Source organism: Urocitellus parryii, chromosome 3 (assembly GCF_045843805.1).
Source record: "Urocitellus parryii isolate mUroPar1 chromosome 3, mUroPar1.hap1, whole genome shotgun sequence".
Classification (NCBI taxonomy): domain Eukaryota; kingdom Metazoa; phylum Chordata; class Mammalia; order Rodentia; family Sciuridae; genus Urocitellus; species Urocitellus parryii.
The window spans coordinates 38,149,261-38,293,439 of NC_135533.1; the positions used below are offsets into that span (position 1 = coordinate 38,149,261).

Genomic DNA, 144,179 nt, shown 5'->3' on the forward strand with positions numbered 1-144,179 from the left:
GAAGAACAATACCAAAGTTGAGGGTGAGGAGAGATCCTGATGATTACATTTAAAATGGGTTAGGACAGGGAAGCAGCCAGTCTCCAAATTTGTATGTTTAAGTGGAAACTCCCTCCTCTGTGATAGCATTTGGTGGTGAGACCTTTAGGGGATAATTAGGGTTAGGTGAGGTCATGAGGGTGGGGCTTTTGTGATGGGATTAGTGGCTTCATAAGAAGCGAAAGAGAGAAAAAGAGACAAAGAAAGAGTGACTTGTCTCTCCTTCCTTATAAAGGAAAGGTCTTGTGAAGACATATCAATAAGTCTTCAGTCTGTAAACTAAAAAGCAATCTTGCCACAACTCAAATCAATTGGCACCTTGATCTGGAACTTCCCAGCCATCAGAATCCTGAAAATAAATTTCTATTGTTTAATCCACCCAAATAGAGTATTTTTTGGTAGCCTGAGCAGACTAACAGAACAAAAGAGAACAAGAAGCTGAGGGTGGATGAAAGAACTCTGTGGATTTTGTTGAAACTTTGGCATTAAGAGACTACATATTGAGATTGCATTGACAAGAGGATGCCAGATATTGATGTCAAGATATATTATGTCACCTTGGGAATGAGTGGCTAAATTAAGGTGGAGAACAAGGTTTTGGGAAGAGATGAGCTTAAAAAAACTTAGAGGCCCACATTTTACAGGGACTATTCATGTTCTCATCAAAGATCAGAATAGAGTTGGAGAAAATGACAATGAGTCTGAAACTAAAAAAATTATAATGATTTTTATAAATGATGATACATTCAAAGCTGCAAGATTTAGAACCAGAAGATAATAACAATTATGATAAAAACATGGCAGATACCTTTGGTTGAATACTGTGTACTATAAGTTTTCTATAAACATTCTTTATCCCCAGCACTGAAAGGAAGGAGTTATCATCACTATTTACAAATTAATAATTAATACAGTGCTTGACTATGCATGAGGCCCAGGATTTGATTCCCAGCCTCACCAAAAGAAAAGAAAGGAAAGAAGCTAGCTGGGAAAGGTCATCCATACCTGTAGTCCTAGCTACTCAGGAGGTGAGGCTAGATATTTGTGCAAGCCTGTGCAACAAAGTGAAAACTCATCTCAAAAAATAAATAGATAGGTAGATAAGAAAAGAATATTATCCAGCACTCAGAAATGTTAATTAACTTTCTAAAGTCACACAGTTGGTAAGTAGGTATACTTGGATTTTTAACACTAATTCTTGTGAATCTAAACCCTCATAGGATGGGCTACTTATTTAAATATTTTTCAACGTTTTTAATATCTAGAAGTAGAAGCAAGAAACCATTTTCAACAGCTTTGTCTTCTCAAAAATAAACAGAAGCTAAAGGTAGAACTGCCAACCTCTTCTCTTCTATTTACCTTCATGCTTGTCATTTCCCTTACTCCCAGTCATAGATTCAACTTACTTCAGTTTTCTTATAAGCACTAATTCCTATAATACCACAGTTTGGTTAGGGAAATTTTTTTAATAGCCAGTGGAACACATAATTATTAAATTAAAATATATTTATGAACCAAAAACAAGTAGTGTGGTACTAATAAAAAGAGTATCATATTTAGACAAATTCACATATTAAGATTAGAGCATTGGTCTAGGAGTCAGAAGACCAGAGTTCTGGGATTAGTTCTGCCAATTGGGGAGCGGTGCTTTTGCAAAATATCTAACTTTTCAAAGCCTCAATTTCCTTGTCTTTGGAATGGGTTTATCAGAAGGCCCATAGTTGTTTCTTTCTTTTTATTATTTCCTTGTGATCAACCCAGGGCCTTGTGCATGCTAAGCGAGTCTCTACTACAGAGTACTCCCACAGTATATTTTTCAATAAATGATAGCACATATATCAATAATTTACATTTTACCCACTGATTAGTTTTCATCCCTCAAGTATTTTTTCTCTTTGTTTATATCTCTGGAATGAGATAAAGTGGTCTTTCAACTGGGGTTTTCCAAGAGCAAGGTAAGCACAATTTCTGCAATGTTCCCTAAAGTGGATGAATCCTGGTAACTCACAAGAGGCAATTTCTAGGAAAAAATGAGCTAATTTTATGAACCTGAATTGTGATTCTCAGATGCAGAATATTAAAAAGCCAACACTTTTTGCAAAAGCCATTCAGGACTCCAGGGGAAACTTGATCTGTCTGAATAATAATAAACTATAATGATAATAGCCAAGTGCGCACCTCACAGGACTACTAAGCTTTAATGACTCAATGTTTGTGGAACTCTTTGAACACCTCCAAAGTTATGTAAGCATAAATGAATAAGTAGGGATATAATATGCCATTGTTATTTCTGCATTAAATCTCTCCTGATAATTTCTTTTGATATCTTTAAGGTAGGTACTGTATGGGACTAATATATGAACAAAGTTAAGGAAGAAATAAAATATGAAATAATACATAGTCATGCTCTCAAATGAAATAATTATATTCTCATATTAATGAATGAGAATAAAGTCATTAATTGCCCCTCTAAAAATCATTCCTAGGCTGTAAAGAAGGAAAATGTGAATCTGGAATAGGCACTTAAGATATAAATGTCTAATAAATGGTTCAAAAAGACATTTTCCATTTTTGTCTTATGGAGGAGACAGATAGGTTTTCAGTTGTTCTTTTTTGCAACCAAGACATTTTAAAGATGTTTTCACTGTTTAACACTTGATACAAATTTTATACATTTTTTTCATGTGTCTTTCATTCTGCCTTCCCATCCATCCTGCATCACCTGCATTTTCTATGTGATATGAGAGTATTATTTATGTCCTAGGTTAAAAAGATCTTCATAGCCCTATATATTTTTATTATAGTTTTCCAAAATGCACAATCAGGATATTGATATTGCCTTGACTTTCAACTAAGCTAAAAATAGAAATGCAATGGCCCAATAATCTCTTCAGTAAGCTTGACTGTAATACTTGGATCTTCACCAATGAAATTTTCATTTCTGTCAGGAAGCCTTGTCCTTTAAAATGAAAAATGACCTAAAAAGATTTTGTTAAGGAAACTGCTCTTCTCACCTTTGCTTTCTCTCTCCTATCTAGCCAACATTATTGCCCTCAAGACAAAGGGAATTTCTAAGGGTGAAAAGGAAAAGGAGAATAATCAAGTCACTGCTTTGTAAGGGGAATGATTCTGGGTGGGACAGTTTTATACCAAGTTTTTTTTTTTTAATATGACAGCAGAATGCATTACAATTCTTATTATACATACAGGGCAAAAATTTTCATATCTCTAGTTGTATACACTTTCTGCAAAGCCATTCAGTTTATAAAATTAGCTCATCACACCAATTCATGTCTTCAGACCTGTACTTTGGATAATAATGATCATCACATTCCACCATCATTAATAACCCCATGCCCCCTCCCTTCCCCTCCAACCCCTGCCCTATCGAGAGTTCATCTATTCCTCCCATGGTCCTACTCCCTATCCCACTATGAATCAGCCTCCTTATATCAAAGAAAACATTTGGCATTTGGTTTTTTGGGATTGGCTAACTTCACTTAGCATTATCGTCTCTAATTCCATATATTTACCTGCAAATGCCATGATTTTATTCTCTTTCATTGCTGAGTAATATTCTATTGTGTATATATGCCACATTTTTTAATCTGTTCATCTTTTGAAGGGCATCTAGGTTGGTTCCATATTTTAGCTATTGTGAATTGTGGTGCTATAAACATTAATGTGGCTGTATCCCTGTAGTATGCTGTTTTTAAGTCCTTTTGGTATAGACAAAGGAGAGAAATAGCTGGGTCAAATGGTGGTTCTATTTCCAATTTTCCAAGAAATCTCCATACTGCTTTCCATATTGACTGCACACAATCTGCAGTTCCACCAGCAATGTATAAGTATACCTTTTTCTCCACATCGTTGCCAACACTTATTGTTGTCTCTGTTCATAACAGCTGCCATTCTGACTGGAGTGAGATGAAATCTTAGAGTGGTTTTGATTTGCTTTTCTCTAATTGCTAGTGATGATGAACACTTTTTTTGTGAATTTGTTGATTGAACATCAGAGACTAATCCACAAAACTACAATTATCTTATATTAGACAGAGGTGCCAAGAACATGTATTGGAGAAAAAAATAGCCTCTTCTACAAATGGTGCTAAGAAAACTGAAAATCCATATGCAACAAAATGAAATTAAACCCTTATCTCTCACCATTCACAAAACTAAACTCAAAATGGATCGAAGATTTAGGAATACAACCAGAGACCCTGCATCTACTCGAAGAAAAAGTAGGCCCTAATCTCCATCATGTGGGATTAGGCCCCAACTTCCTTTAATAAGACTCCTGTGGTGCAAGAATAAATGGGATAGACTCGAACTAAAAAGTTTCTTATCAGCATAAGAAACAATCTGTGAGGTGAATAAAATGCCTCCATCTTGGGAGCAAATGTTTACCCCTCACACATCAAATAGAGCACTAATCTCTAGGGTATATAAAGAACTCAAAAAGCTAAACACCAAAAAAATAAATAAAAATAACCCAATCATACCAAGTTTTAAACAGGATTCTACTTCCCAAGAGAGAATGGGAAGAGGGCGTGCATGAAACAAAGTCCCTGTGCTTCCCATTCTTCCTAAGAGGAGATGTGATTTCGATAGACAAAGGAACTTCCAGAACAAGATTGTGTTTCCATTCACTGTATATTCTTCTCAGATTTCGGATTTAAGCTACAGCACACATTTCACTGTATTTTATGTGCTGAACACAAAAATTTCCTCACTTCCCAGTAGCATCCTGTTTAATACAACTGAGACCCTGAATCAGCCCGATGGCATGTTCCTCTAATCCCAAGTACTTGGGAGGCTGAGGTAGGAGGATGGCAAGTTTAAGGCCAGTCTAGGCAACTGAGTGAGACACTATTTCAAAATAGTTAAAAGAACTGGGGATTTAGCTCAGTAGGAGACCACTGATTTTAATCTCCCAGTACAGCTTAAAAGAAAGGAGGAGGAAGAATAAAAGAAGAAAGAGATGTTGACAATGTGAACAACAGGGACCTCTACCCCAGCAGGTGCTATGGCCCTTTTGGTAACAGTGGTCCACTTTGTGCTTTGCATATAGCCCTAACTTCTCTGCCATTGCAATTTATTTTTAAAAGGACATGTTTCTTTCTCTTCCTATCTCTTTCTCCTACCCAATCTCTCCCTGTCCTTAATCTCATCAAAACAGGATTACCTTTCTTCCCAATCCTAGGCAGAGCTTTCTGTCCTTGAACACACACCCACCACAGAAAGGAAGTAATTCAGACTTTGGGGATGGCACCAGAAGATCTCAGATATGACTATCTCCCAAATTAACAAGTGAATTACAACTCTGATAGAACTTGTGGAATGTAGCCTTTGAATCACCTCTTTAAACGCACCCCCCTTACCCTAAGTGGGCAGAATCACAGCCCCTGGACAGGGGCAAAGCAATAAAATGTTTTTTTTTTGTTTTTTTTTTTTTTCCTTTTTCTCAAAACCATGTTCTCATTATTGGGTTGGCATCGAGGACAAGGACTAGCTTGTGGTAACATTTCTACACTTTCTTCCCGCTATCAAGAACATGTGTCCACCAGAACCTGAGTTCCACCTTCTAGACCACATCTGTGTGTCAGAGATTCTGGAATGCCTGTTCCACAAGCCTTGAGCCTATCTCACATGGAATGGGGCTCTTTCCTGGAGTCTCTCTACAGGTTAGCTTGCAGGGCATGATTACACCCCTAAACCTAAAGGTGGTCAAGAAATAGGTGCTAGCAGAGATGTCCATGGATCTGGGTTGGGATGTGTCCTGCAGGCACTGGGGAGAGCTCAAGTGCAGGATGATGTTGAGTTGGGAAGGGAGGCAGAAGAGGAGGGAAAAGGAGAAGGTAGAAGGAGGGAACTGAGGGAGAGGGTGGAGTGGGAGACCGAGAGGCAAGTTTCCCATTTACATCATCACCATATATAGTTGCAGAACAAAGAGTCTTAAAATCCCAATTAGAACATGCTCTCCAGCCTCAGGCTTCTTCCAAAAATGTTTTAAGAAAAACCCAGGACATGGAGCCTGAGGTTACCAGGTGGCAGAGGATTCCAGGTATGGGCTGGATCAGGAAAAGATGAACCACAAACCCACCAAAAAATGTTTTCCTTGCCCTGTGCATGCTGCATTTCTCTCCAATGATTTGGCAAAGAATGAAATAACTGAAATTATACTCTCTGTGTTATTTTTCATTTATAAATATTTTAAATTTTTTATTCTATAATTCTATACTTGTTCTTATAAAGGTGGAGACTCTTATTTAACACTCTGTTGGCATATTTTTTACATTCTTTTTTATTTGGACAGGCTAAAGTAGATTATATAACAGGCCCTAATGGTTTTTCTAGGTACAAGATTTGGTAGAAGAGTGAGCTGAAATTCAAGTGTATATTTATAATATTTTCACACTACCAGGCAGTCAAGAAGGAGGATGAAGGAATATTATGCACACTATGAAGTTTTCTTAAAGATATACTTTAAGAAGTATATATCAAAGTGGCTCTCTTTCTCCTGAAATAAGCAAAGCATGCTTCTATATATAAAATGGAAAAATGATTAAATTCCTAATAAGAAGTCTACACAGATAAGTGCCTATTATGTAGAAACTCATAATATAGTATATTAAAATTATTATGGAACTTTATCTTAGGCAATAGAACAGCAGAACATTAGAATTAGCCCTTTGCTTTATAAAATATATTTATATGTGGAGGATGAAACTCCAAGCTTCAACCAAGGCCTCATAATTAAATAACATCACATTCCTAATTTAAGGAACTTTTGGCTATAATCTCTCACAAATAGTCATCAAGAAAAAAGTTTCCCCCAAACTCCCTTATATTACCTGTGGCTCCCCAACAAAATACTATATTTCCATTAAGCTAGTGTAAATATTTTCCTGCCTAGATTCCTGGCTTACCATCTATTAAATTCTAATTATTATTTCTCCTCGGATTATTGATTGACCTAGAAGTGATTGACTGTTACTAAGCAAACCTTACAACTGGTGACTCTGTAAACCCAGGGAAAACTACGAATAAAGGGTCACTGGATGATTATGAGGCAGGACAAAGAATAGGTAGCTGATAATCAACAAAAAAGAAATGGGTACACAGCACTCCCCATCATCTGGATGTTAACAGCCTCCAGGGGAGGGGAAGGTTCCCATTTTCTAACAGAAGCCATCACCTCCTGGAAAACTCTCTTCCTGCCCTTTGAACACATAGGCAGGATGGGAGGAGGAGGCCTGAGAAGAAAAGAAACCTGAAATCTCCACTCCCTTGGACACCAGCTCTGGACACTGCACCCTACCCCCAGGAGTCTCTCTTTGTCTCTGTTCTATCCTTTAAATAAAACTTGTTTCTGGCCTTGGCATTTCCCAGGTGTTTATGATCTTCAACACTGGAGCAACAAGAACTAGATCCTGATTTTCAAGACCAGTTTCAGTTATGGCTCTTAACTTAAGAACACCTCAGCAAACCAATGAGGGGTCCAATGAATAAGACAGTTTACTCTAGTGGCACTGTTCAGCAGAAGTGCTCATTAGACCCTAAAACATATTTGCTTTAGATCTTTGATCTCTAGCACTCTTCCACTTCTCAATTTTTTGTTTTTTATTTTTTAAAAAAGGAAGAAAAGGAAAGAAGGGAAGAACAAAGGGAGGAAGGAAATTAACAGGTAGCTTCCCATTATTTTGAAAATTAAATTTTAAAGGAAAATATCTATTATGTTTTAAAGACAATGTTCCTATTTTGTCTGTGCAACACTAAATTATGTGGGGAGAAAAGATTTCAACCCTACATTCATTTCATTTATATCGGAAAGAGATTTTTTTTAACTAAATTAAAATATAACTTACATAAATAAATTATCCAAGTCTTAAATATGCAGCTTGATCATTTTTTTATGTTAATTCACTCATTTAACCACTACCCTAGTCAAGCTCTAGATCATTCCAATCGCCCTCCCTGAAGAGTCTTCTGTGCCTTCCCCAGACCATCCTTCTCCATACTCAGCACTACTCAAACTTTGATATTGTCAAAAGCTTGGTCTTTGTCCCTGATGCCCACCCAATAATGAAGACACAGTTTTGAGAAAAAGGAAAAGAAGGTTTATTGCTTTGCTAGCAAAGGAGAAGCACAGGGGACTCCTGTCCCAAAGACTGTGATTCTGCCCATCAGTAGAAAGAGGGGGCTTTTATAGAGGTGATTCAGAGAAAATGAGATTAGGAAGGAGAGATCAGGAAGGAGAAGATCAGGGATAGGGAGGAGAGGAACAGAGAAGATCAGGGGAAAAAAGATCAGGAAGAAGATCAGGAAGGAGAAGGTTAGGGAGAAGAGCAGGGAGAAGAAAGTTGGGAAAAAGAAAAAAAAAACATGTAAAGTTTCTAAGCTATAAGGGATATATTCTAAGTATAAAGTGAACCCTTGTTATATGATCATTGTAATTCTTCAATTTTGAACCATCCATAAATAGCCATTCACTGTGGTCTCAAGTGTGTCTGGCATATTTCATTCAACAGCAAGACTTCAGATTTACGCCTGCTACATAATCAGTAATCAGTTCTTTCTCATTGCTGTGCAAGAACTGGTAAGTCAAAATATATAAATGGGTTAGCATTAGTAGGGAATACCACATATTTTTCCTAATTGATGATAAAAGTAAAAAACAGTTATTTCACTTCCTTGTCCATCCTTGATATCTTGGGATTTTTCATTTTAGTCATTCTAAAACATGGACATGAGTGGCAACTTTTATTTCTCTGATAAAAAAATATTTTAAAGAACTTTTAAAATACTTATTGGATATTTTTCTATTTTCTTTGGTAATGTTTAAATCTTTTATTCATTTATAATTCAATTTTCTTTTTATTATTTAAAAGGACTACTACTTTATATATACTGAATATGAACCTTTTGTTGAGTACATATGTATTGTAAATATTTTCTCTCCACCTTGGCTTACCTTTCATTCCCTTAATAATCTATTTTAATACATAAATTATTATTTTAACATTTAATATTTAAAATTTATTTTCGTATTGAATATTTTATGGGTACTATATGGATATGTTTTACTGTTTTGAGGCAAGCACTCTACCAACTGAGCTATATCCCCAGTCCCCCTGTTTTACTGTTTTGAGAAGTTTGTTTTCATTTTCACATATTTGACTATGACTCATCTTCAAATAATTTTGGATATCATATAAAGAAAGAGTTTATGTTCTTACTTTTTAAAAATATGCATAATCCAAATGACCTAGCACTATTGTTGAGAAAATTGTCATGGTTCTCCTGAATTGCAGTTGAGCTTTTATTTTAACTCAGATGCCCATATTATGGAGGTCTATTTAGAACACATTTAATTTTTTTTTTTTGTAATAGATCTTTATAAGTTAGTGTAAGTTTTGAGCTTTTTTTTTTTTTTCAAACTTCTACTTTGACATATATTTAGAAACCATCACTTTGGGGGGGAAAAAAAAGAGAGAGATTATCACTTTGATCCTCATACCAAGAAAGATGCTGAAAAAAAAATATTTTCTGGGATCCGTCAAAGAATGTATCAGAGCAAACCACCACCTAAAACCTAAGAGATAAGCAAATATGGAGAACAACAGAGGAGATCAGCTTTCCTGGAGCTGCACTGTTTGTTTCAGTAAGGTTTTTGCATAGCTATGACCATATAACAAACAAAAACAACTTAGAGTAGGAAAAGTTTATTTGAGGTTCAGTGTTTCAGAGGTCTCATTTCATAGGCAGCTGACTCCATTGCCCTGGGCCTATGATGAGGCAGAACATCATGATGGAAGGGCCCCCACAGAGGAAGGTGGGGGAGGAAAGAGCCACAGGAAGAACAACCCTTCTAGGACAACCCCCAGTGACTCACCTCCTTCCGTCCCATCTTACCTGCCTATACCACCCGTCTTTCAGTTGATAATCTGATCATTTTACCTCTGAATATTCCTGCACTAACAGGAGCTTTTGATTATTCAAATCGTAGCACTGCTAGAGACAGTTCAACCTGGCATTGATGAATTGCTGGGGACAGACTGAACTGGTACCAGAGTAAGAAACTCTAGGGTTACAATCAGAGTGGATCTCCAAGATTTTCTTGGGGTTTTACCTCCATATTCATTAGTGTAATGTTCTCTGTTTAGTAGTCTGTTAAAATATTTAATGTTATTAATTTAAGATATTATATTTTATTGTTCTGTTTTTATAAAGTGCTGTTTTTCAATACTGTAAATTGAAACTAGTGGCATTTTACCACTGAGCTACATCTCCAGTCCTTTCTATTTTTTGTTATGAGACAGGGGTCTCACTGATGTGCCCAGGTTGGCCTTTTACTTGTGATCCTCCTGCCTTATACTTCTGAGTAGCTGGGATTACAGGCATGTGCCACCATGTCCAGTTTATTTTTGCAATTTTGTATTTTTATTCCACAACACCCTTCCAACATAAATAGTGAAAAATATAAGGACTCAAGTTTTTTCTTTTCCTTTTGTTTGTTTGTTTGTTTGTTTGTTTGTTTGTTTCTTTCTTTCTTTCTTTCTGTACTGGGGATTGAACCCAGGGGTGCTTAACCACTGAGCCACATCCCCAGTTCTTATCATTTTTTTATTATGAGACAGGGTCTTGCTAAGTTGTTTAGGACCTTGCTTCATTGCTGAGGCTGGTCTTGAACTGGGGATCTTCCTGTCTCAGCCTCCCAAGCTGCTGGGATCCAAGTTTCCAATGACAGTATCTGTTTTTTTTCTGATATGTAAAACAACTACAGCAAAATTTCATCTTAAAATCCAATTTTTCTTCTGAAAAATCAATTCTCTGAGGTGAATACTTGATCCCAAACCACTGAGGTTCTTGAGAAGATAAGCAATTGCTTGAGCTAGTCAGACATCTAGCAGGGAAATGTGATATACTCAAGTTGGGTAATTCATTGATTGTTTAATAAAAGGATTATTTGCAAATAACTGGATCTGGTATTGAACAGCCACAGGAGCTAGTGCTGTCTCTCGGGACTAGTCCCACATTTAGAAAACAAGGGGCAAAAAGGATAAAGAGGGACATTTTTAGAGAAATTCCTGACATGAGCTGAGATATTTACTAAAGGGATTCACTCAAATCATGACATCCAGGGAGAAAAAACACATTCCTGTGTATACATATCTATCTATCTACCTACCTACCTATCTACCTACCCATTCATCCCATACTTTGTTTCATCTCAGCTAAGTAATTTCCTAAAATGAAGTTTAATTGGGGAAATATTCATTTTATATTGAACTAGACAATTTTATAAATTTTAAAATGTAAATTGTTATTTACCTTGACATTTATAGTTGGTTCAAATGCAAAGTTGTACAGCGAAGTCCTTTTACCTTTACTTTTGAACTCTTTCCACTTTTTATTTTTATTAAGCTACCAAAAGTTGAAGACCCCAGCACAGTGAAACTCTCCACCTTATTTTACCCAGACTCCTAATAACTCAAGGGAAGATTTCCTATCCTACAATGAGATAACTCTAATTATAGTGGTTCACAAGATACAATTTGCTTAAAATACTTTATTTAGCAAGAGGGTTATAAGACAATAACTACTTAAACTCAATGTGATGATAATTTCAATGTAGAGACACTGTATTTAAAAAAAAAACTAATTTTGGAAGAGAAAGGTCCCAGTTTACTATAGACATTAATATCTAATAATTCTCATTCTCCCTTTTAAATGATCATTGTACAAGCTCAGTATCATTAAAGTCTATTCCATGACTACTGGAATCTATTAATTAATAAATTTTAAAGTTCCTATTTTGTTTTCCTTCTATTAATTAATGTTTCTAGTTACTATCTATTAAGGATAAGTTACCACATTTTAACATGCATTGAGTTAATATGCTATATAAGTTTAAATAAAATGAAGCACTTTAAAGAAATTATTAAGTAAATCGTAATGCAGGCAGTGCATACATGTCAAACTTTATCCAGGTGATACAACTAATTAAAGTTACAGGAAAATTGACAAGGACTCTGTTTTCTATTGGATCCTCAAGTCTTTAAACAATAATAATTGTCATGTGTAGATGCTCAACATATGTTTGTTGTGTGACTGAATCTTTCATGGGAAGTTAAAGTAGAGTAGTAAATAGGAGTGTCTTTGAAGAGACACCCTCAAGTTTATGATATAGATCAATCCTTTTTTCTTTCCTATCCAAGAGGCTAATCATTACCTGTTATAGAATGTATTACTTATCTTTCAAATTATGTATCTTCCATGAATTTCATATTTTTGCACCTTCTAAAATTCACAATGGAACTTAATTCACAATAGAACTTAATCCTCAATGCAACAGTATTAAGAGGCAAGGCCTCTGGAGAAGTGATTAGTCATGAGGAATTTGCCCTTATGTATGCATTAGGAATGGAGAGAACTAGCGAAGGCTTTTTTTTTTCTTTTATTTATTTATTTTTTTAGTCATTTATGACAGCAGAATGTATTTTGACATATCATACATACATGGAATGTACATACATCAATCATATTGTATATTCTATTCTGCTGCCCTTCCTATCCTCCCTTCTCCTCCTCTCCTCTCCTATCCTTTCTCTCTATCCAATCTAATGTGACACACTTTTCTTTTTTTTTCCTTTTTCTCCTCACAACATCATACTTGTATTCTGTATAACAATGAGGTTTTCCTTCCATCTTCCGTGCAACTCCCCTTCTCCCTCTTTTTCCCTCCCACCTCTCTTGTCCCTCAGTTCCTCAAACCAAAGGCAAAGAATTCAAGGGGTCATCATGGAAGCTGAGAGAGTAGCCCTCAATAGAGAGAGAAACCACTAGACCCTTAATCTTGGACTTCCCAGCTTCCAGAACTGTGAGGATCTAAATGTCTGTTCTTTATAAATTTCCCAGTCTTAGGTGTTTTAACAGCACCAACTAAGACAATCTCATTATGCAACTAAAATTTTGTTGAAATATAACAATTTTGATGTTTGAGCTCCCGCTAAGATGTTTCTTTCTGTGAATTAAAACAACAAAAAGAACACACACACACACAAACCTTTCTACAGTTTATCCAGTGATGTCTTGTTTATTCAGCACAACAAAACATGAATTACTTTATATTAAAAAGATCTTAAATTATTTTAATACTTTGATTCCTTTCCAAAGTAAATCACTACATATATTCATTACATTTAAGCTTTTATTACTAAACTGCAAAAATTAACAGGCTGTTGACTACAAAGTTCAATTTAATTTTAATTTTATTTCTTATGCTCATAAAATGTTATAAAAATTCATCAAATAAGAGATTTTTAATTTTCTTTTTAATTAGGCATCAAAACATGCTTAAAATAGAGAAAAAATCCTTTATAAGTCATTAAGTAGCAATGAAATTTTAGGAATTTATATGAATTCGATAAGCTGGTTATTGGGCTTTGGATCTTAAGTGTCACCCAAAGGCTCATATGTTAGAGGCTTGGTTTCCAGTGCTATCGAGACCTGGTGGAACAATTACAGAGGGGCCTAGTAGAAATAAGTGAAGTCACTGCTGGTGTGCTATTGCAAGGATATTGGTACCTGGAATTCTTCCTATCTTTTTTTTTTTTTTTTTTGCTATGTGGCCATTATAGGGAGAGTAACTTTGTTCCACCACATGCTCCCTGCTGTGGTGTTTGATGATACCATGGCCCAAAGTTGGGACTAAGCAACCAGGGACCTAAACCTCTGAAACTATGACAATATAAATCTTTCCTCTTTTTAAGTTATTTATCTTAGTTATTTTGTTATAGTTATGGAAATCTGACTAACAGAAAATTGGCATTAAGAAGTGTAGTTATTGTTGTGACTATACCTGATGATGTGGTTCAGTTTTTGGATTTGGTTTGCAGAAGTTTTGAAAAGTTTGTAGGAGCAGACTAGAGAAAGATTAGAACATTGTAAGCAGAACTTAATTTTGGTGAGAGCTCAGAAGAACAGAATGTTGTCAAGAATTCAAACAGTAAAGACTAAGCTCATTAGGTTTCAGGTGGGAATGAGGGCTCATTTAAGGGCTAGAGGCCATTTATATTACATTCTGGCAAATAATTTGTCTGCATTTTGTCCATGTCCTGTAACCTTGTGGGGAACTGAGTTTAAAAGTGATGGACTAATTAGTTAATTAATTTTTCCTGTGAAGAAAATTTCATGGAGTCACAGTATTCAAGCATCATCATGAGTATTGCTGACTGCTTCCTCCCCTGCACCCCGAATTTATAGTAAAAGTTGGGGTCGGGGGGAGGAAAACAGATTTGGAAAACTTGCAGTTTTTTTTTTTTGTTTGTTTCAGAAAAGGGGTGTATTTAAAGTTGTATCCAAGTAGGAAACGGTTGCTAAAGAGATAAGTGCCATTAAAAAGAAGTCAAGTACTTTGTACCAATACACTAGGAAAGATACCTTGGGAGAATCTCAGAAATTGGCAAAAATCCACAGGCTCAAGGTGTAAAACTGTAAACCTGTTTGAGTTTATATTGAGAATAGAGCCCAGGGTGTACTATTTACAGAAGGGTACACCCAGGGAGTTGTCTCATATTCATTGACCCATATTCATTGGGTCAGACACTCAGAAACTACTGAAGTTGAGGTTCAAGTAGACTCAATTGTACAGCTTGTGCATGGCAGGTCTTAGCATCATCCACGTGTTGCTGGGTTTGGAAATGTACAGCAAGAGTTGTAGGGACACAGAGGCTTCCATTGAGAAAAGTCTAAAAGGCCAGACAGTGTGTTACAAGGGTACCTAAAAACAGCCCCTAAATGGGTGGTGCGTGAAGCTGTGAGAGTGAAGCCAGAACTGCAGTGGAGACTCCCAGAAGTTAGAAGTGCCAGGAATACAGATTGCTTGTTGAGAAAAGCCACAGGAAGCAAGCAGAACCATCCCAAGATAGAGGCCTTGCAGGCTTCTGCCAACAAGGCTGTAGGGGCAAAGCTGCCTAAGACCTTTGGGGCTTACATAATGCTACTAGGTGCCTTGAATGCTGTACATGGAACTACAGGATTTAATGTTTTCCCTGCTGGGTTTTAGTCTTGCTTTGATCCAATCATTCCTTTCTATGCCCCTATTCCTCTCTTTTGGAGTGGGAAAATTTACCATGTGCCATTGTGTCCTGGAGTTATGTAACTTGCTTTTTTATTTTTATGGGGACTAAGAGTTTGCCTTGAGTTTCAGAGGAGACTTTGGACTTAGACTTTTCAACAATGCTAGACAATTAAGACTTGGGGGACTCTTGGAGATGGACTGAATGCATTTTGCATTGTGAGATGGATATGAGTCTTTGAAGGGGAAAGGAAGAATATTATGGTTTGGGTCTTAAGTACCTTCCAAAGGTTCATATGCAAAAGACTTGGTACTTAGTTGATGGCACTGTTGGGAACTGTGAAAATGTTGAGAAGAGGGTCCTGACTAGGAATGATGGTATGCATGACTATAATCTTAGTGTTAAAGAAGGCTGAGGCAGGAGGATTACAAATTTGAGGCCAGCCTGGGACACTTAGTGAGATTCTGTCTCAAATGTAAAAAGATATTTATAAAGAACTGAGGATATAGTTCAGTGGTAAAGCACTCCTGGGTTTAATCCCTAGAACCCCCAATTAAAAAACAAAACAAGTAGGGCCTGTTGTGGTAGGAAGGGAGGTCTTTTTTCCCTGTGTTTTTCTTCCAAAGTGCCATGAGGTGAGCAGATTTACTCCACCACATAGTCCTTTCCATAATGTTTGGCCTTACCACCAGTCCAAAGTGATGGAGCCAAACAATCAAAGGACTGACACCTCTGATACAGAGAGCCAAAATAAACCTTCCCTCCTTTTAAGTTGCTTACCTCAAGTATTTATCATAGTGATGGAAACCTAGCTAATACACTAGTTAAAAACTTTTAAAGAAAAGTAAAATCATTTATATTATGAAAAAAAATTCTTTGATACTCAGGATGCTGTCCATGGAAGGGTGGTTAAAGCATATCTCAAAGGTGATTTCGGAAAATAGAATGAAACATGTTCTGTCTATAAAGGAAGAACTTCAACTGTCAGTTTTCAGTTTTTAGGTAAGGAGTATAAATGCAGTAGACATATAGTTGTAAATTCTAAAATAATTTATTGGCTTTTAAATTTTCCTTCTTTTAGTAAGTAGAGAAATATGCTTATGGCAATTGTATCAGTAAGTGGTCTGGTTAGAAGTCCATGTGTACTCAAGCTTGGTCATGAAGCAGAACTTAGAAAAATGATCTTTTACAAAAATGAGAGCATAGTTTAGAGAAAAACATAAAGGGGGAATGCACCACTGCTTTACAAATAATGACACGATATCATTACTGGTCCTGGTTTTAGGAGGCCAAAGGAAAGTGATAATTATCAGATCCAGAAGAATGCTGCCTCACAGCAAACCACAGAGAACAAGATAATTAAGCATGGAAGAACACAAATTCATGAATATCTGGACATCACTCTCTTCTCTTCAGTCTCATGATTTTATCCAACTGGCTGCAACCACAGCCAATGGGCAAGGAAATCATTGAGATCTCCTGGGTTCTGCCTCCTGGACACAGAACAGAGTGGAGACAGATAGGGAGGGTTTTATCTATAGGGATATGCAGAAGGCATTCAGCATAGCAACAGGAACAAAACATAAATATCTCAAAAATTACCCTCTACTAAAAGCAAAATCATTAAATGTGTTAAAATAAAATATAAAATAGTGGTTGAAATAAAGTTTCAACTTGGGCTTAATTTATTTTATCATGCATCTCTAGTATGTCCCACAACTTTTTAAGTAAGTTTGTGAAAATATTTAATCATACATATGAAAATTACTTTAGAAAAAAATCAGTCTTCTTAATGACTATGTAATAAGCCAACAGACTAAAATGTCATCGCATGGTAACTGGCTTGGTATGATGGGCCAAGCCCTGTGGGGTTCAATATGAGTGCTCCGAAGTGGAATGAAAAGGATGTGGCAAGAGATAGCTTTGCAAATGATTTTAATGACCTTTGAAATTAGAAATAGATGTTCTCTGACAAATAGCTTAACCTCAATTTTCAGTTGAAGTCTTATTGCACTGTAGCTTTTCAAACAAGTTATAGTATTAAAGAAAAGTCAATTTTGTATATGCAGGCTTATTTCTTGCTAATTGTACATTACCCATAACCCATTTTCTAATTTAAAAAACTCACATTCCAGAATGGTAATAGATACTGAGAAATAATGACTAGAACAACTAAGTTTCTTTAAATGTCAGTTGCCTTTAGAAAATTCTTTTTTCACAGTGTCTTAAAATTCTTTACACTTATCTAATACTCAGTATTGAGTCTTTTCTTAACCAATGTGATAACTGATCATTTATAGTTTATGGTTAGAACAATGTAAGTTTGTACCTATACAACATAAAGTGGCAATTTGTAGATTTTATAATTATTGTTAATTATTTATATTAGTCATATCATTCTATTACATAGTTATACAGATATAATTATCAACTCTTACTTTTGTTATAATTGATTACCCTTGAAAGTTGGAATTTTGAGCAATTAAATGATGGTTACTTTTTGCTAAAAACTGTCTACCAATAAAAATATAATTCTTTTAACAAATACTGGTAGTTGCCTACCTAATATCCATTCTTACTTTCTTCTTACTAAATAAAAATCCTCAGCTTTGTTTAGTTTGGGAGTGTTTCCAGTTGTATAACACTACTCTGGAGCTGTTTGCAGTTTACAAGGTTCTCTTCCGAAAGACAAAGTCTTAGTTTTTCCTGGAATACTTTTGCTTTCCTAGTAGAGGCACAGCCACAAACTTCTTCTTCTTTTTTTTTTTTTTTTTGACACGAACTTCTTTATTTTCCTTCCTTCCTGAAGCATGGGTATGAGCTGCTATGTGAGCAAAACTGTCTTGAGATCATGTGTTCACAAGCAGGAGATTGGCAATCAAATGCTTAGCTGGCAGAATGGAACGAGAAGGAGCCCAGGCTACAGGTTGTACCATGGAAACCCAGAGTCACACATCAGTGACTCAACGACTAAAAATCTTATTTAAGAAAAATAAGTTACAATGGTCAGGTTCTTTGTTATTATTGGCTGACTGCAATTCTAACATTACTGCATATGTATGTAAGTATGCTTACATACTTATCACACTTTGAGGAAGAGTACAGAGATGATTATTAATGTAGTTAGGAGTTGCAGTTTTCAGGATAGATTTGTGCTACAGTAAGGGATTCTTGTCTTTCTCTGAACGTTTTTTGGTAGGAGAGATATCATTAAGAATAAAATATATTTAATAGAATCTGAGAGTAAAGTTGAGGTGAAGCAAAAACTGAAACCACAGACATTTGAAAAAAGGTGGTAGTCTTTACACATTATGAAAAGGACAATATTAGAACAATCATTTTTGAAGGTAGCTTGCAATTCTCTATAAACATCAAAAGGGAAACTCTGCAATTTCATGAAATTGTGAAATATTCCATACCATATTCTCATTTTAGTGATTTACAATGTACACTTTTAGGCCTGCGAGAAGTTTTGCTGTAAATTAAGTTTTAATTTAGACATTTCCCAAATGTGCCATGTGTCCTAGTTTGGTTCCCTTGAAAGTAAACTCTGAGGCAGATTGGAATACGGGAGGTGATGCCAGGAAGCATTGGTAAAGGTACATGGGCACAAAATGGGGAAAGCGGGAAAAACACTAATTAAGTGTGTATTAATATCAAGAGAATTGCAGCTACAGACATCTCAAGTTAAGTCTTGATGGAAAACTCATACACATCAGAATTACCCTCCCCTTGGTCTAGGGCTGCCTCAAAGGGTGTTGATTTCCTGGTGCTTCTAAACTTGTCATGCACACAAAAAAATGGACCCCAAGTGCCTGGGGAAACAGCAGGTGTAAAGACAAGTAAGAATTAATAATTAAAAGGAAGAGGTTTAATTCTACCTATGGAAAACATGGCAGAGATTTTTTTCCTCCCCTCTCTTCTAGTCAAAACATTTATCTTATAAAATTTTTATGAAACTTTTGAGACATAAAATAAACATTTGTCTACTTTTGACTTAGGAATTAATTTTGTTAAGGACCTGGTAGCCTTCTGCTTGAGATATAAAGACTGAGAGAGAACTAGTACTCTGAGCTCCCAGAATGCCCCCCAATTTTTTTTTCCTACTTTTTTTGTGATACTGGGGGTTGAACCCAGGGTCTCATGCATGCTAGTATAGCACTTTGCCACTGAACTACACCTCTAGTCCTCCCCCTCCTGGCTTCTAAGAGGCATTTGGAACCTAACACTCAGTGTTCCTTTCTTTTAAGTTGTGAATGAGTTTCTTCATAAAGATAGGAGAGCTTTATTTTTCATCTGGATAAAGCTAATTACCTAGCATAGATAGTCACACCACTTACCAGGTTGTTAGGATGAACTATGTGTGACAAATAGTGCTGTCAATTCTTGATTGGAAGATTAGCTTTGGTTCACTTTGAAAATGTGTCTGTAAGGAGTTGTATCTGCTTGACTACACAAAATGATGAGATTCCTCTGTCTCTGTGTTACTTATAAATTGTTGACCCGTTTCCTAAGAGAGATACTTACAGAGAAGGAATATTTTTCCATTTAGTGATGCTAAACCAAAGATGAGGTCAGGCTATACACCTACTGCACAGGTTTATTCAACAACCCGAGAATGGAGAAATGGGAATCTAGGCTCACAAACTTCTCAACCTGTTGGGAGTGTGGGATTAAAAAAAAAAAATGAGGGGGAGGAAATATTCATGTCTTTTCTTTGAATAGATATTCTCCACAACTCAAACAGCACATCTTTTTTGCTCTTTTTATGGCCTGGTCTGGTGCTTCTTGTCATGGAGACTGGTTGGTGTGCCAGTTAGTATGGAAATTAGATTTTAATGAAGTTGGCAGTTCCTGGTGGTCACTGTGGCCACCATTTTGGATCCAGCTGGGTTTGGCTAGCCCACCTGAGGAGGAGCTTCTGATCTTCAGGCATCCTGTTCCCAAAGATAACCAAGATTAAGGGCCAGGTACAAAATCAGCTATGTCACCTAGGCAGTACAAGATTAGGGTGAGGTAGCACACTCTTCTTCTCAAGGTATTTTTGGGTTTTGTAAATCTAGAAGTACTCTTGTCTTCAGCCTCTTCGTCTTGCTATTGGGACTACCAGAGTATATTAGACATCCCAATTGTCAGCATGTGCAGTTTTTACCAGAAAAATATTTTCTGGCTGCTCTACTCTGTTCACATAGACTGGAATGCCAGGGAATTAACATGTGCTTTCTAAACCCCCCAAAATCCCTCAAACTATGGCAGATGGGAATTTGTAGGTAAATGCCACTGATCTCAGATTTTAGGTAAGTTTAAGGTTTGTCTTCAACATTGTGTGTGAGTAAGTCTCCAGTTGACAACAGTATTCAATTTCTTTATTGACTTTCCTTCTTGGACTCATTTCCACTCCCTTGAGAGTGCTACCTGGTATCACCTTCCAATAAATTACTTTTACTCAAATTCTTATTTCAGGATCTATTTGGACTGGGGAGAAGTGACGTTAAGATCATTGATGTAACTGGGGCTCTGGGAAATTGTCTTTATTTTCTCTTTCTTTTTGCCCTTACTCTTCTCAGTCCTTTGGTTAGATATTATTGCTGGTTTTTTCTTTACATTTAATAATATCACCTAGATATTATTGCTGGTCTTTTCTTTACATTTAATGAACCCGAGGGTCTTTGTGACACCTTTCCTTAGTAACTAGAGCAGATGGTTGAATCCATTGTGATGCTCTGGAAACACACACCCTGATTGATGAAGACCCTGCCCAGCTGCAGCCTCATGCCTCCTTCCTCCCCATAAAAACCCTCCATGCCTCTAAGACGTAGAAGACAGAGGTTTGAAGAGCTTAGCCCTCTGTTCTTCAAGTGGGTCTAAATTCCTTTCTACCAACACTCATTTCCAGAGTATTGGAACTCCAGCATCAGGCAATCTGAACATTTCCTTTTGGTTACTATGGTCAGTGTGGTCGCATGTTCTTGTAATCCCAGTCTCAGCTACTTTGGAGGCTGAGATAGGAGAATTGCTCAAGCCCAGGAGATCAGGGCCAGCCTAGGCAATACAGAAAGATCTTGTCTCTTAAAAAAAAAAATAGATCACCATGCCAACAGGGTCCGTTGCTGGAAGTAAATAGAATCTGATGATCCTTGAGATGCTAGAGCATCATTAGGACCTTACTTATAGTGAATTAGGATTATGCCTAGGTGTAAATAATATTACTGGAATTTGAGAAATATGTGGTATGGTATTAAAATGATTGTGGAATGTGTTGGTGGTTGCCATTAAGATATAGAAAGAAGAAACAGTTGCCTTTGGTGGTACAATTCTCAAATCAGTGCACAGTGGAAAAGCTACCTGGTATTTACAGAGAACTTTACCTCCTATTAATGCACTGTGAGCCTTTCTTTCTTTGTTAGCACTGGAAAAGAACTAAAGAATTCCAGTGGATGACCACACTAAAACACAAACATCCCCAGAACCACAAAACAAAAAACAAAACAAAACAAAAACCCTGAACACCATAAGTATGTGATGATGCATATGTACAAGTCAGCAAAAATTGAAAGAAAATTGTTCTAATTCACCGTTTACCCCGTGTGGAATCCAGCTTTCCAATGATCCCATTGTTTCCTCTCTCTTTGCTTTTTCTTTATTCTTTTCCTCCTCTTTCCTGGTTTGCAAGAGCAGAAAAGAACAGGTACTTTTTTTTGTTCTCTATTTCTTTTCTGTAGAGTAGCCAAATTTTCTCTTTTATTGTCTTTACTTCTATAGAATAATATTTTCCTCCCCAAATAGTTTAACAAGATCTTATCTTTAAGAGGTGCATTTCCTTCCCAGTAAGGATATGGTTGGAAACTATTGAGATTAAATATTTTCCCTACTGTGCTTACCTTAGTAATTACATGACACAGAGTTACTAAAATCTATTGCTTCTTTTCAGGGGAGAAAAACCTCATTGGTAATATCATAGAACCACTAGAAGAGAAGCCACATTTTATCCACAAGTGACCTGCAATTCACAGGGCATTAAAAAAAGTGTTTCCCATATCAGCTCTGGTAGAAATGTCAGTGGGATCAAAGTTAGGAATTTAAAGAAGCCATTTCACCTAGGTTTCAATATCTAAACAGAGAAACATCTTCTGGTGAATTCTAGAAGCTGACAGAAGGCTGATATTTATATATTCTCTCTCTCTCTCTCTCTCTCTCTCTCTCTCTCTCTCTCTCTCTCTCACTAAGAATTGAACCCAGGGCCTCACACATGCTAGGCTAGTGCTCTACCTCTAAGCTACATCTCCAGCTATGTCAGAGCCTCTTAATGGCAAAAGTCCTATAGTCTTGTTCTATTCTTTGACATAATGAAAACTGATGTCCTGACAGTTGCCCCTCACTGAATAACTGAGGGATTACCTCTTTTAAAAAATTTATAATCAGAAGCAAATACTAGAATCATTTATATATCTTCCTACTTTGGAAAACTGCAGCCAGTTTTTAAGTTTCAAAAGTTTGCTTTCAAAAAAGATTACCCACTTTAAGAGCATATAAGGCAGATATTAATTGTAGTTTTCAAACCTGTGTCAATGTATAGGTTATATAAAGCAGTCTGTGATTTCTTATTGAGTCTGAACATTTCTGATCAATGCCTAAACATGAGGCATGATGATTGTTACTAGAAATATGACAACATAGATAAACTGCATACAAGGCCCTGGGAATGTGGATACTTAAGCTTCTTGGAGGACTCAGGAAGTGACCATGAAGGAAATAACACTGGATCTAGGGCTAAAAGTGTTAACAGGAATTGGCCAGCAGTATTTCAGACTGTATTTGGATCTGGGAACATTAGGTGACCCTGATAAACATGGAAAGGGAAGACTCTCTGGCTATCAGGATATGATATAAAGGAAGACAGACCTGTATGCTGGCTGGGCTACAGGAGGGCTTTCATAATTCTCTTGCTCTTGCTGAGGTTCTTCTGCAGTCTTCCTGCCATGCCTAGTGTATTTGTTGTCCACCAAAAGATGTTTCTTTGTTTGGTTATTGAAACTTAGGTGAAATGGCTTCTTTAAATTCCTAACTTTGATTTCACTGACATTTTTACCAGCGCTGATATGAGAAACACTTTTCTCATGCTCTCTGATTTGCAGGTCACTTGTGGATAAAATGTGGCTTCTCTTTTACTCACACTATAATATTACCAATGGGTTTTTCCCCCTAAAAAAGAAACAATAGATTTTTTAGTAACTCTGTGTCATGTAATTACTGAAGTTTGCACAGTAGGGAAAATATTTAATCTCGATAGTTTTCAACCAAATCCTTACTAGGAAGGAAAGGCCCCTTTAAGGATAAGATCTTGTTAAACTATTTGGGGAGGAAAGTATTGTCCTACAAAAGTAAAGACAAGAGAAAACTTTGCTACTCTACAGAAAAGAAAGAGAGAACAAAAAAGAGCACCTGTTCTTTTCTGCTCTTGCAAGCCAAGAAAATAGAGGGAAAGAACAGGTAAAAGAAACAATGACGTCATTGGAAGGCTGGATTCTATGTGGGGTAAATGGTGAGTTAGAAATCCTTAATGGTATGGATGGCTCTAGAAATGTCTAAGAACATATATGTCTAATTGAGATTTTATTTATTATATGTGATATAATCATTTGGCAAAATTTCTGCTCCTTCAAAATCTTGTTTAGCTAAAGAAGGGGAGATAATAAAATCTATGGGTTAACACCATGTGCACATGAAGAAATGCCTAGAAACTACAAGACAACAGCACCAATTATGCCACCTTTCACTCAGGAATTTGCAGAAAGTATGGAATATTGATTTCAATTGAGATTATATATATCCCAAGGCATTGAGGGGCACTAATTAACCAAAAGACTTTACAGAGTTATGATGAAGAGTTTGAAACTAAATGTTATGTGTTCCTTAAGTCAGAAAATGTTTTACACTAATTTTCATAGAATACTAAAATTTAATATGTTCTTTAAAATAATGAATTGCATTCACTTGTATTTTTAAAAAATAAACAATAAATACACTGGGCATGCCCAAAAGTTCAAGTCCAAAGTCTCCTCTGAGACTCAGGACAAGCTTGTATTTTGAAAATCTGTAAAAATCAAAAGCAATTTACAAGTATTCAATATGTAAAGGTACAAAGTAAATATTTCCATTCACAAAAATAGGGGCATAGAAAGAAAGGATAGGACCAAAGCAAGACTGAAATCCAACTGGGCAAACAAGTCCTGTATCTCCATGTTCAGCATCTGGGGGACATGGCATGGTGATGTTTTGTCCAAGGAATTTGTGCATCTCTGCCCTATGGCCTTGTTGGTTGAAGCCCAAGTGGCCCTTCTGTTGGCTTGTCTCAGCTTAATTCCTGCAGCCCTTCCTCAGTGGATGTCCCTGGCATTTCTTAATCTTGGGGTTCTCCACTAAAGCTTTGGCTTCCTTTTCATATCTCCATGAATATTCAGGGGTTCCCTGCAGGGACTCAGACCCTACTGCAATTTGTGTGGGCTCCCAGGCCTTCCTTTGAAGTCTTGGTGGAAGCCTCCATGACACTCTAACTGCAGGATCCTACATTCCTGCAGAACCAGCACCACATGGGTGATGCCATGGTCTGCTAACATCTCAAGCAGAAGTAAAGCCTCCAGAAATTTTAGCTGCAACAGCCTCTGAGTGTCTGGGTGGCTGAGCATATTGAAAAAACTTCCTAGGCTCCCTTGTGCAAGAAAGATGCCCCATTGGTCTATTCCCTTAAGTCTGAGATTGATATGAACTTGCCAGCTCCTGAGATGATCTCAAACCATCTTTCTCATTGTCTCAGAATAAAGCCTTTAGCATTTCTTTAGTTGCAGTGATGTCTTTAACAACTGCAACATTCTTAGCCCTAGTTTTATTTCCACCTTTCAAATCCAAGTGTTTCAAATATTTCTGCTCCTGAATATCACCATAAATTTGGCTAAAAGCCACCAGCAATGTCCATGACACTGTATGAATACTATGTTGTCTAGAGATTTCTTCCACCAGATTAAGAAGTTGATCACTTTTAAAGTCAGCCTCACAGAAAGTCTGAGGACATGGGCAAAACATGGACAATTTCTCAGCCAGAACATAACATGAATGGTATCTAGTCTAATTATCAACAGTGTCCTCCTTTCCCTTCAAACCTTCCTGAACCCTGCCTTCACAGTCCACAGTCCTATTGGCATTCTAGTCTTCTGAGCTCCCACCAGAATCAGCCATTAAGCTCTGCTTATGACAATCTAAAGCATTCTGACCTGCACTGCAAAACACCTCAAAATTCCTTCCACCAATTCCAAAATGCTCCCAAAACTTATGAACCACATGGTCAGATTAGTCACATCAACAACACCACTTCTTGGTACCATTTTCTGATTTAGTCAGCTTTTTTACTGCTGTGACTAAAAGACCCGACCAGAACAATTGTAGAGGAGGAAAAGTTTATTTAAGGGCTCACAGTTTCAGAGGTCTTAGTCCCTACCACAGCAAGCACCATTCATAAGGGCTTGAGATGAGGCTGAACATCATGGAGGAAGAGTATGGTGGAGGGAAAGTAGAGAAAGAAACTAAAATTGCTTTTATATTAAGATTTTGAAAGATTAGTTCTTAGTTTTTTTCACTTTCTATGCATATTAATATTTATTCCTCATTTACTGAGTATCATATCTCATTTATACTTTTTATATTTGTCAATTAAATATATTTGTAAGAATATACAAATATTAAATTTTCTAGAATGATCAACAATGGAACCAAGAAGGGGAAAAATAGAGCTATTAAAAACATTTAAAAGCTGAATGTGCGTTGCAATTTGAACATGAATATACTGCCTTTCAATCTGAAATTTAACTGATTTAATGCAGGAAAACTTTCAAAGCTTAATAAAACAAAAATTTCAATGAAATTTCTATTCTTATTCTATTTGTATTAAAAAGCAAAGTATGGGTTTAAAAGCAATACTGTCATAAGTTTCTAAGAGCTTTACTAGGACTTTTCAAACTATCCTTACAGATGGGGCTCATACATGCAGAACTTTCTACAAAGTAGAAATTTATCCCCTAAATTGAGGAAACATCTGGGCAGACTCAGATGAAATCAGAATGCCATAATCAGCTTATAATACAAACCAATTCAAATGGAAAGAGGCGATTCTCAAAAAAGAAAACCCATTTTGAGAATAAAGGAACATAACTCAAAACCTACAATTTATTCTTAATGATGCTTCATTTTTCATTTGTGTTACAGCAGCCTTCTACCCAGGGGCAAAGATTGACAGACTATTCCTTAGTTCCTTAATTTTAGCTGTCCCCTTAACTATTACTCTGGGGCTGGAATGCACAAACAGGGCAATAAATCAAAAGGAACAAAGAACTTTAAGTCCATAACACAGAGGAGGGAAGAAGAAAAATATGCTGAAAAATTCTCTTTCCATGCATCCTTAATAATTGATAAAAGATATCTGGTTTGCTGAGTTCAGTTATATATTTTTCAAGACAGATACACTTGTTCATGTTTTTCCTACCTATTTTTAAGTAAAGCAGGGCTACTATTTCATATTCTCTTGTTATACTTTATATACTTTATGATTTTATATTTAGCCAATTTATTTAAAATTAGGATAAATTGGATTTGGTTTTAGAAATATTCATACTTGCCATGTGCTTTGAACTTTGAAAACAATGTATGACTTTTTTGATTTGAAGCAAGCCTTTAAATATCATCTTTCAAAAGAGACTCACTGTTGCATTAGCCAATAATACCTTGATCTTAGGGTTCTGCCTAGATAAATCTAAAACTTCTGAGACAAGCTTAATTTGTCAACTCCAAAACAGGACCTTTTAGCTTCTTGGATTGTTATAGATCAGATCTCACTTGTTTTTTTCCTTTCCCGAATTGACATAAAATAAAGATTCTGCTTTAAAGGAAATAATAGTTGACTCTGAGCCAGATATGAGTGACCATGGCCCAGGAATACAGATTCAAGTTACCTTGAATGATATGTTCCACTGTGGAAGAGCTGACATGAGTTTTTATAGTCACAAGAGCAAAGGAAAGTTACAAATCATTTACTAATTCCATTGGTGGGAGCATCAAGTAGTCAGCTACAGGGAACGGGAAATCTCCTTGATAGTTTTCAGATGTTATCTTATAGTGTTCTTAGCTTTAGGGTTGGTGGAGGCTAGAGATTTACTAAGCTTAGTGAAGTTTATCTGTTAGGAAAATGCTGGATCAGGTATAAAAATTAAGATATCTGGATATTAAAGGGCCTAAGTTATCCCAAGATGATTTTGCCTCTCAACCTATGAAACTCCATCTTTCTACAATCATGACTATCTAGTCAGCAAGGGTTGAAGAGTATGCAGGATCTTTAATACAGATGCTGAAACTTCAGTTTATGCCTGCATCAAAAGACATTACAACAAAGGTAGGTTACAGACCTTAATTGGCTTGTATTCAAAATTCTAGAATTGGGACAGGTCTTACCATCAGAACAGGTCCAAAGAATGCTGGCGCTGCAACATGGTCAGATAAACATGGACAGAAAAGAGAAATAACATGTGGAGACAGTGTAATTGCTACAGGTCCATGTTTTGCTTTGTTTATATCAGCAGGCTACCCATGATTGACTGAAGCTCAGCTGCTGTGACTAAATCTCAGCTATTTGTGGTAAATTAGGTTGCAGTTTTTTACATGGGATTAAGGTAGAGACATCCTGAGGCTTAAACATCACTCAATACCTTATGTAAATATTTCATTATTTAACAGTTGAACTATGTTATTTGTATACTGAACTACTGCAAAGGATTTTTTTTTTTTTATAAATAATAAGATACTGCTAACATGATGACTAGAAGCATGTCCATCAAGGTAAACAGTTGTCACACTAGCATTGATTACTACTTTATTTCTAAACATTTTATTTAAAGGCACCCTTAGGTTAAAAGGAAAGCTCAGAGATGAGGACTGATTAGAAGGGTTGGGGGTCGACAAATTGACCTCGTTATTTCTGTCTCAGGTGCCATTTAACTTTATAGGGTGCTGTTGGTTTGGATGGAGCTCCTGTACTGTAGGTCCAACAGAACAAACCAGAATGGAGTTACCAAACTGAAACTCCATACCAGCAAGACAAAACTAAGGTGTTTATCTGTCTTTCCAAAGAATCAGGAGGGAGAGACAGAGAAGCTAAATCCCCAAACAGGCTAGTTTTATTTAGCAGCATGATGAAGAAGTACCCTCTGCTTTAAGGTTCACAAGGAACTTAGAAATCACCAATCCATGCTTTGTTGCCTGTGTGTGCTTTCCTCAGCCCTTTTCTGTCCAAAAAGCCAAGCTCCTGTGCTCAGCTCACAGGAACACTCATTCTATTTTCTAGAATCACAAATAAAAGCTGAGTAAGGTCTTGAACTGATTTTTTTTTTTTTTTGGTAATTTTGTTTTTTGATAGGATCTTATGGAAACTATGACAGGTTAGGATTAATGAGATGATCATCAGACAGACTTGGGGAGTTGGCTAAGCTTTCCTGCTAACTCAAGGCAGGAATGCTGAGTGCAGCTCTAAAAATGCCGCACACTTGTTTTAACTCTATTCAGCTTGGCATAGAAACGGAACATAATTCAGGACTATTCTTACCTGGATTTAGGTGGTCAGGGACTGTTTGTAGAGTGTACATGGGGCCCAGATATTATGTGATAATGTAGCAGTTTTCCTTCACATTATGTAGTTTTGTAAATTTTTCTTTTTTCATTCTGGTTTTCTTTCTTGAATTCATTGTGTTAATTCACAATTTTCAACCTTACTTATGTGCTTATTAATATTCTAGTAATTGCATACAAATAAATAATAAAACTATGTAAAGAAATTGCACTGTATTTTTAAGATGATTGTCCATATTTTATGTAAGGGAGGGAAAAAAGCATGTAAGCTCAAGAATTCACTTTTCATCTGTCTGTATTATTTCTTTTCCTGAAAGCTTTTGATCACATTATGCCAATCTCTAAGCAATTTTTTTTCCTTTTTGTAATCAGTTTCTCCATCTTCGTTCAACAACACCCATTCTGTTACCAGATGTGCTACATCTAAAGAGAATTGCTCTGCCTTTAATTTAGTTTGGAAAGGGATTTGTTTATTTATCTTTAACACTTTTGAAGCAATTTCATATAAAATACCCAGTGATGATGGCCATGGTAATATTCAGGTGAAGCAAGAATGATTTATGTTTCCTCATTTATTTGGGAATTGGTTCTGATTCTGCAGAATTCAATTCAGTTTTCTTTGAGATAAAATATCCTTTGTGTCTTTCATATATCAAAGAATAGATCCAGCTTCACATAGAAGTAGAATGTTAACTCTACTAAAATGCTAGTGCTCTGCTAACGTGGGGAGAGACTCAATACCCTGCTCTCTCACTGCTCCTGACTCCTGTTGTCCTGGCCCCATTAGGGAGCCCAGGTGAGGGGCTCTGTAAAGATCAATGTAGAGGGCACAGAGACAGGCAGAGGGTGGGCAGTGTATTCAAATGGCCAGCCACCAGTGCAGATGTGTTCACAGCAGAGTAGACATAATTTAAAGGATAATTGGTGATTTAGGAGCTAGATCTAAAGAAATTGCCCAGCAGCACAAAACGACAGGATTTGAAAACTAGGAAAGATTAGTGACTTGACCTCAACATTTAAATAGATAAGTCTGTCTTCCTTTCCTTTTCTTTCTTTCTTTCGTTGCTTTTCTTTCTTTCATCTTTCTTTTTCTTTTCTTTCTTTCTTTCTCTTCCTTCCTCCCTCATCCTGGCCCTATCTTTTTCTCTCTCTTTTTTGAACCCAGATCCTGGCACATGCTAGGCAAGTGCTCTTTGACTGAATTACATTCCCATCCCCTGCCTTTTGATTTTTTTTTTTTTTTTGAGACAAGTTCTTGCTAAGTTGTCAAGGCTGACCTTGAATTTATGATCCTCCTGCCTCAGGCTCCAGAGTATCTGAGATTATAGGCGTGCACCAAGACACCTGGGTAAGTGTTTTATTTTGGACATCCTAGTGGAATAATTACAAATAGTGGAAGTGGGAACAATATTAAAGTAGATGATAATAAAAATAATAATTATTCAATAATAATACTAAACACACCTTGTAGTACATAATGTTTCTTAACCAACTTAATATTTATAGCAAACCTATAAGTAGGTCTGACATGAATCTGTACATATAGGAAGCACACAAATATTACACATTATAAATAAAAACTACACATCCAGACACCTCGAAATCAAACTATAAAGCACCAGATTAAGCTTAAAAATAAAATATAGCTATAAACGTAGTACTAGGTAATCAGCAAAGCTTTATGAGAAAATCATGGTGATATTTTACTATAAAAACAGAATGTTTGCCATCAACAAACTTTCACTAAAGGAGCTTTCAAATGGATGTACTTAAGGAAAAAAAGTGATTTTACAAAGAAGGTCACGAGGAAAAAAAAATGGTGAGCAAACTGGTAAACATTTAACCAAATTTAAGCCAACATAGTATTTATGCAATGATACTAATAATTTCTAATTCGATGTAGAGCAGGATAAAATTAAAACAGTTTACAAAAACAGTATGAAACTTAGAACAACTTTGACAGGAGCCCAACTGTAGACAGAGTCTTAAATTTTTTGAAAACAGGATAAAGACTGACTTACATTTTGCCAACTGTGATAATTTCAAAAGTAATATTAAAAAGTTTAAACATAGTATATACTATGCCCCCGTCAGTTAGACAGAAAAGATAAACTAAGAATCAGTCTACCCAACAGAAATCAGGAAAGGAAAAGAAAGTTCGATAAGTAAGAAAAATAACACAAAACAAAATGGTGGAAATAAGATAAAATATACATACTATATAAGACTACAGTACTTTTAATTATTTTTCAGTTGAAAGAGTGCTCAGATCACAGTGCCCCAAAGAATATTTGTGGGCATGCTTGAGTGCTTGGAACTGAAGGAGGTTGGAAGGACCTCAGAAGCAAGGTCTCTCTGACTTTCTCTTGTCTTCCCGCCCATTTTCTGCCTGTCCCTTGTTGCCTGCTGAGGTTCAGAGGAATCAAGAGTTCCTCTTCCTCAAAGTAGGTCATAGAAACTAGAGGTTTTCTTCTCTGAAGTTAAGTCATAGAACCCAGAAAGTTCCCTCTTTCTCAAAGACCTGTATTCTAAGGGGTCCTGTCCCTATCCAGTAAGAGAGAATGCTACCCAGGGAGGCCAGGGAGAATCAGAACAGGAGTCCTGCTGGGTTTCTACCCTCAGTCTATTACCATTAGATCAAACCCTTTTACCTATTCACATTGCTGCATGTCTGTCTCGTTCTTCACTGAACCATTGCATTAAAATGGAAAGTTTTCCCTGGGTCTTTGAGCTTTCATTTCTGAAGTCATATGTCACATAAAACATGGGTTCATAAATTTGTTATGCTTTGCTCTTGTTAACCTGTGTTATGTCACAGGAGTGTCAACTGTGACATGTAAAATGGGCAAGGAAATGCATGATACCTTTCTGCTCCTATAGTATTTAAACATGAAATTCAGCTACACATTGAATTTAAGAGGTATGTATAAGGCTGAGCACATGCCTATGATCCTAGTTACTCAGCATACTGAGGGAGGAGGAGAACATGTTTGAGGCCAACATTGGCAACTTAGCAAGACCTTGTCTCAAAATAAACAATAAAAAGGAATGCTCAGAACATGATACCCACAAAATATAGATATTGGCATGCTGAATTCTTTGAGCTTAAGGAGACTGGAAGAACTTCAGAAGCAAGGTCTCTTTGACCTTCTGTTGTTCCCTTGCCTGTAGTTATTAAAAACAAACAAACAAACAAACAAAAAAACACTACTGCCATTGGATTGGATTTGTTACAAATCAATTACTAAGTCCAGTCTACCCTCAAGGAAAGGAAATTACACAAAGGTGTGAATACCAGAAAGCCCAGGTCATTGAGAATCATTTTAGAAGTTGCTTAGAATAGAGAATAAACACAACATACAGGACAGTTATTTGTGGGGCAGGTTGAGAAGCAAGATTATAAAATTATAATTTTGTTGCCATTGGTATGTTTCTGAATTGGCTGATTAAATTGTAAGTATCCATTTTCTAATGTTTTACAACTTCAGGAATATAGTGTTCTTTGTATGTATAAAATATAACATATTAATTTCAAAAGGAAAGTTATTATCTTCAGAATCAAAACAACCTCTTTCTTCTTCTTCTCCTCCTTCTCCTTCTCTTCTCCTTCTCCTTCTCCTTCTCCTTCTTCTTCTTCATTTTTTGTGTATGTGTGTGTGTTTGTTTGTGATATTGAGAATTGAACTCAGTGTTGCCCTACCTCTGAACTACATCCCCATTACTTTTAAAAATGTTAGCTTTTGAGACAGGGTCTTGCTAAGTTGCCCAGACTTGCCTTAAATTTGCAATCCTCCTCCCTCAGCCTCCTGAGCAGCTGGAATTACAGGCAGGCATGCACAACTGGATCCAGCTGAAACAAAACCAACTTTACCTATGTAAGATTGACTCAGATAATTCCAGTTTTTACTGAAAATTAACCAATGTATTTCATCTGATTTATGAATCGTGGGCAGGTTCTTTTATCCCTGCATACCTACACCATCTATGTAAACTGAATAGTCATTTTAATCCTATATATTTTTGAAATGAAAATTTGTTAATTCATTTTGAAGTATCATTGATTCACTCTTTAAAGGTTTCAAATATTTCATGTAAAAGACAATTTTCAACCTTTTCAATAGAAAACATTTTGTGGTGTATTTGAACCCATAAATTTATGTAAATGTAGGCTCACTACTTAAATTATTCCACTACCAACATAACTATTTGTCATAAATGTGACCTGTAAATATTAAAACTACTTCAAATGAAACAACTTGGTTTTTATCATTTTGGTATTTAGTTCTGTACCTCTCTCCTACCTGTACCCTTTTCTGATATTATCAGAAATATAGTTTGAAAACATGAATTAAGCTAATAACGTTAACCTATGACTGATTATCTGTTCAGTGTGGCTTCCTGTAAAAATTCCAAGTAATTAATTTCAATCTTATAAAACTTATAAGGACTGTAAACCATTCCCATTAATTTAAATACAACCATTTCCAAATTTAAAATGTGTACTATTGAGATTGCTAAATCTTTTTCTCTGAAAAGAGCATGATTGTAAGTATCACAACTAAAGTTTTATACAAATCCCATATGAATTTTTAAATTAATTTATTTTTTGCCCCTCTTAAAAAAAATAATGTAGTAGTTCTTTGTTTTTCAACACATTTTATTTGAATGTCTCCAAATTGGTTTTCCCAGAAAGCTGTATTGTTTGAGTCTAATTGGAGATTCTAGAAAATAAAAAATAAAATTAATAAATACATTAATTAATTAAAGATTAAATAACAATTTTAATTAATAAAATATATACAAAGCAAATCACCTCCTCATCTCCCAATCACACTTTCCCAAGGTAACCAATCTTAAAAGTTTGATATCTATCTTTTTAGTTGTTTTCTGTGAAATTGAAAAATTACATGTGCAAGTGTATGTATTTTGAAAGCAGGGTGTACTATAGTCATTGTCGGGAATTTTTTCTTTATATGCTTTGTACATCTTTGTCTTTTATATGATCTTAGGAATATTTCTTCATTAATCACTGTCAAATTGGCTGTATAGAAATTCTCTGGCTGAATATGTAACAATTTAATGATTTTCTGTTTGATGGTTATATAAACTATTTTATCACTTATTTTTAATTGTTATAAATATGTATTATTTATAATAATTATTTTTATTTTATTATTTATTAATTTTTTTAGTATTAGAAACTTGAATATACTTGTTGGCAGTGGAATTGTTATTCTAATTAAGATAAATTATTAGAAGCATAACTAATATATCAGAAGTATTTAAAATTTTTATTTTCTCCCTTAGTTGGTCATAGGTCTCAAAATTTTCACTGATAGGTCCTATTTCATTGCATTGCTCTTAAAGTGATTGTGATAAGTCTTATTAAATTTGGTTCTCAATGTGAGGTTACAAATCTTGTTTTCAATTTTCATTTGTTAATTCAATAATTGTTAAATATTAGCTATGACAATTTCAACTGAAATGAAAGCTTCATAATAAGACAGCTGATCTTATAAATATTTTATCTATTTTAGCATAAAATCTGTAATGTGGTAGTTTATGCATGTTCATTTTTCACTGACAGTTTTGTATGAACAATAAAGAATTTACTTTTTTTAAAAAAATAATGAGTAGCAATCACTTTAATTAATTGCAATGTGGCTTTTAAGAAGAACTTGGGGCCTAATTAGTTAGAATCTCACATGTGTGTTTTCAGCATGAGTGTTCTCTCGGAAATTACAGAGTAGTCATTCATTTTTATTTAAAGCATACTTGTCATTTTAGGACCCCCTGAGGGGGGGTCAACCCAACAACTCCCCTGCAAGTTGTCTTTCTGGTGCTTAGGAAAGGGACTGGCAGAGCCTGCCAGTTAGTAGAGGAATTTTTGCATTTTAGTGGACCTTCAATATTTACCCATTTGGAAAACAATAATGGTGTTTAAAACAATTAGAACTTTTCTCTTAACTGTTTGGTTTAACAGTTGCTATAAGATTATTTCATCTAAGCAGCTGCTAACAGGTATTGTTTCAGAATCTGTGTTGTTCATTTTAAGAGAAAAAAAATAAAACTTCAAAGTGTTCCTTGGCATCCTATTTCTTTCTAATGCAAGTCTAAAATTGGAAGCTTCTGGAATATATTGTACATCAGGACTTTATCGCTAACTGTAAACTGCCTTCTGTCCTCTCTAGTCCTTTGCTCTTCTTGGCTCACCATATGGCTCTGGAAAAATCCCACTGCTGCTCTATAGAAGTAGGCCTGCAGTTGAATGACAAGCCTCAAAATGAACAATTTAGGGTTTATGATCTGGTAGTGCAAATTTCTATTTCCTACAGTTATCAGTTATTTTTTATGGAGAGAAAAAGAAAATGAAAGCTCCCCACAACCCCTCCACAAATAAAAATATTTGCCTGTGATTCACTAAGTAGTTCTGTCTGTGAAAGAGTTCACATTTTCCACCAACCTCTGTCTCAGCTTTTACATGTTTTTTTCTGGATTGAGACAGTTGTCTTCAAGTTTATGTCAACCATTCACACTGAAATGAAATGGGAAGACTGTCATATGTAATGTTCATTTTATTTATCTGTTATGTTGCAGGAGGGGTATGATTTTAGCATTATACTGGAAATGGCTTATTCTGATATTGGGGAGGTAGGTTTCAGGAAAATTGTAAAGAAAGGATTGACTATTATCACAAGAAGGGATTTGGAAAAAATAAAATAAAATTCTGGTCCACTCTCAGAGTTCTCAGAAAAAGTCAGAGAATGTTGACGTGGCAAAGAGCAGTCAGATCAGGGAATAAAGTATTCTGTAGGCTTCTCTGTTAACTCTCTTAATACAGAAGTTGATGTCAAAATCTTCCTAATTAATCTATGGTTCTTGGCACCTAATGACATGGCTTCAGGCTTCAGAATAAGCAAACCTCCAAGAATTTAAATGCTAAGAATTTCCTTTGATTAATCAAAGCCCTCACCAGAGAAAGGAACGTCGCAGCTCAGACAACACTGAACCAAAACAGTGAAGAAAAAGCAGAGGATTATCTGAGATTCTAGAAGAAGAAACCAAACTAGTTTATAACAGTATCTCCTGACCACAGTAGACAAAGGTTATCAGTAATTGCTTGGTAAGGAAGATAGAAGTTTGACATCACACCAGAATCAACTCTATGTACACCTTTTTTTTTTTTTTTTTTTAAATACCAATGGTCAAATGAACCCAGGGACATTTTACCACTGAGCTGTATCCTCAATCCTTTTTATTTTTTGAGACAGGATCTCGCTAAATTGCTGGGGCTGGTCTTGAACTTGATAATCCTCCTGCTTCAGCCTCTCAAGTTACTGGAATTACAGACATGTGCCACCATGCCCAGCAACATCTTATCTCATCTATCTATAATTTATCTATTGGATTGGAAAACAAGGGCTGCAGTATAGCTCAGTGGTAGAGCACTGGCCTAGTACATGCAAGGGCCTGGATTCAGTCCCTAAGACACACACACACATACACACACACATGCACAAAGTGTGGGTAATAAATTAGGATAATTCTTACCATAACATGTGTGTCTTTTAAAATCTTATTTCTTTTTATTTATTTATTTACTTTTAGTTGTGATGGACACAATACCTTTACTTTATTTATTTACTTTTATGTGTTGCTGAGGATCGAACCCAGTACCTCATACGTGCAAGGCAAGTGCTCTGCCACTGAGGCCAGCCCTAAAATCTTATTTTTTAAGCTACTTATACTGATAGCAGGAGAAACCTACTTACTTTAGACAAAATTGTGGTGCACAGAAAGGAGGACATTAGGAAAGTATCATCCCTTACATATATTTTTCTGTCAATGATACATATGATTATATATGGCATGATTATTTATCAATGACAAAATAGTAGCATGAAAATAGTGTGATCTTAAGATACCTGAAAGTATTGTTTATTTTAATTGTCTAACTTTTCCAAGTTCAGGGTATACAGGACAAAATGTTTGAGGGTAACCTAATACTATTCAAAAAATTTTAATCTCAGACAGATTCAGTAAATCACCAAATCTTGAAATGAAAGTAATATCCCTTACTAGCACAATGGGAATTGTTAACTGCACTCAGGCAATTGGCTATAATTATTGGATAATCAGGTGTAATGAAGATGTCTAGGCTCATAGGAAAAACCTATATCGTGTTAATGAAGAATTTTATCGTTGAAAATGTCATGTTTGCATTAAATGTTTATATGCTTTCTTATCAAAGTGGTCGTTGTTTTTGCATTCACAGTGTGTGGCCTGGGAACTGAGTATGTAGCACCATCTTCAGGCAAAATCTGCAAATTTCATCTGCCCGTGGAAAATTTTACAAAACGTTAAAATGGAGGTTGAAATCACTTCAAGAATGATGGAGATGGCTGTCATTACAATAAAAAATTATCTGAAATGCCATCTAGTTTGCCCACCCTTTTGCTTTCTCTCAAAGCACATGCAGTGGCCCTTTAAAGAGAACTACAGTATGTGAATTTGTTTGCCTTAGTCTACCACAGTCTTGCAGGTGGGGCTCCTTCTTGATTAGTCAGGGAGCACAACAACTATGGTCCTCAAAGCCCACAAGGATGTTTTCATTTTTTTGTTTGTTTGTTTTTAATAATCAGAGAAAAAAATATTCTTAGGTTAAAAGAAAAAAAATTAAATTTTATTTTATTTTTTATACAGGGGATTGAACTTGGGGCAGAGGATCTACCACTAAACTATATGTCCACCAGCCCTTTTAAAAAATATTTTATTTTGAGATAGGGTCTTGCTAAGTTGTCCTTGAACTTGTGATCCTCTTGCCTTAGCTTTCCTCCTGAGTTGTTGGAATTATGGATACATTCTACCATACCCAGCTTAAATGTTTTAACATAATATTAATGTATTCATCTTTATATCAACCCAAATAAAATTTAAATTTTATTGATTTATTTTTGGTCCTGGGGATTGAACCCAGGACCTCCTGCATGCTAACTGTGCATGCTATCACTGAGCTACATGCCCCACTCTAGTTTTTAATATTTTTGAATGGAGGAGAGATACCTGAAGACAAGAGTGCCTAGGGCGCTAAGATCATATGGCTCTCACAAACTGGGGTGCTGAAGAACTTTTCAGGGCAGCCATGGGAAATAGTCAATTGAATCCTTTTAAACTACTTAGAGCTCATTCAGTCTCAAATTTTCATCTCCCTCCCGTCGCCCCCCATACCAGAGTTTGAACCTTTAAGCACTGACACACTTTCCCAGCCCTTTTCATTTTTTATTTTGAGACAGGGTCTTGCTAAGTTGCAGAGGCTGGATTTGAACCTCTAATTCTCACCACCTCCACCCCATAACTGGGATTAAAGGCATGTACCACTGTGTCTGACTCAAATTTTACTCTTTTTTATCTTAGCTGCTTTCCGTCTTTTTAGTCTAATTCTTATTAACTGTACTAGAGTTCATTTAAAATTTATGGTCTCTGATTTTATCATATATTTAACTCATATTATTTAATCAGGTAATCGGGGCTTTTAAAAAGTAAATTCTTTAACTCAGTAATCATTGAAAAACCTAAAGCCAAATAAAATGTTTACATGTAGACATTTTTAGCAAATAAATGAACAAAAAAAAAATCATGATAAACCCCAAATATGTTGGACATTTGTTAGATAGCAGCCTTTGTGGAAAAATTATTTATAAAACTCTCATTTTAAAATTTAAACATACCCAGTGACCCTATGAAATAAATATTATTTATCTGTCTTTTTACAAAGGAAGGAAGTCAAATGTACAGGAAGGTGAAGCTCTGTGTGTAAGTCAATATCTGGGGAGAGGGAGAGCCAGAATTTGGAGCCAAACTGAAACCCTGTGTGTTTGACTTAAGCCACAGCCCAGTGGACTCTGCCACTCTCAGGCGTCTGGTCCTCTTTATGGATTGTGCTCTGAGTCACACCTCTCCCTATGAATGCTGGAACATCCACAGCTAACATAAATAAGGCTACTGATTCAAGGATTCTTTCTGAGGTGTGCTTCTTTTAAAACAGTTTTTCCCAATAGGTTAAATTCGCTTATTTTAACATACATGGTCCCCCCCGCCCAATAGAACCATAATGTGGATTGGAAGGATAAATGAGATATTCAGGAGGTTGTTTTGAGAAAATATTAAATGGTCTTGAGCCATTAAAATTATTGGTTTTGTTTGTGAGTTTTAAAAGATTATACTCTGCAGTTGGGGAAAAAAGCCCTCTGTGTTCAGATAGACAAACTTTCAAATACAATAAGTGTAATATGTAAGTAGTAGGATATTAAGCAATTGACTTCTCTAGCTTTTGGTGCCTTCATCTACAAAATGGGAATATATTTGCTTCAAAATTTTTAGGAAGTCTAAATGATTAATATCGTTAAAATCCCTGGCATCAAGCTCAATATACTTCGTTTTCTTTCCTCTAATTAGCCTAATATCTTTCCTCTAAGTAAAAACATATAATTGGCCTATTTCCAATCAAGAAGACACTTATGATTCTCTGTTTTCTTTTTCACTTTTTGTTATGCTGGTGATCAAACCCAGGGCCTTGGACATGCTAGACAAGCACTCTGTGGCTAAGCTATACCCTCAAACCCTCTCATAGTGTGTTATTGAATGACTAAATATAAAAGTACATGCTGAGCAGAGGTGTCCTCATATCCAACAGTATCTTTTGACAGATGTATTTGTTCACATAATTTTTATTTAACCTGCTTTATAGAAATAAACTAAAAACAACAACAACAAAAAAAACCATCTCACTGACAATCAGGGTCTGGCTAAAATCATTGTAGTTTCTTAAGACTAGGGACTCATTCTGGCCTAGTTGTTCACCTTAGTTTCAACATCACAACAGCCAAGCTCTGGAAACCGTGACATACTGGGAGTTTCCCATATTTAAAACAGAAAATCTCTTTAAGTTTATGCAGTTTTGAAGACTGTCAGAGTGAGTTTTTCCCCAAGAAAACAAGAATTGATATTTCTAGTACCATTTACAAATGGTGAAGGTAAAAATATCAAATGTTGTACTATGCACTACCTAGTACATAACAATGAATATATCCACTCAGATTTCCTACTTTGCTTTCTATGAACAAATGATGACTCTACTTTTTCTCTCTTTTTTTTTTTAAAGAATAGAACCCTGTAATTCTGACTTCTACAGACTTCTTCTTTGTAGTTTATAATAGTACAGTGTTTCTTCTTTTAGATTTTATGCATTTCCTGTGTTTCCTCCTACCTAAATTATTGTTAGGGTTAGGGTTAGGGTTAACATTTAGGACTCTTCATTTAGGACTCCTCATTCACTTGAGCCTTAATAAGGTGTGTTCTCATATAAACCGACATGCCATACCACCTCTTTACTGTTAGCATATACATTAAACATATTATAAAATGGATAGTCTACTGATTGATATTTTAATTGTACCTGGAGATTCTCATTTTAGAAGTAACTGGCATGTTTATCATGAGGAATAAACAAATTACTAAGTGACATAAAAGGCAGAATGTCATATTAATTAAGTTAATATCAACATGCATGATTTGAACTTTAGCACATAAATACCAATTACATAAATTATAATGGTGCTTTTTGAATTCGTTATATTATATACCATGTATCTATGTGAGTCCCAAATGTCCACAAATAGTTTTAATCTTAAATTTAAAATTTTATTTTGTATGTTACAGGTACAATAAGTTTCATAATTTGTGAATATGAAAATTAAGATAAATTTATAATACAATCAAAAAGAATAATGATATTTTGATATTTCAGAATAGGCATATTCTGAAGTTTAGAGAAATGATGCTCTTTATGCAGGTCAAAAGAAGTTTAGGAATAGTTGATAATGCAAACCTTTTGTTTCATGTTAACATGGAAAAGCACAAAGAAGTGAAAAAAGGTCTATGATTTGAATGCAAATAAATCCTTGAAAATTACAAATTTTAAAGAACTTTTGCCCAACTCATTATCTTCAAAGTATTTTCTAGCTTTTAAATGAAATACTTTTAAGTTAATTGATGGAAAAAATATCACCAAGAAATAAACAAAAAATTCAAATTACTTGCATTTCTAAACTTACGTTGTATTTTTAAAACATTACTTTCATTTCCTTGACACACTGACATTCATAAAAGTTGTTTTTATATAAAACTTAAAAAGCTGTATCATTTCTTCACTATTAACATATACAGGTCCATTAAACATATTATAAGATGGATAGTCTATAGGTTAATATTTTAGTTTTACCTTGGGATTCTTGGTGTGAATATAGGAAGTGTTTATGAAAAAAATTAATGTATTAGTTTAGGTACTTCATAATATACCTTGGAACAATTACACTTTTTTAGTCATAAAAGATTACATGAAAAATCAATTTAGTAAGAGTTCTGATGGAATTACCATGTTGCATACTGAGAAAAGTTGGCATAGATTTTAATGTAAAAATTATCCTGTAATCCCAGCAGCACAGGAGGCTGAGGCAGGAGGATGGCAAGTTCAAAGCCAGCTTCAGCAATGGTGAGGCACTAAGCAACTCAGTGAGACCCTGTCTCTAAATAAAATACAAAATAGGGCTGGGATGTGGCTCAGTAGTTGAGTGCCCCTGAGTTCAACCTCCAGTGCCAAAAACCCCCCAAATTATAACCAATTTCATAGCTGTGATTTCACTTCCAATTATTAACTTTAAAACATTATTAATTTTTATTGACAACAGCATTTTTCCTCTGTTATACTCATATTTTCTATAAGATCTTTTAAATTTAAATATACATCAAGTTTTGAATGCTTATTTTGAATTTGTATTTCTGAATTTGTGGTAACATAAGATAAAATATCATGAAACATTTTATATTATCTTTAGGAATCCTTTAAAACTACCTTTCAACAAAAATAAAATGATAAATTAAAATCTCTTTAATTTTGACCCTGAATGCTATTCCTTAAAAGATCATTTGCAAAGTTAGTTGTAATTTTATTCTAATCATGTCTTATCTTATAGTTTACATACGGCTTAGGAATTTTCAGTCTGTTTAAAAGAAAAAAAATGAATTTTATAAATTTACATAATTTAAAATGGTTATGGTTAAAATATTGTTTGAAAAGGTTGAGTTCAAATATGAAATAGTCAAGAAAAGGAGGATATATAATTCTCACTAACTGGCAATTACTTGTTTCTCTGAAGCAAGTTTCAATTATATGTATATTCCCTGTTGACGTTAGCTGCTTCTCAGCAATTTATGGAATGTAATTTTGCTTTTCTTAAGCACCACTACAAATTTGTTTTTTGTTTTTGCACCAGGAATTGAAGCCAAGGGTGTTTAACTACTGAGCCACATTCCCACCCTCCCCCCTTATTTATTTATTTATTTATTTTAATTTAGAGACAAGTTTTCACTAGATTGCTTACAACTTTGCTAAATTGCTGAGGCTGGCTTTGAAAATTTTCTTTTGCTATTTGTGGGATTTGGTTTTGTGATCATCTCTCTCCACTCCTACACTGAAATGAATAATTGCTTTTCAACTTTCTGTCACTATAACAAATACTTGAGATTAATAAACTTGAGCAAACGTTTATTTGGGCTCAGGGTTTTGGAAGTTTCCATCCATGATCTGTTGCCCTGTTGTTCTGGGCCTGTGGCCCATCGTGATGGAAGTGTGTGACACAACAAAACTGCTCCTCTCATGACCAGAAAGTGAAAGAGAGGAAGAGAAAGGGGTCAAGGTTCCATTATTCCCTTTGAGAGTGTACCCCAAACACCCAAGGACTTCCCACCAGGCCCAGCCTTTTAAAGTTTTCACCACTTCCTGACAGCTCCAAGCTGAGTGCCAAACTTTTTAGCACCTGGACCTTTGCGGGGCACTTGTCCAAACCACAGCACTCATGGTATTCATACCACATACATGTGGGGTTCTTTTCACACATAAACACAATGAAAGTAAATATTTTAAAACCAAAAAATTTTATTTCTTCTACCCTTTCCTGGGAATGGTATATAGGTCAGATCAATAAAAGACTGGAGTGGAAAAATAACAAACAAAACTAAACATCATATTTTTTACCAATGAAAAACGGTGGCTTTGACCTCTGGAATATAGTAAAAAACAAGGAGATGAAGAATTCTCAGCATGTCTTGTGTCAGCTCACTGATGGTCCACAGCACCACTCCATTTCTTTCTGAGTATAAAAAGCATAATTCTTCCCATGATCTGCTTCTCTGTGTTCCTCTAGGTTAGAGTTTGCCAATGAGAAGAAATTACTGGAGAGTTATAGATGGAGATGATGAGGAAACCACCATTTTTCCACAGGTGTGTTACACCAAGTGAATGGATAGGTGGAAGATTCAGAGTGGCTTCCCTAGCACATTTTTGAGAATGATCTACTTTGCCCGAGAGAGCTGGTGTTAGGTTTTAAAGATTCTCAAGTATTGCAGCGGGTCCAAGAAAGCTTCTGAAAGGTAACTATTTGGTGCTCTAGGCTGGAAACTTCAGTGCCAGCCTCTCCAAACGTTGGCGGCTGCTTTTCTGACTCTACTTCCCCATTCTAATCCCCAGTTCCTTCAACAATCCTGAGAATCCCCTATTCTGCATGAAACACTGTATATATGAGAGACATCAAGTGACATCTATTATGATGACTGACCCCTGATGATATAGAGACAGTCACAAGAATGGAAAAATATTCAGTTAACTAAATATTACAAATGACCAGAATATCCAATATATCATCTTAATGCATACATACTGAATCAAATTTCAAAGTCAATTGTAGGTTAACTGAATGTCATTTTTTGCTTTTCTCTAACATTGACGAGTCAGACCATAGTACATGCTATTAGTTTCTTTGATCTTCTCAATGATGATCAAATAAACTTTGAGTCATCTTCATCTTTTTCTGAATGAATTATTTCAATTCTTAACATATAGGCTTGGAATTCATATACTTGATGTTGTTCAATGATGTTTTATCTGCAGTAAGAAGAGGGAAACAAGTTCAGTGATTAGTAGAAAATCCTTTAACCCTTGATCTTTATTTTCTTACTCCTTCCCTCTGACTTAATAGAGTGCTTCCAGTTCTATTTGCCACTACACTAGTTTTTGTTTTCATAAGCCTGGGATTTAATCAAGATCATATTTAAAGGTCAGAGAAATTGTAATGAATAGGAGTTGAATATGATTTGATCTTGGCAAAGCATTCCATTCAAGAAATGGGTTTTAACCCATCCCCCTCCCCAATATCCTTTGTGGAAGACTAGATATTCAAAATGCATTTTAACATTTTTCTCAATTCTCATTCTCAATCCTTTTCTTTACTACCTCTCTCTGTTTCTCTATTCAATGTGATAAACTATTGCATAATATTTGCTATGTACTAGTACCTGTACAGAAATTAGGAATTAGGACAGAAAACATATCTTTTCTATTGATATTTGGTAGAGGCCAATATCCCATATTAGAGATGATGTAACTGAGGTTCAGGCAAGTTAAATAACTAGCCTAAACTCACACAGTGAACAAGCAGCAAGGTCAATTGGAAGTACACCCAACAGCAACACAGGTTATGACATTTCTTAAAGCTTTTCATCAACCTGCCCACTTCAGCACCTCTATCTTCCTTAGTCTGTTTTCCTCTTGCTCTGTCTTTTGTCTCTAGCCAAAAATTCCCTATTTAATTAAAATTCTAGCAATCTAATCTGTATCCTCCACTTTTTCCCCCCATCCACTCTCCCAAGGTGCTAGAAGAAGGACAAGGGCTATTAGCCAGCTTGAAGTCTCCTTTAGAAAGCTGGGTGGAGAAACAAGGGAAGGCTTTAGGGAAGGTTCTGTGAATACTCATGGGTCATGGATGCTTTTATCCCTGCTAAAGAGAATTTTTTTCCCCCTCTGTTTAAGAGCCAAAGAATATTAAAAACATAACTAGGAACAGTGGTGCATGCCTGTAATCTGAGTGACTTGAGAGGCTGAGACAGAAGGCTCACAAGTGGAGACCATGCACAACAGAATGCCAGAGTGAGGACTGAAGCCAAGAACCAGGGAGAGTGGGTTACAATGAGTCGGACACGTGGTCCTACTCCTTCTCACTCTTTCCTTTCTCCATGACCTTCTGCTCCTTTTCCCTGGTAAGACTCCAGGTGTCACCATGGAAACAATAATGGGGGTGAAGATGATTTATTATTGATCATATGAGGAAGGACTCAGAGAGCAAATAAATATAGAAAAAAAAAAATAGAACACAGAGAAGCTACTTACTTTAGTACTGTCAAAGTGGAGTAAAGAGCCTTTGAAGTTATAGGGTTTTCTGTTCCATCAAAGGCTCAAATAAAATTAAAGTAAAATACAGTGAGGCTGTCTTCAAATCCAGAGAACTCAAGCTTTTATTTTTGTTTTTCACAATAGTATCTAATAAAATAAGTACTCAATAACTTTTGATTTTTGATTTCCAGTCCAGAATCCTATTTTGATGTTTTTTATTTTATTTCATTTTTTTTTCTCCCTGGACCCATATTCTTGCAGGATAAACACCAGTGCTAGGAGAAAAACATACATAAATCTACTTTGCTTCTAAGTCAGACTGATTCAGTATCCATCTTCAAGAAGAAAATTTATTATCATTTTTTCAAATTATAATATTCTAGCACACTTTGATATTCATGACCCTTGGGCCTTTTGAAGTGCTAAATAACATACAATCATTTTTTTTAAAATAAAACTCCTGCATTTAGCTTTAAGAAATCATTGCTTTTGCTGTGTGTTCGAAGCAACCCTGGTATGTGGAGGAATTAGGATAAAAAACATATCCTGTCCACTGACATTTGTAAATTTCAGAATAGAAACCAAACAGAATGCAGTTTAATTTTATATGAAGAAATATGATCAAGGGAAAGTTTAAATAGGTGATTCTAGCACTGGCTTTACAAGTAAATGTTGGACAATTTCAGCAACTCTAAGAAAACCTCTGTTCTTCTCTTGGTCCCTTGATTCCTGAAATACAAAGAAATCCTACTTCTAATGATAGCAAGAGTTTCTATCATTTTCCTAGAAATGAATTTTAACAGAAAGCAAATGAGAAAGCATTTCTGTCAGGGAAAATAGTGAGAATAGATACAATTTTGTGTCACATGACCCACTGAAACTGTTTAGGGCCACCACCAAATCAATAGTGATTCACTAATTTAAAAGTAGTGGAGTTTTTTGAGAGAGTTAAGGGTGGTCTCTTGATATGGTATTTGACCAAATCATAAGTGAGTGATGTCTTATGTCCATATTTTGGAATATTTGCTCCATTGTCATGAAATCCTGCATTATACTTGGCAGTTGTACCTATACTCTGAAATTCTCATATCAAAATTTTGTGTGAAAACTCTAAGATAACACTGGAATGATGATTTTTAGTTTTAGAGGCAAATATTCAACCTCTGTACATTAGTCATCTTTTCATCTCCATGACCAAAATTCCTGACAAGAACACCTTAGAAGAGAAAAGATTTAGTTGGGCTTATGGTGTCAGAGCTTCTCTGGACTGCTACAAGGTATCATGGCAGAAGGGCATGGCAAAGAAAGTTGCTCAGCTCCTGGCATGGGTGGCGGAGTCGGGGGGTGGGGGGAGAGACAGACTGACAGCCAGAAGGGGGCCAGGACTAGAACAGATAGAGTCCTCAAGGACATGCTCCCCACCCCCATGGCCTACTTTCTCCAGCCATGTCCCATCTGCCTATCTTTTTTTTTTTTAAACCACTTTCTAGTACATCCATTGAAATTATTAATCCTCTGATGAGGTCAGACCCTCATGATCCAATCTTTTACCACTGAAAATTGCTGTGCTGCCTGACACATGGGGGACATTCTAAATGTTAAGCATAATACCTTGTATGCTTTTTATTCTGGAAATAAAACATTAACAGGGTCAATTATGTAGAATATGTAGAATAGATATGCAGATGTTATATCTAATATTTGCTTTCTTTTTAAAGTTTTAAATACCTGTACTTTCTTTTCACATTTGACTCCAGAATATCCAGTCCGGCAAGAACACACGTTGGGAAATGCACATCTGCCTCCATAAAGACATTTTTGATTACAAATTGCTGCAATACACAAATTTTTATAATTAACGTCTTTTGATAGTGAATGCTTGTGACATATCCTGTTTTAGTGGTTTAAAGATATTTGATCAATTGTAGTAATGGCCATTGATACAGTCATAAGAAGCTGTCATATTACACATGTATTGAAACATAACATGATACTTCATAAATGTATCAGTTAAAAATATATAAAATGAATGAATTTTGGCCATAAAAATAAAAATAATGTAAGCAAAATATGTATCCTTAATTTTTCCAGTGATTATATTAACAGAAAATAAGCAGGTGAAAATAATCTATTGTGAATCATCCATGGATCTCTCTCTCTCTCTCTCTCACACACACACACACACACACACACTAAAAAACAAAACACCCTAAATTCAGACAATATTTTTACAATTTTATAAAGGTATTGTTGAAATAAGCCAAATTTCTTTCATTTTTTTTTATAAAGGTATTGTTGAAATAAGCCAAATTTCTTTCATTTTTTTTACAGTACTGAGGGTCGGGGGTACTCAATCACTGAACTATACCCCCCCTTTTTCATTTTATTATTTTTTAAAATTTGAGACAGTATTTTGCTAATTTGCCAAGACTAGCCTCAAACGTGTGATCCTCCTGCCTCAGACGCCTGAGTTACTGGGATTACAGATGTGTGTCACCATGCCCAGCTTTACTGGCTACTTTTTAGAATACTTGAAATACATGTGTTTATTTTTTACAAAGAGTTCAAATAGAAGATAGTATTTACAACTTTCTTTTTAAAAGCTTGGAAAAGATTTAAAAGAGACAATTCAGGACTGGTTTCTGTATGAAAAAAAACCCAGAAATTTTTATATAATATCCTCAACTGTTTAATGTACAACAACTGTTGGAAACTTAAACTTATGACACTGTACTAGAAATGTCTTTCTTGAAATATCTTCCAAGGCCATTCTAACCACACACACACACACACACATACACACACACACACACCCCAATCTGCCTATTTATTTTTCTATCATCTACCTTTAAAAAATGTTTTTCATACTTATAAATAATTAAATGTGCAACACTAAGGGAAACATTAAGTAAATTATGATATTTATATTATAGAACCTAATGTGTGGTTTAACATTATGTTCTTTTAGGACCTAGTAAATATTTTGAAGTGATATTGAGTGAAAATGAGCAGACCATAAAATGACATACAATACAATTGCTTTTCATGGGAGTGATACTACTTCAGTGTCTCATAATAAAAGCTTAAACATTTCAAGAATAATATTCCCTTTGATATAAATGCAACACTGACAGCTATGTTTTCATCAGGGCTGCCATATGTAGTCAGCTGGGTTGTGTGATGCACAAGTCCTCCATAGCTAAGGAGGCACTCTTAGCCATCATACATTGAAATAGTTATTACAACAATTTTCCAGCAGATGGCAGTAACACCCATGTTTAGGTAACAGTCAATATATTTAAGACAAATTTCTGGACAAGCAATTTTGAGGAAGTTGATGTTAGTTTGTTTTAAATTTACATAAAGATGCTTCAGTGTACTTGAATCTGTGCACAAAAAAACCTCAATCTATGATCACTCGGGTCTATTTCCACATCCCTGTGCTTTTAGCATCTTCTCATCTTTCTCATGATCTGCATAGACTACTCTCTAGAATGAGCAACCCAGGTTGAGGTTGATTGTTCTTCCCTTCTAGCTATTTATCATGTCTAACTTCCAATCACAATTATCAATTTTTGAGCACACATTTCTTATGTAAGTACTTGTCCTCAATAGTACTTTGATATATTTTCTAAATAAGAAATAATAAATTATAGTAACAATTACAAATACAATTACTGCTAAGAGTCGTTATATGCAAAATTTCTGATGCAGGAAAACCATAGTGTGGTTCATAAGACATTTTCTTTCAAAGAGACTTATTTCGAGTAAAAGGCATAATTATGTATCAATTATACATTTCAACTGGCCAGCAAATTTGAAATTATGTAATTATTGATCTTTGAAGGTATTTTTGGAGGCCTTCATGTTTTTCCCATTAAGATAATCTTTGTTAATATTTTAACATGTTATTTAAAGTTTTCAGAAATTTCAAATGTGGATAAATTTTATTTTTTCTATAGCCCAAGATTTACTTTATGAATAAATATGGATGGAAATGCATAAAATACTAAAAAAATAACATAAGATAATTCTGGGTGATGAAATTTGGAGTGATTAAGTTTTTGCTATTTTTTTCCATAATTTCTAAGATTTCCATTATAGGGGTATATTTATCCTATAACAAATAACATTTGAACTTCTGCATATTAAACTTTCCTTAGTCCCATCTAAGGAAACTGCACTGGCAACCTACAGACCATAATTTAAAACCATGCCACAAAAAATTATATATTATATCATACTTTCTTTTTTATAAGTAAATATAAAATTGGGTAATTTTTTTTTATTTCTAAAGTCATTTAGGGGGATAGTTCCGGGGCTTGAACACAGGGTGCTTAACCACTGTGCCATATCCCCCAGCCCTTATTTATCTATTTATTTCATTTTGAGACAGGGTCTCACTAAATTACTTAGGGCCTCCCTAACTGCTGGGGCTGGCCTTGAGCTTACAATCCATCTTCCTCAGTTTCCCGAGTCACTGGGACTATAAATATGAGTCATCATACCCAGCTGTAAAATAATTTTTTAAAAGAATCAGTATTCTGTAGTTTTTTCCATTATGGATTTCTCCTAAAGTCATATTTAATTATTATAATGGGTTCCAATATGAATATATCGTAGAAAAAAATCCTGTGGGCTTACGTGTTTGACACTGCACTCCTTCCCAGGTGGGAGGACAGTGGCAGATGCTGGGGGCAATGCACTCACCACCGTTTTTACATTTCTGAAAGCAAATAGCTACAAATAGAAATATAAACAAGTTAAAATTTTACATTACTACTCAAATCTTATCATAAACCACATGAATTTTAATTAAAGAAAAACAGTTAAAAGTCAATAATTAGTGGATATTTTATCAAACAACATTTTCCAATGTTACTATGTAGTCCTAGAAAATGTGATTTTAATGGTTGTGCAATAATATACATTCCGTTATTTGAAAGTATTGTGGTATGTTTCCTTCAATTGTTGGACATATATGTTACTTCTCATTTTTCACCTTGATCTATGCACTACAATTGCTTCTAATTTAGAGTAATTTTATAGAAAGGATAAAAGGAAATATTTGAATGAGAAGTGCCATCATCTCAGGTACTAATCAGTCTGAGAGGCAGTAGGATCTCTCACTTGAAAAAGTCTGAATTGCGTGGTTTCTTTTGATGCCAAGGAATCCGCAGTTTTTTAAACTGCCCACTGAGCCCTACTTCAGTTTAGGAGAATATAATATAAAGACTTTGTTATTTATCCCAGGCAAACAGTAGGAAACTAGGAAATACAATGTACAACTTCCTCTGCTGACCTGAAAAACTAGGTTCAGAGAACTTCTCATTTTATTCTATTTCAAAGATATCTTCTAATACAGGAATGAATACACCAAAATTAAAACAAATAAAAACAAAGAAAACTTTTTTTTGTCTTATATTTTGCTTAATCTTCCCACAAAGGATGTAGACATTGTTTTTTTTAAGATATCTTTTTAATAAATGTTATTGTATTTTCTTATACCTTTATTTAAATTATTTATTTTTATTTGGTGCTGAGAATTAAATCTAGTGCCTCAAACATGCTAGGCAAGTGCTCTAACACTGAGAAAAAACAGCAGCCCCGACTTTGGCATTTTAAGAGTATTCTTCTTACGTATATTGCATCTTTTCCCACTCCAACCGGAAGAGCAGGAGCAAATGTTTGGTCCCACACATTTTCCTCCATGCATGCACATGGGATCACAGATGCCTTAAGGGGAAACATGAAATATTAGCTTAAGGCAACAGTTTTATTTGCTTTACCTGTAGTCTGCATATAGGTTTAGTAGTGTCTTACTTTTTTGGCATCTCCTACCAGTGTATCCTTCACGGCAGACACACACATTATTTCTCATGCAGTGGCCACCATTCTTGCAGGGAGGGTGACAGATAGCTAAAAGAACACATGGCAGCAATGTGTGAATATTACATATTCAGTTATTATGTATTGCATATTGCATCCTGTGCTTGCTATCTATGGGGCCATAAGGCAGAGGAATGTGCTATTAAAATAAAAGATTACAACTACAAGTCATTAAAACTGTCCTTTCTATATCACAAAATATGATGCTTATAGCCATAAGCTGCTAGAGGGTTAGCACAATTTGAAATGTATGGGAGTAGTATTCATAACAAATGAAGTCCTCAGTATTATAGTATATATATTATGAACCTTCACTTTGGTCTGGTCTTACCATACTGTGAAGTAAATGAAGCATAAAATGATCAGGACACAACCAAGAAAATAAATCAGAACTTACCTCAAAATAAGAATGTTTTGCTCTTTTGGAAATCAGAAAAATCTCTACAATTTGTCACATATCACAAAAACATCAAAAAAAACTTTAACTTTTGAATACTTTTGATGCAGTTTAATGTGACTGGTTCTTGTGAATCCTTGATAGAATCTTTTGACAATAATTCTTAGTGGTTGTTAGGAATATTTCTTCAAAACTTATAATTTACTAGTATCTTCTATTTTTAGGATTCTGTCTCATGAAATTCAGAGGTTGAGTTATTTTATGAAAGGATTAACTTAAGTGTAGGTTTTTCTTTTTTTCTTTCACTTCTTTTTTTTTTTCCTCCTGGGAATCAAATCCAGAGCTTGTACATACTAAGCACATGCTCTAACTCTTAGCTACACCACCACTAAATGCAGTTATGCTTTTCTCCTTCTTTTCTTCCTTCCCTTCCTCTTTCCCTCCCTCCCTCCCTCTCTTCTTCCTTTCTTCCTTCCTTCCATCCTTACTTTCTTATTAATATGAGACAAAAATGCCTGGAAATTTTTAAATTCAATTTTTCCTTGAATGATAGTTAAGTGTATTTTAGTTTGTATTTTTAAAACTAATTTCAAATTGACAGGTTTTAGTAATGGGACTGTCATTACCAAAAGACTTGACTTCCAGTTTGAATTAGACCCACCTTATTAGCTGCTTTCTTCACTTCTAAAGACTGTAAGAAAAATATCACTGACATCAAATGGATTTATAAATAAAAAGCACTTCAAGTACAAAAAACAATATAAATGGATGCTTTTAGAGAATGGATAGTTTCCACTACGTAATACTGAGCCTTTTCTAGCTCATGCTTGACTCTACTTTCTCTGATATTTTATGAATACTTTCTTATTTTTTAAAGCATTTGTTCAACAATCTTTATTGAAGCATGGAAAAGAAAACAGTGACAGTCATGAGCTATGACACGGAGTTAGGTTAGATTATAGATTATTTCTCCCAATTTTTCACTCTTGTTTAGCCATGCCTTCTTCCAGGTGACTTTGTACCCACCACATTGGAGGTGGGGTTTATTTTCTCATCCTGTAGTTATTGGGTTTTGCCACAGGACTTAATTTGACCGTTGGCCTGAGAGCAGACATGATATAAGCAGATGCTCTAAATATTCAGGGTAGTTTGCCTTGGCCTCTTGCTCTCCTGGTTTTTGCTTGAGAAAGGCATACACCAGATAGATGTGGGTCTCTGGAGGAAGACAGACAGGTGAAGCAGTCTACAGTCAAGTCCAGACAACCTGTATTGTTTGTGAGTCAGGGAAATAAATGCATATTGCTGGACACTGAGATTTGGGGGATTGTTTGTTACACATCAAATACTGACTGATAAAAAAACTACACATGGAGAATTATAAACAGGTATATGTTATGTTTTATTAGAGGTAGAATGTTCTTATGTGTTCTCTTTCCCATTCTTTACATAATTTAATATGATTTCTATTTATTAGAAAAAAGGTCTTTTTTTCCACTACAGAAGCACCATAGTAAATACCTATGATTGGGAACTTAACACTAAAATAATAAACAAATAATAATAAACCCCAAGTTGCTTATGGTATACAGCCTTATAACAATTCACAAAGTCTTGAGTGTAGAGACAAATACATTTATACAAAAAGCACATATGATTGAAATAATATATATAAAGAGAAAAAAATTTGAACTTAGTCATCTAGCCATCATCCCAGGTTAGAAAAGGAATTTTGGGAGAAAACCAACCCTCCTACCAGATTCTTCAGGCCTCAAATGGTTCTCCCAACAATGCCCAGGTTGAACCAAGTAATTGAGGATTTTAGGAGGTGAAGGAAACTGGAAGATGTGGTTATGCATCTTCAGCCATACACTTTAACCCTGACCTTTTTTTAAAGAGTAGTATAATAATATTGTGATGTTCCCAGCTCAATTTTTGTCTTCCTCTTTTGAAATTCTATTGTACAAACAGTCCCTTGTATTTACTTTTAATCACATTTTGCCTAATTTTATTCAACTTCTTTTGATGTGTGTCATCTTCCCTGCCCAACATTTGGACTCACAGTGGATGTAATGTAATAGTGTTTAGGTCAAACCTGAAAACCAGGAAATATGAAGCCTGAAGATTTACAGGAAGTTGTCAAAGTCTATGCCAGCTAGGAAGTTGCAACAGGGGGCAATTCTCATACTTGCTCTTATCTCACTATAGCAACCTGCTGTTGAAAAATGCATATGTTCCATAGATACTTTTTAGTTCAACTAAATTACTTAGAGATTCCCTCTTTTATCTAGTTTCACAGTTGGCATATAGTTTTGAGAAGTTTTCTATGTCTTACATCTGAAATTAGCAAGGCACATGTAAGCTTTTCATTTCTCTCCTTATTTTTTCTACTCAGAATTATACTTATAATTCTTCACCATGGATTTAATTGCAATCTCTTAGCTTCTAAGATTTGCCTACTTAGTCTTTGCTTCCTCCATTTCACAATGGAGGAAATATGGATGAGAGGATATGTTCTTTAGGCCCATATGTCTTGTGTTTGAGTGATGGTTTCTTCTCTACTTCAGTTTCATCTTAAGACTCCTGGCCAACTTCCAAATTAAAAAATAATAAGAATTGGAAATCAAATTCTATCCTGGCTAGGAAAGTATAAATTTTATGAATTAAATTATGATGATGTGCTTATATTTTCTGTACTAAAAAGTTAGTTCTATATTTTGTGTAACTCAAAATATGAAGATATAGAAAATATATTTTTAAAAATTTATTGACATTAATTCCTACCTATACTCTCACTCTCAAGACATTCCCATTGCTCTGAAGAAAGCCCTACAGCATTAACTATTTGAAGGAAATAATGGGCCACAAAGAATAAGATGCATTTTTATGTCTCCACACCATCTTGCAGAGAGCTGTGCATAGTTGATTCTTCATAAATGTTTAATGAAACTAAAGTCAAGAGAGATTGTGGGAAATCAATATACAGTAGCTTATAAATCAAACATTTTTGCTGTGACGGCAAGTAAAATGATATAATTTCACTGGAAACTGCATGTAAACTCCGCTTATTGGTTTCATATCTTTGTTATATAAAGCACTGATAAATGCCAAGGTTGTAAGCCTAACATACATTGAATAACTAAAACCATTTTACTTAATAACTCCAATACCCTTTGTATGAGCTGGTCATTTGATGGCTAGACCTGCAGCATCACAATAAATAGAAGAAACAAATAGCATCTTCCACTTTCAAACTTCTCTAATGTTTTCTCAAAGCTCTATTGATGTCTAACATTCCATTTGACTTTTTGACTTATCAAGAAAGAATCATTACCGTTCTGACAGTGTGCACCAAAAAATCCATTCGGGCAGAGGCAAGCGTTTGGCTTGTAACAGGAGCCACCATTGAGGCAAATAGGGTCACACAAAGCTAATGAACAGCAAAAGGGAAAGAGACCATAAAAGTATTATTATTTTAAAAATTAAATTTTAAAAGGAAAGCTGCACAGAAATGGAGCTCCATACAAAATGGAGCACCTATAATTCATTAGACTTTGCCAAACATATGAAGCATGAAATAACTGCATAATAGCTTTCAAAGTGTATTTATTAAGTTTACAAATAATATTAAACTTAGAATGTGGAGTGTGTGAGTAGAATTTAGAATGCCCTTGGTAAGCTCAAAAAAAAAAAAAAAAAGACTAAGTTAAGAGCACATGATTCATTCAATAGCACTAATGAGATGGCTTGTAACCTGCTAGAACCAGTGGGGCTAGGTGTACCTCTTTGTCTCCTTCCCAAATGAAACAGGGACACTACTCAGGTCCCAGCACTCTCAAAAACATTTCTTTGTATTTACTCTATTACCTTTATTTTGTTTAAAAAGCACCCCATTCCATTTTTCAGCGTATTCCAAAGTCTACTAGAATTTTATTTTCTTCCAAACTCCATTTGCCAGAACTGATTTCCATCTTTGCTTTCAAGGAACTGTGCTTCAATGATATTACTTATCATAACCCAACTTGTCCTGGTCTTGTGTTTTTTACAGCTGCGTCCCAGGTCTCCTTAACTATCAATATTCTACTTGAAATGAGGGCAAAATCAAATTGATCTTTGTTTCCATTTGCATCATGCTTCACATACAGTTGGCAAACTATGAATGTTGAATTAAATTTTCATTGAGAAAAGTCATTAGAATAACTGCCAATTAATTAAACATGAAAAAAGCGAATCTGATATTGTGATAAATAAATGGAATAACAGGATGGTTGTCTGTATAACTAAGAATTGATTGGACGTTTAATGAAACAGGGTGTTTATGGTTGGATAACAATAAAGCTATAAGACATAATCCAGTCCAATATAAGAAGATGAAAGTTACTTATCAGATCAGTTTCATTTCTTAGATGCAAGTCTTTAGAACATTGGCACATTTTAAATTTCTTTTAACGGACACATTCATTGCAAACAACTCTGATTTTACCTGTACTACAGGTGGGTCCATACCAACCAGGCTTGCATTGACAAACATCTGGTGAGAGACATGCACCTCCATTTTCACAGTGCCTGTTGCAAACCACTAAGACCCACAGTGAAGATAAAAGAAAGACAAGTTAGGCTAAGAATGCTCACCACCATTCTAACTATTATATAATTATCTCATGACTGCCAAATGTTTTTGCTAATGAATAAAATGGGAATAATTTATACTTTGGCTTTAAATGCTCTTCCCTTTTCATATTCAGTTATTTTCTCACTAATAGAGCTGGGGATAGGAGAAAACCATTGAACTGAACAGTCAACAAAATTGGCTCTTAGGGGAAATTATTAGCTACTGATGAAAGTGACTATAGACATAAATGAAATGAGATAAATTTATCTGCAAATGAGCACATTTGAATTCATCTTATCTCAAAGGTGGGTTTAAGAATAGTTATTTCTTAGAACAAACTGCTCCCAATGCTACCCAGGATGGGAACTGTCATCATAGATTATGAAAGACTGTTTTTTACTTAGGTTTGGGTTCATTCCATTTAGTGTTAAAGAAAAGTTTATCAAAGCAGCAAGTTCATTATAGCAGACTGCAAGGGGAGCTTGGCTTACTTGTTTCACACCTCGATCCCACAAAACCATAAGCACAAGTACAGAGATTGCCAGGCAAGCACGTGCCACCATGTTGACAAAGTGGGCTACAATGTTCTGCAGGAACAGATTACATTATTAAGTCAGATCTTAATAATAATCACAATGAATTATCCATTTATATTTAAGAAGCACAGTCACAATAAAGCCTATTGTAAGAGCAGTTTATAATGACTTCAGTTCTCTTTGACAATGAGATTCAGCTCTGAGGGACTGACTGTGTGGATTCACACTCTGAAACCCTCACCAGGTATCAGCATGTTTGGGTTTATAAAATAAATCTAGAAAATGCAACACAGACAGTTGTGTAAAAGGTTATAAAAATTTGGTTAACTGATGGAAATATATCATCTTAGGCTTCTTTTGTAAAATGAATCTTGGACTTACATATTTCTACCCTAAAAAAAGAATATTTCTATATTTTCATGGCTATCACCACAGGCTACTGTTGAAAGTTCCAGTTCGACCTAAAAACTTTAGTTTGTTAATTTGTTGCTTGCCTTGTCATTAAAGCATTTAACATGACTCAGTTTATTAGTAATCATATGTACCATCTACCAAAATACATTGTTTTTAAAAAAACTATTTTAAAAATATCAACTAACTCATTTCTTTAAAGTATTAACCTAGCTTTAGGAATTCTATTTCATACACTCTCCACTTAATATTTCACCTAAAGTCATGCAAATTATATGGCTAAAGATGTATTTTTAAAATTAATTTTTTAAGTTTCTTCTTATTACCACCTTATATCTTCTTATTTGTAGAGATATGATACCCTAAAACCAAATCTTCAAAAAATTTCAGAAGATAATTTCACCAAAGAAAAGCTACTATTCTTTGGATCTCTGATTTCTGAAACTTAAGTTTTTAAAATTCTCAAATGAATTGTTTTTAGTGAACACTTAAAAGTGGGCTCTTTCACCAATATTAATAACTACATATTAGTATATACACAGTGAAACTGAATTATCTTATAAAAGCCTATTAGAGAAAATAACATTTTATTTTAACCCTATTAGTTGATTTTTCAATTTGGATTACCACCTTCATTGCAGGTTGTTCCACCATATCCTGGAGGACATTTGCAGACGTTAGGCTTCGTGCATTTCCCATGGTTTTTGCAAGCAGGCTGACATACAGCTGTATAAAATAAACCCATTTAGAAATATCAATTATCAAGTAAAATTCATTTTTCAATTTAATGAATGATACACCTACCAGTTTGGCAGTTAGAACCGGTATAACCTGGTCTGCATTTGCATATGTTTGGTGCCACACATTCCCTGCTCCTTCCACATGGATGTCTACAAATGGCTGCAAAAATCAAGGAGAAATGGCTGAACCATTGACATGATATATACATGCCGCTCAATTATTTACTTATAATGAAATTTAAAATTTCTCAAATTGTAACATTTTGATAAGGTATTAAATAATGGCCATTCACCCTTAAAATGGTCTTCTTAATATTTTTATTCATTAGAATGACTGAGGAAAATCGTTTTTAGAGTAAGAAAGAAGTGCCAAATGTAATAATTACTCCCGAGATGGTGCCTGTTAGAGGCAGAACCTAACCCTACCTGAAATTACAGTGTTTTTTCAGGGGGCAATGAAATTTCAGATATGAATCAGCTAAATGTTAATAAATAATAAGGATAATCAGATTTTCAAAGAACACATCATGAGGTTGATTCCTTAAGCTTCTCTACTACCTGATATATTCTACTGGACATTTAACACTTCCTGTGGTATCTAATATACATGAAATTGTTTTTTTTTCATTTGTTACATTTGTTAAGGAATTCTTATAGGTATTATATAATGTAAGTATTGAGAGTTATTATTCTTATGGAAAAAAAGAAGAAAAACAAATTTCCTTTAGGTAATATGGGAAACATAAGAATATTCCAACAACTGTCTCACTTAATTTTGGTCTCAAATAAAACAAAACACAAAACAAAACAAGAACATCAAACTCATATCAACAGCAACAATAAAAACCAGACTCTAAATTACAGGACTCAAAAATTTGATTTGTATCAGATAAAACAATGTTAATAATTGTGGAAAGATATAAAAATACTTGTAAAATTAAAATGATGCAAAACTTGTTTAAGACTCCAAAGAATTGGAGGAATTACAGAGACAACTGTGTAAGTTTCAAATAAGTAAATAGATCAGAAAGAGTAATTTAAAATGTTAACTGTGCATTTGAACTAAAAATAACTCAGGCCACAATGTTAATCAGATCTATATTGACATCCTTGTTTTTTTTCATTACTTGCTTAATAACAGGACAGTCAGTCCCTCAAAACTCCACTATCTCATCTATCTATTGGGAACAATAACACTTATTATATGGAGTTGTTGATCATATATAACTGATACAGAATGTTTCTGAAGACCTTGGGACAGAGTAGGTACTCAATAAATATATTTATATATCATATTGTTGTGATAGTATATAATATTAACACTTTAAATAAGAAACTTAGAAAACCCACTTTTGCTTCTTTTTTTCAAAACATATTGAACAAAGTGGAAGGAAGAGAAATTAGTAAGTGGAAAAGTGTATCTTCTTAGTGACTAAAACTGGAATGAGGTAGTTTTCTCTGTATCTTCTGAAAAATTTTCATAGTACCTCTGCAATTGACACCATCTCCATAATACCCAGTGGGGCAGCGTCCACACTTGAAGTGGCCACCTGTGGTTGGCACACAGGAAACACCAAGAAAACAAGGCGACTCAGCACAAGTCGATATTTCGGTTGACCCAAACTTCTGTGGCAGAATAGTGACTGCTTTAGTAACTGATGCTACAAACTCATCTTCGTCTTGTGTGTAACTTTGCAAAGAACTGTTAATGAAAGAATGATATTCTCCTGTCTCTATTTGGATGGTGCTATGGAAAATATCCCTCCCTTGGCCACGAGAACTGTTGAGATTAATGCTTAAAGAATGGCTGTGGTTTGTAGGATCTTCCAATTCATCCACAGTGAGATCTGCACTGAGAATATGATCCACATGTTCATAACCAGGTATCTGTTGAGAAACAGACTTCTTTGAAGTATCCATCTGAGTTGTAATTGATGTCGGTGACAGGTAGGAGATGTTCATTGTACTCAAGAACCTTTTGAACGGAGGAGGACTAGGGGTAAAGCTTGCACCAGTTAGTGAATGTTCTGTTGACAGTGGCTGAAAATTCAAGTCTAACAACAAAAAAAAAGAAATAGAAATGTTAGTCAACAGCATTTATTAATGTTCTGCTCTACCCACAGTATTTGGCATTGAGTTATTCATGCCTTCATTTAGCATCTACATGTGTAACACTATATGAGGAGTGACAAAGTAAAGGGAAGTCATGACACTGCTCCTGCCTTCAAGGATCTTATATGGCTACCTGTTGGGGCACTCAAGATAGCATAGAATAGTAGCTAGCATGAAAGTTAAAGTATAATAATTAGTATGATTTTCTGAAATCACCTTAAATGATACTATCATTTGGTTGTTATATGACATGAGTGAATGCATTTTTCTAGAATATGATCCAGAGGATTCAATAGATTAGCAAAAAAAAAAAAAAAAGAAAAAGTGAATACATTTGTCACCGTATTTCAACTAAAATCACTACTACTTACTAGAGGCATTTCTGCTTGCTGGCTTAACGTCGTTTTCTCCCTGTTTGGCACTTTTACCATCCTCTTCCATAGTTACACTTTTGTGAGACCTTGTGAGAACTGCAATTTGTGTAGTAAGTTCATTTAAAAACTCTATTTCAGCTGTAAGTGGTACACAAAAAACAGAAACAAATCAGAATAAAAATATCACAAAATCAAAGCATCATGAATAAAAACATATAAGAACATATAAAAACATATAATACACATGTCACATGGAACTCTTTTGCATCTTAAAGAATAAATTTTGATATCCTCTCATTAGCAAACCCTCTGGAATAGACTGAATTGAGTGCCTCAAAATTCATATGTCAAAGCCCTAACTCTACACGGCTGTATTTAGAGACAGGAGGAGGGAAGTGATTAGGTTACAGGAGGTTAGAAGAATGAGGCTCTGGTCCTATAGGTTTGTTGGCCTATGAAGAGGAAAAGACTCCAGGAGAGCACACAGAGAGAGGGAGGGCCCAGTGGGGGCAGCTTTCTGTTGGCCAGTAAGAAAGTCTCAACCCAAACCAGCAAACCCAGCAACTTCATCTGAACTCCCTGTCTCCAAACTATGAGAAACAAAGTTCTGCTGTTTGAGATTTACCACTCAGTCTGTGGGATTCTGTTACGGCAGCCTGATCTGAGTAAGAAAGTTTTCTTCAGTAGTCCCAACACACCAAATCCATCTGGACCACCTAGGTTCTTTCACAGGACTGTCCTTTGTATTATTGACTCTTGTGCATGTCTTTCTCCTACTGGTTAACAATAACCTCAAGAATACAAACCCTGCTCTACTTACTTTTGGGGGGTGGGGGTGGGGGAGGTACAGAGATTGAACTCAGGGGCACTTGGCCACTGAGCCACATCCCCATCCCTATTTTGTATTTTATTTAGACACAAGGTCTCACTGAATTGCTTAGTGCCTCATCTTTGCTGAGGCTGGCTTTGAACTTTCAGTCCTCCTGCCTCAGCCTCCTGAGCCACTGGGATTACAGGCATGCACCACCAAACCCAGTTCTGCTTATTTTTATATTCCTCAAATTCTGGTGCCTGCATTAACTAAGTAATCACCAACAACCAATTCTTCTGCAGCAATAAGCATCTTTGTGAAATACACAAATATCTCTGACAAGGTTAAGAAAGCTCTGAGTCACTCATGTGTAATGGGGTTAGGTTTAATTGTCACCTTGATATAAGTTTTACTGAGGGAACAATCCTCTTTGTTTGGAAAGGAGGGATGTTAGTCAGAGAGCAGAAAGTGTTAATATTAGGAACTGGATACTGAAGGAGAAATGCAAGCAGTTGAAGTAGTGAGGAATCCTCTTACCCTCTGCCCTGTGTTCCTCAGAGCTGTCATCTCCAGTGCTAGACACATTCAACCCAATTTGAAGCTTAAGGTGATATTATGTCATTAGTATCTATTTTTCATCAGAGTAGATCTCATTAAATTACACCAAAGATGTAATTCTTTGATTTTGTTTTCTATAACTTACTTTTCTCTTTTAATCTTTTAAAATATTGATGTCCACCTTTTTTTGGTCTTCTTTCCTCCATATTCTCCCTTGGTAATGTCATCTCATAGCTGATGACCATAATAACTGTATATTTAACTTAGTTCTCTCTGCTGAGCTTCATGTGGGTATTCCATTGTCCTTTAGTCTCTTAGTAACCAAACTGAATTCACTATAATTCTTCTCCCAAACTATTACTTCTTCCTGTATATTTAATCAGATCAACCTGCCATAACAAAATACCATAGACTGGGTGAACTAAACAACAAAAATTCACTTCCTTACTGTTTTGGAGGCTGGAAAGCTCTGGATGAAAGGTGCTGGCCTGTTTTGTTTTGTGTGAGGACCCTCTCCATGTATTGGAGATAGACATGCTCTCAATGTGTTCTCACCTGGCAGAGAGAGTTATCTGGTGAGCTGGGCATGGTGGTACAATGCTATAAAGCCAGCTATCTGGGAGGCTGAGACAGGAAGATTGCTAAGTGTGAAGGCAGCTTGATCACCTGGGGAATCCTGCCTCAAAATAAAAAATATAAAAGTTGGAGATGAAGCTTAGAGACAGAAAGATCCCTGGTCCAATCACCAGTTCAATCAAAAAAAAAAAAAAAAAGGAGAGAGATAAATAATTCTCTGGTGTTTCTCCTTATAAGACACTAATCCTATTGGATTAGGACTCTACTCTTATCACCGCCTGCAACCCTATGAACTTCAATGTTGGAATTTTAGTGGAATGTAGTTCAGTCTACAACAATGTGAGTGCCAATTCCACATACCATTCACCTAAATCAAATACCTCCAACTAAATGACTCTCTTTCCTACGCTAATCCAATTACTGACCAAGCCAAGTACTATCAGCTTGCTTCTTTAGCATCTCTTTCATTTCTCATTATCTTACCTTAAGGCAGAATATCTTCATCTCTCCCTACATATTTGAAATACTATCTTGGCTTTGCTTTTCTTCCCACCTTCAGGCTTTCACATTTCTTTACCCACAGATGGTCTATTGTCTATATTACTTGAGTAAATTTTCTCAAATATAAGTCTTAACATGTTTCTCTCTTATTTCAAAACTTTAAGGGACTGCTGCTGGTCTACATGCTGGCTACCTCTCTAGCTTCAACTCCTGCAGCAGCTCTTCGGGCCTGTGGTCCTCCAGGCACACTGAATTGTTCAGTGCTCAGGATGTGCTGTGGTATTACATGGCCCTGGGCTTTTGCTTGGGCTATTTCTTCTTCCTGCAATGCTTTTCACCCCCTTGATCTCATACATTAGATTCAGCTGTTGTATATCTACTATAGTCTAGATATCTCCTTTTTAAAGTTTTTCATTATCCCTCCAGGTAAACACAACACATTGTGTAAGATTCCACCTAGTCCCTTTTCTATCACAAGACACAGAATATTATATTGTACCAAAGGATTAGTGCTATTGCACCCTAACCCCTTAAATCAGAGGACATGTCTGATCTCTGCATCCCATGCATCTAGTGTATTGCACAATACTTAATGCATATATACCAAATGAGTGTGTAAGAAAGAGAATGGAATTGAGTGATTTGAGCTAATTAAATACAGCAGAACACATCTCACAGCAGAAAATAAACTTTTACCATGACAGGTTTTCCCATCACCATAAAATCCTTTTGGACATGAACCACAATGATAGGAGCCAAAGGTACTGAAGCACTCTACTCCTGGAAAGCAAGGCCCAGATGCACACTCATCAGCATCTTCCTGGCAGTTTTTGCCTAAACAGAATACAGATTAAAGAGTTCAAGAGATTTATTTTGAAATATGTCTACCAGGCTCATTTTTTTTTTTGTTTCTTCTATTATTTATTTAAGACCTCCAAGTCCTCACAGAGAAGTCATGCATTGTGAGGACAAAACTGGGCTGTTTTTAAATTTTACTGTATAATCACATGTAAGGTCATTGCTTAGATTTCATTTATGATTCAACTTGACCCTTCAAGTACATAAAAAAATTGCCTATAAATAAGGTGACTTAAAAGTCCATTAACATTTAAAGTAAAAGCTTATCATATTAGAGAATTCATTTGTAGTTCATTTAAAAACTCAGTGACTTTTTTCTTAAACAATGAAATGGTTGTTTAGAATGGTTTTCGCCTTCGCTTAATGACAACTTCTTTTATCCACTTCTTGCATTGTCTGTGAAAACTTGTGAAAAGTTTCCAATGTTGAATGTGTTAGAAAAGTCAGTCTTTCCTCAGTAAAACAATTGGAGATGAAGTTGTGCTCTTTCAATGCTTAACAATTTATTTGAATGAATAAATTCCTATCATTAAGTATAGTAACCCTGATTTTGCAAAAATCCCTGGTGCAATCAATACTTGCATTCTTTCAACAACTCAGTAAAAATAAATTTATATTCATAATTCAAAATGATAACATATTCACTTAAAAGAATGAAGAAAATTAAAAGACACCTAAATATTCTGCTACCAGTTCTCTTAGTTGCTTTCATTTTTTAAACATTCTGAATAATCAATTCTACTCTAAGAAAATATAAAATTAACTGATAGATGCAGACCTCAAATTTGCTATTAGAGTATAAAAACACTTTGGATACAACATAAAAGACACAAGCAAATTTGCACTGCCCAGTCAGAATGCACCTCCTCTTCCGTCTTAAATTACTTCTGTGTTGATCATCTCACTGCTTGCATGTGCTTGCAAGCTCTCCCGCTCCCTCTCTCTCTCCTCCTGCCTCTGAACTCTTGTATTTTTAAGCCTCACTTTCTACCCATGCACCTCACTTTCTCTTATTTTTCCTTTAAGATCCCAGTTACATTCCTCATTTGATTCCCCAGAATTTGATTCAGCCATCAATCATACCAAATTCCTATTCCTCTGAGGTCTTTCCAGTGGCTGAGTTCACAGGTTATTATAGTGGCTGTTTCAGGAGATAGGGAGAGTTCCCTCTAAGCTCATGAAACAATTTAAACTATATTTTTATATCTTCTTATGTTTAAAAAAAACTATCTGTCTTTCTTGCCCACTGGCTTAATAAATGAATAAAAAGCCACACTTCATCATATTGGTCACAAATACTCTGCTTGTATCCTTGGTGCACTGATGCCAAGAGACTGTATTTCTGGCTCCTGTTCTGCCCTGTATATCCTTATACAGACAGTTTGATTTATCTGTTCTAATTTCCACAACCTCAATATGATGAGGTTAGAAACAAGATATGTTATGACCCTTTATATCTTTGAACACTAAGGCTTACTACTGAATCAATTATATCATAGTCACTAAAACAGACACTAATTCAGAAGTTATATTGCATTTCCTTGTCTCTTGCACTGATTTCTTCCTTAAATTTCCATTGTCTTCCAAAAATATTTCATGAGTCTAGCACCTAAGCAGTAAATCATCTGGCAAATGATCTAATATAGTAATGAAATTTACACATATAATGACAGTTTAATGGTATCATAAAGTGCTGTATAGGTTTTATTACTCAGATAAAATTATATTGCATCAGGGAATAATCATGTTCCATTGTACTAATAATGTCTGATCATCCTATGAGGAAAGAGAACTTGGGCACCCATGTAGAATCATATCTAGTTGTGTTTAGGAAAGTGAAAAGGTTACCTGGTATATGGTACACAATTTGGAATGCTGTTTGGATGAAATGAAAAATCTCAATATTATTTGTATACAATATTATACTCATGACATCACAGAATAGTAGTGTTGGAAGGCACTTTATAGATAATTAAGTCAAGATACCTTATTTAATAAGTGGTAAGTGCATATCCTCTAGAACTTCAATAGTTAAATGATTTATCAGGAAACTGAACAGAATTAAGGCTAGGAATAAGAAATGGTGTGTAATTGAACTAACAAACTCCATTTCTTCAATTAATAATTCACATTGCTGGGGCTGGGGTTGTGACTCAGTGGTAGAGTGCTTTGCCTCGCATGTGTGAGGCCCTGGGTTTGATCCTCAGCACCACATTAAAAAAATAAATCAATAAACAAAATAAAGGTATTGTTTTCATCTACAGTTTAAAATATATATTAAAAATAATTCACATTGCTTTCCCTATCAAATATTAAAATAAGTATCTCATGTTCTATTGTATTATTGTTATAAAAATTATTTATAGTCACGTGCCACTTAATGACAGGCATAAGTTCTGACAAATGCACTGTCAGGCAATTTTGACACTGGGTTATCCAAAGAATGCTTATCAAAAAGAAAAAAAAAGAAAAGAAAAGCAAAACCTAAGACAGCTATGACATCACTAGATGACACATCTTCTGGTTCTACTATTGTACTTGCACACTGTGTAGAACAAAATGACATTATCTGGTGCAGGACTGTATAGAAAAATATACAGGTTCTTGTAAGCATTAAGAAAGATGCTAAATGAAATTCAGTATTTATTAACTTTAAACACATTTATGTAACTTGTAGTTTAAAACAATCTTGTTTAGGGATGTTTGGATAGACAAGAATAACTTACTTTCTAAATATGACCAGGTGAATTTTGAGATTTGGGATCTACAGATCAAACAAGGACTGGTAGGATTTCTATTCCCTTCAGTGTAGCAGAGTCCACTGATAATGCAAACATTCTCCTAGTAAAAATTTTTTAAAAAGGAAAACATTAACAAACAAAAGTTGTAGTTAGTGTATAAAAAACCTGTACATAAACTTATAGCAGCATATATATTTATGATTCCAATAAAAGCATATAATAACAACTCAATTTTGATCAGATAACATTTTTTGCATGATGTTGAAATTATTATTTTATTTACTTTTTATTATTAGTCGTTCAAAACATTACAAAGCTCTTGACATATCATATTTCATACATTTGATTCAAGCAGATTATGAACTCCCATTTTTACCCCGTATACATATTGCAGATTCACATCGGTTCCACATCCACTTTTTTACATACTGCCATACTAGTGTCTGTTGTATTCTCCTGCAACATTTTTTCACACTTCATGATCACAAATCCAGGTCATAAAATAAAGTATTTCCTGTCTGCTTAAATGCCTAAGAAACTGATCAACTTGGAGGAATAATAAAATGCATGTAAGTTGTATCTCTGTGCAAAATTATGCCTCATAAATAACATGGGGAAAAAACACTCTTTTCTTTTTTGTCATCTTTACTGCTAAAATTCATGCTGGGAGTGCTTTATTAATGAAGAAATCAGAGGTGGGTGTAGTGGTGCACACCTGTTATTTTAGTTAGTTGGGAAGTGAGGCAGGGGAATCAAGATCAAGGTCTACAAGACTCTAGAAAAAGAAAGAAAAGAAATTTATTTATTTGACTACTTTTCATTTTTGCACATCTTTAAAATCATATTAATTTATAGTTATCTTCCTCTTCCCTAACAGCCCATTATACTAGACCATACATCCAAAGCATTATTATTCACACTTCATAATGGTATCATTAAAAAATAGTTGAAAAAATGCTGTAATACAGAGAAAGGACAATAAATATAGCAATAATTTTTTAACTTGGGAAATAGACAACTTTTTTAGGAGATATAAATTTTGTTCATTTAAAATATTTCCTTTGATATAATTTTGAAAATTAGAATAGTTCTAAGAGGATAAGACAACTTTGAATAACAATGTTTTTTAAAGTACTTAAGAACATGTGGAAGTGAAATATTTGATGAAAACTAAAAATCCAATAATTTCTCAACAATAAAAACTTGTTATTGAAATAATGTGATTAATCTCAAAGAAAAGGAATTTAAATTTAGAAAAATATACTTTTTGAATATTTATTTTCTGTAATACCATGGATTGAACCCCAGGGCTCTCTACCACTAAACTACATACCTAGATTTTTTATTTTTTTAATTTTGAAACAGGTCTTTCTAAGTTGCTCCAGCTGAACTCCAACTTGTGATTCTCCTGCCTACACTCTTGAATAGCTGGTTCACAGGTGTGCACCACATACTTGATATATTCCTTGGTTTTGAAAAGTCAATTGATATTAGGTAAAGGTTTCAGCAATGCACATGGGAGAAAGCCCTGCGGATAAACTCAGAAGTCTGGATATAGATAGGTTCAGAGGGTGAGGCTATAACAACTAGGTTTAGGTTGTGCTATTATTCTATAATTCATCAAGTGGTAGGCTTTTGCATAGTCCAAAGAATTTAGTTGCCAGAAAACTCTCTATAAAAGTGCTAATTTTATACACTTTGCAAACTGTACTCAAATGTATAACATTTGCCACAAAGAGGATTAGGTAATCACAAACCACAAAGAAATATCTTTCTTTTCTTTTCTTTTCTTTCTTTTTTTTTTAATACTGAGGATTGAACCTAGGGGCATTCTGCCACTGAGCTACATCCCCACCACTTTTTATATTTCATTTTCAGACAGAGTGTAAGTCTGGAATTTATAATCCTCTGGCTTCAGCCTCTTGAGTTTCTAGAATTAGAGGCATATTCCCCTGTACTGGACCATAAAGAGACATCTTTTGGAAACTAATTAATACTGAGAAAACAGTGAATGTAGAAAGGAGGAAATAATTCAGTGCAAACCTCCTTTTTGATTTTTTTAGGAATAAGCAATCTGCACTCCAAAATGTTAAGGAAGAAACATCTTTCTCACCATTTCAACAAGAGTTATAAGAAGAGTAAACATTTCAATTAACGTTAGGTGCATTTAAGGAAGGTTTTTCTCTATTAGTATTTCTGTTATTAAGGTGAAAAAAAAAACACAGTTGATATGCCAATGGCATGGGAAATTAAAATACCTATGATGTAAATGTGAAAATAAGTGAAAAGATACATACCTTTATAGTACATGAGTTATTTTTGTAGAGACCACAAACTTGACAAGTACCATCATATATGATCATTGTTTTGGAATTACTGAATTTATAACCATCATTAGATACCTGTAAGATGTAGTTCTATAATAAGATAATTTGTTCTAAATGCAGCCTCATAAATTCATTATGAAAATCTATATATAAGAATTTGCTTGGCTTATAAACATGAGGTTTAACTTATAGTTATCTTTTACCTTTAATTTTTTTTACCTTTAATTGCCACTTCATAATTGGTTTCTGATCCATCACATCCATGGTATCAGACTGCTGGACATCACTGGGCAGCTGACAATCAACAGTTCTGCTGTTTTGAAAAACTGCCCGTGTATAGACAGGTTCTCCAAGCACCCATTTACTACTATTATACTGAAGGCAAAATGGGAAAACAGTTAACTTCTGTTACGATTATGAAAATATTCCAGTACTGAATTTCATACGATTGAAATACAAATTTTAAAATATAATCCTAGTATAATGGAATGTATAGTAAGGAAAAAAAGTCACATTGGAAGTGAGTTTTATTCAGAATGATAAGAAAATATGCATCTTATTTTGATGTAAAGTTTTCCTAGGAAATCATGAATTTTCTGGTAGTTCAAATCAAAGGATTTACCAATATTGGCCACATGTTATGGGTCACTCTGCAATAACTTTTGCAGCAAGAAAAATTATCATTTGACATTGTACTTGAGGCAACAGATGGTTTTTCTTTCCAGAAACACCCTCATTTCCTCTGCAAAAGTACCCACCTTCTCCATCTATTTGAAACTGCCCTTTCTGCCCCCTGTCTCTGATGACTTGAGATTCAAGACTTGTTGATGATCATGTTTTTCTGTATGTGGAGAAATCCAGTATATAATAAAATGGGGTGGAGAGGGAATCAAAGAATAGGAGAACGGAGACAAACAGCTACACACATATCCAAATGTGCACATGCTAAGTCTTCATGTTGTCCAAGTCCCAACTTCAAGTTTTTTTTTTCTGATAATTCAGCTACATCCTTTTCCTTAATTCTGTAAAAAATGTACCATCTTCATAATCAGTATTATTTTGCTAAAGCTTGTTGATGTAATTTGAAAGTAAAATTTTAGCCAGTTCATCCCATTTAATAGCTTATCTCATGCTTAAACTACACTTTAAGTATTCATTTTCACCATTGAAAATGCATTGCTATCTAGGGAGAAAAAGCAAGAATAATTTTCTGAGTACTGATAACTACACAGAAAACTAGAATGATATTTTGTTGCCAAGATTTATACTTTCGTAAAAGAATTCTTATTGTAGAATGTTTCCAACCATTCTGAATCAGCCATGCAATATGCAGCTGCTTCACTATCGTGGGTTTGCAGGAAAAGAAAAGGAGGACTAGAACACTCTTGTCTATGGCTCCCAGAAACTATTTTGAAGACATATAGCTGACAGAGTGACCCATAGTACAAAACTGCATATTTATGGATGTGTATAGCATTTCTGCCAGTGATTTTCCTCTAGCAGAAGGATAATAAGAATGTCTAAGTTGTCATGATACCTACTCTTAGAGGATATAGGGTCCCTTGGTTTCTTGTGTGGAAATAGATTCCAGCCAATGACTGGGGATGTAGGGATAATTTCCATCCCTCTGAGGAAAGGTCTGCACCAAGTAAGGAATAAACAGGGTTCTACTTCTTTTCTACTCACCAATAGTTTCTGATTATCTATTATGTGCTGAAGATATTCTGATGAAGAGATCAAAGGAAAAGACATAGATAATTTTATTATCACTATAACCGAGATTCAAATAAGGTATAATAAGAAATAAGCCATTAAATCTAAATCTGTCAAGCAAGGTTTAAAACAAAGTGTGGGGGATTATACTTCTCCTCCTGAAGTAAAAAGGAGACTGACATGTGGATGCTGGAAGCAGACATAGAGTATGATTTAAGATGGCTGGAGAAAACATTGTGTGAAAATTCATGTCTGCACGGAACTGGAATAAAGCATGGAGAGGAAGGTCAAGCCTGCTAAAACGGGCAAGAACTGCCTCCTAACGGCCCACATGTTTATAGGATAACAACTTGGATTTAATCCTACAAGTCAGCAATTTAAAAACTGGATTCTGCTTTTAGGGGGAAGAGTGAAGGATATGATTGGGTAACTGGATTTCTAGCTAAGCATTTGTTAAAAATTACTACTGGGTATATATACACATTGGAATATTTCTCAGCATTAAAAGAGAATAAAATCATGGCATATGCAGGTAAATGAATGGACTTGGAGAATATCATGTTAAGTGAAGTAAGCCAATCCCCTAAAACCAAAGACCAAATGTTTTATCTGAATGTGGATGCTGATCTATAATGTGGGAAGGGAGCATGGGAGGAATGGAGGAACTTTGAATAGGGCAAAGGGGAGGGAGGGGAACGGGGGGGGGTAAGGGATAAGAATGTTGGTGGAATGAGATGAACATCATAAATCTAAGTACATGTATGAAGACATGAATGGTGTGATTCTATTTTGTGTACAACCAGAGAAATAAAAAGTTGTGCTCTATATGTGTACTACGAATTGAAATGCATTCTGCTGTCAAATATAACAAATTAGAATAAACAAAGAAATTTTTTAAAAATTACTACTAAAAATTTAAAAATGGCATTTATAATATACAATGCTTTGTGTATGAAAAAAAAGGAGGTATGCTGTCTGTTCCTTTATGTCAAAAAAAAAAAACACATTAAGGGTAAAACAGGAAATAATGGCTGTGGATGTAAATATTTCAGGCCATGCAAGAAAACAGGAAGGAAATAAAGGGTAATAGCAAGCTGGTACTAGGGATGAGAAGAAAGTGACAGTTCTCTGTGTGTACCTTTTGTATAGAGCCAGTTTTCAGAACCACATTTCACACACCCCTAAATAATTTATACCTAAAATAAACCACAGTTTTGTTGCAAAAGAAACATATGACCACTCTGAAAAGAGAGGGAAAGAAAACAGCCAACACAAGTCACTAGGTAAATAATATTTGCGTGTAAATTGTGATCTCATTTTGCAAATTTCTTTTTCACGGAGGCCTGGTTTATAATTTCTAAAATTGATTTGCATATATTAAAATTGATAAAACATGCTATACAAATAACAAGAACTAGTTTTTACTAGTGAAGAAGGAGTAAAAGGACAAGAGAAGGCTGAAATGAACCTCATGCATTGCAATCAGAGGTATCAGAATCAGCTCATGAAGATGAGAGATAGATAGATAGGGATAGGGATAGGGATGTATGTGTGAGAAGATAAACATGTATTTCCTAGCTTCATCCATTGAGAGGGACAGGAATCAATAACTAGTCTTCGATGATGAGCACACTTTGCACCCAAATCATCAAATCATGGTTTTTAAGTAACATTATTTAATAGATAGAACAGAGTTCTTTTGAGAAATGGTTGATTCTATGGTTGGAGTAGAGAAAATGCAAGATGAGTCCGCAGTATTGTGTGATGAGAATGTGAGAAATTATACAATAAATTATGAGTGCATAGTAAAGGGACATGAGAATCTACTTGAAAGAGCTCCCAATGTTCAAATCTGGGATAATTTAAGCAGCAAGCAAAAATAATAGCATCAAATAAGATAAAATAAGTATTCTTCATAAAACAATTATCTTAGTCCATCTGATATGAATAAATGAATGAACAAATATGAAACAAGGAAAAGCTTTCCCTTTCAGTACAATTTCAGATAATAAATATATGTAGAAGAAATGATGGAAATAGAAATTGCCATTGGTAAATACCACAGTAATGACTGTTGCAAGCAAAAATTATAGTTGAATGCTAAAATCAGGGAGACAAAATATAAGAAGAAATCATATTAGCATTGTCTATAAGTGTCTTCTTATAGCATATTAATTACAAAAGGAAATACAGGAAATCTACAGTGGAGATTAATGGAAATGCCACCTTAAATATGTAATTAAAATTTACATCACCAGTAATTACAAATACTGATCATGAAAAGATGAAGGAAGAATGATGTAACCTCTATCTATCTTAAGAAAGAAACATTTTACAAAATAACTGGCAAGCACTCTTCAAAAATGCCATATTCATGAAAGACAAACTATATACTCTCACAATTTGAAGAAGATTGAAGAGACATGACAACAAAATGCAATATGAAATCTTGGATTGGTTGCAGAATCAGATTGGATGCCTGGAAAAATTTAAATAAGGCCTGTAAATTATTTAATTTTATTGTACCAAGTTGAATTTTTTGGTTTCCATAACAGTTTTATGGATGTGTAAGATGAAGATACAGGAAGAAGCAGGGTGAAAAATCATTGGGAACCCCTCTGTATTATTTTTACAGCTTCTCTGCAAGGTTCAAATTATTCCAAAATACATGTTTTAAAACAGTACTTGATAAAATGGAAAGAAATGAAGGGTTTCTTGTAATTTTAGTTTCAGAAATCTAGATTTTTAAGAGAAACCCATCTTCAAAGGGAACTGAAATTCCAACTAAAAAAGTGAGCAGAAATACATTCATGTTCACTGACCAGGTACAAGAAAGGTAGTGGAAAAACACATACATTCCAAACAAACCAAGCACAAGGCCTCCTGAAGGTCCCAAGCAGTGGGGTGGGGAGTCTTAAAATAGTGTCAATTAGACTTGACTCAAGGAGTGAAACAAATGGTGCAAAAGCCAGAACCCAGCACTGGGCAAGACCAGGGCCAGGGAAGACGGCTGTAATAATACACTGTAATAATATATATAAATACTTGATGCACATTCTCATCTTGGTTTTAGTAATTAAGCACATTGATTTATTTCTATAGTTCTGCAAAGTATGTTAAAAATTCCACGATTTTGGAAGAGGGAAGCAGTGTGAGAGTAAATCACAACCAGTAAGTGGCTGAAAATAAATACAAAATTTAACTTCCAAGAGAATAGAAATCTATAAAATTCTCTTCTGGTAAATCATTTAATTATAGCATGATGTCATATAATTTACTCTATCAAGACCAAAAGCATATGGACTCTCTTGGGTGATGTTGAAATTACGTATATATCTGTCTATTGTGTGTTTTGCTATTTCATTGGAATTAGAATAATTTGCAACTAATTTAGAAAGACTCTATCATTAAAATCATGAAAGAAGCATATTTGTTATTCAGAACCCTATGACAAAAAAACATGCAAAGATTATTTCCTCTTGTAAAGTCTCAATCTCAGAACCACATCTGGATTTATCAACTTAGAGAAAAAGAAAGAAGAATGTTAAAGTACTATTTACTATTTCACTACTTTAACTTTCAGCTTATGCACATAAAACCTTTCTTAATTCAAAGAGCTGTCCATAAAATAAAACTTCTACTTGAATAAAGAAAAGGAAGGTCATATTAGAAATCATCAAAAATAAGGTATAATTTGCTATGCTAATGTTCAAACTGGGATTCACGTCATGTAAGAAAGAAAAATGCTTACTTCAAGGAAAAAACATGCTAATGTGGGGGAGGGTGGTACTTTCCAATCTGAAATCCATAGTAAAGGAATACAAAGGATGAGTATAATTAGCCCTTGTTTTTTGTTTTATAGAAGGGAAACATTCATGTCCCTGGATTTTACAGTTCATGCAGGATGTCTTGGCTAAAATCCATCTCCACTATTTGTGGTGTTGCAATTTAAAATATAAAGATGCCTCAGTATTTCAAGCTTGATCGTCTTTTACTTTTTTTATTATGAATGAAAACAGTGGTCTATACCTCAGTAAAAATAATATAAAATACTTCAAATAAGCTTACAAATGTGGAAGTTTTCAAGGTTAAGCAACTTAAATCATCTTCCTTCACTCTCTGTGGACCTAACGTCCTTTGGGATTATGTGGCCGACTGAATTCATTAATTCAATACAGAATTAATCTGAATAATTTATAAATTATTTTCCATAATTTCTCAGAAAATCTGTAATTAACATACCTGCAGTTTAGTAACTTCACAGTTAATGGAAGGTGATTCTTTGAAGCCTTGACCAAAAACTCTCACCATCGTACAATTATGCTTTTGAACATCACAGAATCCAGCATTCTCAAGCTCTGTGATTTCAGGAACTTTGTCTTTGGAGAACAATTATAACAAATAGAACATGTTTTTTTAATTCCGGAAAAAAAACTACATAATTATGCCTCAAAGCCCAAATGAAAAGCATGTGTAAAATAATACTTCAAAGTACACCCCAAATACTATTTACATTAATTAAACCATTAAATGTTAAGAGCATTCTGGTATTAAATGTGATGCTACCTACCATTAAACCTACAACAATGTCAACAATGTCATTATATTGCTACCAGTGCTGTCATTAATGTTTTAAGATTTGATTATGAGGTTTTGTGAAAAATACTTTATTCTTTATTCTGAATGACCATGATGGATTTTCTGATAATATGACACTTGAGCAGAGAAATGAAAAAGGTTAGTCGTGAAGTTGTGTGGTGAAAAAATGCTCCAATAAGAGAGCAGTAAGTACAAAGGCCCTGAGGTAGGAGCAGATCTGTAAGAACAACAAAGCAGCCAATGTGGCGGAAGAGCAGTGAACTTGGGGAAGATCGGTTAATGAACTGAGAGTGAGGGGGAGCCTCAGATTATCTGAGGTCCATGTAAAGAGTTGTGGATTTTATTCTGAAAAATAGGGCAAGCCGTTTGAAGGATTTAAGCAGAGAAGCAATGTGATCTGACTTACATTTCAAAGGGGTCACTTTGGCTTCTGCTGCATAGAAAATAAGCTTGGAGAGAATCTATGATGATCCAGGTGAGAGACAGTGGTGGTTTGGACCAAGGCTATAGCAAGGAAAGAAATGAAATGCTTTGAAGCTAGAACTGGACTTGCTGCTATGGAGTTAAACTTGAGGCATGGGAGAAACAGAAAAGTCAACACCTGCAAGTTTTTAACTTGGGCCATCAGAGTGAAGTTTTTGCATTTACTGCAATAGGAGAGACTGTAAATGGAAAGGGAAGGATGGTGGTTGTGGGAGGGAAATCAAGAATTACTGGTTTACTGCTTAAATAAACCAAGTCAACATTTAAAAAATTTTCTTTCTTTAACATTTTGAGACAGAATAGTTTACACTATATAACAAACGAGCATGATTAACAAGATAATATAAACACAGTCCTTAAAACATGTTAAATTTGAGTCCTAGGAAAACGATTATTCTAATCAGGTAGAAGGACCAGTTAGTTGCAAGCAAAGGCCAGGAGACAGGGTAAACCTGGCATTTCAAAAACAGCAGAGACCAAAGTAGCTGTAGTGGGATGGTGAGAGGGTGACAGTTGCAGGAGATGAGTCTGAAAGGACTCTGTGTGCCAGATCATGGTGTGCCTTACAAGTAATTACAAGAACTTCAACTTTTCTCTGAATGAAAGGAAACACTTTGGGGAAAATCATTAACGTATTAATCATTTTAATTTGTGTCTTTTATCACTACACGATCTTCATAAGCCTTAAGATAATTAAGTCAAAAAAGAACAAATATATTTTCATAATCAAATTTCCTGCACAATATTAACGTTTAAGAGTGTTTACTTACCATACCAATCACTGCAATCATAGGAGCTGAAGCCTGGGAGACATGCACACCCCCAATCCATACACTGCCCATTGCCGCTGCATAAATTGGGACATTTTAATACCAAGAGAATGCCTTCAATTGACTTGCCATGTTCTTTTGTGTTATATTTCTCCTCTTCCAAAATCCTCTTTTCGCATTCATTTTCTAGAAGGGCCACACCTGCTTCTGCCCAGCTAACATCATCTTTCAACAGAATGTCCTTAACACACATATCTACAGCATGGTCTAGTCTTTTACCGAGAAAGTCAAAACAGAGCCTGCCTATGCTGGAGTTGGCTAGCGTGCGCTGACAGAGTTTCAGGCTGCTGTCCTGGGTAAGGCCAGAGGGTGTGGGCCACTGGGGGACAAACTCTTGGTGGATGTCCTCAGAGTGGTCCTCAGGGAAAAAATAAGTAAACTGTTCCAGGTTGGTCGGGCTGAGACTCTGGAAAGCAAACAAAGGAGGAAACTCATTGAAATGTTGCCGTTTCCATCTGTTTTGTGGATTCCACCTCATTTGTTGGCTGTGGCGACCCTGGTCCTGCTTATGTTTCTCGTTGTCTGAATATTTTGGTGCATCTTGTTTTTCATTGCCAGGATATTGTAAATGTACGTCCCGTTTGGTGAGGTCTATGTACTTCTTTCCTTGCAGTAAGAAATTCAAATTATTTTCTTCTCTAGATGTATGCTTGTTTATCCTCCCAACCAGAGCTTCTGAATTAATGTATTCAGAGGTGACATCTAGTTCTGGTATCAAAGAAGAGAATCTGACATGTTTGAGGTCTTTGCAACCTGAAGCAATTTCTGGTTGAGGAAAACCATCCAGATGATTAGAAAACGGGTACCTGGAGGCGGTATCCAATGAGCAGCTACAATAGGATAGTTTTGCAGGCAAAGTCTGAGAAATTGGCATCTTGTCAAACATGCTTCTCCCGGGTAAAATCCTTCCAGATTAAAAACAGAAAATGAAAGTTATTTGAACCAGAACATTTTTCCCAGGAATGTGCTGCCAAAGTCAGAGACTCTTCACATTTAAGTCTAATATTAACACAATCACAAATGAAAATTAGTTTCTTACCTCCATTCGTTAATAAAAGCAGCACAATTATTAAAATGTTGATCAATTTTGATCCCATTTTTATCATGGAAATCATTTTCTGGGTTCTCATCAAAGGTTCCACAGAGTCCTAAAGTGTTTTTGTAATCTGAACTAGATGCTCTAACGGTTAAACTCATGCCCCATTCACTCAAGTCAGCACGAATAAATGCTCCAGAAGAAAATGAAATCTGAAACCAACATATAAACAGAAGGTGTAAAAGCCATATTCAATATAGATTAAAAAAAAGTGTTATTTAAGAAAAAAGAAGCAAACTCAGGCACTTCTCCCATATAAACAGAATAAAATACTAGAGGACAAACTCTTAGTGGATATCCTCAGTGTGGTCCTCAGGGAAAAAATAAGTAAACTGTTCCAGGTTGGTCTTTTTTATTCCCCCCCCCCAGGGGACAACTTCTTTTTTATTGCTTTATTTTAAAATAATACATTTTTGCATTTTTTTCTGATTTAGAATATGAACACCTACTGATTTTTATTGATATATATTATTTGTGACTTCTTTCCTTAAACAATTTAAACCAAAATGTGATATATAATGAAAACAGTTATAAATCTTTTTTTTAAAGAGAGAGAGAGAGAGTGAAATTTTTTAATATTTATTTTTTAGTTTTCGGCGGACTCAACATCTTTATTTGTATGTGGTGCTGAGGATCGAACCCGGGCCGCACGCACGCCAGGCGAGTGCGCTACCGCTTGAGTCACATCCCCAGCCCAGTTATAAAACTTAAAGACAACATTTACCAAATAATAGTAATGTTTATTTACTTATTTTTTTCCTTTTTTTTTTTTTTTTTTTTTTTTGGTGCTGGGGATTGAAACCAGGGACTTGCAACTGTTCTACAACTGAGCTATGACCTTGGCCAACCAAGTTATGCTTCTGATAATAGTTATTTAATATGGAATTAGACTCACAAATAATTAATTTACACAGATTAATATAATTCTGAAGGAGTGGATATTCCTGTGGCCAATCAGCATTCTCTTGCCACAAGCTGGCAAATAGAAACCACATTAAAACCATGGATTGCGTGGGGAGTTGGCAATCAGAACAAGAGGTATTTATTGAATGACTAATAGCCTGTGTCATCTAACTGTGAGCACCTCTCTCTGTTACAGGAATAGCACCTATCCCAGACCAGTCACTTGGATGTACATGAGGAAAAACTATCTCTTCTAAGAGTCAACAAAGGTATAACATCCATCGGTGTTTGCTTCGCTGATCCTTGTTCCCCTTTTAGTTTTTTTTAAATCTAAAATGAGCTTTTCTTTTTACAAAACTAGTATTCATTCATTACACAAAATGATTTTAAACACAAACAAAATTTATATTTCTACCCAAGTGGCAGAGGGAGGATGTTAACGGCTAATGCTAAGATCTTGGTGCAAATTCTTCAAAAGTCTTTTCTATATTTCATGAATGTCTTTGCCTGTCTGTAAGCATAGCCTACTCTGTCGTTTTCATGACTACAATGTGTTTTATTGTGTACATCATTGTAGAGTTTTAGTTAAACACTTTTTTTTTCTTGGAGCATTAATTTTAGTTTAAGATTTGTAAGAAACAAATTTATTAAGAACCACTCCTACTTCCGCAGAAACATGGGAGAAAGAACAGAAAAGAACAGGAGAGAGGGGAACAGGTGGAGGCAGAGGGGTTCCCTTCATCTCCAGATGCCCCTGTGACTGGAATGATATGGACAAGCCTGAAGCAGTCTGCACATCTCCCTCCTGCAGCTGTTCCACATAAGTGAGATCCTGTGGGATCTGTCCCTTTTGTTTTTTGTCTGACTCAACTGTCCACTTTCATTGGAGCCACTTTGTTCCTGAATTCAGGGTGTGTGTTTTGGGACAGCCAACAGCAACGTGGCACGCAACAGCATATTCATAGGATACAAGCGGAAATCCACCTAATCATCTGCTTTTGGTCTGTCCTGAATGTTGTCTTTGGTACAGGCTGACAGGCTGCAGTCCCACCATGGGGCTGCTCAGGGCATGGAAGCTGGGAAGCAGAGAGAGCAAGGCGCCAAGACAAAAATACTAAACCCCAAAGGAAGCTCCCAGTGACCTACTTCCTCCAGCCATACCCTTCCTGCCTATAGCTATCAAGTACAGTAGTCCTTTCAAATAATTAATCTATCAAATGGATTAATCCACCGATTAGGTAACAGCTCTGATAATATAATCATTTAACCTCTGAATATTTCTGCATTTTCTCACACATAAGCTTTTGGGGGATACCTTATATCCACAGCATAATATCAGGTTATGGAGAATGATATTTCTTTTGTTTAGAAATTAAAATATGGAGGGGGGTTCAATGGCTTTTTCAGTTGGAATCTAAAAATCTATAATGATTTTTGGTTCTTCAGAACCTTCTCATATTCACAATTAATGTATTCAATTCCTCTTTCAACTCTGAATGACTGATATTAAAAGGATGGTAGCACTTTACTCGGGTTGTGGTACTATGACAGAATGCTCTGTTCCCTAAGACACCACAGGGACTTTATTAAACTTATGGGGCTCAGAGGTAGGGGGATTTCATCATAATTTCCCTATAAGGTCCTTATGAGACTTCTCATTAGAAATCTAGGAACTCAGAAGGTAGTGGGTTGATATATTCTCAAGTGATAAAGGACAAAACCTATCAACCAAGAATCCTATGGCCAGCATATGTATCCTTCCCACAGAAGAAGAAATAAGGCATTCCAAGATGCCTAGGTCCCTTCATGCTGCTATAACAAAATACTTTAAGCTGAGTAATTTATTAACAACAAAAATTGATTTCTTGAATTTCTGGAGGCTGGCAAGCTCAAGGTCAAGGTGTCAGGAGATTCATGTGTGGAGAGAGCTAACTTTCTCCTTTGTAGATGTACATTTTTGCTGTGTCTTCACATGGTGGAAGGGACAAAAGGTTGACTATTACAAGCCTTTTGTTGTTGTTGTGGCACTGGTGATTGAACCTAGAGCCTCTCACATGATACACCCCTGAGCTGTATCCCCAGCCCCTTTTACTTTGAGACAGGGATAAGTTAAATTGCTCAGGTTGGCCTTAAACATGTGATCCTCCTGTTTCAGTAATCCTGAGTAGCTAAGACTACAGATGTACACCAGCACATCATGCTTAATAAATGGACGTCTGTGTGGGGTTGTTCTAGGGTTTTGTGCATACAGACAAGTCTTCTTATCTAAAGGTACACATCCCATCCATGAGGTTGGACTTCCTGGTCCTCTCAGTACTGTTGCAATGAAGTCCAAATTTCAACAGGAATTTTGGAGGGATACATACACTCAAACCACCATACCAAATAAATCAAAAGCCAAGGGAGTTAGTCACCATGAGATGTGTCCTGTGTGAGAGGAATCCTTCAGATTCTTTGGAAGCCCACTAAACAGGAACTCAGAGGTTAAGGACTTGCATGGGCACCTGAGTGGCAGAGGGATGATGTTAATGGTCACTAGCTAGCAGGCACTCTCTGCTGCAGGTGATCCCCTGCCTGCAGCTTCAGCTGTGGCTCCCTGTGCTCCTGCTCATACATCTGCTCATACATGAGTTATTGGCATAGAAAGATGCAAGATGTCATACTGGAGAAGCTTACTGGAGGCTTCTAAGTATAGGAAGTTTTGTGGAACTGTATTCAAAACCTATCAGGTTCAAATATTTCCAGGGAGACTAATGGTTTTGATAGAATCAGGAGCAAACCTTTGTACAATAGCAAATACAGCTTGTGAGACATCAATATGGAGTTTCTTGGAAACAGCTTTCCAGTCCCTGCAGCTGCCACAGTGTAAAGTGACAAGCTGGATTTGTGGTTCCATGCACAGGGGCTGTGGAACCACCAGCTCCTCCAGCTGCTGCCACCCGGGCTCCCAGTGGCCACCTTTGCCCTCATGGTTCACATGACCATCATGGTTCCCACTGCCTTCCTAGTTCACACCAGCCTTGTGGTTCTGGTCACCCTCATGCTTCACATCATCCATGAGGTCTAGAGCTCCTTCAACAAAGTGGCCACCCTCTGCTTCTGCTGCTGCACCCTGCTTAGGTTCAGTGCGTCTTTGCATACACCCCCAGGCTATAGGAGTTGGGGTTCCAGCAGTGGTGCCAGAGTGTCAAGACTGAATGTCACAGAATTCATATTTCTGAACCCTCTCATTGAACCGATTAATTGTATGGTTTCCCTCTTAGCAGAGGAGATACAAGGAAAAGCACTGGGGTTATGTGCATCCTTGATTATTTTATTGCAATCAATTTCCGGAAGCAAAATATTTGTAAAATAACTACACAAAGAAGTTCAGACTGTATTAATATATATATATATATATATATATATATATATATACCCTCCAGAAAGATTGTTTCTACCATCACTACTCTTTTTTTTGTCTTTTTTTAAAAATTATTGGTTGTTCACAACATTATAAAGCTCTTGGCATATCATATTTCATACATTAGAATCAAGTGGGTTATGAACTCCCATTCCATCACTACTCTTGACAATATTTTTTGAGAGATGTTTGATCAGCATTTTTTTATTTGAGGACTAATGTTCTTAACATTGTTATATCTTTGTTGGTTACTAGTACTTTTGGAAATGTTAATGTTCTTTTTGAATTACCATTTTGTAATATTTGCTCAATAGACTGGTGAGTATACCTTAGAGATATATTTTTTTATATAACTGATTATATATAGCAAATATTTTCCCAAATTCTTTATTTGCATTTTGGTTTTTGATGATGGAATAAAATATATAATGTTATCTTAAAAGTTATTGTTCACTTCAACAAATATCATAAGAACATATTTACAAACACTTTTATTTAAATTTGAATTATACTTACCTGGAATTTATTATATGGAAATATGAAAGGAAAATGAACACGACCTTAAGATACAAATTGTTAGCTCACAGACATGAAATATGATCTTTAAAAAGTGATGGTGAATATATATAATATTGAGAATGTTTCCTGATTTCTATTCTTTTCCACTTATCTACCAGCCCATTCCTAAAACAGTAACATGTTCAATTCACTTGAAAAGTTGGTTAACTACTAATTATTTATTTTTAATTATGTCTGTCATCTAATATGCCATTTAATGGATACTGTAAAAACAGTTTCTATGAATAATGCAAAAATTGTGATACTGAAATGTTAAATAAGTCAATTTAAGTTGACAGTGTTTTAAATTATCTTTACTTGTGCGTGGTAGGTGCAAAAACATTCATTCTGAGATCATAATTAATCCAAATGCTATCTTCTTGATAGCATATCTTCTTGATAGCAAACCAATATTTAAAAATGATAGCTCCTGGGCTGGGGTTGTAGCTCAGTGGCAGAGTACTCATCTCACATGCGTGAGGCACTGGGTTCAATCCTCAGCACCACATACAAAAATAAGTAAATAAAACAAAGATATTGTGTCCATCTCCAACTAAAAAAATAAAATAAAAATATGATAGCTCCTAATTTAACAGAGATGTATAGTTTATTCAAAATGAGAAAAAGGGAAACTATTTTTAATAGTACAAAATCATACATACTGTGACTTTTCGTCCTAAATAAGATTCACTTATCTTGATATTGCTGGATGCATCTTGGCTCTTTACAAATAAATATGGTCGTAATTCATGTAGCTGACCACTGCACATATCGAAAGTAACGATATCTCCTCCTTCTTTGGCCACAAACCCACAGTTACATGACACAGGGTAGTGCAGGCTTCCGCAGTCCCATTGACGCACATGGACTTCAAAATCACGTGTTGTACTCTTATAAAGCACAAATGTTCCAGTCTTGAAATTATCATATACCCTATCATTAACAAAAGTGAACTGCATTAAGAGTTGGTTATAAAACATCACAATAATATGTTATAAACTAACTATGTATTACATTCATTTACAGGCTTTCCATATATTTTGATGTTAGAATGAGAAATCAAGATTCCCAGCACCTTTTTGGGTCATGAGCATTTGTTTGGATGCACTGAATGAAACACTTGCTTCTCTCTCACTACTCTTTTCTTCCCTTTCTTAACCCCAGAGAGGCTTCGCTCCTAGAGGAGGGAGGCCTTCCAAGTGGAATGCACTTGCTGTCTCTGGTCTTCAAGAATTTGTTCACATTACCATCAAAATGGCTTTCCATAACAAGTCTATTTAATATAAATAACTAACCCTAATTGCAGCCTTCCCTTTTCACCTGATTTAGTTTTCTTCATGGCATGTTTCTTCCTCAGACACACTACATACTTTATTAACTGATTGTGTTAATATCTCTTTTCCTCTGTTCAGAGGTCAGCTCTATGAGGGAATGATATTCTCTCGTTCACTGTCACATCCCCCAGCACTTAGAACATGGCTTGTCACCAAACTGCTGCACAATTAAACTTGTTGAATTAAGTCAGATTAAATACATCACCATTTCTTGAGTTTTTTTTTCCACCAAAATTCTAAAGATTTCAATTATAACCATAGAAGAAAATCTTGCATGAGATAATAAGTTCCAACAATTTCTCAATTCTTGCTCAGATCTGTGGAGTATCATTTTACTGAAGGATTCTATGTCTATTTTTCATATTGAGTGACTTTACTGGAAATGATCACATTACAGTTTTTAAAAATTAAAAGAAAAAATTACCATGCATCAGGATGAGAATTTTGAATCAACAATACAGTATCATTTTCCTTAAGAATATGATATCCCTCAGAATAGTATCACTGAGCTTAATTTTGCTATGCAGATATTAATAGCAGTGTGACTTAGATTATTTCTTTTTGGTCATCTTGCTCAGTTTACTTAAATTCTAGAGTTAAATATTCAGGCTTTTATGAAGTTGTAATTATTTTTTCCATGAGTATTCTCATTATAAATTAAAGCTGATTTGTTCTTTAAAAATTCTAGTGTGTTAGTTATTTTCATTATATATAAATACAAAACAGTATATCACAATAAATATCATAGTAAACATCTCTGATGCAAATAATGAAATTATTAAAAACAAATACATGGCAAACAAAATGATAACTTCCATTTGTCATAAACTTCATTTCTACAAATTAAGGCTAACAACTATAACACAATAGACTTAAGAAAAAATTCTATACAAATAAATTAGTGTCTTCAAACAAATCAGTGATGGCAAAACATGACTTTCTTTTCTAATTTTCCAGTGAACAGGACTAAGAAATGATCAAACAGAATGCTGGTTAAAACAAAACAACAGTGAAACCAAAACAAACAACAATCTTTAAAAGAAAAGAGTTTTAGGAAATTACCTGCCATCAAAGGTAATTATATGTGGATCAGTAAATGAATAGCAGTAAGCTGTTGGGACATCCTTGACTCTGATCTTAAAAACAAAGATATTTTTGATAAAATTATTATTGGTATTCAGTGACAATTATTCATCACAACTGCAATGGATTTTTCATTAATTCTTGTCTTACATATTGAAAATGAAATAATTTAAAACTCATAATTATCAAATAATTCTAAAATTAAAATTTACAAGATACAGTGATAAAATACACATATCATTTTAAGTTTAAATTATAAAGATTATTTTAAATTTGTCAACCTGGATGCTGTCTGGAATATAGTTGTTCCACAGGAAATCCTTATTCACTATAGGTTCTACAACAATGTTTGTAACTCTGTCTCCATCTTGGGAAAAATCTGAGACAGCGGTGTAATACAGGGAAGCTTGGCCACAGGTGCCGTTGGCACAGGATGTTGTCTGGTGGAGGTCCACATTGCAGGAAGACAGTGCCAAGTTTACGCCAAGGTGTTCTTTACCTATTTAATAAAAAAAAGTTGATAATTTTCCCAACAGTATAAACATATGAAACATTAAATAAAGTGATTACTCTTAAAGCATTTTCTCTTTCTTAAAAAATTATTTTTGAAATTTTCATCTAAGTTAAAACAAACTGGAAATACAGTGGAATGAATCTGACACAACTTTCCTATGTACATCTATGAATATGCCACAATGAATCTCCATATCGTATAACCACAAGACTGGGATCCTAGTTAGAATAAAAAAAAAGTTATTGAATCTACCTGATTTTTACAGATAATTGATAAACTTGAAAATATACATATATTTGTACATACATATACATTACTATTTATTTTCAACCAAGTTACCAATCCATATGCTCCCAGATAAAATTTAAAAGCAATAAATAACAAAGTAATGATAGAGATGAAGATATTAATAACTTTGATTTGATCAATATATTTTATTTACATGTTTTGAAGTACATGTATGTATACTTCAAGTATATGTACAATGTACACTGTACATGTGCAATTATTATGTGCTAAAAACTGTCTAACACAATTTTAAAAAGCAATAAGCAAAAGTTGTCTTTCCTTTAAAAAAGTCATAATTCTAGTAGCAAGACTCATAATTTGATTTCTTTTTCTAACTAACAACTGCACCCCATGTCCAGATTGTTCTATAATAAATTTTAGGGCATTTCTTCATGTCTCATACACTGGAAATTATAGTAATGGATTTAATTATTTATATAGGGTTCATCATCTTAAGAAAGAGTAAAGTCAACACAAATGAAAAGCCAACCCCACACCCGTAGTAAACTATCTCCCTTCGCCTCTCAAATGTGCCAATACATTCACAAACTCCCTCATCTAGGTAACAAAGAATATAAAAAGATTTTTTTATACTTTAATTTATTTATTTTTATGTGGGGCTGAAGATTGAACCCGTTGCTTCACATGTGCTAGACAAGCACTCTAACACTGAACTACAGCTGTAGCCCAAGAAACGAATTTAAAAAGGAAATGGTAGCAAAGAATAAAAAATTTGTATAACTAGACCAAAAACAAAAGGATTTCCCCCTCAAAACTGGCAAAAGGTAGTATTTTTTATATATAATTAATGATCATAAAGTCCTTCTAGGAATGAAGGAGGAAGAACGAACTTAAAAACTCTTATCTTTTCTCCCACACAAATTATTCAGGAATGGAATTATAATGGTTAGGTACAGGTACACTGCATTGGAGTCAAAATTCAGGAAAAATTTCTTTTATGTGCTTTTCCTAGAAATATAAACTTTTCTCATACACATAAAAACACAATGGAAATACCCAAAATCTTAACTGGATTCCTAAGGTGAATATGGGGTATTTGGGACTTGAATACAATGACCAATGGTGGTCACTGCCAATGATCTCACCTGCCTAGTTTATGATATGAGGGCTGAACATCCTTCTCTTAAGCCTGAGTAAAAGCAACACTGTCTATGTAGAAATTCACTGAGACACCAACATATTCCCTATGAAAGTAGATATTTAAAAGAAATACACTTAAATATCTAAGAAGAGGAATATCCAAAATGAAATCCAGAAATTTTCCACTAGGAAAAAGACCGAAAAGACAGAAAAAGAGACAGAGAAGAGGGGCAGGAAGAATTTTTAACTAACAAAGAATAAGAACACACAAACTTCTACCATGTAGGAAGTTTATTTAATGCTATCTTTACACTGGCGATGCCCGCTTCACTGAAAGATTTGAGAGCATGCAAATATATTTAAAGATATTCTTTTAAGTGAAGGAAATCTTTGCTCAATACAATTTTGAAAAACAACAATAGCATTGTATCCTTTCTATTTTGACCATAAATTGTAGTAACATTTTCCTATTATGTATTCAAAAGGTAAGTTGAAGTAGAACTATGTCTAAATGTCTGAGCAAAAGGTCATTATTCCATATTTCTAAGGCTGTATTAAAATATAATGTTGCTCATGGTGCTCCTTAAATCTGGGTTAGTAGCTGGGCATTAATCAAGCCTTTTTAACTGTCAAATATCTTAGGAAGACATCTCTTAATTTCTCTATCTCCTTACCCTTATTTTTTCTTGGATCACCATTCTCATGAGATTGTCTCTGACCCCGTTATACTGTGTGGCCTTTTTATCCTTTTGAACATGGACATTAAGACCTACAAAAGTATGCATTGTACTTTTGTACTATAAAAGGTATATATTATGGTTTAGATATTAGCTGTCTCCCAAAAACTCATGTATAAGAAAGTTTAAAGGTAGAAGCCAGGCAAGGTGGCACATGCCTGTAATCCCAGCTGCTCAGGAAGCTGAGGCAGGACGATTTCAAGTTCAAAGCCAGCCTCAGCATCTTGGTGAGACCCTAAGCAACCTTGAGAGACCCTGTCTCAAAATATAAAATGAAAAAAAGAGTTGGAGATGTAGCTCAGTATTTGAGCACCCCTGGGTTCAATCCCTGGTATAAAAATAATTTAGAGGTGCAATAATTATGTTATGCTAGTTCTAATTAGTGCATTAATATCCTGAGAAAAGTCAATTGGGTGGTCATTGTAGGCAGGTAAGGTGTGTCTGAAGGAGGAGAGTCATTGGAACATGCTTCTGAGGTAGACATTTGTCCTAGGTGAGAGGAAGTCCCCTTCTTTCTGTTCTTGGTGGCCAGGTCCTGACCTGCTTTCCTCTGCCATGCCCTTCTTCCATGATGTTCTGCCCATCTTGGGTCCAGAACAATGGGGCCAGCCGCCTAGTAAGTGAGACCCCTGAAAACATGAGCCTCCCTAAAAACTTTTCCTCCTCTAAAATTGTTCTTGTCAGTCTTTCAGTTATAGCAGTGAAAAGCTGGATAAAATAGCATGTGGTATGTGAACAGAACTGTAATCTCTCTTATAGGTTAGGTCTATATATCTCTTACTTGATTTGATCAGAGACTTAAGGGGGAAGAGAACTCAATCAACCCAACCACTGCTCTTCATGGTTTCTCCTCTGATATTCCATCTTGTCAACACTACGAGTGGATTTCCATTCTCTTTATATGGCTGTCACAGTGAAGTGTATGCGACCTTGCAATATGACATTTGCAGAATTAGCAATTTAGATGGAAGAATTTAAAGATCCACAAACTTATCTTACATTAAGAAGTATGAAGCATGTGTTATGAGATCCGTGTTTCATAACCTGAACTTTTATTTTTTTTAATTTTTTTTTAAATATTTATTTTTTAGTATTCAGGGGACACAACAAACTTTGTTTGTATGTGGTGCTGAGGATCGAACCTGGGCCGCACGCATGCCAGGCGAGCGTGCTACCGCTTGAGCCACATCCCCAGCCCCATAACCTGAACTTTTAGTATAACTTATCACACCTCCCTCATTGAGGATGATTTGGAAAATCTTAAAAGAACAGTTTGTCCTTCAATCTCTGAAAATAAAGCAAAGAAAGGAACAAGTAAGAGAATGAGAAGCAGAATGAAAATTAGAAGGAGAAGGATGAAAAAGAAGAAAGGAAGATGACTACAGGAAGATGACTACAAAGAGGAGATTGTTCACTATTATTTTAAACATATCCTTTGATCCCAAGAAGAATAAACAGGATTTGCTTTGGCAATCATCAATTTGATCCAGCATTATTAATATGATTCAGCTATAATTTGATGTAAACATGCAGTAAAATTTAGTAGATGAGTATATTACAGGGACTTTTCCTAGAGGAGAAAAAGCATCAGTTACCATTTGAAATCTAATAACAAAATCAAATGAATTTGGTATATTACCTTGATCAACAGTTTTCAGCTTTAATGAGATTTTGCATTCTTGATCAAGCTCACTAAATTCAGAACAAACAATAGGAATTGTACTCTCTATCCTCAGCTGGTATTCTTTCCCATCTTCTGATATAGTACTCAATTCAGGTTGTAGCTGGTATAGCAATATATAGAATGTTAGGTTAAAATAGAATTTGTTTTAAAATATAATTTTAAAAACACATTTTCTTAACAGCTTTTCTTTTGCTAAATGAGCTGGTAATAACTTAAGCACTGGAATTTTTTTTAACTAAATAAAATCAATTTAGACCAAACCAATTAAAACATAAGCAGCATGCAGAGGAATACACAGAGCTGTTGTACCACTGGGTTAGATGACATTTTGATTCTCCAACCCATGGTTGGATAAGTCATGTCTAAGCTTGTCTGTGATGGGCACTGTAGAATAGAGAAAAAACAGAATTCCATTTTCTTAAACTTGTTTGCTCTTATTCCATTGTAAGTTTGGTTATTTTTAGGATTTATACTCAGCATCTTAATCAGAATTTAGTTATATTTTATAGGTAGATCAAATGATTGGTGTCACCTGAGACATCTCAACTCTCAGGATATTTATGAGTTTCTGCTTTCTACAGTTAGACTTTCTACAAGTAGACTTACTGAATACTATTGCACCCTAATCCAATTCACAGGTCAATTTTTTTTTTTTTGAGTTGGGGAATTTGATTAGCTCTCAAAAGAGACGTGCTTTAGTATTGACTATTCTGTTAGCCTAATTTGAAACAGTACTAGAGGCTAACCACTGGGCCTTGACCTTGTCTGCTGGGTGTTACCAAGCAGATCACAAGCATCCTGTCCTAAGTCTGTGTCCTTCCCCTCCCACTATGGGTAGGCTATTCTGAGGATGTGGTTCAGTCTTCTTTTCCTGGTGCCTGCTGTGTAACATGAACTTTATCTAGAAAGTTTATTTATTCTGGTCCTGAGTATTGTTCTCACAATCTATCTTTTTCCAACTTGTCTTCAAACTTAGAGTGACTGCAAATTCTAGTTCTGTGAGTGAGGAGACCTCCAGATGCATGGTTCTTGCCTGCTTGGACCTCTTGATATTGCTCCATGCCTTCCACCACTTCTGATTTCCTGTCACCTCTGCTCACCTATTAGACCCTAGTGCTACCAGCAATAATTAAATATACTGCATTGTTAAATTAGCTCAATCACTGCAATCCATAAAGACTAGAGCTCTCAGTCTTGGCCTGGTACCTGACTTCAAAAATGCACAATAAATAAATATTGATATGTTAATTTTTAGTTAAATGACAGACTGAATTATGGGGATACAGCCTAAACTTTCATCAGAGCTATTTCTTTTTTTAAATTTTTATTTATTTTTTTTAGTCATTTAGAGCTATTTCTTTAAAGATAAATCCACAAGCGCTTGAATTATGATAGTTCAACTTAGGATATGTTCACTACATTGGTTCAAAAGTGACACACATTAGATAGAAACCACACATTGAATTTTGAGTTTTGTTCTTTTCCCAGGCTAGCAATATGCCTGTGCTCTGCAGTGGCAGTGAGTCACAACTCACAGTCACCAATGTAATCATGAGGGAAAGCAACTAATACCCTACAATTTACTATGTTGCTAAGCTATGACATTAGGCAGGTTAGCTGTATTAAATGCATTTTTGACTTAACATTTTTCTCAACTTGTGATGAGTTCCTTGGAAGGTAATACCATTGTAAGTTGAAGAGCATCTGTACATATCAACCTTAGTTCATTAACAGGGACTCTCAAATTCTGTTGTGCATTAGAATTGTTGGAGTTATTTCTCAAAAATACAGAGTACTGAGTCTTACCTTTCAGATTCAGCCAGAAACCTTTATGAAAAGATCACACTGTGGGGAATTAGTTCCAGAAAAACAATCTTTCTGATTCATCCCTTCTGCTACATACCTTAATGCCTGCAAAAAATTCCTGGCTTTCGATGGCTAAACTTTGTATATGTGGTTTCTCCAAGAAAAAGATGGATGCACTACAGAATATCTATAAATACAGTTAACAAATAACCATTTAGTAAAAAAAAAAAAAGAAAAAATGTGTTATTATTATCTTTAAATTTTTAATTTAATTCTTGGTAGATAGTGCACAGCAGATAAAAGAACTAAGTAATTTAATTACTTGCCTGAAATTTAAAAAAAAATTCATCATTATAAAATATTACTCATTCAAATCTCAACATAAAGTGTCACGTAGCCTTTTCACTTAAGATGTATTTGAAAGTAGATAAACATAATATCATCATTGAAAAAATTAAAGCATTGTTTTCTAAAATATTAGAATATAATTTTAAAACCCAGAAAATACATACAGTTACAGAGACTCTTTGATAATAATCAGCATGTTGCTAAAAAAGATATTCATATGTAGTCACTAAGACTAAGTTACTGAGTCATCTAGATATCACTAGAATTGGCACAATTGCTAAAGGAAAAAAAAGAAGGAAAGCCTTAGTGTTTTCTATTCTGGGGACAAGAATCTACTCTCTCTCTCTCTCTCTCTCTCTCTCTCTCTCTCTCTCTCTATATATATATATATATATATATATATATATATACACACAATTAATATTGTTTGAACAATTAATACATTAATGAAAAAAAAAATCAAATCCAGTTTTTGTTAACATACCCTGTCTCCAAGTCTGAGATTTATGCCATCAAGTTCTAAAAGAGAAAATGCCTGAACTGTGGTCTCCTGTTTCAGCTCCTCTTTGATTTCTTGAGAAGAAAGCCTAGACCAAGCTATGAGAAATCCCACCGAGCTGTTTGTAGGGGAAACATCAAAAGCACACCTACAGAAGAGCCTGGACTCAATCAGCTCCACCACAACCTCTGGCCTTCCTGGAGGTGGAGGTGGAAATGAGGCCGACAGCTGACCTGGTGGGAGAAGAAGCATCATTTCTACTTGAGCATCTTGAAGAATGAAATAATCACAAAAAGGCTATAACTTCAGGATTTATCTTTAAAAAAGGAAATAAATTCAGTAAATGATTATTTTCTAGTAGTCAACAAAGCAGCACGTTCACATTGACAAACAATCACATAAGTATTGATTGACAGCAGGGCACCTTAAATCATCAAGCTTATATTATTGCATTTTAAATGTTTGCTCCCGAAAAGTCTGGCTCCTGAAAATAAAAGTAATTTACAATCTTTTAGTCAATCATCTTTTTTAAAAGACATAACAAACATAGTTCAGGCTTAATACATTATAATTCCTTGTTATAAAGTAGTCACTAATGTAAACTTAAATGACTTTCTTTTTTACTCTTATAATGTACTCTCATAAAGCAACTCTTCATCGCTTTAGGTTGAAAGAGCTGTTCACTGGGGAGTGATTGTACCATCAGTGAAATATATCAAGTGCTAAACAATAGTCTTATTCTTTTCACTTTTATGAGGCTAATATTTGAAATTTTTTTCTAAGAACTTGTATGAAGAGTATATATTTATATTTTAAATCTGGGTATTTGCAAAATTAAATTGGAGGATCTGAAAGGTTTTTGTTTTGTTTTTTTAAAAAAATATTTGAGTGATAAATTTTGTTTTATTTTTCTGAGTAATAAATTCTAAAATAGGTTTTAAAACTACTCTGAAATGTGCAAATAATTTTTGTTATATATATATTATAATTTTATGACAACCACAAAAACCAGTCTTTCAACTCTGTCATTTAGATTTTAGAAAATTCCAAGAGTCCTTCTTTTAAGGTCTCTTCTCTAGAGAAAATATACTTTCAGATATTTGTTAGATATCATATTTTGTTAGGTATCCTATTCCAAAGTTTCAATGATAAATAAATTGTTTTCAAATTAATTAACAAATATTTTGAGAAACATTTCAAACATAAGCCAAGTCAGCAAACTTATGTTAAATATTTTCACTCTTGTGTTACTTCCCCAAGTTATATACAATTTTGTATAGTATATATTTCCCAATTAGTTGCATAAACATTTTGAATAGCACAACAACTTGCTGAAAATTATTTTTACTGAAGGAAGAAAAGTGTTTTACTGTAAGTACAACATAAAGAAAATCCATACCTACTATGCAGATTAGCCAAATTATTATACTTGATGCTTACTGCTACTAAGGCATATTGCTTTATTCTTTTATGAATTTACATCAGAGGACCTAATTAAACAGCTTTTCATAATAACAATTTATTTAGAGAATATCAGAAAAGGAGGAAAATCTATTTGCAATTGGAACAGTCCCTGGAACACCAATTTAGTGCTTTATTTAATAACTTTTTTGTTTACTTATTTATTTTTTAATTTTTTTATTGGTGCATTATAATTATACTTGTTGGTGGGATTTGTTGTTACATGTTCATACATGCACAGGACATAACAGATTTTTAAAAGACAAAGCAAATTAATTTTTAGACCTAGCACTTTGACCATTATATCTATCCTGATTTATTTGATCTCATTATGATTTTTTTCACCATATAAATCACCTTTGTTAGAAATAGTAATTATATGTCAACTTTATCTCACTAATTTGACTAGAGGTCCCATGAAAAGGCTAATGTTTGAACAAATGTTTTAATTTTTGCCCATCTTGTAGGCATATGTCATATATTTTGTTATTTGGACTATTTTAGAGTAATTTATTTTAAAAATATTATAAGTACGCAATTTCTTAATATTTAAAATAAATTTAAAACATTAAGCAAAAATAGCAAAGAAAAAATATGGACTGAATGGAGTAGAAAAATATTGACTACCAGTAATACCTTTGGTGTTTAACTTTCAAAACTTGTTTGTCACAAATGCAATCTTCCCAGAAAACAAAATTTTTAAAAATTCTTCTTAGGTATACATGACAGTAGAGTGTATTTTAATACATTATACATATATGAAGTTTAACTTATTCTAATAAATATAACTTATTATAACCATTCTTGTGGTTGTACATGATGTGGAGTTACACTGGTCGTGTATTCATATATAGACATAGGAAAGTTATGTCCAATTCATTCTACCATCTTTCCTCTTCCCATCTCTCTCTTTCCTTCATTCCCCTTTGTCTAATTGAATGAACTTCTATCCTCCCCCACTTATTGTGTGTTAGCATCCACATATCAGAGAGAACATTCGGCCTTTGGTTTTTGGGGATTGGCTTATTTCACTTAGCATGATAGTCTCCAGTTCCATCCATTTACCTGCAAAAGTCATAAAGCCATTCTTTTTAAGGCTGAGCATTATTTCATTGTGTTTATATACCACATTTTCTTTATCTATTGAAGAGTACCTAGGTTGGTTCCATAGCTTAGCTACTGTGACTTGAGCTGCTATAAACATGAATGTGGCTGCATCACTGTAATATGCTGATTTTAAGTCCTTAACTGGGTCAAATGATGGTTCCATTCCAAGCACAGAAGACAAAATTGTACTGCAGATTATACTGCATAATGTGATTTCTTAGCTACAATATATCATAAATATTTACTAATGTCAAAGAACACACCTCTACATTTTCATGGTGTTTGCAGAATCTCTTGTAATTGCCTGCACATCAGAAATTTTTAGCCAATCAATGGTTATTATATATTTGCATCTTTATTTTACCATTATTAGAAAAAAGGCCTCTTATAAATACTGGGCATGCACATGTCTTTGAATAGATCTTGAAGATAGATTTTTTGAAGTAAAAATTGAAGCACAAACACATGTAGATTTTTAAAAGTGTTGAGATAAATTACCAACTTTTCTCATAAAAAAATTCTACCAACATTTTGTTTCCTTAATTCTTTGTACTTCTGCCAACTCTAGGAATGTATCTTAAAAGCACAATAAAGTGCTTTTTATATTTGATATGTACCAGACTGTGGCATTGTCAAATGTTAGTATATTCAACATTTAAAGTCCCAAAACATAAGTACTTTTAAAAATAGTTTATAAATACATTATTAAACACAAAATTTTATACTCACCAACACAATCCCCTCCGATTTCTATTTCTTCTGGTCCACATGTGTGTAATTTTGCATCAGAAATAGCTGCAAAAAGTTAAGGTTTTATATTTAACTGGGCATAAAGGTATAAATCTACATATAGCTAAGATGACAATTCCTTGGAGAAGTATGTTTTAATGACTAAGACAGATTTTCTTAGTTGTTCTCTCTGGGTTTATTTTTTTTTCATAATAAAAATTTTTCCCCAAAGATCAAATGGAAGTAAGGAATTATATTTCAAAACAGTCATAATTTTGTATCTTGTTTTCTAAATTTGAATCTTCATTATTAAGTAATGAAACTCACTGATGAGGATGTGAATTCTCACACATTACTGGTTGGACATACAAAATGGTATGGTAACTTTGAAAGAGTTTGATAGTTTGATGTATAACTAAGTATATTCTTATATTAATACAGCAATTGTGCGTCTTGGCATTTTCCCAGAGGGTTAAAAACTTATTTTTACACAAAAACTTGAGCAGGATATTTACAGCAACTTTATTCATAATTGTTCAATTTATGGTTTTTGTAGCTAACAATGTTAGTTTTGTATTTTAGAAATATTTGCTTAACCTAAGATTACAAGTATTTTCATCTGAAAGTGAAAATATTCCCTGGAAGATTTATATTTTTAGCTTTTACGGTTTTGTCTATGATAATTGTAATTTCTTTTTGTATTTTGATAAGAAATGTGAACTAAGTTTCTCGCATACAATCATATTTTTGCTTGTGTTGAAAATGCAATTCTTCCTTTGTAGAATTGGTTATGTTCCTGTATTGAATATCAAGTAACTGTGTTGCTCTTTTCTGGATATTATTCTTTTTCATTCATCTACCTGTTTATCCTGCTGTAAATATACACTGTCTACATTATTATTATTTTGGAATCAGTTTGAAAGTCAGGTAGTATAAGTTGTTCAACTTATTACCTTACCAAACTAGTTTTGAGTATTACAGTTATTTTGTGTTGCCATTTGAATTTTAGAATGAATTTGTCAATTTCCACAAGAAAAATTATTGACATATTTATTAGGAACATTCTGGAACTACAAATTAGTTTGTAAAGAACTAGCACATTAACATCGAGTCTTTCAATCCATAATAGTTTCTCTCTTCATTAACTTAGGCTTTTATGTTTCTCAGCAAAGTTTTATAGCTTTCCCTATACAAGTCTTGTGCATCTTTTGTCAGATTGATTCCAAAGTGTTTCATGATTTTTGGTTTATAATTGGTAAGTTAGATGAAATTTCTGAATATTCATTGCTATTATAAAAAAATGCAAATGATTTTCATGTGTTGATCTTTTTTCCTTCAACATTGTTAAACTCACCTCTGGTAGCTATTTTATAGATTCCATTGGAGTTTTTTGAAAATGGATGATCATTTCATCTGCATTTATATTCATGAGGTTATTGTTCTAGAGTTTCCTGTTCTTGTATATCTATGTTTGGTTTAAGTTTTAGAGTATGTTGTCTTCACAGAAGTTCAGAAGTAGCTCCTTTTCTTTTATGCAGAAGAGTTTATGCAAAATTGGTATTATTTCTTCCTTAAATGTTTACAAAATTCCCGATGACAACCATCTGGGCCAATTCATCTTTGTGGGATGAATTTTAACTAGAAATATAATTTCTTTTTTAAAAAAATATTTATTTTTTAGTTGTAGTTGGACATAATATCTTTTATTTCACTTACGTATTTTTATGTGGTGCTGAGAGTTGAACCCAGGGTCTCATACATGCAAGGCGAGCGCTCTACCACTGAGCCACAATCCCAGCCCTAATTTATTTTTTTAATATTTATTTTTTACTTGTAAATTGACACAATACCTTTATCTATCTATCTATCTATCTCTATCTATCTATCTATCTATCTATCTATCTATCTATTTATTTAGTGTAGTGCTGAGGATCAAACCCAGTGCCTCACACATGCTAGGCAAGCACTCTATCATGGAGTCACAACCCCAGCCCTTAGAAATATAATTTATTTAATAGATGTAAGACCATTAAGGTTATAAGTTTATTTTTAAATGGCTTTTGACTGTCAGCATATTTTAAAAAATTTGTCTTTTTCATCTAAGTTGTCAAATGTACTGGCACAAAGTAGTTCATAATAATTCTTTTTTAGTTGTAGAATTTGTAGTTTAATCACCTCTCTTATTCATGGTACTGTGTTTGTTGTAGTTGATGTTGGTGGTGGTAGTGGTAATAGGATGTGCATGTATAGTGCTGAAATTGAACCCAGGACTTTGTACATGCTAGGCTTTATCACTGAGCTATATCCCCAGTCCCAATATCATCTTTCTTTACTGATCAGACTGGCCAGAGAATTGTTAATTTTATTGAACTTCTCAAAAGATCCATCCTTTGATTTTATTGCATTTTCTTTATTGTATCTCATTGCTTTCTATTTTGATCATTCCCTTTCACCTTTTTGCTCTGAGTCTCACTTATGCTTTTTAGTCTCTTATTATATAAACAGATACTGAATTTATGACTCTTCTTGTCTTTCATTATAGATGTTTAGTGGGTTTTAACACTAATTAGCTTCAAATTTTCCTAGTATTCTAATTTTCTCTAATTTTCTTTTCTAATTTAGAGCTCAGAATTTGTTTTATATGCCAAATACTTCATATCCATTTGTAAAGAATGTTTGTGTGAATGAAGTCTTCTTTAAATGTCATTTCTATCAAGTTAATTGACAGAGTTGTTCTAATCTCCATTTTTGCTGTTTCTGTTTTTATATGCTCAATCAATTATTGGCAGATGAATGTTAATTTCCAATAATAATTATAGATTTGCCCATTTCTGTTTATAAAATCATCAGTTTTGCTTCACATATTTAGAATCTGTCATTAGGTGCATCATCATCATACAATGGAACTGTATGTCCTCTTGTTGAATTGATCATTTTATCCTTAGGAAATGACCCTTCTTTTCCCTGGTAATATTCTTTGGCCTGTAATCTACATTGTCTAATATTAATATAACTACTCTAGATTTATTGTGATTAGTGTTACTTAAGTACATCTTTTATCCTTATATCTTTTATTTAAAATTTATTTTTAGTTGTAGATGAACACAATACCTTTATTTTATTAATTTATTTTTATATGGTGCTGAGGATCTAACCCAGTGCCTCACAGGTACAAGGTGCCACTGAGCTACAACCCCAGTCCCAATCCTTATACCTTTAAACCCATTTTTCTTTATATATGAAGTATTTCTCTAGATAGCCTATAGTTGGATCTTGCTTTTAATTCCAATGTGGCAGAACAAAATGCAGAGGTCCCTCAATGATCAGGCCTTGCTGCCCTTTCATACAGGTCTGTGCTCTGCCGCACTTACTGGATCCAACATCTCTGTCCTGCTATCAGTCTGTGCACAGCACACTTACTGCTTTAGGACCTGTCACTTGCTGTGATTGCTGTTTGGCATGATTTTCCCCTTACACTTTGACCACGAACTGTTTACCCTCCAGCTCTCAGCACCAATGCCATTTCACCAGGAAAGGCTTTCTCTAGTGACATGGTATTGCAAATTACATTCTCCCCTTACCTCCATTTCTACAGCAAATTTTAATCTTTCCATTCATGCTACTTATAGCAATTACTAACTGCACAAATATTTTGTGCTGTGAAGTCAGGGACCACTGTGGGAAATTAATGACAAAATAAATATAAATTATTTCATTTACTAAAATTTTTCATGTATTCCCCAAAACAAAATAAGAATATATTTCTCTAGCATTATCTTCATAAATCAATCTCTATTCTTGTGTAGACAATAATGCCTTATTTCCTTAGAAGTTTTGACTAGTGATGATATATTCACAAGAAATTTTGAAAATAATATGACTGTGAAAATATAATGGAAAACTGGGATGTTTGACATTGTTTATGGAAAAAAAGAGTTACAAACCTGCAAAATATTAAAACTGTTATTTTTGCACTGCCAATACAAATAAATACTTAAGAAAACTCTTCATGCTGGCATTAAGAAATAGTTTTTCATGAGGTTAAAGAAGATAGAAACTTTAAAGAAACTCTTTTTCCTAATAATACTGGTTCATATTCTATATCTATAATGAGTAAAATGATTTTTTTGTGGGACCAGGGGTTGAACCCAGGGCCTTAGTGCATGCTAGGCGAGCACTCTACCAGCTGAGCTATATTCCCAGTCCAGTAAAATGATTTTTGAGATTGGACATTTAGTATGGCTAATTTGGTTATTAAAACTCAAAATAAGGGTTTATTTTAACTACTCTAATACTTGAATAACTATTTTATTTGTTTTGCTGCATGTATGTTATTTAGGGTTTGCTAGTTTGTGGACTCTAAAATATTTATGTGTTGTGTTACTGACATAATTAAATACTATTTGCTGAATCAAATGTTTACATAAGTTGAATACTCTGATCTGCAATAGTATCTCCCAGCATTTTCAGTCTCCCACATGTGATATGGTTGGGCCCAGATAACACACTGCAGGTTAGTTTCTTTTCCAAATCAGTGATACATGAGAACATCCATCCTTCTAGAGAGAGTACAGGATAAATCCCCAATTTATCAGCTTCATCACTGTCTAACCAATCTAAGCCAAAAAAAAATGATGTCTTTCTGTTTTGAGCTTCTTGCATCTGAAGGGTTATGCCACTAGTTCTATTAAATACTGTTATCATTTGTTGAATCTCTTTTTATTCAAAATACCAAGTCATGACATCCTGATGTAAAGGACACATTATCTCTTTTGGAAGAGTTCCTAAGTCATAATTGAGTAGAGAGAAAAATGAAACAGTGTTTCATTAAGCTCAATTATCGTTGGTGAGCTTTACATTAGTATGTTCTGGGCACTCCAAAAACGGTCTCTATTTCACAACATCCTTAGTGAACATCATGGTCAGAGTCAGACTCATGAGTCTGGGGTGAATTCTTCATCTGTGACTGTCATGTCTCCTCTTGGATAACAGACCAAATAGAACTTGATTACCCTCTCTTCACAATCTAATATTTACACCCCAGCCTCAGTAACTCAAGCAAAAATCCTAGATACTTACTGTCTTTGATTCCTCTCTTTCCTTCTCCCATATCTAGTTCACCAGGTCTGTCTGAAAATGACACCTAGTCTAAGAATTTCCACCCCTGTCCCCTTTAAGACACCACCATTTCTCTATGGAATGAATGCAACAGCCTACAGGCATCTTTCTGCAGGAGTAATGTCATTTTAAATTCAATCCCAAGAGTGTATTACTCACCTTTTTAAAAGTCCCTAAGATTTTACACTGTAGTTATGACTCAATCTAAGTTTTTACCATGAACTGAAGACCCTACATTTACCACCACCTTCTTGCTTCTCTGACCTCATCTCCTAAGACAATCCACTTGCTCTATTCGTGGCCAGATTTCCTCCATCAGTTCTATCTTCATACCCAGCTGAGGACATTTACATTTGCTGTTCTTTCTACTGAGAATGCTTTACCTCCATATTTTTTCTTGACTGCCATTTGCCTCATTCAGATGTCAGCCCAAGCTCATCAGCTGTTCAGAGATTTCCACAGGTATCCTTTATTATAGCATCCCTATGCCAACCCATTCCTATTGCATGCACCAGTTTTCTTTATTTTATACCATACTAATTTCCAAAATAGTTTTATTTTTGTTTTTTGATCAATGTTTTAGTTTAGAATAACTTTAGAATCTCACAAAACAGAACACTTTAAAAAGTAACCTAGAGTGGCTAAGGTTGTGGCTCAGCAGTAGAGCACTTGCCTAGCACGTGAGAGGCCCTGGGTTCAATCCTCAGCACCACATAAAAATAAATAAATAAAACAAATTATGTCCAACTACAACTAAAAATTAAATATTTTATTTTTTTAAAAAAAGTAACCTAGAGCTTTTCTATACATCCCTTATCTATGTTCTGCAAATGTTAACATATTACAAAACCATGATACATTTATCAAAGCTAAGAAGTTGACTTTAGGTTTAGCCTCTTAAATAAACTGAAGATTCCTACTGATTGCCCTTTCTGTTCCAGTGTCCAATCCAGGATATCATATTAAATTATATGTCATGTTTTTTTCTAATTTATGACAGTTTCTCACTTGTTCTTGGTGTCTCATAATTTTGACATTTTAAAAACATACTATTCAGGTGTTCTGTAGACTGTTCTTTAATGTGAGTTTACATAAATTTTCTCATGATTAGACTTGGTGTATGGATTTGGGGGAAGAAGACCAAAAAAGAGTCGTACCCTTTTAATGACTGTTATCAGGAGATACATGATATCCACATGCTTTATCACTACTTATGTTGACTTTGATCAAATGTAGGACCTGCCAAGTGTCTTCACTGTAAAATTATGATTTTTTTCCTTTCCATACACTATTATTTGCAAGCAAGTCACAAAGTCTGTCCCACAGTTAAAATGAGAATAAACAAGCTCCATCTTCTAAGTAGAATAAAAGCTAAAATTATTATTCACAATTCTTCTTTAAGAAAGCTGTGTCTTCTTTCCTATATTTATTTCTCTAATCATATACTTGTACAATAAATGAATATTTATAGTAAGTGGATATTAATTAATATAGTGAATGGCTATTCTTTTTATTCTTTAAGATATACCCATTTTATTTTTATATATTGTCCGAGGGATTTCAGCAGAATATAAGTTTCATGAGGACAAAGATTTCATTTGTCTTATTCAGCACTGTGACCTTAAGGCCTAAAATACTTGCTGGAACTGGATAAACAGTCAATAACTATTGGTGAGAGAAAGTTAAAATGAGATAAAATCCAGATTTTAATAACTCAGCATCCTCCATCCTTTAATTAAAAAGGGGAAGAGTGCAAGAAAATCAATGAATTTTTAACACACTCAATAATTATGTGCAGGGGGAATAAGGTCAGGAGCCTCCTTTGATACTTCCACATCAGTATATAGTTTTGAGCACTTTAACATCTTGGCCAAGAATCCTAAATGAACCTGGCCAAAGTAAACACCAAATTTAGATTCAGTTTTGTGAAAACGGCAGACAAGTCTGTTACTGCGATTTGCAATAGCTCCATACCACCCGTCCAGAGACAAGCACAAATGCACCCACCCACAGTTCCATGATTAGCAGCTCATGTGTATTACTGCTGTTTTCTTACCTTCTGCACAATAGCCCATACATCCCTGAGTGGGTTGTAGTAAGTACACATAAAATTGCCCACAGTTTCGTACAGACACTGGGATTTGAAAGAGACAGCAGTCTTTTGTAGTGCTAAACAAAAACTGCCACGTGGCACAAGCTGTCAGTTGCTTTATCTCCCCAGGAGAAGGCAGTGTTTCTGAATCTCTTAGAGAAAGCCAGATGGGGGCCTGAGTTCCACAGTGGTTCATCTTTTGCATCAGAGAAAACAAGAATTGAAAATACAATTTATTTTCATACAGGTACAGCAATTACTTTGCATTTCTTCTAGACAACATTTAAAATATTAAATTATCAATCATTTAAAATTAATCAGTCGTACCTATAGGACACAAGAAAAATTAATATTAATTTACTACAAATACTTTGATTTACTGCTTTAATGGTAAATTTGAACCAAATAGATTGATTCTATTTGTTACATTATTGTAAAAAAAGAGAAATTCTTTGTCAGATAACTTCCTAAAATAGCTTGATGAACTTTCTAAAACAAGGTAAATCAATCTGAAGTAATCTTCACAAAGAAAAATTGGTCTTGGAAATTTCTTACAAAATAGATGGGAATATTATATGTAAGAAGCTGATGCAGAGTTCAAGATGCAACAAAAATCAGAGGAGAAGGAAGACATTGTTCAAAATCTAACCAGGGACAAACTATTTGGTAATTTGAGAAAAAAAGTGAAGCAAAAAGCTCACATGAAGCCTACTGTATAAATTACTCACAGGTGGAAAAATAGAAAACTAATGAAGAAGAAATAAGAAGAAACTGTATATTATTTGGGAAGAACTGACTGAACTCATGACCTTGGACAAGACACTCAACGTCCTTCTCTTTTTTATGAAGGGATAGTAGTTCCCATCCAAAGTGCTATAGTGAAGTGTAAATGAAGCAATGTAATCTAAAAATTCTATGACCATAAATACACAATTTACAAAAAATAATACAGATGTCTAATGCATTAGAATATTTGGTATTGGAAAAGGCATATCTATCTATTTATGTGGGAATTAAAAATTAGCATTATGTTTTATTCATATATTTATATATTTTTTATTTAGGTGCTGGGGGTTTAACCCAGGGTTGCTTTACCCCTAAGCTTTTCATTACCCCAACACTTTTCATTACCTTGAGACAGGGTCTCACTAGGTTGCTTAGGACCTCAATAAGTTGTTGAGGCTGATTTTGAATTTGTGATCCTCCTGTCTCAGCCTCCTGGATCTCTGAGATTACAGACTTGTACCACCATGCCCATCAACATTATGTTTTAAATAATGTATATATCAAAGCCTCAAAAAGACATTAGTCTTCACCAATCTTACATTTAAAAATAAATCTTACTAAACATACTAAAATGATAACAAGATTATATGTACATTTGCTAAAATTGTAGAATTAATTATTATGGCAAAATTCTCAATGTGCACATATAGGGCAATCACATAAGTGCATATAGTATGTTCTTATTACAGAATATTGCTTTAAAACTGATGTAGAGAATTTATAAATGGAACATACTAATCCTATAGCTATAACTAAGAAAAAGTATGTTACACATTTGAACATAAAGCATAACCTACAAAACAATATATATATAATAGAAAAGCAAATGTTAATGATAGTTATTAATGTGTTGATAGATTGTGAATAAGCGCTGTTCTATTTCTATCCTTTCTTTATTTCCTTAGCATTCTAGAATACACATGTATTATTTTAAATTCACAAATAGAAATTTATTTAAATAGACTTATATTTTCCTGTAAGGAAAAATAAAATACGATTGAGTCTTAACTTGAATGCTCTAAATCCTTGGTTCAAAAAGGGAATAAGAGGTTGGGACAAGGAACTCTTCTCCACAGGGCACAGGAAAACCATTTTGTTTTTACAGTTGGGTGAGATTCTGTAATCTACAAATGATCAGCTCAGCCAAAGAAAAAGAGCACAAATATTTAAGAATGTAGTGAATTTCATCCAATTTTCTTAAAGGTTATTTTTAAATTCTGACTTTTTAGCTACTTGTAAATTAAATGTCACAAAGTGACAAGCAAATAAGCAAAAAAGAGAAAAGAGACTTGGCTACAATGGCACAAGTCAAAATAGAATGTCTTTAAAATATGAATGTCTTTTCTGAGGTCTTTTTACACTAGAGCTTAAACAGAAAAATAATTTCTGCTTCTGCATAATTTGCAAAGTGTGTATACTGATAAGCAAAACAAATCTTCTTCTGAGACATCATCCTGAATGACATGGTCTCACATCAAGTGTTAAACAGTAGCTTCATGTCCTCTAGGTCAAACTAAAATTTAACTTTAAGAATAAAATCACACCTAATGCAGTGAGATTACATATAGGAAAATCATGAGTGATGAAAGTACCTTTAGTAACTTGACAAGTGTGACATGGATGCATTTCTTGAAAATTACAGAGTCTGTCTTAGCTACCTATCACATCTGAACACTTGCTTATTCCTGGACTCTGTTGGAGGCTTGTGACTGGGGAAAGGGCTCATGCTGAGGGAGATACTGCATATTGTACAGCCTCCTCCCAGGTAATGACTTCAGTTATGTGATTCAGACTCTGCCTGTGTGCACATCTTTAAAATGAAGTAACAAAAGTAACCTCAAAGCCTCAGTAGGAGATCAAGTGAGGTTACCTAGGTGATCACGTCCACCAGTGCAAGAAATGCATGAGCTGCAAAATAAATGTCAGGTTCACATCCTTCCTTTCCATTTTGATCCTATAACTTGGGAAATTGAGGAAATAAGTTTAGTTTTAAGTGATTCAGACTTACATTCCTTAGATCATTTGGTTAAAATGTGATAGCAATAGTGATAGTTCAACTGCAAGTCTAACTGGTCAAAAGTGTCACAAGTAGAGATGATGTCTATGTCATGATAGCATCTTCAACTGAATGGAGACTACTGATAAATTAGGGGAAACTTGCATTTGAAAATCACAATTTACACTAACTGAACTTCTCAATGGAAATTCAAGGAAGATCATGACAAGGACTGAAAGTTGACTGAAAAACACCTAAGACATCCTGCCTTTGGAGTCTATTTTACTTGTGCTTATTCTTTGAGACATTTTGGGAGAAAACGAGTTTGTAAAGTAAGTCATTTTGCTTAGATGATTAAACAAGACACCGTCAGGATCAAAATCATATCGTGCATTCAAAACAGTAAATTTTGTGAAAAGTTGCAGAAAATTAGATCTGGTGTGACTGAATGTAAAAAAAGTTCGAAAACTTAAAGTTTTAAAAATAACTTCATGACACAGTTAAACATATCTGACAAAGTTAAGCATGATGTGCTTAAAAAACATATGCTTGTCTGTTCGTAAGTGAATAAAAAGAAAATAAGTTGGCCACACCAATTGTGGGCTTATAGAAGAAGTCACAGTGGGATGAGGCCAGAGGCCTCTGTGTATTCAATTTGCTGCAGATGCATTGTCAGCATGTTGGGTCGGGAAATACTTGGAGATTTCACTGCCAAGCTGGTTCTCTTCAGTTTGAAATAGGAGGTGGTCAGCTTATTAATTTCAAGCCAGCGGAGTCAAACCAAAGCACAAAAACATACAAAATTTACTGTTTGCAGGTTACCTGTGGTTAAGCAGAGGAGTCCTGTAGACTGACTGACTGCCTATGTTCAAAGCTTGGCTTTGAACTGGAAACTGTTAACTAGGTGACTCTAGAAGGATTATGCATGAGAATATCTGTGTCCTGAATAGTTTGATGAAAAAAAAAATATTTACTGGTAGATTGTAACCTGGGGTTATGAAAATTATATAAGATATTGCAGACTGCATGGAGGACAACATCATTACCATTACTATTATCATTACACTAGGCTATGCCTTCAAATTACCTCAAGCTAATAATTAAACTAACATTTCAGCATAGGAAATAAACTGTAAATAATAAGACTCAATCCTTATATGAAAATGCACATAAGAAGTGTGAACTGAAGTACCTCAACACATTTAGTTGGCATCTCAGCAGGTCTGTCAAAGAGGAGAAATCGATACCATCCAGAAGAAAGGGAATGATCACATATCATCTCTTGAGCAGCCGACTGCTGGAGGTGCATCGAGTCAAAATGAACATTTCTATAAGGACTCTGAAGTAACCTGTGGCCCCCAGGAGAGCATTCTGGAGATAGACAGAAAGATAGGTGTCTTTGTGAAATGTGTTTTGCTCATTGGCATAATTCAGTCTTCAAATTAAAAAAAAAAAAAAGCAAATAAACTCACTTTTGTACAGAGACCATCTGAAATCTCAGGGTCTCTTAAAAAGTCAAAGGTGACTTTTCTTGAACTTTCTATAAACACAATAAACAAATCAAGAAAACTAGAATGTATTGTTGAGGTACTTAAACTTTCAGAACTTTATTTTCATTTAATCTGAGTAAGGCAACAGAACTAATTGCTCTTGGATTAGAATATGTTTGTTATGTTCATCTCAAGTCACACGCCCTACAATGTCATATCATTATGACCCTCCACAAGTAGCTTTCCTCCAAAGTAAATACAAAAATCCCAAATCCTACCTCTGCCAGATCCTGAAATGCAACAAAGTGAACTAATCTTTTAATGTCAATTCCATTTTTGCAATTTGTGAAGCACCTGGTACAGGAAGGAATATAGTTTTAAAGTCCAATCTTCCTCCTTCCAACCCCCATCCTGGGGATAGATAAAACCCAGGACCTTGCTCAAATTAGGCAAGGGCTCTACCATTGAGTACATCCCCAACAACTGAGCAACCTCTCCAGCCTGCCCATCTTCTTTCCATCTTTCCTTCCCTCCTGCCTGCCTCCCCATCTTCTTCCTTATGTCCATCCTATCAAAAGTACCATTTTACAATGAAGCACAAGAAAATGAATGGTTGAAGGAAGAAGGCTGGAAGAAGAAACAAGAACAGGGAGGAAGGAACAGATCTGATGTTCTTCTAGGGAACCTGTCTTCTGAGCAGTCTTTGCTTTGACCTGGAAGATACTTTTTGCCAAATTCCACATAGGCAGAACACAAAGCTGCTTTCCTCAGCAGGAGGAAAGGAGAGAACAGCAGGCCGAAAAACAATCTTTCTGTCTGTTTTTGTGCCAAAACCCTGCCGTTTTTGTTACTATAGCTCTGTAGTATTTAATGTCTGATGATGCCTCCCTCATCACTTTTCTCTATAAGGATTGCTTTGGCTATTCTGGGCCTCTTGTTTTTCTAAATGAATTTCATGACGGGCTTTTCCTATTTCTATGAAAAATGTCAGTGGAAATTTAATAGGAATTGCATTAAATCTACATAGAGCTGTTGACAGTATGGCCATTTTGACAATATGCATTCTGCCTATCCAAGAACATGGGAGATCTTTCCATCTTCTAAGGTCTTCCTCAATTTCTTTCTATATTGTTGGGTAGTTTTCACTGTAGAGGTCTTTTACTTCTTTTGTTAGGTCGATTCTCAAGAATTTTATTATTTTTTGAGGCTACTGTGAATGGGATAGTTTTTCCTGATTTCTGTTTCAGCTAATTCGTCATTGGTGTATAGGAATGCAATTGATTTATGGGTATTAATTTTATATCCTGCTACTTTGCTGAATTTGTTTATGAGTCCTAGAAGCTTTTTGATGAAGTTTTCTGGCTCTTCTAAATAAAGAATCATGTCATTGGCATATAGGGATAATTTGAGCTCTTATTCATATCTCTTTAATTTCTTTCTTTTGTCTAATTGTTCAGACTAAGGTTTCCAGGACTATGTTGAATAGAAATGATCAAAGAGGCACCCTTCCTTGTTGCAGTTTTTAGAGGGAATGCTTTCAATTTTTTTTTTCCATTTAGAATGACGTTGACCTTGGACTTGGCATTGGTAGCTTTTACTATGTGGAAGTATAGTCCTACTATCCCTAGTTTTTCTAGTATTTTGAAGATGAATAGATGCTGTATTTTTGTCAAATGCTTTTTCTGCATCTATTGAGATAATCATGTGATTCTTGTCTTTAAGTCAATTGATGTGATGAATTATGTTTATTGATTATTCTGAATGTTGAACCAACCTTGCATCCCTGGAAAGAACCCCATTTGATTGTGATGAACTATCTTTTTTGTGTTTTTGTAAATGACTTGCCAGTATTTTATTAAGAAGTTTTGCATCTATTTTCATGAGGGCTATTGATCTGAAGTTTTCTTTCCTTGATGTGTCTTTGTCTTGTTTTGGTATCAGGGCGATACTAGCTTCATAGAATGAGTTTGGACAGGTTCCCTCCTTTTCTATTTCGTGGAATAATTTGAGGAGGATTAGTGTTAGTTTTTCTTTGAAGGTCTGATAGAACTTGGCTGAGAACCCATCTGGTCCTAAGCTTTTCTTTATTGTTAAGCCTTTGACGATATCTTCAATTTCATTGCTTGAAACTGATCTTTTAAAATTGTGAATGTTCTCCTGATTCAATTGGGTAGGCCATATGTCTCTAGAAATTTCTTAATGTTTCATGATTTTCTATTTTATTGGAATACAGTTTTCAAAGTAGTTTCTGATTATCGTCTATAAAAATGGCAGTTATTGGCACAAAAGCAGACATGAAGAACAATGGAATAGAATAGAAGACACATAGGCATACCCATATAAATACAGTTATCTCATACCATACAAAGGTGCCATTAAGGAGGCTGGGCACAATGGTGCATGCCTGTAATCCCAGTGATTCAGGAGGCTGAGAGAGGAGGATCATGAGTTCAAATCCTGCCTCAGCAAAGCTGAGCAACTCAGTGAGACACTGTCTCTAAATAAAACATAAAATAGGGCTGGGAATGTACTCAGTGGTTGAGTGCCTCTCAGTTAAATTTCAAGTACCCCCTCTCCAAAAAAAAAAAAAAATACATTGGAGAAAAGATAGCCTCTTCAACAAATAGATATAGGGATTTGATAGCTAACAGTTCAGTATTTCTTTCTTTCTTAATTGATAATATTGTTCTAAAGTTACCTATAGTAATTGTTGCACATATCTGTGAACATACTAATGTCATAGAACTGTACACTTTAAGTGAGCAAATTATATATGATTTATAGCTTAGTAAAGCTGCTTGAAAGAAACCTCAATAAATATTTTTATTCACCTCTTCTATTTCTAGAGTACTAAAAATAAATTATTAACTTTATCATGATATGATCTTGATATACACCTAGAAAAAGATAATATTTATCTTCTGCAAAGAGATTACAAAGCTACTCTACAGAGTCAACAGGGGTTATGTGATCGAGAAGTAAAGCATGAAAGCATCTTCCTTGATTAATATTGGTCATGCTGTTGAGAAATATTTTATATAACTGTAATAAATGCATATTTAATATGATATTAGTGTAAATGTGCTTAAAATATTATTTATAATAGTGTTACTAGAAATTAGGAAAGGCAGGGGGGAGGAGGGATAGAGGTTGCTTCGGTAGGTACCAAAGTACAGTTTCACAAAAGAAGTTAAGTCCTAATGTTCTACAGCACAGTAGAGTGACTGTAGTTCACTGTAATTTGTCAAATTTTTTAAAGAATTAGAAGTTCAAATGTTCTCAAGGCCAAGAAATGATTTAAAATATTTAAGGAGATGGAAATACTACTCAAATTTGATCATTTGATATTTTATGCATGTAGTAAATTGTCACATAGTACCATCTACATATGTAAAATTATTATGTGCTAATTTAAGAATAGTTCTTCATGAAGACAGAAAATCTGTAAGTAAACCAAAGAAGGAACAGGCCAATTTTAAGCTTTATTACTTCAGAAAATGATGAATACATTGGGTTCTAATATTCTTTTAAAAATTTTACATGGGAGAAAGCATGCCTCTTCCTTTTACAGAACAAACGTATATGAGTAAAACTGATTAAGATCAGCAAGATAAGAAGAAAATGACACGGTAAACGGTTGTAAATATTACACATGGCCTCCCCCCTCCCCCCGCCCCAAGGTGCAGAGAGTTTTGCACAGATCAGCTTTACTTCTGAAAAACATGAGAGAACTTACAATATAAGAGCAAGTCATCTTTCATTTAATGTTCCTATTTGTACTTTGGAACATTAAAAACAAGCAGGAAGAACAAATGAATGTGCTTTGTTTTATATTAGTTTAACTTCGAGATATTTTAAGCTGTTTTCTTAGTCATAGGTTAAATAAGTGAGCAGGGATACTCTTTCTATAAAGATCTCTTTTACAGTAGGAAGCCTGATTCTGACAGATAACATGAAAAATACCATACACAAAGCTTAGCTTAGAGATTTACTATAGAAATACAATATTCACTAATTAATTATTCCGGGGGGTGAGGATAGGTGTGGGGTGGAAATCGTGTGGTTTGGAATTTAAGTCTTCTGATAATTCGATCCACTTGCCTGCAGGATACCAGACAGTCAGCGAAAGATTCTTACAACAAGTTAAAAGGAATTTAAGCAGAGTAACATCAGGAAAAGAAGAAACAAAAAAAAAAAAAAAAAAAAAAAAAAAAAAAAAAAAAAAAAACAGAACCGAGAGTCCAAAAGAAAAAGAGGAGGCAACACTGGCCTGGGCGCAAACTAAAAACCGAAAGGTACCATGCTGTAAAGCCGCCGCCTCAAAGACAGAGGTGGGACAGGTGGAGGATGAGACAGTGAGGAGCGGACCTCAGACATCCACCAAGATGCCCCCAGACTTTCCTCCCATTATCCTAGAAGGCAGCTCCCACCCGCAGGCGGCGCTCCAACGCTCCCACCCTCCAGCGACCTACCTGGCTGACCTTGCGCCCGGGCCAGGAGCACCAGTGCCACCGCCAGCGCCCAAGCTTCGCCGGGCATCCCAGCTGCGGTGGGTAGGGCCACTGGCGTCTCAACGCCGGGGCGGCGGGTGCCAGGAGGATGGGCCGCCTCGGGTCTCAGCCTTTCACTCTCAGGCTTGTTCAGTTTTCCCCAAAGCTGGGAGTCCTTTCTCTGGGGCGCCACCAGTCCTTCCCGGGAATAGCGCCAAGAGCCTTTGTGTACTCCCGCTCCTAGACTCCTCCTCCCAGCCTGGGAGCCTCTGCGCTGAAAACCACGCCCAACCTGTTCTAGGTGAACTGCTGGCTGTGACTCCACCACCTTGGATGTCCCCCGCATTCGCACTGTCAGAGAGGAGCTCCGGACATAACTTGGCATGTAGGTTGTCATGACAAATGCTTAATATTTAGTAATCTTAGAAACTGTTCAGATGGACGCCAGTGAAAAGAAACCCTGGAAACCAATGCCTTATGTCTTAATCCTGTAATTGGCGATTAAGATTAATAATTGGCGATTAATAATTAATTTTAATTAATTAATAATTAATTATTTAATAAATAATTAATTTTTAATTCATAATAATTGGAGATTAATAGTTATATTCTCTCGTATAATTGACCTTGCTTCCCGAAAGATGCTTCCAACATTTTAGGTCTCAGTGATGAGCAACGTAGGAGGGAGTAGAGATTAATTCTGCAATGATAGAATCCCTCTCCTCTGCCTCCGTAACAGGTTTTCAGAAGTGGAAGGGTCTGAACTCAGATATTACCCAGGTCTATCATGTATATGCGGAGCCATCTCAGTTATCCAGTAGTAAACCTGTAACCCAGGATAGTTCAGCGCATGGCCACTGACCCCCTGAATATGATTTTCAATTCTTTGAATTATCTTTAGGGGTGTGGCTGCCTCTTGCAAAAAAAAGTGGCCCCTTTTTTCAGTTGTTCCTATATATTTTTTCATGTCTAGGGATGTCTCCTAGAATTTCTGTGGTAGGCTCAGTCTTGAGTCCCCTTATCTGTCACCCTGCATTGCCCTCTCCTGAGGAGGAAAATGACAATGGTCAGCAGAGGGGAGTCTAGAGGGTTCTGGTGGCCACCAAGCTTCAGATCACAATTCTCAAGTTGGAGCATTGAGATTGGACTGGGCCTGGAGGGGAAGACAGGAGTTGCCTAAATGCATAAAAAAGTTGCTTTTTAAATTGTTTATATTTCTTTTTAAAATTTGGAAAGGGGTCTTAACCATTTAAAAGTTTAAAACCTGTCTCAAAAAGTGAAAGTATTAAACCATTGGAAAAATAAATTCTTTGTGATGCACAAACTTGTGTTTAGCCCCTTTTATTTATGCCAATGGGTACTCAATCTTCTGGGATAAAAATTAAATATAATATTTTGGTGGGAGGGGTCAGGTGATTTTCCTCTTAAAGCTTAATTATTGATGAACAATTTAATGGGGCCAGGATAAAAATTCAGAGGTTTCTTAGTGTATTTTTGTTTCAGATTATAAAGTTCTGATGAAACTACAACAAAAATAAACCTCAATTTCTTAATCCATTTATGAAATCATCAGGAAAAAAATAATAATTATGATCAGGATCAAATCATAACAGGCCTTATCTGAATTAGTTATCTAACAGTTTCTGTAGAAATGCAATAAACTTGGATAGGTTATTGAAGGACAATATCACTTATCTGACTTCCATTAAACATACAGTTTAAAGTATCATAGGGTTATTTTTCCCTTCAGTTTTTGATTTATGACTACCAATCTATATGAGTTTAGACAAAATCTAAAAACAAGTTAAATTATTTCTCAACCCTCAGTAGTGGATTTATCTAAACTCACTTGGCTCTGCAAGAATGTACTGACAAAAAAATAGTCACAGGACTATACAAAAAATTTAAAAAGTAATAAAGTTGGTGTTTTACTATGTGTCTGGTAGGTTAACCAAAAAATGGTGCAGAATTCCTTTTCTTAATCTTTTTTTAAAATTTTTGAAAAGAAGAAAAACAGCATATGCATGGTACCCTCATTACAGATACTGCGGGTGTTTGTAAAATTCAGTAAATATCAGTGAGAGAGAAACAATATGAATGTCTGAGGGAAGAAATGAAACCAAGAACTAATAAGCACAATATAACTTACATGAAAATATAACTTACAAAGAAAAATCTTGCAGGATAAACTTCAAGTAATAATTTTCTGGAAAAGGAAATAACTCTTGTCAGTTTTCATTTTTTTCAAATGATGATGGGCCTTTATGATCAAAACACCACATTCAGGAGGCAGACAGGCCCAAGGATTAAGCCTACAAAACCAACACCTGGGTGCTAATCCTAGATCTGCTTCCTCTTTCCTGGCTGTGTAACCTTGATCAGCATACTCACCCCTTCTTATTCTCATTTTTTCTGTATCAGGAGAATGATAATAATATTTACCCCACAGAGTTTAAAAATCAAAAGTGTATGTATGTTTGTGTGTAGTACAGGGGTAAAAGGAGGCTGAAGAGAGAGAGTGTGCTTGGAATAGTGTCTGATTGGGAGTGGCTGTTATGAACAAATATGATAGTTTACTGTTATTAAAACAAGAAGCGAAACCCTACATAATTATACCTCTTCTTATATCTTATTATGAAGGTATGTCATTTCTCAATATTACTCTATTATGCGGTGCTTCATCATCTGGAGCATATTTACTGAAAACACACATTTACATAACATAAATTCCATGTCTGTTTTATTAAATGAGAAATTTCTTGCTCTTTCTCTTAACCACACAAGTTTATGGTAGTTACTGACCCTACTGGGAAAACAGGTTCTCATGCCCAGAAAAAAAAAAAAAATGCTAGGGTTGCTTGTGCGGTTTGAGTTGAACACAAGTACAGGCAGAAGTAGAAGCTAAGCCTTTTTGACTATGGGTGTAGTCAAACAGTGAAAGCAGATCAGTGGAGAGAAAAAGACAAAGCTGAGTGCTCCAAGAGAAGTTTGACATGAAAATACACATGAGAATAAAAGTAAATCACGCTAGTACACAGAGATAGAAGGAGAGAGGGGAACTGTAGGGAGAGAAAGAGAAATAGAGACAAACGAACAGAGGGGTAACCCAATTACGATGATTTTTTCACTCTATAGCTCCAAAATCTTTTGAGGACCACTTCTATTTCCTGCCCTAAAGTTCTGTAAAATATTCCCAATATATTATTCATGAACTGGGTTTAAATAAGTTTGAATTTGTTTTTATGTTTGGCTTTATGTTTTTGTCATTTACAAATAAAAGAATATTGTGCAACATCATGGAAAATATATGCCCTATAAATGATTTTGTTGTGCTAATACATTTTGATAGAGAAGGAAAAGAAATTGCAATCATGATTTACTTTTAAATGTTACAGTCATTTTTGAGAAGGAAATAAACTACCATTTGGCCATACAACTGATGCAATCAAAAATTATTGGGAAAAGTATAGTTTGATCATTCACGGAGTAAAAAGAATCAGCAGATAAGCTCAATATCTTTCACAAGAAGATAATTCAATGTTAAAAAGATTGGAATATGTTTTTATTTCCAAGTAGTCTGATGCCACTTATAAATGATTAATAACTTTATTGTGATAGGCTACAGACACTGTAACTGAAAATAACTACAGCAGAGACGGAGGTAAGATTCACTAGTATTGAGGCTCATCAAATAAAATTTGCCAAATATATCTTATCTTTCTTTCTCATTCATAGGCTGTTTTCTCTCTTGTTGCCCTTTTCCTGCATTTAAAATAGTTTCCTATTTTTAAAATTATTTAAAAATTAATGAGAAAAAGCTGGATGAATAAAGAAACAGCTTTATCTTTTTAAATTGCTTTAATGAAGAAAATCATTCAATATCGGAAAAGAGGAAGCCCTTAAATCTGCATTATAAAAATGTTTTGCATATTATATGCTTACTTCATATAGATCTAGAATTATGGAAAATCATAATTTTGGAAAGGAAAATAGTTCAAGCAAGTCATTTATTTAGTTGTTCTTAGAAAGCCCTTTTCAAATGAGGTCTTGCAGGTTTTTTTAATATCTGAAATAATTAGGATGAACTTAATTCTAATTAGCATATAGTAAATTCCTGATAAATATTTGTGAAAAAGATGAAGAAATAATAAGAGCATTTATATAATCTGTACAATACGGTATGTGGTTTTTGATGTTTTTAGCTACAACTTATTGAGTATTATAACAATCTTACTATGTGGGTAAGATGTGGGTATGATGAACCAATAATAAATAAAAATTACATGCTGCATTATTAGTAATTCACCAAACAATTTTTTCAAAAACAGACACTCTGATGTGTGGTTTTTTTATCAACTATTATATTATGAATGAATGATGTTCAGTAAATGAATAATTGGAACTACATACTTGCTTAGGGTGCATGTAGCTCATTGTTAAAAAACCTTTAGCTATATAAAATTTTAATACTGTATCTCACATTGTGACTTAATGGAATTTTGATAAAATGTACATTAATAATGCTGAAGTCTTTCATTGAATCTTATATCAGTTTATGAAATAAACATGCTATATATGAAAAAAAGAAAAAGAAAGCCCCTCTAAACTTGGCTCCTTCTTTATAGTCTTCCCTGTTCTGAAAAATGGCTCTACTTGGTTGCCTTCCTAAGAAACCAGGAAGATATTCAGAGGCCTCTCCCTTCTCTGTCTTTCACTGTTCTACCTCAAAACCATCTATTGATATACATAAGCTCTGCTAATACACTGGTCCAGACCACCATCGGGGCTGTTGAGGGTCACTATAAGAAAACACCATCTTCAGAGCTTGTGCTTCAGTCAGTCTGGCTTCGCACATTTTATCTCTGCCATATAATATTTAGGGCGAACTTTTACATTGTAAATCACACTATGTGTCTATCTGGAAATCTTTCACAGGCCTCCTCCCATAGGTAACATGTAAAAATGCTAATAGAACTATAAACTTCAACACCTGGCACTGCTTTATTCTTCAAACATAAATACCTTCTATTTTATAGAAATAAAAATATTTTCTGTTTAATTACCTTTTGCTTTTATTTATTTTGCTTTTTCCTATCTTTAATGAGGTATTATTGACAAATAAATTTTTATTTGTATTTAAAGGAAACATAATGTGATATTTTGATAAACATATATATTGTGCAATGACTGTGCTGTCAAATTAATTAACATAATCAATACTTTACATAGTTACCAATTTTTTTCTTATGATGATAAAAATTAAGGTGTACTACCTTAGCAGATTTCAAGAATAAGATACAGTATCAGTAACTACAATCAACATACTACACACCAGATCTTCAAAATTTCTTCATTCTGTGTAATAAAGCTTTGTATCCCATTTCCCCATCCCCCAGTCCCTGGCAACCACCATTATACTCTCTGATTCTATGAATCCAGCTGACTCTTTTAGATTCCACATATAAATGAGATCATGCAGTATTTTTCTTCCTGTGCCTGGCTTATTTTACTTAGGATAATGTCACCTAGATTTAGCCATGTTTTCACAAATGACAGGATTTCCTTCTTTTTAAGCCTGAATAATATTCCATTATATATAAAGGTAAGATTTTTGACATACATGTAAATATATATATATATATGAATATATATAAATTTCATTTTTATACATAATTGAATATCCATAATATTCCACAATATAATATATACATAGTATATAACATATAATACATATTTATTATTATTAATATATTCTTTTTCTATTCACACATCAATGGACACTTACCTTAATTCAATATCTTGGCTATTGGGAGTAACGTTGCAATGAACACAGAAGTGCGGATATTTCCTGAGACACTCATCTGATTTCCTTTTGATAAACACCCAGTAGTGGGATTGCTGAATCATAGGGTAGTTCTGCCTCCAACTTTTTTAGCAACCTCCATACTGTTTTCCCTAATGGTTGTACCAGTTCACTTTCTCCTAATAATATAAAGTCTCTATGTTCTTCACTTCCATGCCAAAGTGTGTTATTTTTTTGTCTTTTCAATGATAGTCATTCTAAGAGTTGTGAGATACTTGTTTTGATTTTGCATTTGTCCAATGATTAATTATGTTGAAGATTTTTTCCCATACCTTTTCATGTACATTTCATACATCTTCTTTTGAACAATATCTACTTAGATCTTTCCCATTCTTAAATTGGGTTGTTTTCTCTTTTTTAACATTTATTTAGTTGTATATGAACACACAGTATCTTTATTTATTTTTATGTTGTGCTGAGCATTGAACCCAGTACCTTACCCATGTGAGGAAAGCACTTTATCACTGAACTACAGCCTCAGCCCCGGGTTGTTTTCTTTTTTGTTCAGTTTCTTCTATATTTTGGACATGAACCTCTTATCAGATGAATCATTTACAAGTACTTTCTCCCATTCAATAGCTTGTATATTCAATTGGTTGTTTTTCTTTGCTTTTCAGAAGCTTTTTCTTTTGATGTAACCCTATTTGCTATTTTTTGCTTTGTTGCCTGCAATTTGGGGATCATTTTGGAAAAAAAGTCATTGCCTAGATTGAGTGAAATAAACCAAACACAGAAAGAAAAATACTGCATTATTTCACTTACATATGGCATCTTTAAAAAATGTTGAAAGCACAGAGATAGAGAATTTAATGGGGGTAATGAAAGACAGGAGAGGAGGAGCAGGAATGGGGACATGTAGGTCAAAGGTTACAAATTGGCAGATATGTTATTTGAACTAGCCTAAAGATCTGATGTGTAACATGGAGACTATAATTACCATGGTCTTGTATTTAGGATTTGGGCCAAAAGAGTAAATTTTAGGTGCTCTGTGCCACAAAAAGGAGTAACTTTGTGAAGTGATATACACATTAATTTCCTTACAGTAACCATTTCACTATGAATATGTATGTCAAAACATCATGGTTTACACCTGAAATATATACAATAAAAAAGAAGATTTCCTCCTATGTTTTTTTCTAGTACTTTTCTAAAGGTCTTTTCTAAAATTCATTTTGAGTAGTTGGATTATTTCAGATATATTATGTGTTCAATTTAATTATTCTGCATATTCATATCTGGTTTCCCAATGCATTTATTAAGAGATTATCCTGGGGCTGGAGTTGTGGCTCAGTGATAGAGCGCTAGCCTAGCATGTTCGAGGCCCTGGGTTCGATCCTCAGCACCACATAAAAGTAAATAAACAAAATAAATGTATTGTGTACAAATGAAAAATAAATATTAAAAAAATAGATTATCCTTTCCCCATTGTGTGGTCTTGATATCTTTGTCAAGTATATGTGGATTTATTTCTGGCCTTCATTCTATTCTTTTGATCTCTAGGACTATTTTCATGCCAATGACATACTGTTTTGATTACTATATGTTGAGAAATAGTGTGATGCCTCTAGCTTTGTTCCTCTTGCTCAAATTTTCTTTGATTATTGTGTGTAGGGATTCTATATGAATTTTAACATTTATTGGAATTCTGATAGAAATTGCATTGACTCTGCAGCTCATTTTCAGTAGTATGTGCATTTCAACAATATTGATTTTTCCAATCCATGAACATGCACTATCTTTCCGTTTATTTGTGTCTTTCAGTTTTATAGTTTTAAGTACACAGATATTTTGTTTCTGTTTTATGGGTTTAAGAACACATCTAAAATTTCACTTCTTTGTTTACACTTAATTCCTAAGAATTTTATCTATTTTATTTTATGATGCTATTATAAATGAGATTGTTTTCCTAATTTACTTTTCTTTCTTTCCTCCTTCCTTTCTTTCCTCCTTCCTTCCTTCCTTCCTTCCTTTTTTCTTTTTCTTTCATCCTTTCTTTTTCTCCCACTCTATCTCCCTCTCCCTCCCCTTATCCCTCTTCCCTCCTCCTCTCTTTTGTCTGCCTGTCTTTTGGTAGCTCTTTATTGGTCCACAGAAACACAACTGATTTTTGCATGTAATTTAGTATCCTTTGATCTCATGGAATTCATTTACTAGTTCTAACATTTTTTGGTGGAATTTTTAGGCTCTCTAAATAAAATTACATCATCTGCAAATGCATTATTTTACTTCTTTCTGATTTGTGTGTATTTTATTTCTTTTTCTTGGTTTAATGCTCTTGTTTGGCTTTCAGTACTGTGTGTAAGAGAAATGGTTGGAATTTTTTCATTGGGCTGAAAGCAAGGCGATAGTAGGCCTGCATTCCTTCTGCAGGCTTAAGGGGAGGAATCCCTTTCTGTGCCTTTTTCAGCCTACAGAGAGGTCTCCTCAGTCCTTGGTTTATGCCCCTTCCTCCATCTTCAAAACAGTCCTGGAGCCTCATTCCTTTCCAACCCCTGCTTCCATTCTTAAGTTGTTCTCTAACTCTGATTCTTCTGCTTCCCTCCTATAAGGGCAATTGAGATCATGCTACATTCATCTGAATGATACAAGATGATCTTCCCCTCTCAAGATCCTAAATTTAGTCACTTCTGCACAGTCCCCTTATCCTGCAAAATATTTTTTTCATAAGTTGACATATTAGGATCTCTGCAGATTATAGGGTATAGGAATAACTATTTGATCTGCTACAGATGAGCTTTTTAGCCCAGAAATAGATGCACAAATTTTATTTATCAGGAAAAAGATCAACAACAGTCTTTAAGGCATTGTTTTTTTTTCAATAGCAAAATGTAAGAATTATACAATATGATCATTTTGGACTCTCTTTTTACTATAAAATTTCAGCATTTGAATGTGGCAAAATAAACCCAATGCAACCTTATATTTTGCAAAAGACTGAAAAATTACTTTTCAAATTTTTAAAAAATATTTTTAGATGTTGATGAACCTTTATTTTTATTCATTTATTTAAATACATTGCTGAGAATAGAATCCCGTGCCTCACACATGCCAGGGAAGTGCTCTGCCACTGAGCCACAACCCCACACTCAAAAATTCAGGCATTTTTTATGCAAGAAAGCAAATTTTAAAGTGGCTATTTTGGTAAGAAGTAACTTGGTTTACCTTAGTATTTTCCACAATCTGATTTTAAAATGATATTGAAATACTAATGTTTCTTTGAACATCATTGTAATGGTATTTTTCCTTCAACAGGAGTTCATATACCTCAAGTAGTACTGTCTGCACCTGGAAGTATACATTATAAAATGCCTTTGAAATTGAAATGTCTGGTTAGTAAGTGTCATGGCTATATTTGAATGTTGTTTAGCCTCTTCTAGAAGCCTTAAATGAAATGTTCTAGCAGGTGGTGAAGCTATGTGTCATTTCTGATTTTGTTTATATGATTTATATTTTCATCCTTTTCTAAATCACAAAGCATTTTTGAGATGCAAGATTATGACTTGTAACATAATAGATAGTTTGGAAATGGATAGATTTATAAAAGAATCTAAATACATGTCAGGAAATTTAGTTTTTGTACCACTGCCCCAAACAACTTACTTCAATTTGAAATGTGCCAGATATTTTAGAATACACAAACTAATTTCAAAACAGGGTTTATTGACATGTAGTTTCCATAAAATCAAATTCCTCTTATTTTTGGTCTGTATCTCTGTGCATTTTAGCATTTTTATAGTGTTGTGCAAACATCACCACTTTCTAATTTTATTAGATTTCCATCACTCTAAAGAAAGATATTATGCCAATTTATAATCATTCTCCATTCCAACCTCTAATTCTGGGCAACAATAAAACTAATTTCTGTCCCTATTTGTCTCATTTGGACATTACATTTAATACAATAATACCTTTGTTTGGCTACTGAGTATCATAGTTTGTACCTTGAACATTCATTGAAAGACCCATGTGTTGAAGGGTGCACCCAAGTGCACCCAAGTGCATAGTTCTATCAGAAAGAGTCCAATAATGGAAACTTCACTAGGTGGGGCTTAGTGAAAGGAAGTTAGATCTTGAGGGATGTGTCCTGAAAGGGGATTTTGATATGTTGACCCTTATTCTCTCTCTTTCCTTGAGAGAGGTGGACAGGCTTTCCTTGAGGTAGACAGGCTTCCTCTGACATGTGCATCTACCCTGATATACTTTGCCACCACAGGTCCAGCAACAGGGCCAAATGACCACACCCTGAAATCTCTGAAACTGAGCCAAAATAAAGCTTTTCCCTTTGAAATCGTTAACTCACCTATTCTATCACAGTAATGCAAAGAAGAACAACATACTGGATTCTTTCACTTTTTGAGATTGTCTATGTTATAGATTTGTGAGTACTTCATTTCTTTTTAATGTTTAATAGTATTTCATTTTATTAATAGGCCACATTTTATTTATCTGTTTATCAGTTGATGGACATTAGGGGTGTTTTCACTTTTTGGTCACTTTGAACAAAGCTGTGTGAACATTTGAGTATAAGCATTTGTGTAGAATTGCCATACTGCTTTCCAAATACATTTATTTTAATAACAAAAAATCTTAGTATTGCATTTGTGTTCCTAGCATGTATTTAATCTTCTCTCCAGTAGTCTACAGAAATGGTTTGATTAGAAAATTAAATGTAGTTGGCATTGTATGTCTGTTAATTTTGCATTGTGGATTCAATCAACTCTGTATCATAAATATTTGAGAAGAGCTGGGAGAATACCTACCCTGTTTGTGCAAGGCCCTGGATTTTATCTCTTGCACCAAACATACAAAAATTCCTTTAAAACACAGTATAACAATTATTTGAATAGTATTGGATATTATAAATATCTAGAGATGATTTAAAGTATACAGGAGTTTGTGCAGAATTTAATGCAGTTATATACACAATTTTATGTAAGAGGCTTGAACATCACAGATTTTGGTGTCAGTGGGGGGCCTAGAATCAATCCCAAATGACACTAAGAGATGATTATGTCTTTTTTTCCCCTTTTGCTTCATAACTTAATTTTGAAACTATTGGCAACAATGTTATAGTACCTTAAGCTTTTTTATTACTATTATTATTGGAAAAAAACAGAATACCTCAAAAATGTCTGTGCACTTTATTTGATATTAGTTGAAATAAGTAAAATAAATTACTACTTACAGATTTGTGTTTATATAAAATTGGAATGACAAGTTCTAAATTTAACCTACAAAATTCTCACTTATATGAATATTGCACCTGAGAGTACTATCAATATTCTATAATTTTCAGTGGTTTTTCTTATGAATGATATGCCTTTTAATAAATCTTGCAGACCTCAAATTGCTTATTACATTAAAATAAAAACGTCATAGGTGTAGCTTCCTCATTCGTAATGAAACTAGAATAACTGCATACTTAATGGGGTTATGATAAGAGTCAAATGGAATGGTAAGAAGCATTTTCTCCTGTTCTTAGAATGCTTGAACCACTTGATAAATGGAGCTATCATTAAACTTTAGGTAGTAATTAAAATTTTGGTAAGAGTTATGGAAAATATACAGATCAAATTAACTCCTTTAAGTAAGTATGATTATGCACATACTAGCTTTAGTCAGTTTTTATGCTGACCAAAAGACCTAAGAAGAATAATTTTAGAGGAGGAAAAGTTTATTTAGCACTGTTTCAGCCCATAGATGGCAGACTCCATTACCGTCTGCCTGAGATCAGGCAGAACATCATTGGCAAAGGAAAGCAGCTCAGGACATGACAATCAGAAAGCAAAGAGAGATCTCCACTCACTTGAGACAAAATATAAACCCCAAGGGCATGCCCCCAGTGACCTACCCCTTCCAGCCATACTCTAGACAATGGTAACTACCCAGTTAATCTCTAACTGGATCACTCCACTGATTAGGTTACAACTCTCATAACCCAATCATTTCATCTCTGAACGTTCTTGTAGTGTCTCAAACATGAGCTTTTGGTATATACTTCATATCTAAACCACCCCCATATGCATATATGTGCATATATATATATATATATATATATATATATATATATATAGTTTGTTTTTCTGGATCCATAAATACATCCCCAAAGTATTACACACATCAGAATTGTTTACTCAAATGTATTAGCTTGCAATCAAGAAAAACATTTGATAGTATGAGTTCCTGTGAAAGTTTCCCAGGTTGACTGAAGTGGGACTATAGCTCTCCACATATGTAATACCAAACATGCATCTCAACAAAATCACATAGGAGAGCCCACTTTGCAGATCACAGTGAACCATACGGTACCTCATTCTCACCATTATTGTTGTGGTGATTAATCTTGAAGAAGAACTACACATTAAAACAGCAACGAGATGAATTTAATTCCCAATAAAAGGAGAGTGGAAAAAAATTGTCATGTTGAGGAAACATGCCTCTTCTTGTAAACTGTCATGATAAACAATGACTTTAATGATAGACTTCAGGTAAAATGAAGCCTTTGAAAAGCCCTTTCTTCCTCTTTAAGTGCCGAAGAAAATTCGTAATCTTCAGAGAACTGAATTTCCTGTCTCTTCTTTTTTAGACATACAGGTTGTTTCTATTGAATGACACTTTCAATTCTATGCAGTTATGAAAAAGGCAGATACCACCAAAGCACTATAATAAAAGGCTTTTGTAAATGATAGAGAACATTATCTGAATTAGATAAAGAAGATTTCAAGAAAATATAAATCACTATGTTTAGATTTCCAGGTGTATTATTCACTACATGGAAGCAGGATATAAAAAAAAAGAGGATTTCTGGATGCTCTTGGCAGAAAAATTCTTTTTCAATGGTTTTCTTGAAACCACATCTTCAAATAGTGACCGGCTTGCTTTAATGAATTAGCATGATCTATTTCTAATGAAAATATCTTAAAACAACAGAATAGAGACGTACCAAATTAGAAACACAACTTCTTGGTTACCTCTCCAGCTGCAATAAAAATTCATCAGAAATTGAAAATAAATATTTACAGAGGACCAGCTTTGTTGGTGCTATACCTGAAAGATAGATAATACATAAATTACTTTAAAATAGTGATAACTCTGTATGAGTCAAGATGTGGGTAAGAAAAAAATAATACTATGAAAAGAAGAAAGGAATTTAATAGAGAAATTGAGGCTCATGAAATCATTGCAAAATCAGAGAAAAAAATCTCTGGTATGAGTCCCAGGAGCCTCAGAGCATAATTATTTGACTTAATATGGGAACACCTCTCTACCTCTGCTTTCATCAGGGATGTGAGGAAGGTGCCAATGTGTCTGAATTCAACAACACAGTTCTCAATGAGTGCAAAATTGCTGAATGGAACATGAACAATGCCTTACTCAAATGCTTGACGATACACTGTAAATAGAAGACTGTGCACTGGAATGGAGCCCAGCTACTGAAGACCTACTTCTTCACACTCTTTTCTGTACAAGAAAAAGACAGAAAAGCAAGAGCAAGAAATATATTGATTCACACTTGACTTTCAAATCCCATATGAGTGCATCTAAAAGTGGATAACATTTGTATCTAGAAAGCTATCTAGAGTGGGTTGTAGAAGTAAAGTGAGTGTGCACTTGCACGCATGCACGCGCGTGTGTGCGCACATGTGTATGTTTTGACTATGGGAGTAAAGGAAAACAGACTAAGAGGAGATGGGAATGAAAACTAAATGACAAAGTTAAGAAGTCAGGTAATTACATGAGCAAAATATTTGCCATACAAATGATACTTCAGTTGTTCCCACTCTTCCTTCAATTGGCTTTAATCAATCCCCATTCTTCCTAGCAATTTTCTGTGTCCTCTGTAATACCATGTAATAATTAAGCCCATCTAATCCCAAATTCTTTATTAAATTCTCCCTTCATTTTTTTTCTCCCTTTCTTCTTATGGCCATACTGTTCATAAAAATAGCACTCTATGTCACGGTTCTGAGGAAAGTAATCAATAAATCAAGTTTGAAATTACAGTGTCAGCATTCTTTTGAATTCTCAGCATCTTTTTTATCCCATTGTTCCTCTAAAAATTGCTGACTCACAACTCTGATGATCATGAGCTCTAAACATACATTTTTATTCCTGCTCATTAGTGATCTTCTGCCAATTTGCAAATATTTGGTCAGCACATGAATATCCAGACCACAGTTGTCTCTGTCCATGGTTCTGAAACATCTACAGGGGGTATTTATAGAGATTTTTCATGATGTTTTCCATATTCCTGAATTCATCATCTTATCTATAACCTATTTCAATGATTATCACTAGCACTCTGTTTCAACTTATTTCAATATTGATTTTTTGCCTGGGGAGTTGACATTTTAATCCATATACAATATCCTTTACTTTTGTAACATTTTTGTTGGTTTTTTGGTTGTTTTGGTTTTGGTTGGTTTCTGAATTTCTTTAGAGCTTTATAGTTATACAGAGTAGTTGGGTTCATCCTGAGGAACACATACATACATGGAATTCAATTTTAGTTTATGATCCCCTTTTTCCATCTCCCTTTCCCCTCCCATCCTCATTCCCGTTCCCCATTATCCTTTGTCTACTCTACGAGACTTCTTTTGTTCGATTATTTATGTTTGATTAATTCTTTTTACTTATGCATAAAGGTGAAATTTCCTAAGGTACATTTATATATGCAAATAACATAATTTTTAAAGAATTCATTCTGTATTGTTCCCCCTCACCCATTCCACTTTGTCTCTTGATCTTCTATATCACTGATCTTTTCTTTATCTTCATGTTATCCTATATTTCCCTCCCTCTTTCCTTTATTTTACTCTAGTTTCCACACTTGAGAGCAAACATCCAATATTTGAGTTTCTGAGTTTTGTTTCTTTCATATAGCATGATATTCTTAATTTCAATCCATTTAGCAGCAATGTCATTATTCCATTGTTTTTAATAATTGAAGGAACTCATCTCAACATTATAAAGGCCATTTATGATAACTGAAATCCAACATCATTTCGAATAGAGAACAACTAAAAGTTTTTCCACTAAGGTCAGGGACAAGACAAGACTGTTCATTATCACCACTCCTATTCAATAGAGCCCTCTTAACACAAAAGAATTCTGGAGCTCAAAAACAAGTTCATCAAATTAGCTTCCCTATACTCTACCAGTGATTCAGCCCTGAAAGAAATCAGGAAAACCATCCTATTCACAAAAATCTTCAAAAAAATAAAATATAATGCTTAGGTATTAATCTAACTAAGGAAGTAAAAGAGTTCTACAATAAAAATTATAGGACATTGAAGAAAAAAAATTGAATAAGAGCTTAGAAGATGAAAAAACATCCACGTTCTTGGACAGGCAGAATAAATATTGTCAAAATAGCCAACTACCAAAGCAATATACAGATTCATTACAATCTTGATAAAAATGCCAATGATATTCTTCACCTAATTAGAAAAAAATTCTTAAATTCATTTGGAAGAATAAATTACCCAGAATAGCCAAAGCAATACTAAGCAAGAAAAGTAAAGCAGGAGGCATTACCTGATCTGAAATTATACTACAGAGATCTAGTAACAAAAACAACATGGTATTGGCATCAAAATAGACATGAAGATCAGTGAAACAGAATAGAAAACACAGAGAAAAATACATATGTCTACATCCATTTGACACTTGACAAAGTTGCCAAAAAGCATATTTGGAGAAAAATACAAGCTTCTTAACAAATGGGGTACTGGAAAACTCTATAGCTATATGTAGAAAAATGAAACTAAACTCCTATCTCTCACCCTTCACAAACTCAAATCAAAATGGATCAAAGACTTAGTAATAACCTTGCAATTGTTAGAAGAAAACATAGGCTCAACACTCTATCATATAGGTTCTGGCACTGATTTTCTTAAGAAGACTCCCAAAGCACAAGAAATAAAATCAGGAACCAATAAACCAAAAAGCTTCTGTGCAGCAAAGGAAATTATTAAGAGTGTGAAGAGAGAGCTTATATAATGGAAGAAAATCTTGGCCAGCTACTGCTTCAATATTTATAAATATCCAGAATTTATAAAGAACTCAAAAAACCTAGCATCCCAATAGACACACACACACACACACACACACACACAACAACAACAACAACAACAACAAATAACCCACTTAGTAAATGAGCAAAAGAACTAAACAAAAACTTCTCAAAAGAAAAAAAACAAATGGCCAACATAGTCATTCTGACTGGAGATGAAATCTTCCTGTAATTCTGATTTGCACATCCCTGATTGGTAGTTGTTCTCTATTCAATATGATGTTGTCTTTCAGTTTGTCATAAATGGCCTTAATAATGTTGAGATGAGTTCCTTCAATCCCTAGCTTCTCCATCATTTTTAATATGAATGGGTGATGGATTTTATTAAAGCCCTTTCCTGCATCTAGTGAGATGATCCTGTGATTTTTGTCTTTAAATCTTTTTAAGTGATGATATTACATTTGTTGACCCAACCTTGCATATTTGGAATGAAACCCACTTGATAATGGTGTACTATATTTTTATGTGTTTTTGAATGCAGTTTGCTAATATTTTATTAAGTATTTTTGCATCTATGTTCATCAGGGATATTGGTCAATAGTTTTTTTTTCCTTGCTGCATCTTTATCTGGTCTTGTATCAAGAGTTATATTGGCTTCATATAATATATTTGGGAGTGTTCCCTTCCTTTTCAATTTTATTAAATTATTTCAGAGAAGACTGGTACTAGTTTTTCTGTAAAAGTCTGATAGTATTCAGTTGAGAATGCATCTAGTCCTGAGCTTTCCTTTATTGGAAGGCTTTTAATTGCTGTTTCAATTTTGTTACTTGATATTGGTCTGTTTAGGTTTTCAATATCTCTCTGATTCATTCAGGTAATATATGTCTAGAAATTTGTAAATGGTCAATGTCTTCCATGCATTCAAGTTTATTAGAGTATAAATTTTCAAAATAGGTTCTGATAACCCTATGGATTTGAAAAGGGTATATCCCTTTTTTCATCTCTGATCTTATTGATTTGGATCTTCTCTTTCTTTTGTTAGTTTGGCTAAGGGTTAGTCAATCTTATTTATCTTTTCAAAGAAACCAACTCATCATTGCAGTGATCCTCTGTATTGTTCTCTTATTCTCAATATTGCTTTTGGCACTGATCTTAACTATTTCCTGTCTTCTACTGGTTTTGTTATTAGTTTGTTCTTCTTTTTCTAAAGCCTCAAAGTGAACAAAAGCTTATTAAATTGTTATTTCTCTCTTTCTTTAATCTTCAGCACTTGGTGCTATAAATTTTCCTCTTAGAACTACTTTTATACTGTCCCAGAGATTCTGATATGTTGTATCTCAGTTCTCATTCATTTCTAAGAATTTCTTGATTACTATTCTCATTTTTAATTTGATTCATTCTTTATTTAAGAGAGTATCGATCAGTCACCATGTTTATGTGGTTTCTATTATTTTTTGTGCTGTTGATTTCTAGTTTCATTTCATTATGATCTTTTAAAATATGAGGTTATATCATTTTTTATTTTTGTTAATATTTTATTTGTGGCCTAGAGTATGATCTGTTTTGGGAAAAGTTTCGTGAGCAGCTTTAAAAAAAGTAAATTCAACTGTTTGGGGGTAAAGTATTATGTAATGTCAAGTCCATTTGATTTATAGTGTTATTTATGTTAGAAATACCTTTATTGATTTTATGTTTTGATGACCTGTCTATTGTTCACAAGGATGTTTGGAAATCCTCCAGTATTATTGTGCTGGGGTCTATCTAGAATTTAATGAGATGGAGTATTTTTTAAATGTAATTGGGTGTATTGACATTTGGGGCATAAATATTTACTATTGTTATATCTTCTTCTTAGATTATTCCCTTTACCAGGATGTAGTGGCCTTCTTTATCTCTTTGCCTCTTTGCACTAATTTTTGCTTGACATCTGTTTTGTCGAATATGTGAATAGCCCCTTCTGCTTTTTTGGACGGCTCATATGCATGAAATATTTTCCCCATCCTTTTATCTTCAGTCTGTCATCTTTGCTTAGGAGTCTCCTGAAAACAGCATGTCGTTGAATCTTTTTTTTTTTTTAATTATCCATTGTGCTATTTTGTGTCTTTTTGTTGAGGAGTCGATACCACTATCATTAGTATGGATAGGTGTTTGTGGTTTCCTAACATTTCAATTATTTTCTGTATTTAATCATGTCTTGCTTGTCATTTAGTGGATTATTCTTCCATTGAACTTTCTATTTTGGAGCTTTGTGAATTGTGTTTTAGTTTCTCTGTGTGCAGTTTATCATTGAGTGTTCTTTGTAGTACTGGTTTGGTGCTCATCAATTCTTTTAGTTTATTCTACCATGGATAATTTTTATTTCTCCTTTGATTTTGAAAGTGAGCTTTGCTAGGTATAGTGACCTTGGGTAATACTTGTTTTCATTTAGTGCTGGGAATATCTCCTTCCAGTCTCTCTTTGATTTTAAGGTCTGAATTGATAAATCATAAATGAGCCTTATTGTGCTTCTAAATGTGACCTGATGTTTCTCTCTTGAAATTTTTAATAGTTTTTCCTCATTTCCTTTGTGAGGCATTTTGATTATGATGTCTTGGCAAGCCTCTCATTTCACTAGGTCTATTTGGGTTCCTGTAATCCTCATGTGTATGAATGTCTATTTCATTTCTGGTATGGGAAAATTTTCTACAAATCTCATTGAAAATGTTCTTTATACCTTCAGTGTGTATCTCTATGTTCTCTTCTATCCAGTGTTTCTCATATATAGTCTTTAACATAGTCCCAGAGTTCTTATATATTCTAATCATGATCTATAATTTTTACTTTTTATTACATTCTGTGTACTTGCAATCATATAACCTTTCTTCAAGGGCTGATGTTCTATTTTCTATGTAATCTTATCTTAGTGATGCTTTAAAGTGAATTTTTAACTTGAATGATTGATTGTTTCAATTTAAAAATTCTCCTTGGTTTATTTTCACTGTTTCTATTTCTTTATTAAAGTCATCTTTTATGTTCTGTATTTGCTCTCCTAATTCTTTCCTTAGATATTCTTTTAGTTCTTTGAACATTTTAATAATCAGTTTTATATTTGGTGAGCTGAACTTAGTCTCTCTCTCTCTCTCTCTGCTTCCTAATCATGTCATTAAAATGCTTAATACTTTTACATTAAAAGTATTAATAATAAAGATAGATTATCTTCTGCCATGTTATCATTTCCTCTATTACTTTCTATTTTGGTGTTTCATTGAGTTTTGCTCCCACATAATTCTGATACAATCATAGAGCCACTTTCCTCTACCATACTCTTCTGAGATGATGTTCTGCCTCACCTTGTGCTCTGAGGAATGGAGCCAATTGTCTATGGACTAAGATTTCTGAAACCATTAGTCCCCAACTAAACTTTTCCTCCTCTAACGTTGTTCTCCTTGGATCTTTTAGTCACAATGGTGAAAAAGTTGACAAAAACAGGTAGTGACAATTTATTCTGGTCAACTATTTTTCACTACCTCAGTGAAGATGTTTCCTTCATTTTCCACAAAGAATCTATTCTCTCTCCCTCCCTCCACAACTCATCTGTGTATATTTGTGTGTGTGTGTGTGTGTGTGTGTGTGTGAATTCTTGTTGTGCTGATTGGTTCATGAACATTTATATATATATTTTTTTCTAATTTCCAGCATTTTTAAAGGTAGTTATTTTTCCTTGCCTTTTCTATTGTGGGCTAGGGATTTTGGTTTGTATATTTTGATTTGGTTTTGTATTGTCTTTATTCATTCATTTCTCTTTCTCTTTTTTCTTGTCCTGCTAACAACTAAATTCTATTGTTCTCTCTTCCTCTCTCCCATTACTTTGCTTCTCTGATTTTCCCCCATCCTATTTTATAAACACCATGTGCTACATCTTTTTTGCATTCTCTCTGTTCATTTTTTGAATTGTACACTATTCTCTACCTTCCTAACCCATTTTCTTTCTCCCTAATTAATTATTTTTATCATCTTTCAGAACTAATCGGTTTATATAATTCCTGCCCCCACAATTAATTCTGATGCAATCATTAGTGCTGTGGATGACATAGTTGACACTTGCTGTTTGCTTTAAAGCCAGATCTAATTCATGGTTATTACTTTTACAGTTAACAAATTTTGAACCCATTATTTCTGTTTTTTCATGGTAATTCATGTTGAATATGTCATACTAGAAACTGGGTATATACATTAATGGTGTATATTGTTTGCCACAATTTTTATTATTTTTTTATTTTGCCTTATTCTGTGAGATGCTGGGAATCTACAGGGACTCTAAAAGTTCACAGGTTAGAGACTCCACTGCTGAACTAAACTCAACCAAAAGACAGCACACCTGGCTCCACATACAATTGAATTAACATTTAGTCCTCAGCTTTAGATTAATACGTATAATAGAAGAGAAAAAAAACAGAAATGATTAAAGAATATAATTCCCACTCCATTCAAATTGGGGTGATCAATAATACACAAGACAAATAGTAGAAACTGCTGTCAAATTCCTGATCTAGGTCAGATTTTTTTTAATGTTGGTACTATTGAAAAATAAAGAGAAAAAATTATAGAACATGATCAGAATATACAAGAACTCTGGGACTACATTAAAAGACCATACCTGAGAATCACTGGGATAAGAGAACCTGGAGATTTTCAATGAGATTTACAAAAATATTATTTTACGAGAAGCTGCACTCCCACTGTTTGGATCCTGAGCCATGTAGGATACTTGAATATAGTCTTTCTCTACTATGCCACCTTCTGTTCCTTCTCATTGTTTAAAAAGTATTTGGTCTGATATTAATATGGCCATGCCACATCTCTTTTGGTTAACAGTGGCAAGGCATGTCTTTTAACATACTTTTTGTTTCAATTTATTTTTGTCTTTGGATATAAAAATGAGTCTTTTGGAGACAGCATATAGTATGTCAGTTTTTAATTTTGACAATTTCTGCTTTTCATTAAAATGCTTAATAATTTTACATTAAAAATATTACTAATAAAGAGAGATTAGCTTCTGCCATGTTACCATTTGTTTTTTTGTGTGTATGTATGTATATGTGTGTGTGTGTGTGTGTGTGTGTGTGTATATATATATATTAAATTCCTCTACTACTTTCTATTTTGGTGTTTCATTGAGTTTTACAGTGTACTTTTTAAAATTTTATTTTCTGTATATTTTTAAATTATTTTGGGTCATTACCCTGGAGATTATAACTAACCTTTTAAATTTGTAAAAGTTTATTTTAATTAATATCATTTTACATACATAAAAATTTTCCTCCTATGTAGGCTATCCTTCCTCTTTTGTATAGTTGTCAGAGTCTGTATCTTTATACACTGTTTCCTAATTTACAAAGGTCTAGGGCTGGGGATATAGCTCAGTTGGTTGAGTGCTTGCCTTGCATGCACAATGCCCTGGGTTCAGTCCATAGCACCAAAACAAAACAAAACAACAACAACAAAAAAAAACATACAAAGGAGGTATAATCAGCATTCTATTCATTTAACAATCATATACAGAAAGACAGTAGTTTAAAAACAAACATACAATATTTTTAATAATTTCCCTTAGAATCACCTTGACTTACACTTTTTATTTCTTCATGTTGCTTTCATTACAGCCTAGTGCCCTCTTACTTCCACTATGAAAACTTTGGTCTTTCTTATGGGATAGTGCTACTAGTGATAGATTTTTATCACCAAAAGTCTTAATTCTTCCATTATTTTTGGAAGATATTTTGCCAGATATAGCTGTTAGGGTCTGTAAACAAGTCAAGATGGCGCCTGGCATTTTGCCAGAGGGAGTGGTTTGTGAAGTAAAGCCAGTGAGCCATTAAGTGTGGAGATTCCTTATTGGTTGACTGCTGTATCTAGTTTATGTTAATTAAGATAAGCTGTGTGTAATGTATATATACCCCTCCTGTCCTACAATAAATGGCTCCCACTCCTGCTGTATCAATGTACACAAGTTGTTTGTCACCCCCCCCCCGCCCCCGGTTATTTTGCTGCAGCCGGACTGAGGCATATAGCATTATGTTTAGATGTTTTCTCTTTCAACACCTTGAATATGCATGTTGCTGCCGTTGGCATCTGAATTTTTTGCTAATAGACTGGCTGACTTCTTCTCTCTGCTTTCAAGACTCAATGTCTTTGTCCTTAGACAATTTGATTACGTTGCAATGTAGTTCTCTTTGTATTAATCCTGCTTGGAGTTTATTGAGTTTCTTGGATTATAGATATACACCTTTCATCACATTAAAGGTGCATGTCTATAATCCAAACTTCACATTTGGGAAGTTTTTCCCATTCTATCTTCTGAAGTTTTTCTTCCCTTTTCTCTCTTATCTTTCTAATACTTTCAATTAGAAATTTTTTATGTTGGTGCATTTGATGGTGTCTCAAATGTATCTTAGGTTCTGTTTGCTGTAAATATTCTTTTGCTCTTTGCCCCTAAGACTGCAAATTTTTTATTTATTTGTATTCAAGTTTACCAATTAATTTTTCTGCCTATTGCAATATGTTGTTCAAACCCACAGGTGAATCTTTTTTTCAGTTATTTTACTTTCTTTTAAAGAGAGAGAGAGAGAGAGAGAGAGAGAGAGAGAGAGAGAGTTTTTTTTAAATTTTTTTTTGTGTGTGTAGAATTTGCAATGTTTTTATTTATTTTTTTATTTTATTATTGGTCGTTCAAAACATTACATAGTTCTTAATACATCATATTACACGGTTTGATTCAAGTGGATTATGAACTCCCGCTTTTACCCAGTATACAGATTGCTGTATCACATCAGTTACCCTTCCATTGATTGACATATTGCCTTTCTAGTGTCTGATGTATTCTGCTGTCTGTCCTATTCTCTACTATCCCCCCTCCCCTTCCCTCCCCTCCCCTTTTCTCTCTCTACCCCTTCTACTGTAAATCATTTCTTCCATTTGTATTATCTTGTCTTACCCCTCCTTTCCTCTTATATGTCATTTTGTATAACCCTGAGGATCGCCTTCCATTTCCATGTGATTTCCCTTCTCACTCCCTTTCCCTCCCACCTCTCATCCCTGTTTAATGTAAATCTTCTTCTCAAGCTCTTCGTCCCTACCCTGTCCTTGTTTAATCCCCTTATATCAAAGGAGTCATTTGGTATTTGTTTTTTAAAGATTGACTAGCTTCACTAAGCATAATCTGCTCTAATGCCATCCATTTCCCTCCAAATTCTATGATTTTGTCATTTTTTAATGCAGAGTAATACTCCATAGTGTATAAATGCCACATTTTTTTTATCCATTCATCTATTGAAGGGCATCTAGGCTGATTCCACAGTCTTGCTATCGTGAATTGAGCTGCTATGAACATCGATGTAGCAGTGTCCCTGTAGCATGCTCTTATTAGGTATTTAGGGAATAGACCGAGAAGGGGAATAGCTGGGTCAAATGGTGGTTCCATTCCCAGCTTTCCAAGAAATCTCCATACTGCTTTCCAAATTGGCTGAACCAATTTGCAGTCCCACCAGCAATGAACAAGAGTGCCCTTTTCCCCACATCCTCTCCAGCACTTATTGTTGTTTGACTTCCTAATGGCTGCTAATCTTACTGGAGTGAGATGGTATCTTAGGGTAGTTTTGATTTGCATTTCTCTGACTGCTAGCAACGGTGAGCATTTTTTCATGTACTTATTGATTGATTGTATGTCCTCCTCTGAGAAGTGTCTGTTCAGGTCCTTGGCCCATTTATTGATTGGGTTATTTGTTATCTTATTGTCTAATTTTTTGAGTTCTTTGTATATTCTGGTTATTAGGGCTCTATCTGAAGTGTGTGGAGTAAAGATTTGTTCCCAGGATGTAGGCTCCCTGTTTATCTCTCTTATTGTTTCTTTTGCTGAGAAAAAAACTTTTTAGTTTGCGGCCCACTGGAAAGACAGGCCAGGTAGCTTGCCAGCATGGTGGACAGGTAACACCGAGGCAGTTGCGTCACACTGGTTGGAGTGGGGGTTGAGCAGGGTCGCTGCCCGGGTCCAGAGGGGGCTCAGCGACCCGTTGGAGAGGTAGTCAGGTACCCCCATTGGGAGTGGGGGCTGTGCAGAACTGCGACCCACCGGCCTAGAGGCCTGCCAGCGTGGTAGACACGTCACACCAATTGGAGTGGGGACCCAGCAGAGCCGCCACCCACATCCAGATCAGGACCAATGACCCCAGGGCATGGTAGTTACGTTACCACAATTGGAGTGGGGGCAGAGCAGAGCCGCCACCCGTGCCCGCAGGGGGAGCAGACCTGCGACCGATCAGCGTGGTAGACAGATCACGATAATTAGAGGAGGAGCACAGCCACTACCCGCCCTGCAAGGGAGACTTCCCAACTATACAAGAGCAATATAAATAAATAGGGGGTAAATTTCAAAAACACAACAGTTGCACCAAGCAAAAAGAAACGCGAGCAGTATGAAAAGACAAGGAAAGAAAGGACCACAAGCAATGCAGGTCAACTCAACTTTAGAAGAGGTAATAGCTGCAACAGATGGAATGTCAGATAAAGAGCTCAGGATATATATGCTTCAGATGATCTGGAGTCTCAAGGAAGACATGAGACAGCAAAATCAGACAATGAAAGATCACATTGACAAACAAATCCAGGAAGTAAAAGATCAATTTCACAGGGAGATAGAGGTAATAAAAAACAAACAAATAGAAATCCTAGGAAACAATAAACCAACTTAAAAACTCAATTGAGAATACTACCAGCAGAGTAGATCACTTAGAAGAGAGAACATCAGACAATGAAGACAAAGTATTTCAACTGGAAAAGAACATAGACAGCTCAGCAAGTCTGCTAAGAAACCATGAGCAGAACATCCAAGAATTATGGGACAATATCAAAAGACCAAATTTAAGAGTCATTGGGATACAGGAAGGCACAAAGCTCCATACCAAAGGAATAAACAGTCTATTCAGTGAAATAATACGAGAAAACTTCCCAGACTTGAAGAATGAGAATTTTTAATATTTATTGTTTAGTTTTCGGCAGACACAACATCTTTGTTTGTATGTGGTGCTGAGGATCAAACCCAGGCCGCACGCATGCCAGGTGAGAGCGCTACCACTTGAGCCATATCCCCAGCCCTTCAGTTATTTTACTTTTTAACTCCAGAATTTCTCTTTGGTTTCTCCTTCAAAAAGTTCCATCTTCTTATTGATATTCTCATTTACTTCATCATTATTTTCCTGATTTCTTTTTATTCTTTATATAGGTTTTCCTTAGCAATTTCAGTATATTTAAGGCAGTTTACTGAAAACATGAATTTAGTAAGTCCATTTCTATGCTTTCTCGGGGGATGGTTTTTGTTAATTTCTTCCATGAGTGGGCCATACTTTATTTCTTTGCATGCCTCATAATATTACATTCTGAATATTAAAGTGTGTTAACACAAATCAGCTTCTTTTAGCTCCTCATGCTTTAATTTATAATTTTCTGAAGAGCTGATTTTATTTGTCTAGTGAACTTTCTGCATTATCTACAACCTACATTCATTGTTATGTGTGGTTTCTGAAGTCTGTTTCTTCTGCTTATGGTTAGCCAGTGGTTTTGTTTTGCTGTTTAAGGAGATATTTTTATTTGTTGGATTTTTATTTGTTTTGTTTTGTTTTGTTTTTTAGCTTTTTTATTGGTATTATGCTTTGGATGTGAGTTTCTCCAAAAGCTCATGTGTGAGACACTGCAAAAAATTCCAGAGGTCAAGCTGGGGCTGTGGCTCAATGGCAGAATGCTTGCCTTGCATGTGGGAGGCACTGGTTTCAATGTTCCACACCATATAAAAATAAACAAATAAAATAGAGACATGCTGTCCATCTAGTACTACTGAAAAAAATTCCAGAGGTGATATGATTATGTTATAAGAGCTTTAATTCAATCAGTACATTAATATGCTGATAGGGATTAACTAAGTAGGTGGGGGTGTAGGTATTTGAGGGCATTACTTTGGGGTATAAATTTTGTCCCTTGTCTACATAGCCTCAGTGTTTTAAAAGACATTTCCATAGAGGCCTAAAGGAAGAAAAGAAGGAAGAAAGGGAGTAAGGGGAAGAACAGAGAGGACCAAAAAAAAGGTGAAGTATCCTAGTCTTTTCATTAATTGCACATTGGGGTAATCATCTCTGCTTAACCAGGCTTCCCAACTCTCCTTTATACTTTACTTTCTGTTTGGACTGAGAGCTAGAGATGAAAGCTTGGGGTCTTCTAAGGTCTTTTCTGGGCATTCTTCTTCCCTGAGAATATATGTGGCTTTCTAAACTCCCCAGCGTATACAGATTCTTTTCAATGACCTAATTTTCAAAAGAAACTGCTTTCACAGCTTTCCTCCCAGGCTTTCTGAGTGTCTGTTATTTGCATCAATTGAAATCTCTTGCTCCAGATAATATCATAGTGTTCATTTGATTTATAATGTTTTTAAGGAATACATTTTTAAGCAATATTTCTGCCTTAATGTGAAACAAAGGAACAAACCTTGTGTCTGTCTATCAAGAAGCTCCAGGGCATATCAACAATGCAAACACAATATTGATATTATCCATGGAAACAAAGTTCTGCTCTGCTATTTCCAGAACCAAGGACCAGGGCCTCCTACTAGAAATATAGGCTTCCACATTCAAGACTGCCCTAAACCAGGGTGGCTGAGTGGGGGCAAGGACAAGTAAAAGTACTACAAACCTTTTTGCTATCTTGATGTTGCCATGTGATTAAACCAGCATTTGCTTGTTTGCTCTGAAATAAGAAACCACATGTTTTTAATAGAATTTTAAAAAAAGATCTGTGACACAGATATAATAATTAAAAAGTTCAACTCAATTTCCCTATCTTCTTCTAATTTTCCCTTACCTAAACTAATTCATGAAAGTTCCTTCCTCTTCTGGTTCTTAAAAAATAGTGCTTTTAACTCCTTTTTTTGGTCCATTGATCTCATGTGTTTAAATTCCCCCATGCACTCTCATGTTGATCTATTATTCTTAGACACAAACATGTATCTTCAAATTTTTCTGAGTTTCAACCTTCATACGGTCAACAAATGCACCCAATATGGCTAGGACGTAACTTATAGTACGCCACCCATAGTCTGCATATTGTGTCATTCACAGAGATGTGTCTAATTTTTTAGCCTTCAACCTCACTCATCACACTTATGCATCATGCAAATCTACTCTTGTCTCAGGTACCTTTGTTTCTATACCACGGTTTCTGGCATTTTATTTGTTTGTCTCACAGCTTTAATATATGCCCCACACCTAACTCAATGCTTAATATTGAAAATAAATATTAACTGTAAGAAACCAATTAAAGTTGTAATACTCTGTTCTTACCCTAGGTGGCAGCAAACTCACATATTCTTATACATGCTTGTGTGGCTTTTGAGATTTTTGTTTTTACAAAAAAAAAGAATGTTACATTTGTATAAAATATTCTTTCTTGAAAACATATTATTTTTATGTGTATACAAATCATGCTTTTAACAATCATTCCCTTAAACTAATCTACAAAATTTGTGCTAGTTCATTAAATCTTAAAAATCCGTTTGCTGGGATTGTGGAAGGCACACTTGGCACTGTTGAACAGTTGCATACACTAAAAATATGAGGAAATTTCTTCAAGGTAATGGAGACTGTATTCATGAGTTTTTAAAATGTATAATGAAGAGATAATCATTTTTAAAACAAGGTGGAAATAATCTTAGATATTCAGGCAATTTGGGGAAGTAAGGAAAGCCTTTCAAATAATTGGAAAAATAAATTCTCTCTTTTACTCTGATAAAATAACTATCTAAATTTTTAAGAAAAGAAAATAAGTGCTGGATTTCTAATTTATTTTTTGCACAAAATAAAGTGGATCAAACCTATAAATATAAAAAATTAAACAATAAAGATAAACAGAAAGAAAAAGAAGTTTTAAAAGATTCTCAGATTCGGATTTTTCCGTATCATAAATTAAAGTTAGAAGCCAATAATGATAATAATTTCACTGTGAAATTTTGGAAAGTGCAAACAAAACAATAAATAACATGACAATGGTTATAAAAAAATGAGAAACAAATGCCTGCCAAATGTGAAGTTCCCAACATTTATTTATCTATTTGGAATTAAACTAATAAAAATACTAGTAAATTTGTGTCTGTGTATTGTTTACATCCTATGCTCTGTCAAGAAAGTTTGTTGCATCTTTCAGTGAAAAGGTAAACTTATCTGCATCTTTACTAAGCTCTGACAAATATAAAATTTGTCAATTCAGGGGACTGGCTTCCATTGCAGGTGACTCTGGGCTTTGAAGTTTGCTGTAATCAGTCTGATCTCACTGACTACCATTTTCTTCAATTTGGGTGTAAAGTCTTTTGGTTCAGTGGTTTTCCCTCAAAGTACAACAGCTTTTTAGTCAAAACTAATCAAATTTCCATATACCAATATTTCGAAGGTAATCTCAATTCAGGCAACCCCATCAGAATATTGCAATATGCTTCCAGACTAGGCAGAGACTATTTTTGTATCTGATAGTAGTTTCTCCATGACTCTGAATGGGCGCTGCAGTTCTTTGTCTAGAAACTTGTGAGTTACAACTTTCTGCTATAAATGTATGAAACCTTGTGAATATTCTATCTCAAATCCAAACAAAGTTTCTGGCATCAGGACAGACCATCAGTGGGCCTGAGTACTGGTAAAGAAGAACTTGTTTATACAATAGTGCTCTCTGATTTTGGTCCAGCTCTGATTTGGTCCACTGCCCAACTAGAAAAGATTATCATTTCTAGAGTACATGTGGGAATAGGTAGAACTAGTTACAGGTAGAACAAACTAGTTTATGACTTATGACCATAGCTACCATACAGAAACCTAAGGCTCCAGATTGTGTCATGCCACAACCCACACTATTCAGATGAGCTTCTCAAAGTGGAATCATAAGGAAGATTGCCCTAGAGGACTTACAAACCTCTGTCCCTCTTTATTCTCTGCTTTTGCAGTTTAGAAGCCTCATCCTGTTAATAAAAAAAAATCAGAACAATCTCCTCTGGGAGGAATTATCTTCCTGTGTGTTTTGTCAGCTACTGGGAAATAAAGGATCTCTGCAAATGTATTACCTCACCGATTTGGCTTTCAACTCTAAGAATCTGAGAGAAATCAATCAGACCTGAAATTTCTTTTTCATGTTTAATGGATTCCTAGTGGAGCCAACATGCCACAGTAAAATCCAGTGTTTGGGGATTGAGGAGACTCTTCCAATCATGACCCAGTGATTTGGGATCCTTTGATCTTGTGGATCTGCCATCTTCAGCCATGGCCACATTAATCCCAGAGTGACCTGGAGATAGACTTGAAATCACTTGGTTCCCTTCAGATTTGAAATTGACCACATAGAGGAAGTGATCCTAGTTTAGGGTGAGATAGTTTTTCTATATCTTGCCTGTAGAGGTAACATGTTATATGTATTTTATAAAAACCTCTAGAAAGTTACACTAAAGGAGTGAATATTAGCATATATAAATCACGATTCTTTTAGCAAATAGGTTAAAGAATATGCCAGCAATTATGTTTGTGATTAATACTTTAAAATAAAAAATTTCATTTGTTATTGTTAAAAGTCTCTAGCCCTGATGGCCTTAAAGGAATGGGTGCAAGAGTTCACTCATGATACTCTCTCTCTCTTTCCAAGGATGCTCTAACCTATTGGACTTAATCAGTCACTTTTAAATATTTCTATTTACATGTGTGTGTGGGGGGGTATGTTATGTACTTCATAAAAGTAAGAATTATTCAAGCTGGGCAAAAATTAGAAACTTAAAATCATGATTTTAAGTATAAAGTTAAAATTAACTCTGATGAATATATCTTAAATTAAGTAAAATGAAAAGTGGACTGAATAAGGAAAAAATGCTGAGGGACCACACATATTTCTGTATACTTTAATATTCCAATTGTATTTTAAAGAAAAATTTTTTAATAGTTACAGTACATCATCTTATTAGGATTTTTAGGATTTTTTTTAACAGAAAAATCACTTTAACAAGATTAGTCTACAGTTTGAGTTGAAGATGAAATGAAAGTCCCAGACAGCTATCATATACCCTGTTAGAAGGTCAAACTTTGCAAAGAAATAGTGCTTTGAGGACAAGGGCAATAATGCAAAATGATTTTAAATTTAGATTTTTGGAAAAATCCGATGTTACATTTTTTTTCCTGCATATGTCTATCAAGGCAGACTTCATAATTTATTTCTCATGTGTACTTATGCCTTTTGGTGGGCAAATTTTTCAGTACTTGTTACCATTAAAATTAAAATATTAAATTTACTTAATATTAAACAAGTTCATTTTGTCCATAAAACTCTACTTTGCACATTGAGACTCAAATAGCATTCTTCTATAAAAACTCACTTTTTCTTGTCTGAAGGTTTTATTTATATATTTGAAAAATTAAAACTAGATAAGCAAAGGAATAAATAACAATATTGATGTTAAATTTTATGCCTTATTTTATGAAATTTATTGACCCCTATAACTTACTACAGACTATACTGGTTATATTAACTACTCATGATTAATATATATATTCTATCAAAGATATTATTTTATATAGTCTATATTTTCAAAAGAAATTTTAAACTGACATTTTTATGGCAGTCATTTGTACTTTTCTGGATAAGAAGTCATGATTCTATCAAACTATGTTTTAAAGAGTCTGAGACAGATACACACACACATACACACACACACACACACACACACACACATACAAATTAAAAATTTCTGTCTAGTGCCCTTGAGATGTCTTAACATTGAAAAGTATTTACTCAGTAAGCCAATCCCAAAATACCAAAGGCCAAATATTCTCTCTGATAAGTGGATGCTGATCCATAATTGCAGAGGTGGAGTTAGAGGGGTGGTGGCATGGGGAGAAGGGAGGAACATTGATTGGGCAAAGCAGGGGAGGGGGCATGGAGACAGAAAAGATGGTGAAATGAGATAAACATCATTACCCTAGGTAGATGTATAACTGCACATATGGTGTGACTCTGTCATGTGCAACCAGAGAAATAAAAAGTTGTGCTCTATTTGTGTACAATGAATCAAAATGCATTCTGCTGTCATGTATAACTAATTAGAATAAATTTTAAAAAATCAAAAATACTATTTTCTCATAGATTTCTTGGCCTTCTAACTCTTACTAAGCAAAATCTTAACTTCCCTGCTTAATGCATTGTTTTCCCCACTGTGTCCAATACTATTTTTATGTGATCTATCCTTTCTCATGGTTCATCTGTTTTTACCTACCAAATCACAAATGTGTATCTGCAGTCCTCATCTTTTGCCTGAGTAGTAATGGTCACATATATTTGTTGAATTGTCAGTTTTACTCAGTTATTCAGTGAATAAGCGTTTACTGAGATAATAGGTTCCCAGGATTCTACTCATTCCCCAAATAAACATATTATATAATTTTAGGAAATTTTATGTCCTATAAAATTATTTCATAAGATTTTCCCAGCTTTTTTGGTACTTTAGGCTATACTTGAAGGCACTGTAATAACAAAGGACCGACATTAAAAATAACAGCCATAGCAATAGTAAAAAAATAATTCCTACCCAGAACTTTTTCCTTTTTAAAAATTGTTTGGAAGAGCAAAGTAGAAATATTTTATTTTATTAAATCAATCTTATATTCCTGTTTCCTCATGTAGGCCTTACATTTTGCTACAAAAATTGCCAAACATTTTACTACAAAATACCAAATGTAGTAATATCATCTTTCACTGGTTTACATATACAATTTGAATAGTCATAATTTTATCTTATTATTTAGTGATATTATCGCAATAGTATTATTTGTCATAAAATAAAAAAATAAATTATTTCTGAAGAATAATATGATGTCTTAGAATACTACAATTAGACTGAGCAAAATAATAGTTTTGCATCTGTATGTATGCATTTGTATATGCTGGCATGTCAGCTTACAACTGTGAATAGATAAGAAGACAAAAGAAATCAATTAAAAAAAGATGTCAATTTATATAGCTGACATCTAGTCTTTATGATTTATTTTATATCATGTGACTTATTTCACCCTACTTTAAATTCTGGCAGCTATAAAATACCTATGTTAATTATATCACCGATCAATAATTTCTCATTCATTTAAAAATATTTCATTTAGCCAATGGCCCCTCAAATATTCTAGTGCTTTAATAACTTTAAACTCTTCTCATTTTCAGGTATAAATGAGAAGCTTATTTAATCTATACCCAGGTATGTAAATTTTGCAGTCTTTTAACCTAATAAGTAAACATATTTAAAGAAAAGCAAAGAAAAATATCTTAAAATAACAATATAACATTAAAATTTAAGTTATCCAAAATAATATGATATATTTTTCTTCATTTATTATCTTACTTTTTATTCTTTAAACTTATTTCAATTTATTTATTTAATCTAATTTGTTATATATGACAGCAGAATGCCTTTCAATTCATAGTACCACATAGAGCACAATTTTTCATGTTTCTGGTTGTTCACAAAGTAGAGTCACACCATTTGTGTCTTCATACATGTACTTAGGATAATGATGCCCATCTCAGCACTTTTTTTTGTAGTTGGACACAATACCTTTATTTGATTTATTTATTTTTATGTGGTTCTGAGAATTGAACCCAGTGCTTCACACATGCTGGGCAAGAACTCTATTGCTGAGCCACACCCCAGTCCCATCTCATCACTTTTTAAATGAAATAATAACAATACAAATAAAGGTTTAGGAAAGTCCAGTAAAACAAAAAAAATTGAAAAATATGTCTCATAGTCCCAATAGAGGCAACAATTTATTAGCATACCCTGATTTAATTCACCTTCTTACCTACTTTTTATTATTTTTTAACATCATACTTAATCTCTCAACATATAAAATCTTGTACAATTTTGTGTTTGAACATGGTATACTCAAAGTTGGCAGTTTTCATGTGCAGGTGCCGTAGTCTGGCTGGGCACAATTCAGGAGCCACTTGTCAAAAGAAACTAACTTTATTTTTAGAACTACACATGCCAAACAAAACAGCTCCTCAGGAAAAACCCTCAGAGCCCAACTGCCACCACCGGCTTCCCACAAGCCTCTCACCCCCCACCCCAGCCTCTCCACCTCCCACAATCCTCCTGCTCTAGAGGCCGATTGGCTGGGTCGTGTGGGCGGAGCCAAAGAAGTCCCCCAATGAGCAGCTCTGTGGTCTGAAAGGGCAGGGAAACAGCCCAATGAGCATCACCGCAGAGGAGCCAATCAGCTAGATGTTGCTGGGGCCGCTGTGAGCCAATCATCAGCTGGCAGCTGGAAGTTTGCTGGCAGCTGGAAGTTTGCTGGGGCCCCTTTGGCTGTGGCTCTCAACATGAAGGGTTGGCTTACCCCAGAGCTGGTCCCAAGAGAACCCCGCTGAGGCTGAAGCTGAAGGGTCTTCTCTAAAAGCTCACAGCTTTATTTTCATTGTATTAACTGGTGAAATTGATCATAAACCCACCCA

The 144,179-nt window shown here is 34.6% G+C and overlaps 1 protein-coding gene across 1 annotated transcript; it reads right to left on the minus strand.

Moving 5' to 3' along the window:
* Positions 1–46,667: 46,667 nt before the first annotated feature.
* Vwde (von Willebrand factor D and EGF domains) lies at positions 46,668–110,806 on the minus strand. The gene is made up of 28 exons (XM_077796423.1): positions 110,749–110,806; positions 105,970–106,148; positions 101,960–102,191; positions 94,786–94,851; positions 91,474–91,721; positions 90,739–90,828; positions 88,791–88,935; positions 84,793–85,010; positions 84,491–84,564; positions 82,757–83,027; positions 77,174–77,382; positions 76,075–77,039; positions 74,465–74,601; positions 68,729–68,884; positions 68,480–68,584; positions 66,168–66,282; positions 63,280–63,417; positions 59,139–59,705; positions 57,716–57,811; positions 57,542–57,637; positions 56,456–56,551; positions 55,836–55,931; positions 54,687–54,782; positions 50,893–50,988; positions 50,710–50,805; positions 49,714–49,809; positions 46,798–46,901; positions 46,668–46,697 (listed from the first exon to the last, which is right to left on the minus strand). Exons 1-28 carry the CDS (start codon positions 110,804–110,806, stop codon positions 46,668–46,670), a joined length of 4,875 nt encoding a protein of 1,624 aa, XP_077652549.1.
* Positions 110,807–144,179: the final 33,373 nt, after the last annotated feature.

Coding starts and splice junctions, on each gene's coding strand:
- Vwde (XM_077796423.1), bottom strand. CDS start 110,806: ATGCCCGGCGAAGCTTGGGCGCTGGCGGTGGCACTGGTGCTCCTGGCC. Junction 77,383..82,756: donor ATTTAGGACGAAAAGTCACA/GTATGTATGATT, acceptor TGTTGGTTTCAG/ATTTCATTTTCTTCTGGAGC. Junction 66,283..68,479: donor ATAACTCATGTACTATAAAG/GTATGTATCTTT, acceptor AATTTTTACTAG/GAGAATGTTTGCATTATCAG.